Here is a 144,179-nt window from a genome sequence, read left to right as displayed (position 1 = left end):
TCATTAGAAACATACGAACAACCACACTTTGCATCTTGTTTTGCAACATGATATATTGGACACTTAAGTGTTGCAGTAAAGACAAAAGAGTGTATGTTGTTTGTTCTCCTTTCATTAGCTCCATTTGCTATTCCATGTGTGTATTTATAAATTGAAATATTACAAGCCCAATGCAAAATAACTAACTAATGTACAGATGTTTAATTAACAATTGTTTTGTTAGCAAAAGGATCAAATGCCAAAAACAAAATTAATATAAACAATCTGAAGCACAAGTTACATAAAACACCGATACCAGAATGAAATACACGTGTCATAAAACCTTGATATCAGCATGAGATACACGTGTCATAAAACCTTGATATCAGCATGAGATACACGTGACATAAAACCTTGATATCAGCATGAAATACACGTGTCATATAACCTTGATATCAGCATGAGATACACGTGTCATAAAACCTTGATATCAGCATGAGATACACGTGACATAAAACCTTGATATCAGCATGAGATACACGTTACATAAAACCTTGATATCAGCATGAGATACACGTTACATAAAACACTGATACCAGAATGAGGTACACGTTACATAAAACACTGATACCAGAATGAGGTACACGTGCAATAAAACCTTGAGATTAGCATGAGATACACATGCCATAAAACCTTGATATCAGCATGAGATACACGTGACATAAAACCTTGATATCAGCATGAGATACACGTGACTTAAAACCTTGATCTCAGCATGAAATACATGTGCCATAAAACCTTGATATCAGCATGAGATACACGTGACATAAAACACTGTAATCAGCATGAGATACACGTGCCATAAAACATTGAAATCAGCATGAGATACACGTGCCATAAAACCTTGATATCAGCATGAGATACACGTGCCATAAAACCTTGATATCAGCATGAGATACACGTGCCATAAAACCTTGATATCAGCATGAGATACACGTGACATATAACCTTGATATCAGCATGAGATACACGTGCCATAAAACCTTGATATCAGCATGAGATACACGTGACATATAACCTTGATATTAGCATGAGATGCACGTGGCATTAACCATGATATGAGCATGAAATACACCCTTGATAAAACCTTGATTTTAGTATTCAAACTGTTATTAATAAATTAACAGTCAATCATATTTACTCCTTAATTGGATTCTCCGTACATAAAACGTTGTGTTTCATCTTTAAAATAACTTGATAGCTTTTTACCTGGGAGTGGCATTTGTTATTGGTCCCAGTTGTTAATATTCAAACATCATTAACGAGCACCTAATCCTTATTTTACAGAAGTACATACTATTTACCATACAAACTTGTTGTGCCAGGTTTAAAGAATCATACGTATAACATGTGATATTAAACAATTATGCGTGTCCGTGTACCGATAATGTCAAGCTTTGAGCTTCTGAGTCCCTGCGTACCGAGTAACACCCTATTGAGTCCCCGCGTACCGAGTACCACATTCATTAGTCCCTGCGTACCGAGTAATACCCTCTTGAGTCCCCGCGTACCGAGTACCACACTCATTAGTCCCTATGTACCGAGTACCACCCACTTGAGTACCTGTGTACCGAGTACCACCTTGTTGAGTACCTGTGTACCGAGTACCACCTTGTTGAGTCCTTGCGTACCTAGTACCACCCTCATGATTACCCGCGTACTCAGTACCACCTTATTGACTCCCTAGTTATTTTATGAATACGTAGAATTTGTGGATAAAAACATGGTATTGGTTACAGTGAACCTGGTGTTGCTTACTGTGCATGTCCCTGAAAACATTGCAGCTCCTCGAGTCTCACGGAGGTAAAGGAAGCAGAAATAATTAGATCTAAATATAAAACCCATTTAAACTTGCGCTAGCTTCAGAAAACATGCTGTACAAAACCAGAGTAACATTCTCCTGTGATAATATGATCAAGCGGAAAGAAGAATTTTATGTGAAGATGTTCGGTAATAAAATGTTTTATAGGAAAATTAATCGCTGTTGTTCAACACTTTGATGTTTCCCTAATTGTGATGTTATTTCCCTAATTAAAGTTTAAGTATTATTTTACTCCATCAGCATGATTTTTCTCCTCTAGTATTAGATTAAGAGAGAAAACTAATTACTGCTCTACATATCAATTCTAGTTAAATAATTGCTTGTCATAAGATTATCTAAAGCCAATGTCTGTGGATGTAGGAGCTATCTTAAGGCTCCATAGGAAATCGATGAAATTAATTTCGTTGTTCTCAAGCTCCTGGGGGAATGAGACACGGCGTTTCATTTACATGGCAGAAAGTATTTAAAATTTGCACTGAGCGGATTATTGAAAACAGGCTGTCTCTACAGATTGTTGGTAGCCATTTTCTATTTGGTAATTCCATTTTTTTGTCTGTTCCAACAGCATTGCCTGACAACCAATTGCAATTCGTGCATAAAGACAAATTTAAATTAACGTGCTAATGTAATAAAAGAAAATCCAAAGATTTCCAGTGGTTCTGGTAAATTATAGCTGGCCACATTAGTAACTTCTTTGTTCTTCACTGGGCATCACCAAGGGATTGAACAGCACTTGCTACATCCCTGTATGAGCTATTGTTGCTACAGCCTTGTATGAGCTAGTGTTGCTACATCCCTGTATGAGCTAGTGTTGCTACAGCCTTGTATGAGCTATTGTTGCTACATCCCTGTATGAGCTATTGTTGCTACATCCCTGTATGAGCTATTGTTGCTACAGCCTTGTATGAGCTATTGTTGCTACATCCCTGTATGGGCTATTGTTGCTACATCCCTGTATGAGCTATTGTTGCTACAGCCCTGTATGAGCTAGTGTTGCTACATCCCTGTATGAGCTACTGTTGCTACAGTCTTGTATGAGCTATTGTTGCTACAGCCCTGTATGATCTAGTGTTGCTACATCCCTGTATGAGCTAGTGTTGATACAGCCCTGTATGAGCTAGTGTTGCTACAGCCCTGTATGAGCTAGTGTTGCTACAGCCCTGTATGAGCCAGTGTTTCTACAGCCCTGTATGAACTAGTGTTGCTACAGCCCTGTATGAGCTAGTGTTGATACAGCCCTGTATGAGCTAGTGTTGCTACAGCCCTGTATGAGCTAGTGTTGCTACAGCCCTGTATGAGCTAGTGTTGCTACACCCCTGTATGAGCTAGCGTTGCTACATCCCTGTATGAGCTAGTGTTGCTACACCCCTGTATGAGCTAGTGTTGCTACATCCCTGTATGAGCTAGTGTTGCTACAGCCCTGTATGAGCTAGCGTTGCTACAGCCCTGTATGATATAGTGTTGCTACAGCCCTGTATGATCTAGTGTTGCTACATCCCTGTATGAGCTAGTGTTGCTACACCCCTGTATGAGCTAGCGTTGCTACATCCCTGTATGAGCTAGTGTTGCTACACCCCTGTATGAGCTAGTGTTGCTACATCCCTGTATGAGCTAGTGTTGCTACAGCCCTGTATAAGCTAGTGTTGCTACAGCCCTGTATGATCTAGTGTTGCTACTGCCCTGTATGACATAGTGTTGCTTCACCCCTTTATGAGCGATTGTTGCTACAGCTCTGTATGATCTAGTGTTTCTATAGCCCTGTATGATCTAGTGTTGCTACATTCTTGTATGATATAGTGTTGCTACAGCCCTGTATGATCTAGTGTTGCTACTGCCCTGTATGAGCTATTGTTGCTAACAGCCCTGTATGAGCTAGTGTTGCTACAGCCCTGTATGATCTAGTGTTGCTACATCCCTGTATGAGCTATTGTTGCTACAGCCTTGTATGAGCTATTGTTGCTACAGCCCTGTATGAGCTAGTGTTGCTACAGCCCTGTATGAGCTAGTGTTGCTACAGCCCTGTATGAGCTAGTGTTGCTACAGCCCTGTATGAGCTAGTGTTGCTACATCCCTGTATGAGCTATTGTTGCTACAGCCCTGTATGAGCTAGTGTTGCCATAGTCCTGTATGATCTAGTGTTGCTACATACCTGTATGAGCTAGTGTTGCTACATACCTGTATGATCTAGTGTTGCTACATACCTGTATGAGCTAGTGTTGCTACATACCTGTATGAGCTAGTGTTGCTACTGCCCTGTATGATCTAGTGTTGCTACAGCCCTGTATGAGCCAGTGTTGCTACAGCCCTGTATGAACTAGTGTTGCTATATCCCTGTATGAGCCAGTGTTGATACAGCCCTGTATGATCTAGTGTTGCCATAGTCCTGTATGATATAGTGTTGCTACAGCCCTGTATGATCTAGTGTTGCTACATCCCTGTATGATCTAGTGTTGCTACAGCCCTGTATGAGCTAGTGTTGCTACAGCCCTGTATGAGCTAGTGTTGCTACAGCCCTGTATGAGCTAGTGTTGCTACAGCCCTGTATGAGCTATTGTTGCTACAGCCCTGTATGAGCTAGTGTTGCTACAGCCCTGTATGAGCTAGTGTTGCTACATCCCTGTATGATCTAGTGTTGCTACAGCCCTGTATGAGCTAGTGTTGCTACAGCCTTGTATGAGCTAGTGTTGCTACATCCCTGTATGAGCTAGTGTTGCTACAGCCCTGTATGAGCTAGTGTTGCTACATCCCTGTATGAGCTAGCGTTGCTACATCCCTGTATGAGCTAGTGTTGCTACACCCCTGTATGAGCTAGCGTTGCTACATCCCTGTATGAGCTAGTGCTGCTACAGCCCTGTATGAGGCAGTGTTGCTACAGCCCTGTATAAGCTAGTGTTGCTACAGCCCTGTATGAGCTAGCGTTGCTACAGCCCTGTATGAGCTAGCGTTGCTACAGCCCTGTATGAGGCAGTGTTGCTACAGCCCTGTATGAGCTAGCGTTGCTACATCCCTGTATGAGCTAGTGTTGCTACATCCCTGTATGAGCTAGTGTTGCTACAGCCCTGTATGAGCTAGTGTTGCTACAGCCCTGTATAAGCTAGTGTTGCTACAGCCCTGTATGAGCTAGTGTTGCTACACCCCTGTATGAGCTAGTGTTGCTACACCCCTGTATGAGCTAGCGTTGCTACAGCCCTGTATAAGCTAGTGTTGCTACAGCCCTGTATGAGCTAGTGTTGCTACACCCCTGTATGAGCTAGTGTTGCTACAGCCCTGTATAAGCTAGTGTTGCTACACCCCTGTATGAGCTAGTGTTGCTACACCCCTGTATGAGCTAGCGTTGCTACAGCCCTGTATAAGCTAGTGTTGCTACACCCCTGTATGAGCTAGTGTTGCTACACCCCTGTATGAGCTAGTGTTGCTACATCCCTGTATGAGCTAGTGTTGCTACAGCCCTGTATAAGCTAGTGTTGCTACAGCCCTGTATAAGCTAGTGTTGCTACAGCCCTGTATGAGCTAGTGTTGCTACAGCCCTGTATGAGCTAGTGTTGCTACATACCTGTATGAGCTAGTGTTGCTACAGCCCTGTATAAGCTATTGTTGCTACAGCCCTGTATGAGCTAGTGTTGCTACAGCCCTGTATGAGCTAGCGTTGCTACATCCCTGTATGAGCTAGCGTTGCTACACCCCTGTATGAGCTAGTGTTGCTACATCCCTGTATGAGCTAGTGTTGCTACTGCCCTGTATGAGCTACTGTTGCTAACAGCCCTGTATGAGCTAGTGTTGCTACAGTCCTGTATGAGCTAGTGTTGCTACAGCCCTGTATGAGCTAGTGTTGCTACAGCCCTGTATGATCTAGTGTTGCTACAGCCCTGTATGAGCTAGTGTTGCTACAGCCCTGTATGAGCTATTGTTGCTACAGCCCTGTATGAGCTAGTGTTGCTACAGCCCTGTATGAGCTAGTGTTGCTACAGCCCTGTATGAGCTAATGTTGCTACAGCCCTGTATGAGCTAGTGTTGCTACAGCCCTGTATGAGCTAGTGTCGCTACAGCCCTGTATGAGCTAGTGTTGCTACAGCCCTGTATGAGCTAGTGTTGCTACAGCCCTGTATGAGCTAGTGTTGCTACAGCCCTGTATGAGCTAGTGTTGCTACAGCCCTGTATGATCCAGTGTTGCTACAGCCCTGTATGAGCTATTGTTGCTACAGCCCTGTATGAGCTAGTGTTGCTACAGCCCTGTATGAGCTAGTGTTGCTACAGCCCTGTATGAGCTAATGTTGCTACAGCCCTGTATGAGCTAGTGTTGCTACAGCCCTGTATGAGCTAGTGTCGCTACAGCCCTGTATGAGCTAGTGTTGCTACAGCCCTGTATGAGCTAGTGTTGCTACAGCCCTGTATGATCTAGTGTTGCTACAGCCCTGTATGAGCTAGTGTTACTACAGCCCTGTATGAGCTAGTGTTGCTACAGCCCTGTATGAGCTAGTGTTGCTACAGCCCTGTATGAGCTAGTGTTGCTACAGCCCTGTATGAGCTAGTGTTGCTACAGCCCTGTATGAGCTAGTGTTGCTACAGCCCTGTATGATCCAGTGTTGCTACAGCCCTGTATGAGCTAGTGTTGCTACAGCCCTGTATGAGCTATTGTTGCTACAGCCCTGTATGAGCTAGTGTTGCTACAGCCCTGTACGAGCTAGTGTTGCTACAGCCCTGTATGAGCTATTGTTGCTACAGCCCTGTATGAGCTAGTGTTGCTACAGCCCTGTACGAGCTAGTGTTGCTACAGCCCTGTATGATCTAGTGTTGCTACAGCCCTGTACGAGCTAGTGTTGCTACAGCCCTGTACGAGCTATTGTTGCTACAGCCCTATATGATCTAGTGTTGCTACAGCCCTGTACGAGCTATTGTTGCTACAGCCCTGTATGATCTAGTGTTGCTACAGCCCTGTACGAGCAAGTGTTGCTACAGCCCTGTACGAGCTATTGTTGCTACAGCCCTGTATGATCTAGTGTTGCTACAGCCCTGTACGAGCTATTGTTGCTACAGCCCTGTATGAGCTAGTGTTGCTACACCCCTGTATGATCTAGTGTTGCTACAGCCCTGTATGATCCAGTGTTGCTAACATCCCTGTATGATCTAGTGTTGCTACAGCCCTGTACGAGCTATTGTTGCTACAGCCCTGTATGATCTAGTGTTGCTACAGCCCTGTACGAGCTAGTGTTGCTACAGCCCTGTATGATCTAGTGTTGCTACAGCCCTGTATGAGCTATTGTTGCTACATACCTGTATGATCTAGTGTTGCTACAGCCCTGTATGATCTAGTGTTACTACAGCCCTGTATGAGCTAGTGTTGCTACAGCCCTGTATGAGCTAGTGTTGCTACATCCCTGTAGGAGCTAGTGTTACTACAGCCCTGTATGAGCTAGTGTTGCTACAGCCCTGTATGAGCTATTGTTGCTACAGCCCTGTATGAGCTAGTGTTACTACAACCCTGTATGAGCTAGTGTTGCTACAGCCCTGTATGATCTAGTGTTACTACAGCCCTGTATGATCTAGTGTTGCTACAGTCCTGTATGATCTAGTGTTGCTACAGCCCTGTATGATTTAGTGTTGCTACAGCCCTGTACGAGCTAGTGTTGCTACAGCCCTGTACGAGCTATTGTTAGCCATTTCTCTTCGTAGAATATGTTTGCTATGCTTGCTATGTCAAAGAAATAATCACTTCATCTAACCTTATCATGTCTCATTAAGTCATACCCAGAACGTTTACTGGTTGTTTCAGCTTGTGTTTCTGGTAAGAGTGTTGAGGAAATCGCCTTTTCATTGATTTTATTAGTGTCATGTTTCAATCTACGAATCTATAGCTCACTAATCTGGCTTTCCACAGCAACTGATATTGTCGTGAATAAAGGGTACATTGCGCCTCATGGCCATCATTGAATTTCTATTTCTTCAACCATTTCATACAATGTTTTTTTTTTAATAAAGATGTACCTAGGTAGATAGTTGTTTAAATGAATCTGTTGCCACACACCAAACCATTTAACTTAACTGACAAAATAACTTCTTTGCATAATATTCCTATCCGTGGAGACAATGACGTTCCATCGTGTCTGACAAATCCCTAGACAAGTTTTATATCGTAGCAAAACATCGGTTGATGCCAGATTCACGCCACATTTTACTACATTTTTCAAACCGTGAAGAACAGAAGGGGCCACAAACATGGACGTAACAGACAATTTTAAACCTTGAGGAGGTTGCTATTGTATGAGGGAAGGTTGCTGCGATATGGTCTACATACCATTGCTCCGATAACGAATGCGTGTGTAACCAGCAGGATTGTTTGATATTATTAACGTTTATCAATACGTTATTGCAGTGATGTATCTTAAACACGCCTTGTAGTATCCCATGTAAGGTACTGCGTTAGCGCATACGTACAGTCTCCTACTGCGTTAGCGCATACGTACAGTCTCCTACTTCATTAGCGCATACGTACAGTCTCCTACTGCGTTAGCGCATACGTACAGTCTCCTACTTCATTAGCGCATACGTACAGTCTCCTACTGCGTTAGCGCATACGTACAGTCTCCTACTGCGTTAGCGCATACGTACAGTCTCCTACTTCATTAGCGCATACGTACAGTCTCCTACTGCGTTAGCGCATACGTACAGTCTCCTACTGCGTTAGCGCATACGTACAGTCTCCTACTGCATTAGCGCATACGTACAGTCTCCTACTTCATTAGCGCATACGTACAGTCTCCTACTGCATTAGCGCATACGTACAGTCTCCTACTTCATTAGCGCATACGTACAGTCTCCTACTGCGTTAGCGCATACGTACAGTCTCCTACTGCATTAGCGCATACGTACAGTCTCCTACTTCATTAGCGCATACGTACAGTCTCCTACTGCGTTAGCGCATACGTACAGTCTCCTACTGCATTAGCGCATACGTACAGTCACATGCTGCATTAGCGCATACGTACAGTCTCCTACTGCGTTAGCGCATACGTACAGTCACATGCTGCATTAGCGCATACGTACAGTCACATGCTGCATTAGCGCATACGTACAGTCTCCTACTGCGTTAGCGCATACGTACAGTCACATGCTGCATTAGCGCATACGTACAGTCTCCTACTGCGTTAGCGCATACGTACAGTCACATGCTGCATTAGCGCATACGTACAGTCACATGCTGCATTAGCGCATACGTACAGTCACATGCTGCATTAGCGCATACGTACAGTCTCCTACTGCGTTAGCGCATACGTACAGTCACATGCTGCATTAGCGCATACGTACAGTCTCCTACTGCGTTAGCGCATACGTACAGTCACATGCTGCATTAGCGCATACGTACAGTCACATGCTGCATTAGCGCATACGTACAGTCACATGCTGCATTAGCGCATACGTACAGTCACATGCTGCATTAGCGCATACGTACAGTCACATGCTGCATTAGCGCATACGTACAGTCTCCTACTGCGTTAGCGCATACGTACAGTCTCCTACTGCATTAGCGCATACGTACAGTCTCCTACTGCATTAGCGCATACGTACAGTCACATGCTGCATTAGCGCATACGTACAGTCTCCTACTGCGTTAGCGCATACGTACAGTCTCCTACTGCATTAGCGCATACGTACAGTCTCCTACTGCATTAGCGCATACGTACAGTCTCCTACTGCATTAGCGCATACATACAGTCTCCTACTGCGTTAGCGCATACGTACAGTCTCCTACTGCATTAGCGCATACGTACAGTCTCCTACTGCATTTGCGCATACGTACAGTCTCCTACTGCATTAGCGCATACGTACAGTCTCCTACTGCGTTAGCGCATACGTACAGTCTCCTACTGCGTTAGCGCATACGTACAGTCTCCTACTGCATTAGCGCATACGTACAGTCTCCTACTGCATTAGCGCATACGTACAGTCTCCTACTGCATTAGCGCATACGTACAGTCTCCTACTGCGTTAGCGCATACGTACAGTCTCCTACTGCGTTAGCGCATACGTACAGTCTCCTACTGCGTTAGCGCATACGTACAGTCACATGCTGCGTTAGCGCAAACGTACAGTCACATGCTGTGTGAGCGCAAACGTACAGTCTCCTTCTGCGTGAGCGCATACGTACAGTCATTGCTGCGTTAGCGCGTACAGTCTCCTATTGCGGTAGCTAAACGTACAGTCTTCTACTGCGTAAGCGCATACGTACAGTCATCTGCTGCGTTTGCGCGTACAGTCTCTAACTGCGGTAGCGTACACGTACAGTCTTCTACTGCGTAAGCGCATACGTACAGTCATCTGCTGCGTTAGCGCGTACAGTCTCCTATTGCGGTAGCTAAACGTACAGTCTTCTACTGCGTAAGCGCATACGTACAGTCATCTGCTGCGTTTGCGCGTACAGTCTCTAACTGCGGTAGCGTACACGTACAGTCTTCTACTGCGTAAGCGCATACGTACAGTCATCTGCTGCGTTTGCGCGTACAGTCTCTAACTGCGGTAGCGTACACGTACAGTCTTCTACTGCGTAAGCGCATACGTACAGTCATCTGCTGCGTTAGCGCGAATAGTCTCCTGGGGGCCGTTTCAATAAAGGATTTTAGTCGTAACTTCAATTATCTTAAACCTGTATAAAGATTAACAATACATGTACATCAATTATTTTTATTTACTAAATTTGGTGTTCATTTTCAATGCTGATTTGAGTTCAATTCACTCAAATATGTAATAAAATAATGAAACTATGACACTAAGATAATTTCAATTTACGATAAAAATCTTTATTGAAACGCACCCCTGCTGCGGTAGCGCGTACGTACTATCATCTCCTGCATTAGCGCGTACAGTCTCCTTCTGCATTAGCGCGTACAAAATATCATCTGCTGCGTTAGCGCGTACAGTCTCCTACTGCGGTAGCGTGCACTTACAGTCTCCTTCTGCGGTAGCGTACACGTACAGTATCCTATTGCGGCAGTGTACGCGTACAGTCTCCTACTGCGGTAGCGTACACGTACAGTCTCCTTCTGTGGTAGCGTGCACTTACAGTCTCGTTCTGCGATAGCGTACACGTACAGTATCCTATTGCGGTAGTGTACGCGAACAGTCTCCTACTGCGGTAGCGTACACGTACAGTCTCCTACTGCGGTAGCGTACACGTACAGTCTCCTACTGCGGTAGCGTACACGTACAGTCTCCTACTGCGGTAGCGTACACATACAGTCTCCTACTGCGGTAGCGTACACGTACAGTCTCCTACCGCGGTAGTGTTCACATACAGTCTCCTATTGCGATAATGTACACGTACAGTCTCCTACAATAGTGGTATCAGTATTTGTTTGCGACACAAACATTGAATGCCACACAACTTACTCTATTATTTTGTGCAGGAATTTTTCAACCTTTATATCATCTGTATATTTGAATACAATTTATGGAATTCGAAACGGGTGTGTTTTTAAAATTCAGGAGAAACTTAGACCATGATAAACGTTTAATGCCTAGAAGTGAGCCTTTCATGATGATTCCAGGAATATGTGCCGCTGGTTTTCGTCCCGATAATCGACTCTGGTTTAGATCATGAATTATGAATTGCTGGGGAAAACCAAGGGTCTCCAGACAATTGCTTCCATGTTTAACTGACTTTTATGACATAACTTGATGTCCGGCTAAACGTCAGCGTCCGATTAGTATTTAAGAGACAAAACGTATTTATTATACAAGCTTTCAAAAATTTCCTTAAAATACCAGTTGTCTTTATTTTGTCAAGCATCATCGATATAGCAAAGTATTTTCATTTATTCAGTAAAAGTTAAGCATTACTGCTTAAAGAAACACACAGATATATGTGATTAAATTGAACAATGCAATACTATTTTATTCGCATTTTCTATGAGAATAAAAAATAAAAACATCTAGTTGTTAACGTGATCTTGGCGCAGCTGTTAAACAGTGATTTCCGAAGTTAAGGACTAGAATAAACACCACAGCATCTCCGGGAAATATACCGGGGCGAGATATAATCTGATTCGAGACACTTCAAGTCCAGTAATTACTGGCTGGTAAAGTATCCCCATCTCCAGGAATCATTCCCGGAATAAAGGACGAAAGCGAACTGCTGCAGCTAGATGAAACACGAATATGATTAATTGCTGCGGTTAAGGGCATTTGTGAATAAAGAGGGAGGCTTGATCTCACAGACAATGGGTTCTTGTTATGTTCGAATTGTATGGGAGCACGTCGTCAAAGACTGGCACTCGGGGCTGGGCCATGTCAAACCCTGGCACTCGGGGTTGGGGCGCTGTTGCCGGCTGTATTAGCGTGTGCATGGTGATGCCAGCTCTCAGAGAATCATGATCGACTTAGTTGTCATTTATCCACACACAAATGTTTGGTTTAGTAAAATATTACCAACATTTAAAGACAACAAAACGGTTTAATACATGTATTTATAGATGGTAGACGTAGGAAGTGCATTTTGATGACGAATACTCAAATAAAACAAAATATTCCAACAACAAACGAGAGATTGCTTTTATAGGTCTGTCTAGACAGTGCTAGGACAGTGGAGGGGGTGATACGTAAGAAATAACTATGGTTTGATGTGTAGACATGTAAATTGAACAAAACATGGGAGTTTTAATTTAATTGCAAAACGACAGAAAGCTACATGTAAAGCCAAACCGACAATCATGCAGACGCACTATACACGTTACACAATGTTCATACACAAACTATTGATATTGTGTTATCGGCCTCATGAAAGCAATGCTAAGTCTCCTGCTTTCAACATGATGTTGGTGTTAGTTGTCCGGTGCATGTAGTATGATTCAAAAGGACATTGTTGTTAATATGTTGCACCATTCAATCTATTGAAAAGTGACAACTACAACTTATAAGTTATTTTATATGCCATGATTGCTTCATTTTATGTCCATATCACTGTGAAGATATGTTATTTAAATGAGACTTTTTTAACATATATGTTAATTGTTCATAACTTACTTCAAAACTGTATGTGTTTGTTTATTTAATGTTTTTTCAGAAGGCCATATATTTTTTTTATTTTTTTAAGAGTCAACTTGACCAACCTGGCTGTAATTATACTTTAATTTCTAACATATAGTAAGTATAATAACCTTCTTCTTCTTCTTCGTCTTCTTCTTCTTCTTCTTCTTCTTCTTCTTCTTCTTCTTCTTCTTCTTCTTCTTCTTCTTCTTCTTCTTCTTCTTCTTCTTCTTCTTCTTCGCTGTTGTTGTTGTAGTTGTTGTTGTTGTTGTAGTTGTTGTTGTTGTCCCAAACCCAGTTTAAAACTCAAAATAGGAGCAAAGCAAAATATCAGTAGCCATGCAGGTAATAAATGCGTCGACATTGCATGTAGTTTATTACTATACGTTTAATTTCAAATATATCGTGCATGTATGTATTTGCCGACATAAAGCCTTGCAGAAATCATTGATTTGAAATATTAAGATTTAATGATACCAGCTCTGAAATGCCTTGCATTAACCTGAAGATACCCACGGGGAGTAATGTTTTATTACAAACACAAGTCTGAAACTTCGACAAGATAAATTACCCACTCGAATTGGTAATAAAGCCATCTCGTGTCAGATCCGGCTTAATGGTTATCGCCTCAAAGTGTCTACTTGGACGATAAAGTATCGACAAAAAGCTCGCTAAATACAACAGCTCGCTGCCTGGAGTTCGATAATTTCCTTCTTCTCATCAGCAACATCCTGTGAAATAATCTACAAACCATTACGTAATTTACAGACGACTACAACTAGGAAATATTGAAGGGCAATTATATAATTAGCAAGACGCGTGAAGAAATCGTCTATAGCGTTGCAGAAAGGTGGTAACCTTATGTGCCTTCTTCATGGTCGATAATCATCGGTTTCTCCCCTTTCATGCAGTCTAGTTTCTAGTTTCAGATTTTTATTTCGCTGACCACGTGACGTTGACTCTTTACCTGAACAACCATCAATACATCTTGAAATGAGTTCAGTTTTTAATAAAGACTGAAATATTTATCGTCGCTAGATTCAATGTGACAGTAATGTCAGTAAGCATATATTCTGTAAAATATCGGCATAATATGTTGTAAAAGTGCTAATAAGTTGGAGCTCTAAATGTAAACTTCCACAGTTTTATGTTTGTATAATGTTTGCATGTCTTGCATCAATCTGTAAAGCACATGAAATTGTTGTGACCGGTGCTGGGCCATTATACCGCCCCAGTGTTGTGACCGGTGCTGGGCCATTATACCGCCCCAGTGTTGTGACCGGTGCTGGGCCATCATACCGCCCCAGTGTTGTGACTGGTGCTGGGCCATCATACCGCCCCAGTGTTGTGACCGGTGCTGGGCCATTATACCGCCCCAGTGTTGTGACCGGTGCTGGGCCATCATACCGCCCCAGTGTTGTGACCGGTGCTGGGCCATTATACCGCCCCAGTGTTGTGACCGGTGCTGGGCCATTATACCGCCCCAGTGTTGTGTTGCTAGCCATTAAATGTCTTCACAAATGACAGTAATACTTTCGGCCTCATTGCTAAACACGGCCACAAAACTTCTTTGTTAAATATCGTTAAATGTCCGCCACACTGGGGAATATCGAGTTGACAAAATTACCACCTTGCCGCACACCGCAGTCATAATTTTCCATTCAATTTGCAACAAAAGGACGGCTTTCTGTGTATCAAATTATTGAGAAGAGGAGATTTTAGACATGGTTTATTCCTGCTGCAATTAACGTATTGATGATGGCGAAACAAATGGAAAATGGTTCTCTAGTGAGAATGAATATTGAACACAGGGCATTGGGTCCTCACTTGACACATGCGTCCATTATCTGCTAATTAAATATCGCAAATACAAACAGTACGTGCGAGCTTAAAATTTTACTTCAAAAACTATTTTATTAAATTATATTTAACAAGACCGGATGTGTGGTTAAAATCACAGAACCTGTGTTAGCATATTCATGTAGGTTAACATGACAATGGAACAACGTAATCGTATAGATGACGAAGATTTTGCCTCAAAATAAGTTTAATGTTCAGGTTCTACGTACATGTTTACTGGAGTAGAGACACACAGAGTCATGATTAAAGTCCTTTCTTTATCAACATTGGCCCGATTGTTCACAACTTTGTTTAGGTTAACACTGTGATAAACATCCAGATCAAAACATACTTGAAAATTAACAACGATTACGTTACATTCTTGTTTATTTTAACGGAGTTAAGAGCAATCGAAATGGTATTGAATATGTCATTGTTATATTGCATGTAGGGGTTGTTGACAGTGCTATATTGCATGTAGGGGTTCTTGGCATTGTTATATTACATGTAGGGGTTGTTGACAGTGTTATATTGTATGAAGGGGTTTTTGGCATTGTTATATTACATGTAGGGGTTGTTGACAGTGCTATATTGCATGTAGAGGTTCTTGGCATTGTTATATTACATGTAGGGGTTCTTGGCAGTGTTATATTACATGAAGGGGTTCTTGGCATTGTTATATTGCATGTAGGGGTTGTTGACAGTGTTATATTGCATGAAGGGGTTCTTGGCATTGTTATATTGCATGTAGGGGTTGTTGGCAGTGTTATATTGCATGTAGGGATTGTTGGCGTTGTTATATTGCATGTAGGGTTTGTTGGCAGTGTAAATTGCATGAAGGGTTGTTGGCAGTGTTATATTGCATGTAGGGCTGATGACTGTGTTATATTGCATGAAGGGGTTGTTGGCATTGTTATAATATATGCAGGGGTTCTTGGCCTTGTTAAATTGCATGAAGGGGTTCTTGGCATTGTTATATTGCATGTAGGGGTTGTTGGCAGTGTTATATTGCATGTAGGGGTTGTTTGCAGTGTTATATTGCATGTAGGAGTTATTGGCATTGCTATATTGCATGAATGGGTTGTTTGTTGTGTTATATTGCATGTAGGGGTTGTTGGCAGTATTATATTGCATGTAGGGGTTGTTGGCAGTGTTATATTGCATGTAGGGGTTCTTGGCATTGTTATATTGCATGTAGGGGTTGTTGGCATTGTTATATTGCATGTAGGGGTTGTTGGCAGTGTTATATTGCATGTAGGGGTTGTTGGCAGTGTTATATTGCATGTAGGGGTTGTTGGCAGTGTTATATTGTATGTAGGCGTTCTTGGCATTCTTATATTGCATGTAGGGGTTGTTGGCAGTGTTAAATTGCATGAAGGGGTTCGTTGCATTGTTATATTGCATGAATGGGTTGTTTGTAGTGTTATATTGCATGTAGGGGTTGTTGGCAGTGTTTTATTGCATGTAGGGGTTGTTGGCAGTGTTATATTGCATGTAGGGGTTGTTGGCCGTGTTGTATTGCATGTAGGGGTTCTTGGCATTGTTATGTTGCATGAAGGGGTTGTTGGCATTGTTATATTGCATGTAGGGGTTGTTGGCAGTGTTATATTGCATGTAGGGGTTGTTGGCAGTGTTATATTGCATGTAGGGGTTGTTGGCAGTGTTATATTGCATGTAGGGGTTCTTGGCATTCTTATATTGCATGTAGGGGTTGTTTGCAGTGTTAAATTGCATGAAGGGGTTCGTTGCATTGTTATATTGCATGTAGGGGTTGTTGGCATTGTTATATTGCATGAAGGGGTTGCTGGCAGTGTTATATTGTATGTAGGGGTTCTTGGCATTCTTATATTGCATGTAGGGGTTGTTTGCAGTGTTAAATTGCATGAAGGGGTTCGTTGCATTGTTATATTGCATGTAGGGGTTGTTGGTATTGTTACATTGCATGTAGGGGTTGTTTGCAGTGTTAAATTGCATGAAGGGGTTTTTGGCATTGTTATATTGTATATAGGGGTTGTTGGCAGTGTAAAATGGCATGAAGGAGTTCTTGGCATTGTTATATTACATGTAGGGGTTCTTGGCAGTGTTTTATTGCATGAAGGGGTTCTTGGCATTGTTATATTACATGTAGGGGTTGTTGGCATTGCTATATTGCATGTAGGGGTTGTTGGCAGTGATATATTGCATGTAGGGGTTGTTGGCAGTGTTATATTGAAAGTAGGGGTTGTTGGCAGTGTTATATTGCATGAAAGGGTTGTTGGCAGTGTTATATTGCATGTAGGGGTTGTTGGCAGTGTTATATTGCATGTAGGGGTTGTTGGCAGTGTTATATTGCATGTAGGGGTTGTTGGCATTTTTATATTGCATGTAGGGGTTGTTGGCAGTGTTATATTGCATGTAGGGGTTGTTGGCAGTGTTATATTGCATGAAGGGGTTTTTGGCATTGTTATATTGTATATAGGGGTTGTTGGCAGTGTAAAATGGCATGAAGGAGTTCTTGGCATTGTTATATTACATGTAGGGGTTCTTGGCAGTGTTTTATTGCATGAAGGGGTTCTTGGCATTGTTATATTACATGTAGGGGTTGTTGGCATTGCTATATTGCATGTAGGGGTTGTTGGCAGTGATATATTGCATGTAGGGGTTGTTGGCAGTGTTATATTGAAAGTAGGGGTTGTTGGCAGTGTTATATTGCATGAAAGGGTTGTTGGCAGTGTTATATTGCATGTAGGGGTTGTTGGCAGTGTTATATTGCATGTAGGGGTTGTTGGCAGTATTATATTGCATGTAGGGGTTGTTGGCATTTTTATATTGCATGTAGGGGTTGTTGGCAGTGTTATATTGCATGTAGGGGTTGTTGGCAGTGTTATATTGCATGTAGAGGTTGTTGGCAGTGTTATATTGCATGTAGGGCTGATGACTGTGTTATATTGCATGAAGGGGTTGTTGGCAGTGTTATATTGCATGTAGGGGTTGTTGGCAGTGTTATATTGCATGTAGGGGTTGTTGGCAGTGTTATATTGCATGTAGGGGTTGTTGGCAGTGTTATATTGCATGTAGGGCTGATGACTGTGTTATATTGCATGTAGGGGTTGTTGGCAGTGTTATATTGCATGTAGGGGTTGTTGGCAGTATTATATTGCATGTATGGGTTCTTGGCATTGTTATATTGCATGTAGGGGTTGTTGGCAGTGTTATATTGCATGTAGGGGTTGTTGGCAGTGTTATATTGCATGTAGGGGTTGTTGGCAGTGTTATATTGCATGTAGGGCTGATGACTGTGTTATATTGCATGAAGGGGTTGTTGGCATTGTTATATTGCATGTAGGGGTTCTTGGCCTTGTTATATTGCATGTAGGGGTTCTTGGCCTTGTTATATTGCATGTAGGGGTTGTTGGCATTGTTATATTGCATGTAGGGGTTGTTGGCAGTGTTATATTGCATGTAGGGGTTGTTGGCGTTGTTATATTGCATGTAGGGTTTGTTGGCAGTGTTATATTGCATGTAGGGGTTGTTGGCAGTGTTATATTGCATGTAGGGTTGTTGGCAGTGTTATATTGCATGTAGGGGTTGTTGGCAGTGTTATATTGCATGTAGGGCTGATGACTGTGTTATATTGCATGAAGGGGTTGTTGGCATTGTTATATTGCATGCAGGGGTTCTTGGCCTTGTTAAATTGCATGAAGGGGTTCTTGGCATTGTTATATTGCATGTAGGGGTTGTTGGCAGTGTTATATTGCATGTAGGGGTTGTTTGCAGTGTTATATTGCATGTAGGAGTTATTGGCATTGCTATATTGCATGTAGGGGTTGTTGGCAGTGTTAAATTGCATGAAGGGGTTCGTTGCATTGTTATATTGCATGAATGGGTTGTTTGTAGTGTTATATTGCATGTAGGGGTTGTTGGCAGTGTTTTATTGCATGTAGGGGTTCTTGGCATTCTTATATTGCATGTAGGGGTTGTTGGCAGTGTTATATTGCATGTAGGGGTTGTTGGCAGTATTATATTGCATGTAGGGGTTGTTGGCATTGTTATATTGTATGTAGGGGTTGTTTGCATTGTTATATTGCATGTAGGGGTTGTTGGCATTGTTAGATTGTATGTAGGGATTGTTGACATTGTTATATTGCATGTAGGGGTCATTGGCATTGTTAAATTGCATGTAGGATGTGTTGGCATTGTTATATTGCAAGTAGGGGTCCTTGGCTGTGTTGAATTGCATGTAGGGGTTGTTGGCATTGTTATATTGCATGTAGGGGTTAATGACAGTGTTATATTGCATGCAGGGGTTCTTGGCCTTGTTAAATTGCATGAAGGGGTTCTTGGCATTGTTATATTGCATGTAGGGGTTCGTTGCATTGTTATATTGCATGTAGGGGTTGTTTGCAGTGTTATATTGCATGTAGGAGTTATTGGCATTGCTATATTGCATGTAGGGGTTGTTGGCAGTGTTAAATTGCATGAAGGGGTTCGTTGCATTGTTATATTGCATGAATGGGTTGTTTGTAGTGTTATATTGCATGTAGGGGTTGTTGGCAGTGTTTTATTGCATGTAGGGGTTCTTGGCATTCTTATATTGCATGTAGGGGTTGTTGGCAGTGTTATATTGCATGTAGGGGTTGTTGGCAGTATTATATTGCATGTAGGGGTTGTTGGCATTGTTATATTGTATGTAGGGGTTGTTTGCATTGTTATATTGCATGTAGGGGTTGTTGGCATTGTTAGATTGTATGTAGGGATTGTTGACATTGTTATATTGCATGTAGGGGTCATTGGCATTGTTAAATTGCATGTAGGATGTGTTGGCATTGTTATATTGCAAGTAGAGGTCCTTGGCTGTGTTGAATTGCATGTAGGGGTTGTTGGCATTGTTATATTGCATGTAGGGGTTAATGACAGTGTTATATTGCATGTAGGGGTTAATGACAGTGTTATATTGCATGTAGGGGATGTTGGCATTGTTTTATTGCATGTAGGGGTCCTTGGCTGTGTTGAATTGCATGTAGGGGTTGTTGGCATTGTTAAATTGCATGTAGGATGTGTTGGCATTGTTATATTGCAAGTAGGGGTCCTTGGCTGTGTTGTACTGCATGTAGGGGTTGTTGGCATTGTTATATTGCATGTAGGGATTGTTGGCATTGTTATATTGCATGTAGGGGTTGTTGGCATTGTTAGATTGCATGAATGGGTTGTTGGCATTGTTAAATTGCATGCAGGATGTGTTGGCATTGTTATATTTCAAGTAGGGGTCCTTGGCTGTGTTGAATTGCATGTAGGGGTTCTTGGCATTGTTAAATTGCATGTAGGATGTGTTGACATTGTTATATTGCAAGTAGGGGTCCTTGGCTGTGTTGAATTGCATGTAGGGGTTGTTGGCATTGTTAAATTGCATGTAGGATGTGTTGGCATTGTTATATTGCAAGTAGGGGTCCTTGGCTGTGTTGTATTGCATGTAGGGGTTCTTGGCTGTGTTAAATTGCATGTAGGGGTTGTTGGCATTGTTATATTGCATGTAGGGGTTGTTGGCATTGTTATATTGCATGTAGGGGTTGTTGGCATTGTTATATTGCATGAATGGGTTGTTGGCATTATTAAATTGCATGTAGGATGTGTTGGCATTGTTATATTGCAAGTAGGGGTCCTTGGCTGTGTTGAATTGCATGTAGGGGTTCTTGGCATTGTTAAATTGCATGTAGGATGTGTTGGCATTGTTATATTGCAAGTAGGGGTCCTTGGCTGTGTTGAATTGCATGTAGGGGTTGTTGGCATTGTTATATTGCATGTTTGGGTTTCCGGCAGTGTTATATTGCATGAAGGGGTACTTGGCATTGTTATATTGCATGTAAGGTTTCTGACAGTGTTATATTGCATGTAGAGGATGTTGGAAGTGTTCAATTGCATGTAGGGGTTGCTAGCAGTGTCATGTAGGGATTGCGGACAGTCACGGTTAAATATATTGTATGTAGGGATTGCTGATAGTGTTTTATCGCATGAAAATGCTGCTGACAATAATATATTGCATGTAGGGGTTGCAGACAGTGTTATATTGCATGTAGGGGCTGCTGACAGTGTTATATTGCAATGCAGGGCTTGCTGACAGTGTTATATTGCATGTAGGGGCTGCTGACAGTGTTATATTGCATGCAGGGGCTGTTCCCAGTGTTGTATTACATGTAGAGGCTGTTCACAGTGTTGTATTACATGTAGATGATTTTCACAGTGTTTTATTACATGTAGAGGCTGTTCACAGTGTTGTATTACATGTTGAGGCTGTTCACAGTGTTGTATTACATGTAGAGGCTGTTCACAGTGTTGTATTACATATAGAGGCTGTTCACAGTGTTTTATTACATGTAGAGGCTGTTCACAGTGTTGTATTACATGTTGAGGCTGTTCACAGTGTTGTATTACATGTAGAGGCTGTTCACAGTGTTGTATTACATGTAGAGGCTGTTCACAGTGTTGTATTACATGTAGAGGCTGTTGACAGTGTTGTATTACATGTAGAGGCTGTTGACAGTGTTGTATTACATGTAGAGGCTGTTGACAGTGTTGTATTACATGTAGAGGCTGTTCACAGTGTTTTATTACATGTAGAGGCTGTTCACAGTGTTGTATTACATGTTGAGGCTATTCACAGTGTTGTATTACATGTAGAGGCTGTTCACAGAGTTGTATTACATGTAGAGGCTGTTCACAGTGTTGTATTACATGTAGAGGCTGTTCACAGTGTTGTATTACATATAGAGGTTGTCCACAGTGTTAAATTACATTTAGAGGCTGTCCACAGTGTTGTATTACATATACAGGCATTTCACAGTGTTATATTACATTTAGAGGCTGTTCACAGTGTTGTATTACATATAGAGGCTGTTCACAGTGTTGTATTACATATAGAGGCTGTTCACACTGTTGTATTACATGTTAAGGCTGTTGACAGTGTTATGTTGAATGTAGGGGTTGCTGACAATGTTATATTGCATGTAGGGGTTGCTGACAATGTTATATTGCATGTATGGGCTGCTGAAAGTGTTACACGTTATTGCTGCCAATGAACAGTTTTTATATAATTAATCGATCTCTATTTTTATTATGACTTTAGATAGAATTTACGCTTCCGAATTCTCTTTACCTTATATTTGAAATGCAGCATTAAGTAATATGGTGATTTGCAATCTCTTTCTATATCCAAACAGACAGACCCAGTAGCCGGTGATATCAGTGCATTTCACACATGACATCCTATCAAAATGATCACTCTATCGGTAATACGGCGTTATTATAGCTAGCTCTGATTTGATAGAATGTAATTTAAAGCGATGCTCCGTAGTAAACCAGACAGACAAATACGGTATGAAAGAAGCTTTGATCGATATGAAGCATGCGAATACCAATATAAAGGCGGTTTATGGCCAAATGGAGGCGAGTGAAGAGCGGGGATATCTGGTGTCAGAATTGAAAGAAAGGCAAGGGCGTCGACAGAACCTGCCGTCACTGCGAATTCATGTCAGGCTGTACAGCAAGCCCGTACTTTCTTTTATTGTACAGAGTAATAGCCAGTAATACTGCATGGTAATGGATAAACATAAGATGAAGACGTGTTACAATAACCTTAAATTGAATGGATTAAATACATCAACATCGTTGTCTTTCGTTATGTTGTCATGCATATGTCGTTTGTTTGTCATTACTTTTGTTGTTTGATCCACTTGCCATCAAATAAGGTCATAGCAAGTTGTTGTTTTTTATGTGCTAGTCCCTTAAAGTAGATGATATTATATGGCAGTCTGGTTGTATAATCCAGTAGATACTGTTGAAGGTAGTATGTAAACTAGATAGTGAGGTATCTTTGTGGACGTATCTTTGTGGACGTATCTTTTCGACAATAACAATCTAATGATAAACACAAAAACATACACAAACATGATCACATTTAAAGGCACAATTCGCAATCACAAAACCATTCAAAGGCATCTGTTAGCATATCCGACTAATTCCGACCGCCCTGGCGATGCAATATTGCCGTATCTGAGCTCAAATGTCGCTACTAATTGCCTTAGTTTTCCTCAGAATGTTTTTATCTCATAAGGCTGTCGGTTTCCCATGAGGTATTGATAAAGGCAAACGGCAGACATGAAGTACTTCATGATAACATGTTAACCATGTTTTTATTTGATAGCAAAACAGTGGTGATTTTGTTATTTGGGTTAAGAGTGAATTTAGAAGTTCAATTAAAGTGTTAAAGCTATTGTCTAATCTACACCCAGTTTTACAGCATGAAATACGTAGCATGTGATAAGTATGTTAGTAATTCGGTTGTGTTGGCAACTGAAACATGCTCCAGTCCCCAGTCATAACCGGTCGGGCATTGTATGTAATGTGTCACTGAAATTAACTGTGGTTGAAATTTGTCCGAAACCAAGAGGTCATCTGAAAGAATACACACAATGAGAAGCATGGCTCATCTCTGCAATCACCCTGTTACATAGACATACCATCGGGCGAATTGAGCCACTGATACTAACTTTCTGTGTTCATGAACAAAGCATGTCTGTTGAAGACTAAAACCATGTAGAGAGAATACACCAGGCATTACGGTAAATGAAGGAAATTCTGGTAATGAAATTGATCCCGCGAGAGTGACGGATTGCCGCTGGAATATTCATCTTGTATTGTGGCGGTAATTTCGTTATGTCGGGCGGTAGCGCCCGCTGGATCGATGGCTGTCGGGCATACCAGCCAGTGTCTATCTGGACGGAGCAGATATGTAAATAGTTGAAGTATTTGATCGCATACGTCTACTGTGTTGGTTTGCGGATCTTTAAACAAACTGTTTTTAAAAAAATATTATTGTAATTGTATTGGATGTTTTTGTATTCATCGTTAGTGTAGACATGAGAAAGTCTGTTTTAGACAGACTTAACTTGGATGCTGTTCGAGAGCGTTATCTCTGTACCTTGTTCAGATGCAATGAATTTTAGTATGACATTCTCCTCGATCAGAGGCATAAAGATCCAAGTCTGATACACACCAGGAGCTGATTAGTACATTACACGCTTACACTTATACACAACAATTGCATTCATTTAAAAGTTATCATGATACGACTGGCTGTTCTAGCATACTAATTAGTTCATATCTCACTTATACATAAATAGTATTTTTCTGTGAAAGTCATGAAAGGCGTGTTATCCTCAAGTACAAAGCACTTAACTCTATACCGGCGTTTGGTGAACGTGAAGTGAGAAACTGTTAACTTTATTTCAATTTGCTTCCTTAAAATTAATGAATAAAAAAACATTTCTCACTGTTTTGTGTGGCCGTGGATAACACATGGTGCCAAATGAAACAAATAACTTCCCGATAATTGTAATCAATTAGCCATGTTGATAGCCATCACGATGCCTTCAATTAGTGCGCCGATGCCCCGAGGACGCTGTGGTAATCGAGCGCGAGATCTCCTTGTTGCCGCGTGCTATTGTCAGCGTCACCAGGCGCTCTCTCCGGTAAAACGTATGGTGACTGCATGTCGTGAAGGATACTTTGATTTCAACAAATGTCGTAGAATAACGCCATTTGTCTGTACCTATTTATTCAGCGAAACAACCAACTGGCTATTTTGGTCACAGTTTATGGTCTTCTGTCAAACATTGATCCTTTAAAATAGTCTTTACCCATCACCTTTCAAATAATAATGACATAATGATGTCTTTTTATCCATTATCCAAGATAATTTTCGATTGAAAACGTAATTTATATATACATATTGGATCAATCTGATCTATTACACACCGAGATTAAATATGAATCAAAAATCATTGTGGACGTTTACACAAAAAAACCTTATTAAGTATGCATCCAAGATCATTGTGGACAGTTACCATGGTTACCTTAAAATGTAAACTAGATTTTCAGATTCTTGCTATGTTTTAAAAGCAAAAACCACTGAAAATGAGTCCATTGCTTTTTAAACATCGTTTCTTCTTATGTTAAACGTTATGTTATCAATGCGGCCATCAGCATTTTCGGACACAGTCGGGTGTCGTACTTGAAATACAAAGACAATTGATAACTGACCTTTTATCTATTAGTTCCTACTTTAGTTCCCACCTATTTAGCACACCCAAGGGTAATGGTGCTCATTCGTGTTCACTGTGGACCAACCCACGCACAGAGCTTGGAAGTATGAGTTGTAGCTTCATCTTGGGTGTATCTAAATGTCTACACCTTAGTGTAAACGGATACATCTTAGCGTAGTTGACTACATATAAGTCTAAATGGTCACATCTAAGTGTGAATTGCCTGTTAAATGGGACGCGTTATTTAAACCTACATACGAATTGCGTTATCAAAACTATGAGCTAAGAGGAATAAAACCAAAGCATTTCATGAGGCAAACATGTACCCAGTTAATGCCCTTGCAATGCGCTATGATAAGGTGGATTATTCTTTGCCATTCAATGAACTAGTCCTTGAATTATATTAAAAACTGAATAATACCATTTTCAGGTAATATGTTGATTTAGTTGAAAGACATAAACACTCCATTTTGCATTCCACTGTCAAGTTCAAAACATATCAAATCAAGAGTTATTTCTCGAAGTGATTAAAGCGGAGGAAGCCATATTCAGATTTCCATTACCCCCAAGATCTCCCGCTGAAAACGATCACATCGTCGCAAATTGAACAAGGAGAGCTGACTATAGAGTTGTACATGCCATCAGGCAAGCACTTTGGGTTTGCCACCAGGCAAGCACCTTGGGATAGCCATCAGACAAGCACTTTGGGAGGGACATTTGATTAAAGACTACTTGTTCATTTGAGAGATTGACAATCTGGTTGCAGTCAAAACTTATTATTTCCAATATTATCCACATTTAAACCATATCCACATTTAAACCATGAACTCAAGAGTGGGTCCAACCCCAAAACACCACTTGAATGAAAATAGAACTTAGGGTTTTAGCCAGTTTTTAAAAAAGGACAGGGTGTTGCAGAATAGGGACAGGGTGCTGAGGGACAAAATATAATATTGTCTCGATTATTGAATAATAAAAGCAATGAAGTAATATTAGGTTTCAACTATCAAATATGTAAAGTTCGTTTGAATTCATAATAATTTTTCAAGTTTTAATCGAAACAAAAGAAATATTACTTTTGATTATCTTAGGCATTTAATTCTTAGTAGGACTGATGCTCATTTTTATCAGGAACGTATATGTTTGCCTAGGATACTGTTTGCAATTGAAATTGATTGGTTTTAATTGAATTGAACTATATAGCAGATCGCGAAGCAGATTGCGAAGCTGCCTTGTCGTTGAAGATAATGTATTTAAATATTTTACTATTATTACTAAATGAGACAATGGGCAAGGCTAATCGTTTAGCAAGATGTTGGTTGATGACTGAGTTTCAGCTGGCTTTGTCCTTTATTCACGCCTTTCCTCGAATTTCCGGGTGAGCCAGGTATGTTTTAGTACTCACTAGTGCGCTTCTTTCGTATCTTTAACAGTTACCTTTTTTGTATCATAAGTACTCGGGAAAACTGATCCGATCTTCCTGACCTGTTATTTCACAGCCGAATTCATAATTGACTTTATTTATCTTTGAATGTTTTTCGTCAATGTGTTGTGCTCTGCATATCCATGTGAATATATGATAAAAAAGTAAGGATAACGAATACAAGCACAAAGAGTGTAGCCGGGATTAGAACCTAGATTATTCTTGACACACTACAAGACATCATTCACAAGCTACGGAACAGAGTATATGTTGGGGTGCCCTTAAACGGATTTGGCGATAAGACAGTGAACGGTTTATGTTCTCACAGTTTTCACAGTATATAAAATGATTAGCCTTTTATTAAAAAGAACGAGCTAAATAATGTTTAAAATTCCAATAGTATTCTTATTCCTAACTCCCTCTTTAAATCTTAATACACAGCTGCTGTTCTAACATTTTCCTTCCCCGTTACCGCGTTTATTTATGTTATACACCACTACCTTGTACCATTCTGATCGTACTCCCGAGGTATCAATTGATAGTTGTCTTTATACCTTGCATCAGATTTGAACATTATGAAGGTAATCTTGTTGGAATTGTTTGCGAAAGTGATTTTCATGACGCTCTCGACACTTTTAATCACTTATTTCTCGCAATGAAATTTTAAGCAATAAGGGATAGAGAATATACGTATTTAGATTGGGTCTTACCCATCTGGAAGATGGTTAATGTGTTAGGCACTGATTCTTTGTCACGTTATACAGTTATAACAAATGGCGTTCATCAAGGATATTATTTAGGGCATTTGCCGTTTTATTTTTCCGTCAATTAGACAGATACAGTTTAGAAAATTCGCTGTAACTATATGCAGATGAATCGACAGTTCAGTCTCTGGTATAACGGGATGATATGCTTTAGAAATTTGCATTGGACTTTCCTTTACAGTTGTGAGCAGGTGGCGTATTAATAGTCAGTTTCACATAATTAATGCAAAGCGGAAGCCATAGTTTGTGTTTTTCAATGTCCATGTCTACAGATTCGACATCATTTGTGACGTCACCTACTGCATTTTTTTCAGTTTTTACCTCTCTTATTTCTTCACACACTATATCGACATCTTCTGAGTTCAATACAACGATTGGTCTCTTCTGGTTCATCTCCGTCACCACTTCTCTCAGCTTAGTTGTCTACCAAGTATAACCGATTCCTGTGAAAACCCTTCTCCTGAATTGATATTAATCCTCTTACCCTAAACACTGGAATATCTGGACTTCGCTGTTCATCCACGTTATATATCTCCTCTTCGTAACGATCTTTAAGCTTGCATTAACCTAAGAATGCTTTTCTTTTTCCAACTTCTATTAGTAATGCTTTGGCTCGTAACTCGTTTTCTGTTTAGACCTTGCTCTCGATGAGTGTCCTTCTATAATATTTCCTGTTTTCTGCACTCTTTCTATGAAATTATCTATGTATTCAATCATGCTCAGCTGTCTTGATTTTGCAATTGAACCCATATTAATTAAATATTGCATTGATGGGAGTCGATGCTTCCCTCTCCAGTAAAACTTCATGTACAGCACAAGTGTTTCTATAACATTCTGTGTAGGAATTGATAGTGCTTACTCTGTGAGGTGGTCCGTTATCACCCATATGTTTGCAATGCCGTCTTTGCTGGGTTCTAGGATGACAATAATACAATTGAAACTACAGGGACCAGCCCAATTGTCAAACATTCAAATATAGACACAGCACAGAGACGGGTGACAGCGATGTGAGCCTTCGTGCACGGCTTCGGTCTACAATCGGAAGGTTATGATGTGAACTTGTACCTTCGATTGTTATTTACTTTGTTTGGTTTATATGTGTAATGTTTCTAATGTGATTGTATTTTTATTTGTTATCAACGTTTCATATATTCCAATATCGGCCACTAAATACCTCGTATTATGTTATATAGATTAAATAATTGTATCATGTATTTCAGGGCTTTGATGTTTTACTAGGGGCCTGAAATAAACGTATAGAATAACCCTAAAGAGATTTCCCTTTTATACTTTAACGATCCTTGTTACATCTGTTTAGAGGCACAAGCTAAGGGTCCAAACGACACTGAACGAGACAAACGTACACACACCGCCAGCAGACATTACCTTGAAAATATAAAAGACAGTTTAGGCACCATTTTCAGCATTTACGTGATGTCAGTAGCGACACAAATATAGAGAGACATAAACCGCGACACAAAATAGAGAAACAGATACAGGGACACAAAATAGAAAGACAGAAACTGCGACACAAAATAGAGAAACAGATATAGGGACACAAAATAAAGAGACAGAAACCGCGACACAAACTAGAGAAACAGATATAGGGATACAAAATAGAGAGACATAAACTGCGACACAAAATAGAGAGACAGAAATAGCGACACAAAATAGAGAAACAGATATAGGGACACAAAATAAAGAGACAGAAACCGCGACACAAACTAGAGAAACAGATATAGGGATACAAAATAGAGAGACAGAAATAGGGTCTCAAAGAGACATATATAAGGACACAAAGAAAGAGATACTGAACTAGCGACACAAAATAGAGAGACAGAAATAGCGACACAAAATAGAGAGACATATATAGGGATACAACGAACGAGAGACAGATAAAGGGACACAAAGAAAGAGAGACAGAAATAGCGACACAAAATAGAGAGACAGAAATAGCGACACAAAATAGAGAGACAGAAATAGCGACACAAATTAGAGAGACATATATAGGGATACAACGAACGAGAGACAGATAAAGGGACACAAAGAAAGAGAGACAGAAATAGCGACACAAAATAGAGAGACAGAAATAGCGACACAAAATAGAGAGACATATATAGGGATACAACGAACGAGAGACAGCTATAGGGACACAAGAAAGAGAGACAGAATAGCGACACAAAGATAGAGAGACAGAAATAGCGACACAAAATAGAGAGACATATATAGGGATACAACGAACGAGAGACAGATAAAGGGACACAAAGAAAGAGAGACAGAAATAGCGACACAAAATAGAGAGACAGAAATAGCGACACAAAATAGAGAGACAGAAATAGCGACACAAAATAGAGAGACATATATAGGGATACAACGAACGAGAGACAGATAAAGGGACACAAAGAAAGAGAGACAGAAATAGCGACACAAAATAGAGAGACAGAAATAGCGACACAAAATAGAGAGACATATATAGGGATACAACGAACGAGAGACAGCTATAGGGACACAAGAAAGAGAGACAGAATAGCGACACAAAGATAGAGAGACAGAAATAGCGACACAAAATAGAGAGACAGAAATAGCGACACAAAGAAAGAGGGACAGAAATAGCGACACAAAGATAGAGAGACAGAAATAGCGACACAAAATAGAGAGGCATAAATAGCGACACTAAAAAGAGAGGAAGAAATAGCGATACCAAATAGAGAGACATAAGTAGCGACAAAAAATAGAGAGACAGAAATAGCGACACAAAATAGAGAGACATATATAGGGATACAACGAACGAGAGACAGATAAAGGGACACAAAGAAAGAGAGACAGAAATAGCGACACAAAATAGAGAGACAGAAATAGCGACACAAAATAGAGAGACATATATAGGGATACAACGAACGAGAGACAGCTATAGGGACACAAGAAAGAGAGACAGAATAGCGACACAAAGATAGAGAGACAGAAATAGCGACACAAAATAGAGAGACATATATAGGGATACAACGAACGAGAGACAGATAAAGGGACACAAAGAAAGAGAGACAGAAATAGCGACACAAAATAGAGAGACAGAAATAGCGACACAAAATAGAGAGACAGAAATAGCGACACAAATTAGAGAGACATATATAGGGATACAACGAACGAGAGACAGATAAAGGGACACAAAGAAAGAGAGACAGAAATAGCGACACAAAATAGAGAGACAGAAATAGCGACACAAAATAGAGAGACATATATAGGGATACAACGAACGAGAGACAGCTATAGGGACACAAGAAAGAGAGACAGAATAGCGACACAAAGATAGAGAGACAGAAATAGCGACACAAAATAGAGAGACATATATAGGGATACAACGAACGAGAGACAGATAAAGGGACACAAAGAAAGAGAGACAGAAATAGCGACACAAAATAGAGAGACAGAAATAGCGACACAAAATAGAGAGACAGAAATAGCGACACAAATTAGAGAGACATATATAGGGATACAACGAACGAGAGACAGATAAAGGGACACAAAGAAAGAGAGACAGAAATAGCGACACAAAATAGAGAGACAGAAATAGCGACACAAAATAGAGAGACATATATAGGGATACAACGAACGAGAGACAGCTATAGGGACACAAGAAAGAGAGACAGAATAGCGACACAAAGATAGAGAGACAGAAATAGCGACACAAAATAGAGAGACAGAAATAGCGACACAAAGAAAGAGGGACAGAAATAGCGACACAAAGATAGAGAGACAGAAATAGCGACACAAAATAGAGAGGCATAAATAGCGACACTAAAAAGAGAGGAAGAAATAGCGATACCAAATAGAGAGACATAAGTAGCGACAAAAAATAGAGAGACAGAAATACCGACACAAAATAGAGAGACAGAAATAGCGACACAAAATAGAGAGAAGGAAATAGCGACACTAAATAGAGAGACAGAAATAGAGACACAAAATAGAGAGGTGGAAATAGCGACACAAAGATAGAGAGACAGACATAAATAGCGACACAAAGATAGAGTGACAGAAAATGCGCGTTAACGATAGTAAATTCAATTTCTATATCGAATGCTCTTTATTCTTATATATATATATTCTTCAAATTAGACCCTAAATAACAATGTTTGGGTATTTTCTATCTATAAAGGTACACGTGCACATACAATTTGTCTCTTTTCATTATACACAGCTACTGATCAATGGAAAACATGGCGTCCATATACACTTTCATGTACATAAGGGGTCATTTATAGGGTGTTCTCATGTATTACACTGTCAATTGTCGCTTTTCAGTCACATTGGCAGATGCTCGTATGTGAAAAATAGCAAATAAACCCCAAATGTTTCGTCTGTGAACGAATTTGAAAATTTGAAAATAGAAACTATTTTTATTATGCGTAATAAACAATGTATCAAAAACATGATAATCTCACGTTTGACCAGGTTCTTTTCGCCTGTGGGCACATGGGCATACTGCATTTCAAGTCTAAATGCCTGGTCCCGGATCCGCCAATACAAACCTCTACATCATATGCTACTAGCCGGCAATGATAATGATGATGAAGAAGTCGTAGTCGATTCTAGGATTGTGTCCTCCATTGCCACCTAGCCCGATCAGCCCTTTATTCCTGTTCCACTACCTTCCTTATACATTTCTTATTCTCTAGCTGTATCATATTGTTTCTTTTGGACTTAATATTCTCATCATCTCTCTTTCTCTCAAGCCGTCTTTCTATATTCTCTTCGTCTTTTGTTTGTGTGTCATGTTTTCCTTCCATCTCCTTTTCTCGTTCTAGTTTGGATCGACCTTCACCTATATTTGCATCACAAAATATTCTTGCATGCAGTTACTTTTACCCGAAAACATTTTGCCAAATGAAATTATTTGACTGTTCGCAGAATATCAGTTGGTTTACCAATACAATAACATCTTATTTTACTTTTAACGCACATTTAGGTGCTAAAATATTAATATACAATTATATTTTGAATGCAGAAATATCATGTTCTTGTTTAAAACAACAGTCAGAGAATATTTCAGACTCTATCTTGAGATGTTTTACATGGGGCATTTGACGACACTTTTGAAAAGAAAATCCCAGTGATCCAAACTAGTCCATTTATATATCGCGTTCGTTGTTTTGTTAACCTACATTTGAATATAGTTTTAAAGATACCCCGACACAAATAAGATAAAAATACAATACGTGGAAAGACTGTGCACGTTAATTAACTTCCTTTTCCCATGCATGGTCATAGTTTTTAATAGGCCTTAGATGTTGTCCAAATGAAAAGTATATTCTTATAAGGTGGCTCCATGTCTAATATTTCAGTGCAGTATAGCGCGTCAAGTCAAAGACAGAAGCTAACCTATAAAAATTCAATATTCTTGAGCAATATCGAAATTAGTTAAAACTCACACAGAAAAGTTGTCCTCACGTAGTAATTTATAGTCGAAGCCTTCATAATATACATGGAAAATGTGAACTGACGTAGAATATGTGTATTCGAGCTAAAGTCGTGATGTTCTTTGTGTATACATTGTTTATTATCCACATTCAATGACAGACTCACAGTGATCACTTATTATATACCATCTATTCATTTCAGTTGTTGTTCTATGTATTTTGGCAGTGAAAAAGGTGGAGCGAGTGGGCGAAATATTATTTTTTTTCATTTTGTTTAAGACAGACACTGGCGAAGGTGAGACCTCTTTCCCAGTGTAATTAACATTTATAGCTGGAATCATGAACAATTGAGTCTCCGGAAGTTTTCACAGGCATACAATAGCACGTGTTTGCGTGTCTTTATGCAACATTCCTTCACAAGAGAGCGGTGTTTGGCATGTGTTTTTTAACCATCTTTGGGGTAAATAAATTCAGAACAACGGGCCGGTGCTTCCAAATCAGCACGCAGTAACGTCAGCTAGTACGCTAGTTTAATAGCGTAACAATAGTAACAATTTAAAAAAAAAGTGCATAAACATGACGAATTACGGTATCATGTGCATATACATGACGAATTACGGTATCATGTGCATATACATGACGAATTACGGTATCATGTGCATATACATGACGAATTACGGTATCATGTGCATATACATGACGAATTAGGGTATCAGAAGAAAATCGCCGTGACGAGACTTATATAAACAAACATATAAAGATGCTATATACATTTATATATCTTCTATATTTTAATATATGTATATATGCGCGCGCGTGTGTCTGTCTGTCTGTCTATCTATCTATCCCCTTTTCCATGTTTTCCAATAATGCACCTTATCCATCAGCTGCATATCGGCTTTTTTCTTTAAAAAGAGCAAATGGGACAACCCGGCAATCTTGACATTAATGCTTACTACCGAAAAACGCATAAAGTCCGCCGTACATATAATTCCATTTCCCCACAATCTTTATGGTAAAGAGCATTGGACTCGGCCCACGGATATCATAACTATGCTATTTGTCTTAAATCGCATCAGAAACAGATACCATAGGATATCCCGTTTCTTGGCAACAGCCACACTTAAAACTTTTTTGAAATATTATACATGTATATATATATATATATATATATATATATATATATATATATATATATATATATATATATATATATATATATATATATATATATATATATAAAAGAAATGTGTTTGAACCTCTACTATAAAACTACAATCCAGTTTAAATATGTAATAATTTGATATGATTTTCATTAATTAAAAGTTTAAAACACATTTTAAAAAAAAACAACAATAAAAACACTTTGTGCCTGTGACTTTATTTTCATCTTGGAACGAATAGCATGCGTAATGTCATACTGCATTAATTACTATAAACATAGTGCACAATGAATAACTAGCAACACACGATACTAGTTAGAAACTGTATTAATATCTCATTTTGTCTGTTGAATGCGTCGTATTAGCGTCACGTTATTTCGGAAATGACGTGGTCGATATTTTACCACAGTCACAAACAGCGAAAATAATAAGTCATATCCATCTCACTGTTGAATCTGTCTTAAGCCACAGAAAAGCAAAACATGTTTTTGTACTTCGTTGTTTTCAATCTGGCATGTGGTAGTTCTGCTATGGCATCACTTGCCATTAACATAATAAAGTGGTTCAATGGCCCTAGGGAGTCCAGCAATACAATGGCCGTAAGGCGCCCAGCAATAGAACCTCGAAGTAAGCATCACATCTTTAGCGCTTCATACATATCGTTAGCTGTGTTGTATTCAGTTTGAAGTTCATCAATTTTGGTCTTAAGTTCGCTCGCCTTTGCAGAATATTTCCCGGCATCGCAATCCTTTAAATCGCCAATGATTTCCCAAACACCAACTGGAATTGTGATTATATTGATCACGGGTGTGGCAATCTTTAAGACATTATTTACTTTATCTACTATTTCACTGACCTTTGCCATTGCCACCATAGCTTTTGCCGTGTTAGGATTTTGCAGTATCGAATGCATTTCTTGTGTTGTTGCAACACCAAGTTCGGCTGCTTTGGAAAGAAACTCGCTAGTACTGGAAGCACTCGATTGCAAATCTTTCAATAAGACAACGGTATTTTTCATTCGTTGAAGAGCTGTTTTATCTTTTGCTAAAATTTCTTTTGCCTTTTTCATGAGGCCTTTTTCACTTATTGCCTGAACCACAGTCGCCGCCAATGATGCGCCTGATCCTACTCCGCTAACAGTTGCAAGAAGTGCTGCCGGAACACCGGTAGCCCCCGCTGTAAACGGTGCTGCTACAGTTAGACCAACCAACGTTACACCCGAGACAACAGACAAAGATTTAGTCAACACATTTGTCTTTTTATAGTTTTTGCCGGCTGCTTGCATTTCGTTATAAATATCAGTCAATGTTTCGATGGTTTCCTCCCGAAAGTCCAAAAATTTTGCAATGTCCCGTATAAATTCAGATCCCATTTTTACAATTAATATTTTCAACAATTAATCACTATATAAAGCTTAATTGGCTCAAGTTCAGATATCTTTTGTACATACGGATCATGACGCAGATGTTTTATATTGTAAGTTTATCTTATCAGTGAGGGCTGTTTATAATAATACGTATATATATGCAGTTTTAATTATAAATCAGATTCATTTTAACAACCCAACAACCTTTCATTTAGAAAGAAATGTTTATTTTGCATTGTCATAAATACCAAGAATATCAGCGTTCCCATTGAACAACTAAACGTCACCCGGATCTTTGCAGGAGTTGGATAGCTGGTCCTGTTTCCTCAAACTTTTCGACAAACATGTTCACAAACGTTTGTATTGACAATGCTCGGACAGTCGGCTTTCTCTCTTTTCTTTAAAATGTCTTTATTTTGCGCGCTGATGACTCAAATTTTGTGAACATAACAGATAGGTTTTGTCCGGACATAATACGGATGGTTTTAATTCGAAATCGCTGAATTGGACATATTAGAAGAGTTACACATATTATCGTTTGTTTTCTATTTTGAGTACTACTAAGACCGATGACAGATTTCAGTTTGTTTAGGCATTTATCAATTTTTTAGTTGCATGTAAGTGATCACAATTATGTTGATAAATGTTTTTCGCTAATTTTCAAAAGCCATTGGCGACATGGACGGACGTTTTCGACCAACTGATGCACAGCAGGTACTGGTGAAAAAAATCCATATAACTTTGCTTACATTTATTGTTTCGATACAAAGCTTTGACTATTTTGTGCTATGAATGTTGGAAATTAGGAAAAGAAATCTAGATTTTTGGAAGGTTAATGCTTTAATGCCAGTAAACACATCTTAGCTTTTCTCAATTTTACAAAGCCAATGAATTATTTTTTCAATATTAAATTCCAGTAAACTAACTTTTTCGTACAGTAACTGTGCACAGGGCCAATACTCTTGACTGGGTTATTTTTGTACACACCTTTAGGCAGCAAACGCTGTTTACTAAACACCTGTAGCCGTTGTCTGCCAGGCTTTTCCAGCTTAAAAAAATCCCTTGGTCACATTGCATTAGAAAAACGATACAATCAACCAGAAAAGAGGCATTTCTGTCAAGGATATACGCTAATCATTCTCTAAGAGCAAACACATCACGAATCGTGAATATTACACTCCCAGCGCGTCTCAGTTGGAAATCATTGGCAGTGTATCATCTTCCTGCAGTGGTGGCTTTGGAATATACAGAACTGAACACCGAGTGCAAGCTCCCTCTGGCTTTCGACTGACACAATAGAGCCTTTGAATTAGCCACTACCTTTGGTAAATCACCCACATTCAGTGGTAAACTACTCACTTCCTGTAGTAAATCAGCGAATACGTTTGATGAATCAGCAACCGCCTTTGATAAGTCAGCACTGCCATTGTTGAACGGTACAATCTGAACAGCCTGTTGGTGCCAGTTGGGCTTGATCCACTTGTTTCAATTTATTGAATCCCTTAACAACAACGCTTCTTTGGCTTAGCCAAACACTTCCCTTTTTAGACAGTTGCGTCAATGTTTCGATCAACTACAACCATAAGAATGTTAAACTCTTACATTTTATATGCGTCTTGCAAGGACTATCTACATTAAAATAAAATGAAATAATATTGCCGTTTTAACTCTCTCAATTTCTCAGCGTCCGTCTTCCTTCTCGTTCACAGCCATTTTTATTACGATTGAACACAAATTATTGAATCTTATAACGTAAGTCTAGAAAGACAACCTCCTACCACCCACAAGGTCTTACGTCCTCCAACAACACACAATGTCATACGACCGCCTACCACACAGTGTCATACGACCGCCTACCACACAGTGTCATACGATCTCCTACTACACAGTGGCATACGACCTCCTACCACACAGTGTCATACGACCGCCTACAACACAGTGTCATACGACCGCCTACAACACAGTGTCATACGACCTCCTACCACACAGTGTCAAACGACCTCCTACCACACAGTGGCATACGACCTCCTACCACACAGTGTCATACGACCGCCTAACACACAGTGTCATATGACCGCCTACCACACAGTGTCATACGACCGCCTACCACACAGTGTCAAACGACCGCCTACCACATAGTGTCATACGAACTCCTACCACACAGTGTCATATGACCACATACCACACACCGTGTCATACGACCAACCATACGACCACCTACCATACTGTGTCATACGACCTCCCAGCAAACACAGTGTCATACGACCTCCTACCAAACACAGTGTCATACGACCGCCTACCACACAGTGCCATACGACAACCTACCACACACAGTGTCATACGACCACCTACCACTCACAGTGTCATACGATCTCCAACCACACACATTGTCATACGACCGCCTTCCACACAGTGTCATACGACCTCCTACCACACAGTGGCATACGACCTCCTACCATACACAGTGTCATACGACCACCTACAACACAGAGTGTCAAACGACCTCCTACCACACACAGTGTCATACGACCACCTACCATACTGTGTCGTACGACCTCCTACCATACTGTGTCATACGACCACCTACCACTCACAGTGTCATACGACCTCCAACCACACACATTGTCATACGACCGCCTTCCTCACAGTGTCATACGACCTCCTACCACACAGTGGCATACGACCTCCTACCACACACAGTGTCATACGACCACCTTCCATACTGTGTCGTATGACCTCCTACCATACTGTGTTATAAGACCTCCAACCACACACATTGTCACACGACCGCCTTCCACACAGTGTCATACGACCTCCTACCACACAGTGGCATACGACCTCCTACCATACACAGTGTCATACGACCACCTACAACACACAGTGTCAAACGACCACCTACCACACACAGTGCCATACGACCACCTACCATACTGTGTCGTACGACCTCATACCATACTGTGTCATACGACCACATACCACTCACAGTATCATACGACCTCCTACCACACAGCGGCATACGACCTCCTACCATACACAGTGTCATACGACCACCTACCGTACTGTGTCGTACGACCTCCTACCATACTGTGTCATACGACCTCCTATCACACATAGTGTCACACGACCTCCTACCACACAAAGTGTCATACGACCTCCTATTACACAGAGTGTCATACGACCACCTACCACACAGTGTCATACTACCACCTACCATACTGTGTCGTACGACCTCCTACCATACTGTGTCATACGACCTCCTATCACACATAGTGTCACACGACCTCCTACCACACAAAATGTCATACATCCTCCTATTACACACAGTGTCATACGACCTCCTACCACTCAATGTCATACGCTTCCTACGCCACAATGGCATACGCCTCCTACCACACGATATCATACGACCTCCTACCAAACAGTGTCATACGCCTCCTACCACACAATGTCATACGCCTCCTACCACACAGTGTCATACTAACAACTACCACATACTATGTCATACGAACTACTACCACCCAATGTCATACGCCTCTACCACACAGTGTCATACGCCTCCTACCACACAATGTCATACGCCTCCTACCACTCAATGTCATACGCTTCCTACGCCACAATGGCATACGCCTCCTACCACACGATATCATACGACCTCCTACCACACAGTGTCATACGCCTCATACCGAACAGTGTTATACGACCTCCTACCACACAGTGTCATACGCCTCCTACCACACAGTGTCATACTAACAACTACCACATACTATGTCATACGAACTACTACCACCCAATGTCATACGCCTCTACCACACAGTGTCATACGACCTTCTACCATACACAATGTCATACTACTTCCTACCACAAACAATGTCATGCTACCTCCTACCGCACAGTGTCATACGACCTCCTACCACACAGTGTCATACGTCCTCCTACCACACAGTGTCATACAACCTCCTACCACACAGTGTCATTCGACCTCCTACCACACAGTGTCATACCACCTCCTACCAAACAGTGTCATACGTCCTCATACAATACACACTGACATACGACCTTCTGCCACACACAGTGTCATAGTGTCATACAACCGCCTACCACACAGTGGCATACTACCTCACTCACACAAAGTCATACTACCTCCTAACACACACAGTGTCATACAACCTCCTACCACATACAAGGGCATACTACATCCTACCACACAGTGTCATACGATCTCCTACCACACAGTGTCATTAGACCTCCTACAACACATAAGGACATACGACCTTCTGCCACATACAGTGTAGTAAGACCTCATACAACACAGTGTAAAGCGACCTCCTACCACACAGTGTCATACGACTTCATATCAAACACACTGTCATACGTCATCCTACCATACAAAGTGTCAAACGACCTCCTATCTTACTCAGTGTCATACGACTTCACACAACACAGAGTTATACGACCTCCTACCACCCAATGTCATACGACCTCCTACCAAACAGTGTCATACGACTTCCTACCAACCAGTGTCATATGGCCTCCTACCAAACAGTTTCATACGACTTCCGACCAACCAGTGTCATATGACCTCCTAAGAAACGGTGTCATATGGCCTCCTACCAAACAGTTTCATATGACCTCCTACCACACAGCGTCATACGATCTTCTACCAAACAGTGTCATATGGCCTCCTACCACACACAGTGTCATACAACTTTCTACCAAACAGTGCCATACTTCTTCCTACAACGCATATTGTCATACGACCTCCTACCACATACTGTCATACGACCTCCTACCACAAAAAATTCCAAACGACCTCCTTACACACACAGTGTCATACCACCTCGTTTCACACACAATGTCAAACGACCCACTACCACACACAGTGTTATACGACCTCCTTCCAAACACAGTGTCAAACAACCTCCTACCACAGACATTGTCATACGACCTCATACCACACACAGTGTTATACGACCTCCAACAACACACAGTATCTTACGACTTCAAACCACACACAGTGTCATACGACCACCAACCAAACACCATGTCAAACGACCTCCTACCACACACATTGTCATACGACCTCCAACAACACACAGTATCTTACGACCTCCAACCACACACAGTGTCATACGACCTCCTACTACGCACAGTGTCATACGACCTCTTACTACACAGTGTCATACGACCTCCTACTACACAGTGTCATACGACCTCCTACTACACACAGTATCATACGACCTTCTACCACACAAAGTGTCATACGACCTCCTAACACACACACAGTGTCATACGATCTCTTACTACACACAGTGTCATATGACCTTCTAGCACAAAAAGTGTCATACGACCTGCTACCACACACACAGTGTCATACCACTTCCTTCCACACACAGTGTCATACGACCTTCTACCACACACACAGTGTCATACGGCCTCCTAACACAAACAGTGGCAAACGACCTCCTACTACACACAGTATCATACGACCTCCTACCACACATATTGTCATACGACCTCCTTTCATACACAGTGTCATACGACCTCCTTTCATACACAGTGTCATACGACCTCCTTTCATACACAGTGTCATACGACCTCCTTTCATACACAGTGTCATACGACCTCCTTTCATACACAGTGTCATACGACCTCCTTTCATACACAGTGTCATACGACCTCCTTTCATACACAGTGTCATACGACCTCCTTTCATACACAGTGTCATACGACCTCCTTTCATACACAGTGTCATACGACCTCCTTTCATACACAATGTCATACGACCTCCTTTCATACACAGTGTCATACGACCTCCTTTCATACACAGTGTCATACGACCTCCTTTCATACACAGTGTCATACGACCTCCTACTACACACACAGTGTCATACGACCTCCTACCTCACAATTTCATACAACCTCCTTTCATACACAGTGTCATAAGACCTCCTACCACACACACAGTGTCATACGACCTCCTACCTCACAATGTCATACGACCTCCTTTCATACACAGTGTCATACGACCTTCTACCACACACACAGTGTCATACGACCTCCTACCACACAGTGTCATACGACCTTCTACCACGCACACAGTGTCATATGGCCTCCTAACACAAACAGTGGCAAACGACCTCCTACAACACACAGTATCATACGACCTCCTACCACACATATTGTCATACGACCTCCTACTACTCACAATGTCATACGACCTCCTTTCATACACAGTGTCATACGATCTCCTACTACACAGTTTCATACGACCTCCTACCACACACATTGTCATACGATCTCCTACCACACACAGTGTCATACGACCTCCAAAAACACACAGTGTCATGCGACCTCCAACAACACACAGTGTCTAACGACCTCCTTCTGCACACAGTGTCATACGACCTCCTACCACACACAGTGTCATACGATCTCTTACCACACACAGTGTCATACGACCTCCAACAACACACAGTGTCATGCGACTTCCAACAACACACAGTGTCTAACGACCTCCTTCTGCACACAGTGTCATACGAACTCCTACCACACAGTGTCATACGACCTCCTACCACACACAAACTCATACGACCTCCTACCACACACAGTGTCATACGACCTTCTACCACACACAGTGTCATAAGACCTCCTAACACACACACTGTGTCATACGACCTCCTACCACACAGTGTCATACGACCTCCAACCACACACAGTCTCATACGACCTCCAACCACACACAGTCTCATACGACCTCACAGCACACATTGTGTCATACGACCTCCTACCACATACAAGAGCATACTATATCTTACCACACACAGTTTCATACGACCTCCTATTACACAGGGTATCATACGACCTCCTTCCACAATATGTCATACGACCTCCTACCACACAGTGTCATACGACCTCCAACCACACACAATGTCATGCGACCTCCAACCACACACAGTGTCATACGACTTCCTTCTGCACACAGTGCCATACGACCTCCTACCACACAGTTTCGTGCGACCTCCTACCACACAGTGTCATACGACCTCCAACCACACACAATGTCATACGACCTCCTACTGCATAAGTGTCATACGACCTCCTAACACACAGTTTCATACGACCACCTACTGCACACAGTATCATACGACCTCCTATCACACACGGTATCTTACGACCTCCTACCACACAGTGTCATACGACCTCAACCAACACACAGTGTCATACCACCTACTACCACACACAGTGTCATACGATCTTCTACCACACACAGTATCATGCGACCTTCTACAACACACAGTGTCATACGACCTTCTACCACACACAGTGGCATACGACCTCCTACAACACAGTGTCATAAGACCTCCAACCACACAGAGTGTCATACGACCTCACAGCACACACAGTGTCATACGACCTGCTACCATACACACACTGTCATACCACTTCCTTCCACACAGAGTGTCATACGACCTTCTACCACGCACAGAGTGTCATACGGCCTCCTAACACAAACAGTGGCAAACGACCTCCTACTACACACAGTATCATACGACCTCCTACCACACATATTGTCATACGACCTCCTACTACTCACAATGTCATACGACCTCCTTTCATACACAGTGTCATACGACCTCCTACTACACATTGTCATACGACCTCCTACCACACAGTGTCATACGACCTCCTACCACACACAGTGTCATACGATCTCCATCAACACACAGTGCCATGCGACCTCCACCAACACACAGTGTCAAACGACCTCCAACAACACACAGTGTCATACAACCTCCAACAACACCTAGTGTCATACGACTTCCTACCACACACAGTGTCATACGACCTCCTGCCACACACATTGTCATACGACCTCCAACAACACACAGTGTCATGCGACCTCCAACCAAACACAGTGTCTAACGACCTCCTACCACACAGTTTCATGCGACCTCCTACTACACAGTGTCATACGACCTCCAACCACACACAATGTCATACGACCTCCTACTGCATAAGTGTCATACGACCTCCTACCACACACAGACTCATACGACCTCCTACTACACACAGTGTCATACGACCTCCTACCACACACAGTGTCATACGACCTCCTACCACACACAGTGGCATACGTCTCCTACTACACACAATGTCATACGACCTCCAACCACACACAGTGTCATAAGACCTCACAGCACACACTGTGTCATACGACCTCCTACCACATACAAGAGCATACTACATCTTACCACACACAGTTTCATACGACCTCCTATTACACAGGGTATCATACGACCTCCTTCCACAATATGTCATACGACCTCCTACCACACAGTGTCATACGACCTCCAACCACACACAATGTCATGCGACCTCCAACCACACACAGTGTCATACGACTTCCTTCTGCACACAGTGCCATACGACCTCCTACCACACAGTTTCGTAAGACCTCCTACCACACAGTGTCATACGACCTCCAACCACACACAATGTCATACGACCTCCTACTGCATAAGTGTCATACGACCTCCTAACACACAGTTTCATACGACCACCTACTGCACACAGTATCATACGACCTCCTATCACACACAGTATCTTACGACCTCCTACCACACAGTGTCATACGACCTCCACCAACACAGTGTCATACCACCTACTACCACACACAGTGTCATACGATCTTCTACCACACACAGTATCATACGACCTTCTACAACACACAGTGTCATACGACCTTCTACCACACACAGTGGCATACGACCTCCTACAACACAGTGTCATAAGACCTCCAACCACACAGAGTGTCATACGACCTCACAGCACACACAGTGTCATACGACCTGCTACCATACACACACTGTCATACCACTTCCTTCCACACAGAGTGTCATACGACCTTCTACCACGCACACAGTGTCATACGGCCTCCTAACACAAACAGTGGCAAATGACCTCCTACTACACACAGTATCATACGACCTCCTACCACACATATTGTCATACGACCTCCTACTACTCACAATGTCATACGACCTCCTTTCATACACAGTGTCATACGACCTCCTACTACATATTGTCATACGACCTCCTACCACACACATTGTCATACGACCTCCTACCACACAGTGTCATACGACCTCCTACCACACACAGTGTCATACGATCTCCATCAACACACAGTGCCATGCGACCTCCACCAACACACAGTGTCAAACGACCTCCAACAACACACAGTGTCATACAACCTCCAACAACACCTAGTGTCATACGACCTCCTACCACACACAGTGTCATACGACCTCCTGCCACACACATTGTCATACGACCTCCAACAACACACAGTGTCATGCGACCTCCAACCAAACACAGTGTCTAACGACCTCCTACCACACAGTTTCATGCGACCTCCTACTACACAGTGTCATACGACCTCCAACCACACACAATGTCATACGACCTCCTACTGCATAAGTGTCATACGACCTCCTACCACACACAGTGTCATACGACCTCCTACTACACACAGTGTCATACGACCTCCTACCACACACAGTGTCATACGACCTCCTACCACACACAGTGGCATACGTCTCCTACTACACACAGTGTCATACGACCTCAAACCACACACAGTGTCATAAGACCTCACAGCACACACCGTGTCATACGACCTCCTACCACATACAAGGGCATACTACATCTTACCACACACAGTTTCATACGACCTCCTATAACACACAGTATCATACGACCTCCTACCACAATGTTTCATAGGACCTCCTACCACACAATGTCATACGACCTCCAACAACACACAGTGTCATGCGACCTCCAACCACACACAGTGTCATACGACCTCCTTCTGCACACAGTGTCATACGACCTCCTACCACACAGTTTCATGTGGCCTCCTACCACACAGTGTCATACGACCTCCAACAACACACAATGTCATACGACCTCCTACCACACAGTTTCATACGACCTCCTACTGCATACAGTGTCATACGACCTCCTACTGCACACAGTGTCATACGACCTCCTATCACACACATTATCTTACGACCTCCTACTGCACACAGTGTCATACGACTTCCTACTGCACACAGTGTCATACGACCTCCTATCACACACAATGTCATACGACCTCCTACCACACAGTTTCATACGACCTCCTACTGCACACAGTGTCATACGACCTCCTACTGCACACAGTGTCATACGACCTCCTATCACACACATTATCTTACGACCTCCTACTGCACACAGTGTCATACGACCTCCTACTGCACACAGTGTCATACGACCTCCTATCACACAATATCTTACGACCTCCTACCACACAGTGTTATACGACCTCTTACCACACACAGACTCATACGACCTCCTACCACACATAGTGTCATACTACCTCCTACCACACACAGTGTCATACGACCTCCTAACACACACAGTGTCATACGACCTCCTACCACACACAGTGTCATACGACCGCCTACTACACACAGTGTCATACGACCGCCTACCACACACAGTGGCATACGACCTCCTACCACACATTGTCATACGACCTTCTATCACACACAGTATCTTACGACCTCCTACCACACTGTGTCATACGACCTCCTACCACACACAGACTCATACGACCACCTACCACACATAGTGTCATACTACCTCCTACCACACACAGTGTCATACGACCTCCTAACACACACAGTGTCATACGACCTCCTACTACACACAGTGTCATACGATCTCCTACTACACACAGTGTCATACGACTGCCTACCACACACAGTGGCATACGACCTCCTACCACACATTGTCATACGACCTCCAACCACACACAGTCTCATACGACCTCACAGCACACACTGTGTCATACGACCTCCTACCACATACAAGAGCATACTATATCTTACCACACACAGTTTCATACGACCTCCTATTACACACGGTATCATACGACCTCCTTCCACAATATGTCATACGACCTCCTACCACACAGTGTCATACGACCTCCAACCACACACAATGTCATACGACCTCCTACTGCATAAGTGTCATACGACCTCCTACCACACAGTCTCATACGACCTCCTACTGCACACAGTATCATACGACCACCTATCACACACAGTATCTTACGACCTCCTACCACACAGTGTCATACGACCTCCTACCACACACACTGTCATACGACATCCTACACACAGTTTCATACGACCTCCTATCACACAGTGTCATACGACCTCCTACCACACAGTTTCATACGACCTCCTACCACACAGTGTCATACGACATCCTACACACAGTTTCATACGACCTCCTACCACAATGTGTCATACGACATCCTACACACAGTGTCATACGACTCACTACCACAATGTGTCATACGACATCCTTCACACAGTGTCATACGACCTCCTACCACACAGTGTCATACGACCTCCTACCACACACAGTATCATACGACATCCTACACACAGTTTCATACGACCTCCTACCACACAGTGTCATACGACATCCTACCACACAGTTTCATACGACCTCCTACCACACAGTGTCATACGACATCCTACACACAGTTTCATACGACCTCCTACCACAATGTGTCATACGACATCCTACACACAGTGTCATACGACTCACTACCACAATGTGTCATACGACATCCTTCACACAGTGTCATACGACCTCCTACCACACAGTGTCATACGACCTCCTACCACACACAGTATCATACGACCTTCAACCACACAAAGTGTCATACGACCTCCTATAACACACAAGGGTAGTATTCATAAGATTGAGCGTTTATATGTCCGTTACGATAACATGAAATAAAAAAATCTTTTTAATCTTTAAAACGAATTTATACGACCTCCAACCACACACAGTGTCATAAGACCTCACAGCACACACCGTGTCATACGACCTCCTACCACATACAAGGGCATACTACATCTTACCACACACTGTTTCATACGACCTCCTATAACACACAGTATCATACGACCTCCTACCACAATGTTTCATAGGACCTCCTACCACACAATGTCATACGACCTCCAACAACACACAGTGTCATGCGACCTCCAACCACACACAGTGTCATACGACCTCCTTCTGCACACAGTGTCATACGACCTCCTACCACACAGTTTCATGTGGCCTCCTACCACACAGTGTCATACGACCTCCAACCACACACAATGTCTTACGACCTCCTACCACACAGTTTCATACGACCTCCTACTGCACACAGTGTCATACGACCTCCTATCACACACAGTGTCATACGACCTCCTATCACACACATTATCTTACGACCTCCTACTGCACACAGTGTCATACGACCTCCTACTGCACACAGTGTCATACGACCTCCTATCACACACAATGTCATACGACCTCCTACCACACAGTTTCATACGACCTCCTACTGCACACAGTGTCATACGACCTCCTACTGCACACAGTGTCATACGACCTCCTATCACACACATTATCTTACGACCTCCTACTGCACACAGTGTCATACGACCTCCTACTGCACACAGTGTCATACGACCTCCTATCACACACAGTATCTTACGACCTCCTACCACACAGTGTCATACGACCTCTTACCACACACAGACTCATACGACCTCCTACCACACATAGTGTCATACTACCTCCTACCACACACAGTGTCATACGACCTCCTAACACACACAGTGTCATACGATCTCCTACTACACACAGTGTCATACGACCGCCTACTACACACAGTGTCATACGACCGCCTACCACACACAGTGGCATACGACCTCCTACCACACATTGTCATACGACCTTCTATCACACACAGTATCTTACGACCTCCTACCACACAGTGTCATACGACCTCCTACCACACACAGACTCATACGACCTCCTACCACACATAGTGTCATACTACCTCCTACCACACACAGTGTCATACGACCTCCTAACACACACAGTGTCATACGATCTCCTACTACACACAGTGTCATACGATCTCCTACTACACACAGTGTCATACGACTGCCTACCACACACAGTGGCATACGACCTCCTACCACACATTGTCATACGACCTCCAACCACACACAGTCTCATACGACCTCACAGCACACACTGTGTCATACGACCTCCTACCACATACAAGAGCATACTATATCTTACCACACACAGTTTCATACGACCTCCTATTACACACGGTATCATACGACCTCCTTCCACAATATGTCATACGACCTCCTACCACACAGTGTCATACGACCTCCAACCACACACAATGTCATACGACCTCCTACTGCATAAGTGTCATACGACATCCTACCACACAGTCTCATACGACCTCCTACTGCACACAGTATCATACGACCACCTATCACACACAGTATCTTACGACCTCCTACCACACAGTGTCATACGACCTCCTACCACACACACTGTCATACGACATCCTACACACAGTTTCATACGACCTCCTACCACACAGTGTCATACGACATCCTACCACACAGTTTCATACGACCTCCTACCACACAGTGTCATACGACATCCTACACACAGTTTCATACGACCTCCTACCACAATGTGTCATACGACATCCTACACACAGTGTCATACGACTCACTACCACAATGTGTCATACGACATCCTACACACAGTTTCATACGACCTCCTACCACACAGTGTCATACGACCTCCTACCACACACAGTATCATACGACCTTCAACCACACAAAGTGTCATACGACCTCCTATAACACACAAGGGTAGTATTCATAAGATTGAGCGTTTATATGTCCGTTACGATAACATGAAATAAAAAAAATCTTTTTTATCTTTAAAACGAATTTATACGAATATGTTTACACTGTTGAAATTGCAGCCAGGGGCAGATATTCCAGTGGTTCGCGTAAAAGTGGTGACAGGGTGAAGACCGTTCGTTTAAATCCTCTGTTTTTGTTACACAAGAAGGCTACTGGCGGAGATACTGAAGAAAAGGATGGATACAACATGTATGACACTGAAGATAGTCAGACGTTATTACGTAAAATGACTCGTTTAGTAGAGACGGAAAGGGTTTTGTCTGGATTACAATCCTTGATGGGGACGCTCATCCCCCTGGCACAGACTGGAGTCCAGTGGATGTAGATATTCACCATGGACCAGTTAATTATGGCTCTAAAGAAGACCGGGTTACTGGGCTTGATACAAACCAAAGTACTACATTTGCAGAGATATATGTTGATATTGAACTGAGTGTTCAAAAAAGGAGCTTTCAACTGATTATTAGAATGTACCTGATGCTGAAGAGAGATTAGTTAAATTACGAGAGCAAACTGACCCTGATGTTGGAGTGACTGCTGAATTGTTGTTGGAAAAAATCGATAAGACCGAAAATGGTTAGGTTTTGGTCGTGAAGAGTCAGGAGCCTGATAAAAAGGCTACAACCTAACGTACGTATTGACGTGTAGAGTAGGAAAAACATGTAGAGGCTTACACCTTCAATACTTTTCGTCGTGTAGAGTTAAAACACATGCAGAGGCTTACTAACCGCCATGTAGAGTAAAAAAACTAATAAAGAGACTACAACATACCATACTTACCGTCGTGTAGAGTCAGAAACTAATAAAGAGGCTACAACATACCATACCAACCGTCGTGTAGAGTCAGAAACTATTATAGAGGCTATAACATACCATACTTATCCTCGTGTACAGTCAGAAACTAATATAGAGGCTATAACATACCATACTTACCGTCGTGTAGAGTCAGAAACTAATAAAGAGGCTACAACATACCATACCAACCGTCGTGTAGAGTCAGAAACATACCATACTTACCGTCGTGTAGAGTCAGAAACATACCATACTTACCGTCGTGTAGAGTCAGAAACATACCATACTTACCGTCGTGTAGAGTCAGAAACTAATATAGAGACTACACCATACCATACTTACCGTCGTGTAGAGTCAGAAACATACCATACTTACCGTCGTGTAGAGTCAGAAACTAATATTGAGACTACAACATACCATACTTACCGTCGTGTAGAGTCAGAAACTAATATAAAGACTACAACATACCATACTTACCGTCGTGTAGAGTCAGAAACTAATATTGAGACTACAACATACCATACTTACGGTCGTGTAGAGTCAGAAACTAATATAAAGACTACAACATACCATACTTACCGTCGTGTAGAGTCAGAAACTAATATAAAGACTACAACATACCATACTTACGGTCGTGAAGAGTCAGAAACATACCATACTTACGGTCGTGTAGAGTCAGAAACATACCATACTTACCGTCGTGTAGAGTCAGAAACTAATATTGAGACTACAACATACCATACTTACCGTCGTGTAGAGTCAGAAACTAATATAGAGGCTACAACATACCATAATAACCGTCGTGTAGAGTCAGAAACTAATATAGTGACTACAACATACCATAATAACCGTCGTGTAGAGTCAGAAACTAATATAGTGACTACAACATACCATAATAACCGTCGTGTAGAGTCAGAAACTAATATAGAGGCTACAACATAACATACTTACCGTCGTGTAGAGTCAGAAACTAATATAAAGACTACAACATACCATACTTACGGTCGTGAAGAGTCAGAAACATACCATACTTACCGTCGTGTAGAGTCAGAAACTAATATTGAGACTACAACATACCATACTTACCGTCGTGTAGAGTCAGAAACTAATATAGAGGCTACAACATACCATAATAACCGTCGTGTAGAGTCAGAAACTAATATAGTGACTACAACATACCATAATAACCGTCGTGTAGAGTCAGAAACTAATATAGTGACTACAACATACCATAATAACCGTCGTGTAGAGTCAGAAACTAATATAGAGGCTACAACATACCATACTTACTGTCGTGTAGAGTCAGATACTAATATAGAGGCTACAACATACCATACTTACCGTCGTGTAGAGTCAGAAACTAATATAAAGACTACAACATACCATAATAACCGTCGTGTAGAGTCAGAAACTAATATAGAGACTACAACATAACCTCCTTACCGTCGTGTAGAGTCAGAAACTAATATAGTGATTACAACATACCATAATAACCGTCGTGTAGAGTCAGAAACTAATATAGTGACTACAACATACCATAATAACCGTCGTGTAGAGTCAGAAACTAATATAGAGGCTACAACATACCATACTTACCGTCGTGTAGAGTCAGAAACTAATATAGAGGCTACAACATACCATACTTACCGTCGTATAGAGTCAGAAACTAATATAGAGACTACAACATACCATACTTACCGTCGTGAAGAGTCAGAAACTAATATAAAGACTACAACATACCATACTTACGGTCGTGAAGAGTCAGAAACATACCATACTTACCGTCGTGTAGAGTCAGAAACTAATATTGAGACTACAACATACCATACTTACCGTCGTGTAGAGTCAGAAACTAATATAGTGACTACAACATACCATAATAACCGTCGTGTAGAGTCAGAAACTAATATAGTGACTACAACATACCATAATAACCGTCGTGTAGAGTCAGAAACTAATATAGAGGCTACAACATACCATACTTACCGTCGTGTAGAGTCAGAAACTAATATAGAGGCTACAACATACCATACTTACCGTCGTGTAGAGTCAGAAACTAATATAGAGGCTACAACATACCATACTTACCGTCGTGTAGAGTCAGAAACTAATATAGAGGCTACAACATACCATACTTATGGTCGTGTAGAGTCAGAAACTAATATAGAGGCTACAACATACCATACTTACGGTCGTGTAGAGTCAGAAACTAATATAGAGACTACAACATACCATACTTACGGTCGTGTAGAGTCAGAAACTAAGATAGAGGCTACAACATACCATACTTACGGTCGTGTAGAGTCAGAAACTAATATAGAGGCTACGACATACCATACTTACGGTCGTGTAGAGTCAGAAACATACCATACTTACCGTCGTGTAGAGTCAGAAACTAATATTGAGACTACAACATACCATACTTACCGTCGTGTAGAGTCAGAAACTAATATAGAGGCTACAACATACCATACTTACGGTCGTGTAGAGTCAGAAACTAATATAGAGGCTACAACATACCATACTTACGGTCGTGTAGAGTCAGAAACTAATATAGAGGCTACAACATACCGTACTTACGGTCGTGTAGAGTCAGAAACTAATATTGAGACTACAACATACCATACTTACGGTCGTGTAGAGTCAGAAACTAATATAGAGGCTACAACATACCATACTTACCGTCGTGTAGAGTCAGAAACTAATATAGAGACTACAACATACCATACTTACGGTCGTGTAGAGTCAGAAACTAATATAGAGGCTACGACATACCATACTTACCGTCGTGTAGAGTCAGAAACTAATATAGAGGCTACAACATACCATACTTACCGTCGTATAGAGTCAGAAACTAATATAGAGACTACAACATACCATACTTACCGTCGTGAAGAGTCAGAAACTAATATAAAGACTACAACATACCATACTTACGGTCGTGAAGAGTCAGAAACATACCATACTTACCGTCGTGTAGAGTCAGAAACTAATATTGAGACTACAACATACCATACTTACCGTCGTGTAGAGTCAGAAACTAATATAGTGACTACAACATACCATAATAACCGTCGTGTAGAGTCAGAAACTAATATAGTGACTACAACATACCATAATAACCGTCGTGTAGAGTCAGAAACTAATATAGAGGCTACAACATACCATACTTACCGTCGTGTAGAGTCAGAAACTAATATAGAGGCTACAACATACCATACTTACCGTCGTGTAGAGTCAGAAACTAATATAGAGGCTACAACATACCATACTTACCGTCGTGTAGAGTCAGAAACTAATATAGAGGCTACAACATACCATACTTACGGTCGTGTAGAGTCAGAAACTAATATAGAGGCTACAACATACCATACTTACGGTCGTGTAGAGTCAGAAACTAATATAGAGACTACAACATACCATACTTACGGTCGTGTAGAGTCAGAAACTAATATAAAGACTACAACATACCATACTTACCGTCGTGTAGAGTCAGAAACTAATATAAAGACTACAACATACCATACTTACGGTCGTGAAGAGTCAGAAACATACCATACTTACGGTCGTGTAGAGTCAGAAACATACCATACTTACCGTCGTGTAGAGTCAGAAACTAATATTGAGACTACAACATACCATACTTACCGTCGTGTAGAGTCAGAAACTAATATAGAGGCTACAACATACCATAATAACCGTCGTGTAGAGTCAGAAACTAATATAGTGACTACAACATACCATAATAACCGTCGTGTAGAGTCAGAAACTAATATAGTGACTACAACATACCATAATAACCGTCGTGTAGAGTCAGAAACTAATATAGAGGCTACAACATAACATACTTACCGTCGTGTAGAGTCAGAAACTAATATAAAGACTACAACATACCATACTTACGGTCGTGAAGAGTCAGAAACATACCATACTTACCGTCGTGTAGAGTCAGAAACTAATATTGAGACTACAACATACCATACTTACCGTCGTGTAGAGTCAGAAACTAATATAGAGGCTACAACATACCATAATAACCGTCGTGTAGAGTCAGAAACTAATATAGTGACTACAACATACCATAATAACCGTCGTGTAGAGTCAGAAACTAATATAGTGACTACAACATACCATAATAACCGTCGTGTAGAGTCAGAAACTAATATAGAGGCTACAACATACCATACTTACTGTCGTGTAGAGTCAGATACTAATATAGAGGCTACAACATACCATACTTACCGTCGTGTAGAGTCAGAAACTAATATAAAGACTACAACATACCATAATAACCGTCGTGTAGAGTCAGAAACTAATATAGAGACTACAACATAACCTCCTTACCGTCGTGTAGAGTCAGAAACTAATATAGTGATTACAACATACCATAATAACCGTCGTGTAGAGTCAGAAACTAATATAGTGACTACAACATACCATAATAACCGTCGTGTAGAGTCAGAAACTAATATAGAGGCTACAACATACCATACTTACCGTCGTGTAGAGTCAGAAACTAATATAGAGGCTACAACATACCATACTTACCGTCGTATAGAGTCAGAAACTAATATAGAGACTACAACATACCATACTTACCGTCGTGAAGAGTCAGAAACTAATATAAAGACTACAACATACCATACTTACGGTCGTGAAGAGTCAGAAACATACCATACTTACCGTCGTGTAGAGTCAGAAACTAATATTGAGACTACAACATACCATACTTACCGTCGTGTAGAGTCAGAAACTAATATAGTGACTACAACATACCATAATAACCGTCGTGTAGAGTCAGAAACTAATATAGTGACTACAACATACCATAATAACCGTCGTGTAGAGTCAGAAACTAATATAGAGGCTACAACATACCATACTTACCGTCGTGTAGAGTCAGAAACTAATATAGAGGCTACAACATACCATACTTACCGTCGTGTAGAGTCAGAAACTAATATAGAGGCTACAACATACCATACTTACCGTCGTGTAGAGTCAGAAACTAATATAGAGGCTACAACATACCATACTTATGGTCGTGTAGAGTCAGAAACTAATATAGAGGCTACAACATACCATACTTACGGTCGTGTAGAGTCAGAAACTAATATAGAGACTACAACATACCATACTTACGGTCGTGTAGAGTCAGAAACTAATATAGAGGCTACAACATACCATACTTACGGTCGTGTAGAGTCATAAACTAATATAGAGGCTACGACATACCATACTTACGGTCGTGTAGAGTCAGAAACATACCATACTTACCGTCGTGTAGAGTCAGAAACTAATATTGAGACTACAACATACCATACTTACCGTCGTGTAGAGTCAGAAACTAATATAGAGGCTACAACATACCATACTTACGGTCGTGTAGAGTCAGAAACTAATATAGAGGCTACAACATACCATACTTACGGTCGTGTAGAGTCAGAAACTAATATAGAGGCTACAACATACCGTACTTACGGTCGTGTAGAGTCAGAAACTAATATTGAGACTACAACATACCATACTTACGGTCGTGTAGAGTCAGAAACTAATATAGAGGCTACAACATACCATACTTACCGTCGTGTAGAGTCAGAAACTAATATAGAGACTACAACATACCATACTTACGGTCGTGTAGAGTCAGAAACTAATATAGAGGCTACGACATACCATACTTACCGTCGTGTAGAGTCAGAAACTAATATAGAGGCTACAACATACCATACTTACCGTCGTATAGAGTCAGAAACTAATATAGAGACTACAACATACCATACTTACCGTCGTGAAGAGTCAGAAACTAATATAAAGACTACAACATACCATACTTACGGTCGTGAAGAGTCAGAAACATACCATACTTACCGTCGTGTAGAGTCAGAAACTAATATAGAGACTACAACATACCATACTTACGGTCGTGTAGAGTCAGAAACTAATATAGAGGCTACGACATACCATAATAACCGTCGTGTAGAGTCAGAAACTAATTTAGTGACTACAACATACCATACTTACCGTCGTGTAGAGTCAGAAACTAATATAGAGGCTACAACATACCATACTTACGGTCGTGTAGAGTCAGAAACTAATATAGAGGCTACAACATACCATACTTACCGTCGTGTAGAGTCAGAAACTAATATAGAGGCTACAACATACCATACTTACCGTCGTGTAGAGTCAGAAACTAATATAGAGGCTACAACATACCATACTTACGGTCGTGTAGAGTCAGAAACTAATATAGAGGCTACAACATACCATACTTACGGTCGTGTAGAGTCAGAAACTAATATAGAGACTACAACATACCATACTTACGGTCGTGTAGAGTCAGAAACTAATATAGAGGCTACAACATACCATACTTACGGTCGTGTAGAGTCAGAAACTAATATAGAGGCTACAACATACCATACTTACCGTCGTGTAGAGTCAGAAACTAATATAGAGGCTACGACATACCATACTTACGGTCGTGTAGAGTCAGAAACTAATATAGAGGCTACGACATACCATACTTACCGTCGTGTAGAGTCAGAAACTAATATAGAGACTACAACATACCATACTTACCGTCGTGTAGAGTCAGAAACTAATATAGAGACTACAACATACCATACTTACCGTCGCGTAGAGTCAGAAACTAATATAGTGACTACAACATACCATAATAACCGTCGTGTAGAGTCAGAAACTAATATAGAGGCTACAACATACCATACTTACCGTCGTGTAGAGTCAGAAACTAATATAGAGGCTACAACATACCATACTTACCGTCGTGTAGAGTCAGAAACTAATATAGAGGCTACAACATACCATACTTACCGTCGTGAAGAGTCAGAAACTAATATAAAGACTACAACATACCATACTTACGGTCGTGAAGAGTCAGAAACATACCATACTTACCGTCGTGTAGAGTCAGAAACTAATATTGAGACTACAACATACCATACTTACCGTCGTGTAGAGTCAGAAACTAATATAGTGACTACAACATACCATAATAACCGTCGTGTAGAGTCAGAAACTAATATAGTGACTACAACATACCATAATAACCGTCGTGTAGAGTCAGAAACTAATATAGAGGCTACAACATACCATACTTACCGTCGTGTAGAGTCAGAAACTAATATAGAGGCTACAACATACCATACTTACCGTCGTGTAGAGTCAGAAACTAATATAGTGACTACAACATACCATACTTACCGTCGTGTAGAGTCAGAAACTAATATAGAGGCTACAACATACCATACTTACGGTCGTGTAGAGTCAGAAACTAATATAGAGGCTACAACATACCATACTTACGGTCGTGTAGAGTCAGAAACTAATATAGAGACTACAACATACCATACTTACGGTCGTGTAGAGTCAGAAACTAATATAGAGGCTACAACATACCATACTTACGGTCGTGTAGAGTCATAAACTAATATAGAGGCTACGACATACCATACTTACGGTCGTGTAGAGTCAGAAACATACCATACTTACCGTCGTGTAGAGTCAGAAACTAATATTGAGACTACAACATACCATACTTACCGTCGTGTAGAGTCAGAAACTAATATAGAGGCTACAACATAACATACTTACGGTCGTGTAGAGTCAGAAACTAATATAGAGGCTACAACATACCATACTTACGGTCGTGTAGAGTCATAAACTAATATAGAGGCTACGACATACCATACTTACGGTCGTGTAGAGTCATAAACATACCATACTTACCGTCGTGTAGAGTCAGAAACTAATATTGAGACTACAACATACCATACTTACCGTCGTGTAGAGTCAGAAACTAATATAGAGGCTACAACATACCATACTTACGGTCGTGTAGAGTCAGAAACTAATATAGAGGCTACAACATACCATACTTACGGTCGTGTAGAGTCAGAAACTAATATAGAGGCTACAACATACCGTACTTACGGTCGTGTAGAGTCAGAAACTAATATTGAGACTACAACATACCATACTTACGGTCGTGTAGAGTCAGAAACTAATATAGAGGCTACAACATACCATACTTACCGTCGTGTAGAGTCAGAAACTAATATAGAGACTACAACATACCATACTTACGGTCGTGTAGAGTCAGAAACTAATTTAGAGGCTACGACATACCATACTTACCGTCGTGTAGAGTCAGAAACTAATATAGAGACTACAACATACCATACTTATCGTCGTGTAGAGTCAGAAACCGATATAAAGGCTACAGCTTACCGGACTTATTGTCGTGTAGAGTTAGAAGCGGCCATCGGGGTTACAACCTACCATACTCATCGCCGTGTAGAGTCAGAAACTAATATATAGGCCACAGATATGGAGGCTACAAAATGATACAATACTGTCCTCGTATATAGTCAGAAACCAATAGGGAAGCTGCAACCAGCCTTATTTATCGTTGTGTTGAGTCAGAAGCTAACGAAGAGGTTACAATCTACACATACCGTACTTATCGTCTTGACGAATAGTAAGAAACAGAAAGAGACAATAACCTACCATACTTTTGCGTCGTCCGTTTTAATGTTACGCATCTACGGTAGTGTAAGTTGTCATTCACTTAATATTTTCATAGTTTTTAGTTGTCTCTCTTGCCTAGAGATGGAATTCGTTTTTCAAATGTAGAATATCGGAACATCTATGAAACAAACGCATTTAAGGGTATCTCCTTGGTGCAAATGTGGGTGGGGAAGGCCATAAATTAAAACGTTTCAAAAGTTCATGTTTTTTTTAGTTTTGAGTAACAATCCTTATCGCGAGTAAAACATACTTTCTTTGTGACGTGTTTTCGGGTAATAAGAAGTTGGCCATTTTACGAAAGAAGATTCTTTTATATTTTGATCAAAAAGCATTCGCATTTTTTTCGGAGAAGTCAGTCGACAATGATACTTTGTTTTGGTGTCAAAATTCCCCAGACTGCCTGATCAACAAAGTCTTGCCGATTATTGATGATGTGTTTTTTTTTTTCTTTTTAAAAAAGATATTCAATAAAATAATATTAAATAGTGCATTTAATTCATTTCCGGGTTACAAAGATTCCAATATCTTTCTGAAAATAACTGCAATAACCACAAAGCCACTAGACATTCATTTGTAGAACTGACCATTTTGACCATTTTGACAAAAAACAACAACATTCATTTTGTTTAAAGCCATGTCCTAAAACAATGTAAATGATTTTTGACTGGAAATCTGGTGAAATCGTCTTTCGTGAAGTTTGCTCAACTCCCAATTAAAGCTACACATGTTGCAACGGATATGGGTATTGTGCTAAATATTGAACCTCAACATTAAATAAAAAAATGATTTTTTAACAGTTTTTAATTTGGTTCAACGACTTTCGCACTGTGTGATGCCCTTAACAGTAATTTCAGCAGCTGCTGTCATTGTAGACGACAATTTCGGCGTGACAAAATTGCAGCAATATAACTGGTTAAGTGGATCCTCCTACGTGTGTTTTGAATCTGCGATAGTTATCGTCTATATATCAATTCACTCCCAGATTACGCACAACAATGTGCCGCTTTTGGCCGTTAACTACGTTTAACGTCAAATTTAACTTTTAAACGGAGTTTGACTGAACTACGTCAACATAATAAGCAGCCAATAAAAACAAAAGCCACATTTTCCGTAATTGTGTTTGACTCGATGAATATATTATACTTACAGTCCGGTCGTTTTTCACTAGTATATGGAGGGCCATTTAGACAGGCGGCCTAAGGCGCTTTCATTAATTTCTACTAACCATGGAGTGATCCGCATGAGTACCTGTGACAGTCTCGCGACATTCAATAATTTCTCGCACCAATACTCGATTTGAAAGGTAAAGTAGAAAGCTTTAGGTTCGCCTATTGATAAGTAAACTTAAACCGTATAGAGATTTAGTGTCCTAACTTAAGAACGTGTTTTATGTCAAAATTAACAAATGTTGGGATAAATGGAGGTGTTGTTTCAGTTTCTACCATATTGATTTGTTAGGATTGTGTTGTTAACATATGTGGAATATAACTGTTGTGAACGGCAAAGGCGATAAGTGAGAGAAGAGAAAATCTATATTTGTGTATGGTAAATACACACCTGTATCTCTCTACCTGTGACATATACAGCAAATAAAGGACGTATTCAGACCAGTATTTACTTTCACGTTACTTGAAAACTGTAATTTGTTTTCTTTGTATGGATAAAACTGCTCCAATGTTAGACGTTTATACAGGAGACACAGGAAGGATTGTCACTTGAGTGGTGTACATGAGGATCGTCAGTGGTCAGTTTTACCCTTCTTAGTCAGCAAACACAAATACCGGCATCAAGATGAGCTTGAGGAAGTTAAAGCTGTTCAAGATCATCCAGACGGGCACGACCGAGATGATCCTGAAGGCGCTTATGGACTACCTAAAGAGCGGCAAGGACCCAAACATCCGGGACGAGGTGACAGGCGGCACGTTGCTCCACCTCATCATTGAGAATGGAGACAAGTTCATCACGGGACAGACCGTGTCCGGGGTCTACATGCTCGTGTGCAAGGATATTGACATCGACGCCCAGGACAACTTGGGGGAGACGGGCCTCCACAAGGCCATGCGCATCAACGGCGGCTACCGTATCATCATTGCTCTAATGAGGTAAGCTTCAACAGAGGTCCTTATAATTTACCTTAATAAAATGTGTTCATGTCTTTAAAGTCTTGAAATTGCAAAAGAGTGGCAATGTGTCCCTGGTCGGTAGTCTGACAGGAGTTAAAGACGTAAAAAACAATATCTAGACGATCATGGGTCTCTAAGTTTAATAGCTGTGAGTGGTCCTCGGTTTAACCAGAACATTTGTATTTTTTTAATCTGCCGGTTTTTTTTTACAAGACCAAGCCATATAGAAAGCAACGAACAGTGGAAATCTTTATATTTGTTTCCATCTTAAAGCACATACTAGGTTAATAGAGTTATCAATCAGCTCACATATAGATAATAAACGAAGTGTACTTTTAGCATCACCAGTATGACGAATACGTCCAAAACCGAGGTCAACTCTAAATTAAGACAGATAGAACGTTCATGTTGGCAACTAAATATTTTGATGGGATAACTTTATTAATACAAAACCCAAACAGAGAAATTAAGATTATGTTATTGGCAAAATTACTGTTAATTTGCTGGTTTTTTCTCTCTTTTAAAGTCTAGTTAAAAATGTCACGTGGCATGCAAGATACATTTATTGAGTTAAATGGGTCGGCATTATGTTATTACTTCTAAAGATTAAAGAAAGGCTGTAATGGAATCAATATTGACTGAACTTCCAATGCCAGAAATACTTTCATAGTATGGAGTGTTCGACTAGTGCTCCTTCTTTCTTGGACTGTAAACAAACACCGTAACATTCTGTAAGTTTGTCAGTATAACCTTTGAAAAATGACTACAATGTATGTGACACTGCGCCAAACCTCCTCAAATGTAAACCAGTCAGTATTGATAGTGTTCTATTATTTATTTATAAAAAACACCCAAACATATTCGACCACAAAGGGATATATAATTAGATTCACTGTTCTTGAAACTAAATAAATCAATGTACTAAATTCGACTGCTTACACATACATGCCTTGAATTTCGTTTGATTGTTACAAGCTGTCCATGTAATTTATCTTTATTTATTAAAATTCCGTTGTATTTAGAGTACGTCTGCGTTTTAATTGATGAAAACATGTTTAACGTCTGCATACTGATGGTGTTTGCGGTTTTGCTTTATAACAAATGAAACACATACTGTGAAGCACGAAATAAGAGTTTATTACCGTCAAATGTAGTCATAATAACCACACTCAGTGTCCGCGAAACCACGAGACCACAACCGGGGCACCTATTGTACGACTGTTGCGCGAGTCACAGTGCACCCACTGACTCGCGCAATACTGAATAACATAGGTCAACAATAGCATAGCATAGGTAATAAATAGCATAACATAGGTAAACAATAGCATAACGTAGGTCAACAATAGCATACCATAGGTCAACAATAGCATAATGAAGGTCAACAATAGCATACCATAGGTCAACAATAGCATAACATAGGTAAACAATAGCATAACATAGGTCAACAATAGCATAACATAGGTCAACAATAGCATAACATAGGTAATAAATAGCATAACATAGGTCAACAATAGCATAACATAGGTCAACAATAGCATAACATAGGTCAACAATAACATAACATAGGTCAACAATAGCATAACATAGGTCAGCAATAGCATAACACAGGTAAACAATAGCATAACATAGGTCAACAATAGCATAACATAGGTCAACAATAGCATAACATAGGTCAACAATAGCATAACATAGGTCAACAATAGCATAACATAGGTCAACAATAGCATAACATAGACCTGTCAACAATAGCATAACATAGACCTGTCAACAATAGCATAACATAGACCTGTCAACAATAGCATAACATAGGTAAACAATAGCATAACATGGGTCAACAATAGCATAACATAGGTCAACAATAGCATAACATAGGTCAACAATAGCATAACGTAGGTAATAAATAGCATAACATAGACCTGTCAACAGTAGCACATTGGCGGAAAGTCGAACCTCTAACAATCATTCTAGTTGTGTCATATATATATACTAGAATGAAAGGCTACCAAAAATGAAACGTGGTCACATTTAAACGGTATTTGAAATTGCCATTACACAGATGCACTGACAAAAATGCATTGCCTGGCCAACGAATTGCCGAGAGACAATACAAGATTACCGCAGGTTAATCATGGACAACCATTATCTAAATAATTATTCGTTAATTTGTTAAACATGTTGTAACTTTTTTTGAAATGTCCTCCCTGATCAGTGTCCCAAGTATTTATAGCTCCCAACAACAGCGAACATCAAAATATTTAAGCGTAAAAACCTTTCATATAGCCACAATACCTCACATTTATTGTAAACAAATAAATACATAGTTCATTGCGATTATCATAAATTGATTTCGTGAACAAGTTTTAAAACTCTCCCAAAATGGGAATATTACAAAAATAACACCAAAACAAATATACCGGTAGTGACCGTTGCTTAATCCTGTCATAGGGACTTAAACTTGTTCGAGGAATTGGGGCCTACTGTTATATTGTGCCAATATAGCCCCAGCCATTCCGCTCTCTCAAATCGTTCATTATTGTCGTTACATATCTCGAACTCTTGTTATGTTTATAATATCACAACTAGCCGGGTTTTATCTAAGTGTACCCTGATGTAGTGTGCGTGTTCGTGTGGTTATCAATTATCAGTGGATTCGAGTCTTCAACCCTACCACGCTGCTCTAAGTTCTAAAGTTCACTGAAAATGAAGAAAATGGAAATGAGATCATATTCTAATATTCCATGCATTTAAGATGTTAATGTTGCATATCAGCACAATGTTTTTCTTTCTGTTTTGACAGGATTCAGGTTTTTAAATCAATTAAATATTTCTATCCTATTCGTTAAAAACTGAGAAAGACGAAAAACAGAAAACAGCTTGGAAAGTAGATCTCTATACACAAACACGCTTTTTTATTTTTTGCTAAAGTTTTACTCTACAGGTTTCAAATGTCTATGCAACATTACTGAATACCTTGGATAATTAAATTACTATAAAAACGTGTCGCCCGTTAAATTAATTCTCACACCGTACCAGTACGGGCCGGAACGTCCTGTAACAAACTTCATTAAATGCAGGCAGAAATAAACCCATCATTAAATGTTTTATTAGCGTAGACAACCACAAAAAGGCTCACATAAAACTTTTATTCCAATTTCTTGCAAAAACAAAAACAAACAAGTTATAAGCCATTCTGAAGATATATACATAATTTACATCCGTACACACAGACAAAATTACAATCTAAGCGTGTTGATACTTCACTACAGTACTTGAGCCAGCACAATCTAAGCGTGTTGATACTTCCCTACAATACTCGAGCCAGCACCATCTAAACGTGTTGATACTTCCCTACAATACTCGAGCCAGCACCATCTAAGCGTGTTGATACTTCCCTACAATACTCGAGCCAGCACCATCTAAGCGTGTTGATAATTCCCTACAATACTCGAGCCAGCACCATCTAAGCGTGTTGATACTTCCCTACAATACTCGAGCCAGCACCATCTAAGCGTGTTGATAATTCCCTACAATACTCGAGCCAGCACCATCTAAGCGTGTTGATAATTCCCTACAATACTCGAGCCAGCACCATCTAAGCGTGTTGATAATTCCCTACAATACTCGAGCCAGCACCATCTAAGCGTGTTGATACTTCCCTACAATACTCGAGCCAGCACCATCTAAGCGTGTTGATACTTCCCTACAATACTCGAGCCAGCACAATCTAAGCGTGTTGATACTTCCCTACAATACTCGAGCCAGCACCATCTAAGCGTGTTGATAATTCCCTACAATACTCGAGCCAGCACAATCTAAGCCTATTCATAATTCCCTACAACACTTGAGCCAGCACGATCTAAGCGTGTTCATTATTCCCTAAATACTTGAGCCAGCACAATCTAAGCCTGTTCATAATTCCCTACAATACTTGAGCCAGCACAATCTAAGCCTGTTCATAATTCCCTACAATACTTGAGCCAGCACATTCTAAGCGTGTTGATAATTCCATACAATACTTGAGCCAGCACAATCTAAGCGTGTTGATAATTCCCTACAATACTTGAGCCAGCACAATCTAAGCGTAATGGTACTTCCCTACAATACTTGAGCCAGCACAATCTAAGCGTAATGGTACTTCCCTACAATACTTGAGCCAGCACAATCTAAGCGTGTTGATACTTCTTTACAATACTCGAGCCAGCACAATCTAAGTGTGTTCATACGTCCAAACAATACTTAGCCAGCGCAATCTTAGTGTGTGGATACTTCCCTACAATACTCCGCCAGCACAACATAAGCGTGTTGATACTTCCCTACAATACTCGAGCCAACACAATCTTAGCGTGTTGATACTTCCCTACAATACTTAGCCAGCACAATCTTAGCGTGTTGATACTTCCCTGCAATACTTAGCCAGCACAATCTTAGCGTGTTGATACTTCCCTGCAATACTTAGCCAACACAATCTTAGCGTGTTGATACTTCCCTGCAATACTTAGCCAACACAATTTAAGCGTGTTGATACTTCCCTACAATACTTAGCCAGCACAATCTAAGCGTGTTGATACTTCCCTACAATACATAGCCAACACAATCTAAGTGTGTTGATACTTCCCTAAAATACTCGAGACTGAACATTTAAGTGTATTGATACTTCCCTACATTACTTTGCCAGCATAATCCAAGCGTGTTGATTCTTCCATATGGTACACGAGCCAGCCATTGCGTTCTAGGCTAAACTCTACCTTACAACAACTACAACGTTTACTAGTTTTCAGTTCTCTTTTTTTTTCTTTCCAACGAAATTTTTATACTTTTTAGTATCTGTCTGTATGTTTGACAAATGAAGGACCCAATCATTCGGAAAAACGCATTTTGCAGCATGGTTAATTAGTGAGGTCGGCTAGCCTAATCTCGAGCAAGGGTGGTGTGGTTTCCAGGTTGAGCCTTGTAAGGCACTCCACCGTCTCGGGGGCAATCGTTCTTTCGGCTGTCAGGGTCGCGGAAATCTGAACTCCAGCAGTTATTTAGGGAAAACACTTCAACCTATCAACCATATATAGACATGTCTCCATTTCCCCATGAACTAGGTAAATTAAAGATTTAGATCATTCCTTACGACTCGATGTATAATCTGGTTAACGACTACTTTGCCGAAACTGAATGCATCCATTGTTTTACACCCATCAACGGCTGTGCATTTGCTGGTGTGGCTTTAGGTATGCCCCGAGCGCGTTCGATGTAGTTCCGCAATAACGCAATGGAGGTTTGTGCAATGAAACAACTCTCAATCCCCAAACTGAAACCAGCTAACAAATTACCCCGACCTGATCAAAGATGGTATCGCAAACATTGCACGAGGCATATTTCTTCGATTGTCAGATAAACGCCATTAAGGCAGAAAGTCCTGTAAGTTGATACAATTGTCGATTGTTTGTGTTTTGAAAACGAACGGGTAACGTGTCAATGACACTTAAATTATTCTTAAACTGAACAAGGCGGGGCGCCCCTGAGGTCCGATAAGTGGCTTAGTGTGGGGGCAGTGATCATATCAGGGCCTCAACTCCACCATCGTATAGGGTCATTCACTGATAGACCTTCAATGTCCCAGTGGCCCTGACTTTTGTGGCTGAACTGTCTATGTATACACAAAGATTTAGTCTTTGGAAAGTTAAATCCTATATGTCAATTTGAAAATATTGTTTCATAAAACCGCAACATAGTGTATTTAAACGGTGGGCTGTTTGTTTGTTGGGTTTGTTAACTAAATGTTTTCAAAGCCTCAACAATACACGGTCATTAGAAATCGGAATAATCAGGTTATTTATCTCACATATTACTATAGGATGAAACTGTACTTTGTAAGGCTGTTTATAAACTATTGTTTTCATCGGTGTGGAATTTCGTCAATATCTATTTTAAAAGAAATACACCCTAAACCTTAGATCCAGTTTGTAATTGTTATCAAAAGTGTTCATTTACAATGGCATATCAGGGTTCAAAAGTTCGGTCATGTCATTTAAGTACTTTAAGTGTGGATAATTGGACGGCTATCTGGAGACCATGGTTGGAAGGGCGAGGCCAGATAGCGTTGGATGCACCGACCTTGCTCTCGGCGAGGGTAGCTGGCAACATGAGGGAGATTTGTGTACGATAATCAGTGGGCAAGGCGATGTAAACATACCTCGTGAGCGTTGGTGTTGAAAGGAGAGGCCGATAGTAAACTATTAAAAATCCGTTTCTAGCCTTGGCTTCCCAATAGTACAAGGAATATATAACTTGAGAAAAACAATTCATATACATTAGAACTCAATATGTAAAATATCAAGATTGAGTAACAGCACAGAGTACCAGCATTGAATAACAGCATTGGGTATCAGCATTGAGTACCAGCATTGGGTACCAGCATTGAGTACCAGCATTGAGTACCAGAATAGAGTACAAGCATTGAATAACAGCATTGAGTACCAGCATATAGTACCAGCATAGGGTACCAGCATATAGTACCAGCATAGAATACCAGCATTGAGAAACAGCATATAGTACAAGCATAGGGTACCAGCATATAGTACCAGCACAAGCCGCCCTGCACCAGTGTACACCCAAGAGATGGCGAATGCAGAAATATCTCTCCAGCCGCCCTGCACCAATATACACACATGTACACCAAGAGATGGCGAATGCAGAAATATTTCTCCATCCGCCCTGCACCAATATACACCAAGAAATGGCGAATGCAGAAATATCTCTCCAGCCGCCCTGCACCAATGAACACCATGAGATGGCGAATGCAGAAATATCTCTCCAGCCGCCCTGCACCAATATACACCAAGAAATGGCGAATGCAGAAATATCTCTCCAGCCGCCCTGCACCAATGAACACCAAGAGATGGCGAATGCAGAAATATCTCTCCAGCCGCCCTGCACCAATATACACCAAGAGATGGCGAATGCAGAAATATCTCTCCATCCGCCCTGCACCAATATACACCAAGAAATGGTGAAAGCGGAAATATCTCTCCATCCGCCGGAAATATCTCTCCATCCGCCCTGAATCAATGTTCACCAAGAGATCGCGAATGCGGAAATATCTCTCCAGCCGCCCTGAATCAATGTTCACCAAGAGATGGCGAATGCGGAAATATCTCTCCATCCGCCCTGAATCAATGTTTACCAAGAGATGGCAAATGCGGAAATATCTCTCCAGCCGCGTTGCATGGACCACCTTAAAATACCGAAAAATTATCAGAAGTTAACGGTGCGAAATAAAGTTTTATTTTCCACGACGTTTTTCCCTGTCAGTTAACAGACATGACATGTAACGCTACTCCGGTGAGATCGTGGAGAAACATGAAATATATCGCCAACCGATTAGTGTTCAACTAGACCCTTGCTTCTAGTGTTTTCCCCATCTTTGATGTGTTAATTGTTTCCTTGTTTATCTAAATCAGTTGGCTGTAAATTTATTTTAATTGAGTAAAACTTTCATAGCACCAGAGGCTAACACGTGCTTGTTCTTCATAAAAAAAACGCTGTTATTTGTTGCATTCATGGTTTATTATGACATTCGAAACTCGGTACGCTATCCTGATGATTCATAATTTTAGTGTCACTCGTTGTTTTTTGTTAGTATTTCGGACTGCACCAGTTCATTAACAACATAATGGTGTTCAACCTACTAATTCATGTTTGTTCACCTATACTCTTGTCGGTAGTAGTCGGTGGTTTCTGCAAACAGATTGTAAATGCTAGACTTTTCAAGCCTGTTGAAGGTGGTTTAAAAAAGTTTTTAACGTCAAAATCTAGGCTCGGAGGAGCAAAGGAATATTTTCTTATAAACGTATGTCGAAAGAATTCCCTCAAATCTGCTAAGCGTTCCATTGCTAGCCGAATGCCCTTACTTTAAGTGGGGGTGGCGGAGGGTGAGGACGCCTGGTCTACAAATTACGTTACGGTAACTACGTACTGAGCGTGTTGACAATTTCCTGCCGCAGACGTGAGCGTCCTTGTTTCGTTAGTTTTATCGACCGACCCCCCCCCCCCCCCCACAAACACACACAGTCACCCGCCCACAAACACACACAGTCACCCGCCCACAAACACGCACAGTCAACCGTGATCTGGGGCCGTATTCAATAAGCATCTTAGTAATAATTTTCAACTAAGTGAAAATTGCCATTTTTCTAATTTGAATTTTAAGAAAATGAACAATGTTTGTACACCAAAAATATGAAAATAAGCAAGAAAATGGTCTAAACAATATATGCATATGAATTAATCTGATGAAAAGTAGCGGGTATTTAAAATAATCGTTGTCAAACATTACGAAATTCTCACTAAGTTGAAAATATTCACTAAGATGCTTATTGAATACGGCCCCTGGTTCCATCAATATAATCAACCTTTAGCAGGCCATCGTTCACTTCTGCGGGAGGCATAACAAAACAACATTGTTACGTTTTGGAGAAATGTAAACAGTTGTATTTAAAGAAGTAAAAATCGTGACTTCCAAATTTGTATTGGTACTATAGAAGACGTACTACACGGTGTACATAGAAACATGAGAAGCATGTGATTATACTTTGAGCTTTACCCTTGCCCCGGGCCGAGGTTTGATTAACAGACCGGCACTTTCACACAATTCGTATCCTTATGAAGGATGATATTTGATATCGCGGGTGGGAAGATACCATCTTGGGCGAGTCTGGGTTGCCATCACTGTAACTGGGCACGAGGTCCTCAACACACATACACAACACTGCTGTTCTTTACAACACATGCTGATCATGATGGTGTGTAGGTTTTCACTGTATATACAAGGGATACATCTATGATCATTAAAGCACAAGCTTTATAATCAACTCAGCTCAACTTAACCCTTGTTTCTCTTTAAATAAAAGCATCCAGTCCAGAATACATCAAAACAACGTTTACAACAATACTATCAGTACCACTTTGCTTTCTTTACTGGTTTGTGTTTTATCTGCTTTTCCGGGGAAATGGTATCAAAGCTAGTTTTTAGGTTGCTAAATGATATTTGTATGTTTTGACCACTGGTTTATTGTTAGTGTTCATGTTTTGTCTTCTAAACAATTAAGCCGAACGACCGCCGGCTTAATTGTTTAAAATACCAAAAATAAATGCTAACTTTTAAGTGTCATCTTTTAATGTTCAAATCGATCGACGTTTTTTTGCCGGAATTATTGATAGTTGAATCGCCGAAATATAAGTCGTTCTTATACAAATATTTAGGTATAGATCGTCTCAATTAGTTTATGTGAGTAATGGGTGGCATACAACCGAACGCTTAAAACATGTACTGGGAAGTTGTTAGTACTGTAGAAAAAACACGAGTACATTTCGTAAGATGATAATCATGTAAAGCTATAATGTTCAAATATTTATTGTATATATAAGATAATCATATATGTGACCGTGATGTGTAATTAAAAAAATACTTAAAAAAAACACATTCATACGTGCTACATACATGTACATGTATACCGTTTCTTACGCAGATATAAACAAAAGATAAAACGCCTAGAAGTCAATAAGCCAGGTCTTTGTCGGTAACACAACTAATTCTACTATTATTTACGTTATCATGCATTTGAATGTCTATTTAAGGAATGAATTGCGGGGTTGATGTCATTATCGGGGTATGAACGCAATTGGGTTGGTTAATGTGTGTAGAGTCCGAAGAACTCCACGCGTACTTTGACCAACCCAATTGCGTTTATATCCCCGATAATGACGTCAACCCCGCAATTAATTCCTTATATTTACACCAATAGTTCATTATTTCATTCAAGAATTGTTAAAAAAAGTACTTCATTTCATTTAAGAAAACCTTTCAGTAATCCGTTCTTACCCATTCTGTAAATAGAACGGAAACATTTTTTTTCAAATGACGTCACAATAACGCGGGAAAAGATCAATCACTTGAAATCACTTTAAAACGTAAAATTGAAACACTTCTGGTACCAATGTATTTAAAATATAATAAACGAACACTTTTAAAAATGTTGATCTATATTTTACGGGACCTGCAGACACAATACAACCAATAACAAGATCAATAGCTTTCATGTATATTGTTATGCAATGAATTACGATCCGAAGATGTTGCGTTCATCGATTGATGAACGCAATTGCCGAAAGGCAGTTCATTTAAGGAATGGAAGTTGAGGTGTGAGTATATGAAAATGAATCGTTCATTTGGCTACGCCATACCTTTACGATGTTTTTTTCATAATATACCTCCAAATAAACGACAACCTATACGCATTGATATAAATTACATTCATAAGCATTTTATGTCCAAAGCAATGCCCATTCCCTGGTTTGAGTAACTGGTATTTTAATGGTTAGTTTATAGCTGAAAGAAGAATACATTAAAAGTAATACAATCCCAAGTGCACATTTTTTTTTGCGGCAAACAAGCTTTATATAAGCGGTTGTTAGTATAACACTGGAACTGCTTGTGTTATGACCATAGTATACCACGACACTGATGAATAAACAAACCTTTTATCGCCTGGTGTTATACTATACAGTAGTAGTACATGTAATAATATAAGGATAGCAGGCTTACTCATATTAAAAGTGTACCGGTTACCCTATTATACAGAGGGACAATAATAACCTGTTTATCATTCACAGGGCCTTCGAAGAGGCCCCCGGATTCTCATTTCCAAACATCGCAACGTATTATTAACTCCCTATCCAAAGTTTAAATACGATTTTGTATTAAATCAGATGAAGTGCATTGATGCACCAAATATACTTTCACGTCCTGATTTACTGGGACGCTTGATGTCATTATACAGAACACTGCTATAAATAGCTACAAATATGTGCATATCGATAAAGAAAAGTTGTTTTTGTCAATTTGCTATAGAAAGCTCTTCAACTTGATTAAAATTCGGCGCCTGGAGCACACCACAATGTTTGCGTGGGTTTTATGTGGATGGGTTGACTAATCGTCGTATTTGATTTCATCAACGAGTCGTTCTAGATAGGTTTCCTCTAGGTGAAAGAGCACTACACTGCCAGCTGGTGTTCCCTCGTTAAGCCAGACGTTGCGACCAGTACTTAAGACGCTACACGTTTTGACGTTTCACAGTACATATGTCTGGCAGTTCTGTAACGCCATGAGCACCTTATGTGTCTGGTAGTTCTGTAACGCCATGAGCACCTAGGATGGGGTTGTTATGTGACACCATGAGTACCTATAGTGTCTGGTAGTTCTGTGATGCCATGAGCACCTATAGTGTCTGGTAGTTCTGTGATGCCATGAGCACCTATAGTGTCTGGTAGTTCTGTAACGCCATGAGCACCTAGGATAGGGTAGTTCTGTGATGCCATGAGCACCTATAGTGTCTGGTAGTTCTGTGATGTCATGAGCACCTATAGTGTCTGGTAGCTCTGTCACACCATGAGCACCTATAGTGTCTGGTAGTTCTGTAACACCGTGAACACCTAGTGTCTGGTAGCTCTATAACACCATGAGCACCTATAGTGTCTGGTAGTGCTGTAACGCCATGAGCACCTATAGTGTCTGGTACTTCTGTGACACCATGAGCACCTAGGATGGGGTAGTTCTGTGACAACATGAGCACCTATAGTGTCTGGTAGTTCTGTTACACCATGAGCACCTATAGTGTCTTGTAGTTCTGTAACGCCATGAGCACCTATAGTGTCTGGTAGTTCTGTAACGCCAAGAGCACCTATAGTGTCTGGTAGTTCTGTGGCACCATGAGCACCTATAGAGTCTGGTAGTTCTGTAACGCCATGAGCACATATAGTGTCTGGTAGTTCTGTAACGCAATGATCATCTATAGTGTTTGGTAGTTCTATAACGCCATGAGCATCTATAATGTCTGGTAGTTCTGTAACAACATGAGCACATAGTGTCTGGTAGTTCTGTAACGTCATGAGCACCTATAGTGTCTGGTAGTTCTGTAACACCATGAGCACCAATGATGGGGTAGTTCTGTAACACCATGAGCACCTATAATGTCTGGTAGTTCTGTAACAACATGAGCACATAGTGTTTGGTAGTTCTGTAACGCCATGAGCACCTATAGTGTCTGGTACTTCTGTGACACCATGAGCACCTATAGTGTCTGGTAGTTCTGTAACACCATGAGCACCTAGTGTCTTGTAGCTCTGTCACACCATGAGCACCTATAGTGTCTGGTAGTGCTGTAACGCTATGAGCACCTATAGTGTCTGGTACTTCTGTGACACCTTGAGCACCTAGGATGGGGTAGTTCTGTGACAACATGAGCACCTAAAGTGTCTGGTAGTTCTGTTACACCATGAGCACCTATAGTGTCTTGTAGTTCTGTGACGCCATGAGCACCTATAGTGTCTGGTAGTTCTGTAACGCCAAGAGCACCTATAGTGTCTGGTAGTTCTGTGGCACCATGAGCACCTATAGAGTCTGGTAGTTCTGTAACGCCATGAGCACATATAGTGTCTGGTAGTTCTGTAACGCAATGACCACCTATAGTGTCTGGTAGTTCTATAACGCCATGAGCACCTATAGTGTCTGGTAGTTCTGTAACACCATGAGCACCAATGATGGGGTAGTTCTGTAACACCATGAGCACCTATAATGTCTGGTAGTTCTGTAACAACATGAGCACATAGTGTCTGGTAGTTCTGTAACGTCATGAGCACCTATAGTGTCTGGTACTTCTGTGACACCATGAGCACCAATGATGGGGTAGTTCTGTAACACCATGAGCACCTAGGATGGGGTAGTTCTGTAACACCATGAGCACCTATAGTGTCTGGTAGTTCTGTAACGCAATGAGCACCTATAGTGTCTGGTTGTTCTGTAACGCAATGATCACCTATAGTGTCTTGTAGTTCTGTAACGCCATGACCACCTATAGTGTCTGGTAGTTCTGTAACAACATGAGCACATAGTGTCTGGTAGTTCTGTAACAACATGATCACCTAGTGTCTGGTAGAGCGTGACTCTTACCTTTCGCAAATATCTGCATATAATAATTACGTTGTATTGTGTAAGAGAAGCAAACTACAATATTGCCATATTTCGCTATCCTACCAACATGTAAGGGTTTAAAACAAACATTTCCCTATTAAGTTAAAAGGTAAAGGCCAACGTCCTTTACAAATGTTTAATATTCTAGAGTAAATATTTCTTTATTTGGACAGTGTATAGAATACTAGGCGTTTGCTGAAATATCAAAGGTGATGAGCATAAATATAAAACAATGGATGCTATTTGATTATTTAATAAATATAAATTGTGCGGTTAATAAAAGGGGTCCTCTAGGCCTCAAAATTATTGTGTTTTTTTTTCTTTTTTTATAAATAAAATGTTTAATTATAGCATTCCTTGATTCAAATTCTATTTTTTTCTTTAACTTGTCGTCTAAATTGCATTTTCGAAACAAAATAGATAAAGCAAAGTAATTCTGAGGACGTAACGTTTACACAAAGTGCACTTTTCTGTAGTAAACATAGTGTTTTAGGTTTAGTATAGGTTTCGGCATCAATTGTATACAACTGGTTAATTCTTCGGTTTGGTCGAAGTAAGCCGAAATGTTGATTGATTGCCTGCCAAAATGTACTTTTAACCAATCAAATCATTTAAAAGTACAAACTAAACGAAATAACCTCTGGACAACTTATCCAAGATTTGTTTTACAAATGGCTCAGGTGTCCATTGTTGGAACTAGTTCTGTCATTACAATTCAACGGCAATACCAAGGTGCCTATTCGTCAACATCCTAGGATACATTTTCAACACAGTAGTATTGCACTGTTGAATATCCATCCTCGGTACGACATCGCACCCATGATCTTTATGAAAATGCCCTCAGCCTCGGACCAGGTGCCGTGTTTGATCCGGTCGTCATTCTATTACTAACAAGACACGCATGTGTTTGACGTGTAAGGGTATTTTCAATTTCCGATGATTAACGTGCGTAGGTTATTCCTGTAATGTTTGACGTATGCACGTGTGTTTTAGGTGCGGTGCTGACAGCTCTATCCAGAACACGGATGGGCTGACAGCCGAGGACACCCTGCGGAAGGAGCGGCCAGATGGTTGGGAGGAGAACCTACACTGGTTTAACAAGTTCAGGCCAGGTACGTTCAGTAAATTACAATAACAACTCTGTTTATAATTCAAAAATCTAGGTTAAAGAAGTATAATTGTATGCATTAAATCACTAGTCAGCATGTTTGTACTATATCTTAATATGTCTTTATATGTAGGACTGTGGTGCGCACTGAACTGTGAAAACCCTGACCGGAAGTTGGTTGAGAGCCTTTTGAAAAACTGGTGCCGTGTGACCACGGTGAAAAATGGCAAGGTTACTACCATGAAAGTCCTGGTAGGTTTGTTTCGTCATTGGCCAGCTTCATATACATGTATATCTATATGGAGTTCATGATTGTGTTAAACAGAACTTTGTTAATTAATAAAACTAAAAACAAGAATTCTCGCGGTTGTCTGATTGAGCTCTTGTAGATTGTATATATAATATAAACGGTGAGTGTGTATGCAATTGTCCAGGTTGAGAACGACATAAAGAAGCGGGACCTGCTGCAGCTGATCGAGAAGTACGAGAACACGAACGAGCTCGCCCTCGCCACCACCGCCGGCATGGGCTTCATTGTCCGCATGTGGCTGAAACAAGGTACGTGTCGGTGGCACTTGAACAAGTGCAAACGTGGGGCTCAGATTAGTTAAGCGTTTTGATCGAAGAAAGCATGGGACTCGGAGAAGGTAGGGAATTTGTTATGATAAGCTTGACCTGTTTTAGCAAAGAATGACACGTGACTCAAACAAGGATAGTTTTCGATTTTGACAGAAGTGGATACTAGTATATTTCCAAACATAATTGTCATGGTGCTCAAACAAGGTATATGTGAGAATAAAGCAGGTTGAGTATATGGCTAAAGGTACACGTATTGTTCAAACGAGGTGGTTATGTGGTTGGAATGAAATAGCGCTTGATAAGTTGGGCATTTTGGCTCAGACTTAATTGGCGTATGGTTCAGATAAGGTAGGCCTGTGTCATATCATCAACACGTTGACATATAGGGCAATCATCTACACGTTGACGTTGACATATAGGGCAATCATCTACACGTTGACGTTGACATATAGGGCAATCATCAACACGTTGACATATAGGGCAATCATCTAAACGTTGACATATAGGGCAATCATCTACACGTTGACATATAGGGCAATCATCTACACGTTGACATATAGGGCAATTATCTACACGTTGACATATAGGGCAATCATCTACACGTTGACATAGGGCAATCATCAACACGTTGACATATAGGGCAATCATCTACACGTTGACATATAGGGCAATCATCTACACGTTGACATATAGGGCAATCATCTACACGTTGACATGTAGGGCAATCATTTACACATTGACATATAGGGCAATCATCTACATGTTGACATATAGGGCAATCATCTACACGTTGACATATAGGGCAATCATTTACACATTGACATATAGGGCAATCATCTACACACAGGGCAATCATCTACACGTTGACATATAGGGCAATCATCTACACGTTGACATATAGGGCAATCATCTACACGTTGACATATAGGGCAATCATCAACACGTTGACATATAGGGCAATCATCAACACGTTGACATATAGGGCAATCATCTACACGTTGACATATAGGATAATCATCTACATGTTGACATATAGGGCAATCATCTACACGTTGACATATAGGGCAATCATATACACGTTGACATATAGGGCAATCATCAACACGATGACATATAGGGCAATCATATACAAGTTGACATATAGGGCAATCATCTACACACAGGGCAATCATCAACACGTTGACATATAGGGCAATCATCTACACGTTGACATATAGGGCAATCATCAACACGTTGACATATAGGGCAATCATCAACACGTTGACATATAGGGCAATCATCTACAAGTTGACATATAGGGCAATCATCTACACGTTGACATATAGGGCAATCATCTACACACAGGGCAATCATCAACACGTTGACATATAGGGCAATCATCTACACGTTGACATATAGGGCAATCATCAACACGTTGACATATAGGGCAATCATCTACAGGTTGACATATAGGGCAATCATCAACACATTTACATATAGGGCAATCATCAACACGTTGACATATAGGGTAATCATCTACACATTGACATATAGGGCAATCATCAACACATTTACATATAGGGCAATCATCTACATGTTGACATATAGGGCAATCATTAACATGTTGACATATAGGATAATCATCTACATGTTGACATATAGGGCAATCATCAACACGTTGACATATAGGGCAATCATCTACACGTTGACATATAGGGCAATCATCAACACATTTACATATAGGGCAATCATCTACATGTTGACATATAGGGCAATCATCAACACGTTGACATATAGGGCACTCATCTACACGTTGACATATAGGGCAATCATCTACACGTTGGCATATAGGGCAATCATCTACACACAGGGCAATCATCAACACGTTGACATATAGGGCAATCATCTACACACAGGGCAATCATCAACACGTTGACATATAGGGCAATCATCTACACGTTGACATATAGGGCAATCATCAACACGTTGACATATAGGGCAAGCATCAACACGTTGACATATAGGGCAATCATCTACACGTTGACATATAGGGCAATCATTTACACATTGACATATAGGGCAATCATCCACACACAGGGCAATCATCAACACGTTGACATATAGGGCAATCATCTACACACAGGGCAATCATCAACACGTTGACATATAGGGCAATCATCTACACGTTGACATATAGGGCAATCATCAACACGTTGACATATAGGGCACTCATCTACACGTTGACATATAGGGCAATCATCTACACGTTGGCATATAGGGCAATCATCTACACACAGGGCAATCATCAACACGTTGACATATAGGGCAATCATCTACACGTTGACATATAGGGCAATCATCAACACGTTGACATATAGGGCAATCATCTACATGTTGACATATAGGGCAATCATCTACACGTTGACATATAGGGCAATCATCTACACGTTGACATATAGGGCAATCATCTACACACAGGGCAATCATCAACACGTTGACATATAGGGCAATCATCTACACGTTGACATATAGGGCAATCATCAGCACGTTGACATATAGGGCAATCATCGACATGTTGACATATAGGGCAATCATCTACACATTGACATATAGGGCAATCATCTACACGTTGACATATAGGGCAATCATCTACACACAGGGCAATCTTCAACACGTTGACATATAGGGCAATCATCTACACGTTGACATATAGGGCAATTATCAGCACGTTGACATATAGGGCAATCATCTACACGTTGACATATAGGGCAATCATCTACACGTTGACATATAGGGCAATCATCAACACGTTGACATATAGGGCAATCATCTACACGTTGACATATAGGGCAATCATCTACACACAGGGCAATCATCTACACGTTGACATTTAGGGCAATCATTTACACACAGGGCAATCATCAACACGTTGACATATAGGGCAATCATCAACACGTTGACATATAGGGCAATCATCTACACATTGACATATAGGGCAATCATCTACACACAGGGCAATCATCTACACGTTGACATATAGGGCAATCATCTACACACAGGGCAATCATCAACACGTTGACATATAGGGCAATCATCTACATGTTGGCATATAGGGCAATCATCTACACGTTGACATATAGGACAATCATCAACACGTTGACATATAGGGCAGTCATCTACATGTTGACAAACAGGGCAATCATCTACACGTTGGCATATAGGGCAATCATCAACATGTTGACATATAGGGCAATCATCTTCACGTTGACATATAGGGCAATCATCTACTCGTTGGCATATAAGGCAATCATCTACATATTTACATATAGGGCAATCATCTACACGTTGACATATAAGGCAATCATCTACACATTTACATATAGGGCAATCATCTACACGTTGGCATATAAGGCAATCATCTACACATTTACATATAGGGCAATCATCTACACGTTGACATATAAGGCAATCATCCAGCTTACGGTGAACGTGCAAAAACCCTTTGCGGAGTCACTATTTTATTGATGGTACAAGACAAATATAAGGTCCACAGTACATGTATTTGTTAAGAAACTTGTTGAAGTAGGTTACTAAGACTCTTTAGGGTGTTACATTTAGATAAATAAGTATGTTAAGATTCAACACATATCGGTTAAACAGTTGAGGAATATGTTAGGACCTAACACGTATAAGAAATTCAGTATGCTATGACCTAACACGTATAAGAAAATCAGTATTTTAGGACCCAACACGTATAAGAAAATCAGATTACTATGACCCAACACGTATAAGTTAATCAATGTTTTAGGACCCAACACGTATAAGTTAATCAATGTTTTAGGACCCAATACGTATAAGAAAATCAGTATGTTTCCCATACTTATGTCGATTAGTGCGTAATTTTGAACCTTATACATTTAAATCAATCGTTGTGTACGAACCACACACATTTAAATAAATCAGTCCTATTCAAGAGAAACAGTCACATATAGATCAACGTTTGAAACGTAAATTGAAATGCGTGAGCAGGAGCGAACTATATGGCATGTACGGCATCTGAAACAATTTAATACGGTGCGCAGTTTCAATCACACGTCGTTTGTGGAAATACTCGTTTGATGCCGGGTTCCTTTGAAATCATTTAAGCTGTGTTTTGTCTAGTTATGTTAATATATCCCACTGCAAGTAAACAGTTATTTAAGCTGGATCAAGGCGTCCAGGGGAACTTTAACGACTTTGCATCTGCTCTTCAAGTTCTGTAGGCGGTTATTATATATACCTTAAAGGTATAGATCTTAATAGTTCGTACAAGTTGACCGTAAAATTGTATGCATATTCGTGTCCTGCACAGCAATTTGCCATTTACGAAACAATGATCCCTATGTGCGCTGTGAAACTTTCAAACATTTTATTGCAATTACTTTGACAGTCAATCGTTAAGGAGTCACGTAAAACTGCATGATTGAAAACGTTTAGATTTTTGAAAGGGTTTGAATGGTTCATGTTTTTCTTGCTTTTAATTGCATCTGTCAACAAAGATGTGAACGCGTGATTGAATGTACAAGATTTTCTCTAGCTTTTCCATAAATCTATCAACCGCAAACAATAAAAGTGCAGTTTCAATTTCCTACTTTTTACAACTCGAAAAAACACATTGAAGTTGCCATGTTTAGTAATAAACACCGTTAAGTATGGTTTTAGCTGAAGAGTTACGGAAGGGTGCTGCACCCTGTCATCTTGAGTAGCAACCTTCCGTCTTTATGGAGAGGATTCCTATGATTATAAATACATAAACAAACTAAATATATTAAGATAAAACCTAAACCTACTTCAATTAAACACGAGTTCAAATTCGCAATATCTAGATTCTTTACAGCCCGATACAATGTGCCATTTTCTCCTTTAGCACCCTGTCCTTCTTTTGAAACAGAATGCTCTTTAATAAACCTGCCTAAAACAAGAACGTTGAATGACCATTTATATATGACTGTGTTGATGCTTTATTTCAGGTATCGTCAACAACATGAATGTGAACACGCGCGACTACTGCTACCAGTTCCACTGGCGGGACACACCTGTCTGTCCCCGACCCATCGTCGCTGCCTCCTGGGAGTCGAACAGCTATGAGTCCGTAGATGTTGTCATGGAGATGCAGCCCGACACGCGCGTGCTCTGGACGCCCGACTACGACACCCGCAACCAGCCCAAACCCGTCTTCTTTCAGGTAACAAACACGCGATGATTTCGGAAAGGTTTTAATGAAGGGCTTCAGCAGTGCTGCAGTTGGTTACGTTATTCTTAGTTTTACCTAATAAAATTTTGATACGTTGCCATTTTTATGTCATCGTGTGTCATGTGAATGTTTGAGTTAGTATGTTATGTTTATATTGATTACAGATGTATTGCGACTTTTATATAGATTAATTTTCCTGAAACTTATTAGTTTTTTTTGCATAAATAATCTTATTTATTATAATTTATTTGTAACTGAAATGTATAATTGTGTTATATATGAATGCATATGATTAACATACGACTCAAGCAGAAATGTAGATTTAACATGCACATAATTAGGAAGAAAGATGGGTTGCGATAAATTGCCTGATCAACGACACAACCGTCGTCTATTAGAATGGCTTGTTTCTTGTTACAAAACTAAATTGTAACAGTTATATTTTCTCTCTGCTAAACTTGTCCAATGTGTTTCAGTTATTCTGCGGCCTGGGAGCGCCCTACGACGAGAGGATCGTACAGCGGGTGTTGAGAGGAAGTGATCTCACGGCACGTGACAGCACGGGCCAAACCATCCTCCACTTGGCCATTGCCACCAACCAGTCCGACAACAACGTCAAGTGCTTATTGACAAATAACGTGGACTTGGCGGCACGTGACTGTCAGGGCCGCACCGCGCGAGATTTAGCGGAAAAACTCAATTGTCCAAAATATGTGAGACTCATTGACGATCATATCGTGAGACTTGTGAAAGAGAAAAAGTTCGAGCCATTGGAAAGACTTATTCTTCATAATTATGATCATATTCTGGATGTGAATGATGGAAATAGAACTTTAACAGAAATAGCGAAAAGGTCGAGTACACAGAACATTTATGAAATTGTGCGCCTGACAGCTCCCATACAGGTGAGTTGTTCTGCTTACTTCGATATTAAAGTGTAAGTCTCCAAAATTCACAACTTTTGAATAACTCTTACAGTTTAAAAACGAACTAATTATACAATAATTGTAACTTGAACCTGTATATAATTCCCCCTGTTTCATCGCAATGTGTCACCAGTTTTTTTATTAATAACTAAAAAACGTGTAGTGATATCACAGTATACATCACCACACATATGAGATAAATTAACATTCTGGCTCAAATGGTGCGTTTTTTCAAGGCGTGCGTGAAGCGGGTTTTCCAGGCGGTGGACGAAGGCGCTACCGAGGACCTCCGGAAGCTGCTCGCATGTAAACGCTACGCGGAGGTACGTGACCGATGTGGACGCAGCATCCTGCACCGCGCCGTTCTCAAGCGACACGACCACGTGACCCGGTATATCCTCGAGGACTTCCCCACCCTCGTCAACAGCAGAGACAGTGTATGTAGACAACCGCTAATATTTACATGTTGTCTCTTGAGAGCGAAATTCTTGCATATTTAATAATTTTATCGTTTATTAACATTGTGGTACAGTAAATTGTACAGTACAGTTGTCCGTGCCACTGCAGGTGTATACATACAGTTAAGTACTTGGTCGTACATTCAAGACGCGTTCTGTGTTTCAGCTGGACCGGACGTGCCTGCACTACGCGCACCTGTTCGTTGACAACCCGGATATACTCAACCTCTTAACTCAGCAGGGCGCGAACCCCAAACTCTTCGACGCCGTAAGTATTCAAAGATACGCGCATTTTTAACAGATATATAAGGCCGACGAAGTCATTCAAATCTTGAGTGTTGTTGAACTAGCCGAAAATAAAGAGTAAAATAAGTAACCATTTGTTGACGCATTACTACATGGCATGGAATTTTGAACGACATCCTTCAGAAGATATCTATTTTAAATGCAATCGGTAGTTCTACGTTATGACTCGTGCATTTTCGCGGTAGATTTCTGTATGTTTGTAACATAAAATATCTTTATTTCATTCCCTGGTTACCTTTAAAACAGTTTGGTGTGGCTGCCAGCGACTTCCAGCGTGACGTGATCGGGAATCAGAAGTTCCAGAAACTGCAGCGGGAAATCTTGGAGTTCGATCTGAACGTGTATCTGTCTGAAACCGACTTCGAAACCACATTTAAATGTGCAATTAAGGTGCCTTTTTCAGTTGCCTGTTTTGTGTTTCGTCCGGATGTCAACAAAGGAAATGTTGTAAAATAGATAAGCATATTTAAAATTAACTCATAACGAATGTGTTCGTGGTACGTTATCCCCATTAATTGATTTTAAATATAACATAGCTTTAAAAAATAAAATAAATACTTCGTGTTTGGCCTTTTAGAACAGTGACCTAGAGACGGTGAAGTCGCTCGTGATGGGGCTGAAGAGTTTCGGTGACGTTACGCGTTACTCCATCACGCTGTTTGACTGTCTGGACAGCCGAGCCGTCGACATCGCCAAGTTCCTCATCCTCAGCGGCTTCGAGACGAACGTTTACAAACAGGTACACAACGTCCGGTAAACAACGTCTGGTTGTGACACTGTTTGTCTGCTGGCAAGGTCGATGCTGTATTTCATGTAATGGTGAACGCGTGTTTCGGGATATCAATATCTGCCATTTAATTACCAACGAAGAAAATATAAGTGTCCGTTTTATTCTAGTTACGGTTTCTTTATCACTAGTCTTATTCTAATGGTTAAACTGAGCGAATGTATGCCAACCTGCCCTTACTATAGCCCCGCCCCTTCTGATGTGTGTTACAGTATAGCGAGTGCGACCCTAACGACCCTATGTGCGCGATGCAGGAGTGCGGCCACTCCCCTATGTCTCTACGGGAGCGCGCACAGGAGCTCAAAATGGACGACATCTCACGCATGATCGACGCCGCATCAAACGGCAAGGTACGCTGGCCCCAGGCATCACATCTCCTTGCCATCAACTGTCACTTTCTCGAACTTTGCTACTGTTTTTTTATCGTCCGATGTTGTACACACCATATCGTGCATTATTTCAAACGCAAAGTCACAATTCTATTCAGTCTTTTTCTTTCAGTATACGTTTAAATTTACTATTTAATGAAGTTTGATATTTGTATACTTGTAGTTGTTTCTTTGTTACATCTTACATTTCAACACTGTATTTTACCTTCTAGTGGACATTGTAAAGAAACATGTATGTTCGATTGTACAACTATACGAATCTTTTTTGTTTTGTTTATTGCAAGAGGTATTGATAACTATCGTCGATTTCATGATAACGATGTCCACTCCATGGCTTTAAGCGCTAGTGCTGTGTTACCATAATCAGAGAAAATTGTCATTGAAGCCAGCCAGTCTTACTGCTTTAACACAGATTGCTCCACCAACCATAATTTTATGTACTTAATATATAGTTCCAGAACGGTTCTTACATCCATTAAACCAATAGCATTGAGCAATATTTAACTGACACATCATTTGCATTGTTTAACTCTTTTCCTGCCTACTGTACAGTGTATAACTACAAACGTAGCAACATTAATGTACCATTGGACTCATTTACAGACCCAAATAACGCGCCTGTAAGAGAGGTATTCACATTCTCCAGTATACTATTTTGTATGTTTGAAGCGTATATGGGTGAGAGGTCGCCGTTGTTGCATGTTGCCCCTGTAAGGGCTTGCTCACCTCACAAGCCCATCATATAGTATAAACACAGGGAGATAACTGCTACACCAGGATGGGCTTGTGATATGAATGTGCCCATTGTTCATGTCTGTTCTTTGTTGCCGGTGTTAATGTGCATACAGCGTTTATTAACTGTTTCTAGACGTTTCTATTTTGTTTCAACAATTGTTGTATACTATTTGTATTTAGACTGTTCGCTAGTGTGTTTTTTCTATTGCTTTTACTAACACTGAAACTATTCATGCCGTAAGAGGTCACCTCATGATAAAGGACATGTTCAAGATTATCGGTCTGGAGTTTTGCTTTGCTTTTTATTTGTCAACTTTGCTTCATTCATCATGCAACATCACTAATATTGTTAATCGCTTTTTAAACCTTAACTAGAAGCATATGGAAGCTATGAAATTACTGTTTCCACATTTGCTTATAAATATGACAAATATATATATACTTTATACCCCCGCTTTACAAAGTAATTTGGCAGAATTGACTACAATACAGTGAGGATTTGTCACACACAAGACCCGTTTTCCTACCCTTAAGGTTAAAGTCATGGTCACAGCAACCTTCTGAATTTAGTATGTTTTGCTATATAAGCCTAACTGATACTAGTTTGTTTCCCTCCGTTTCGTTGTCATACAATGCCAAATATAAAATTATTTGGCAGAAGTGACCACAATAGTATAAGAAGTGTCGCCCTTAAGACCTGTGTCCCTACCTTTGAGGTTAAGGCCACAGCAACCTTCTAAACTTAGTGCGTTTTCCTATATAGGCCTTACTGATAATAGTTTGTATCTGATCCATATCTTGTCATAGACTGTCAGATTTTAAAATTATATGGCAATAATGACTACCATTAGTATGAGGATATGTCGCGCAAAAGACCCGCTACCCTACCTTAGAAGTAAATGTCACAGCAACCTTTCAAACTTGTTTTGCTATATAGAAGCCTTACTGATAATAGTTCGTGTCTGGTCCATATCTTTGTCATTCCTAGTTGGATTTTGAAATGAATTGCCAGAAGTTACCACCATAGGATAAGGACCTGTCGCAGTATACAAGAAATGTGTCCCTACCTTCAAGGTCAAGGTCACAGCAACCTTCTCAACTAAGTCAGTTTTGCTGAATAAGCCTTACTATTGATAGTTTGTGACTTGTCCATATTTTTTCATTCGTTGTTGTATTTCTAAATGATATGGCAGAAGTTACATCCATAGGATAATGACACATGCGTATAATTGTTCTATCCTAGCAGTATTTTCTATGCATTGGTATATTAATCACATTCTGTGATAGCTCTCGTTTATTGTATAATCATACTTTTCAGCGGCATGTATTAATAATAGTTCCCTTAAACATTCTTCACTGTCCGAAATCTTGTTCTTGTAAGGACATCTTTTAAATATATAAATTATGTAGCACATATATTCCATGTAATTATGTTTACGCCATACTACCCTACGTGAGTTACCACGTATAAACGTCCTGCAGCCAATTGTATAACACTGGTTAATTCTTTGGTTTGGCTAAAGTTAGTCAAACAGTTTGTTGATTGGTGTATATTCATCCAATCCTTACTGTTGACCAATCAAATTGCTTTTTTGTGCAAACTATCAAAAAGATAAGCCGTGTTTTATACAAATTGCTGCTGTTTAACATATCATACAGTACTAGTATAACATTTACTTCTTCTCTCCATATACACAACAGTCTTGTACTGACCGTCTCTTTCTTTCTTATGAACATGTTAGTATATTTTATTAACTTAATCAGATACACCAATGTACATGTAATTACAGTCAGCTTTGTTTAATCCTTCTCATATATTCGAAACCAGACAGGTGCCAAACATTCCTATACATACAACCTCTAAAACCTTTTATACTCACTGATATTTTCTGTGAATCTTCAGTTAAAAATCCAGAAAGCCGAGGAGGTTACCCTGCCGAGCTACGGGATAGCCTGAGAGCCCCTGACCCCCAGCATTACTGTACATAGCGCAACAATTTGTAAATACCCGCCATCTGACATGGATTCACTGCCGTGTATATATCCATCTACCATTTTGCACCCATAGACTGGGACCCGAGTCAGCGCTACATTACAGAATCTGACAACAATGTCAGATTTTTTTTGGACAGTTTTTAGGGTGTACTTAGTGTTGTAGTAACGCATGAATGTCACTGGGCGACAAGCAATTTATGCCATTTTATGCAGTGTAATGTCATACAGAGTAATGTGACAGCATAATGTCACAGAGTGTAACGTGTGTAATGTCACACAGTATAATGTCTGTGTAATGTCACACAGTGTAATTGAGCATGTCGGACTATTTGACTTATATTTGTGTTCCAAAAACGCAGTTTGTGTTCTACAAAAATGATGCATTTTGATCGACACTATACATGTATAACTATGCTTTGATCGACACTATACATGTATAACTATGTTTTGATCTACACTATACATGTATAACTATGTTTTGATCTACACTATACATGTATAACTATGTTTTGATCTACACTTTACGTGTATAACTATGTTTTGATCTACACTATACATGTGTAGCTATGCTTTGATCAACACTATACATGTATAACTATGTTTTGATCTATACTATACATGTATAACTATGTTTTGATCTACACTATACATGTATAACTATGTTTTGATCGACACTATACATGTATAACTATGTGATAATTGGAGCATCATCATAGCAGTGCCTTTGTTTGAATGTTCTTTTTTAAAGCTTTTTTTGTTTTATTTCGTCAATTAATACTTTTAACTTTCTATGATGAGCTGTATAAAGGCATGAAAATGTGCCCTACATACACTTAACATTGCAACATACAAGCGAAGATGTTGATGGATGGACTGAAAAATATTGCTACTTTGTGAGGCAAATACACATTGAATTTTTTGAAGGTTGTTTCAAAATTAATATCATATTTATTATTCACTTTAAAAGTTAACTTGTTACTTACAGACAGTATTCACACACATTGTGATGTTTAGCTGGACAACAATAGTGCTGGAGTGGGGTGTTATAGTAAAGTTGTTGTGAATGTTCAGTGCTGTTGTGAATGTTAATAGCTAAATCAGACAAAAAATACATTTGTCCGTTATATTATACAATTTTTAATAAAGGCTTTATTCTAGGGAGTATTAGTTAATATGTATATTATAAGTGTTTACGGCTTTTTGAATGATTTTCTTCTTCATTATAACTGTTATGTTTAAATGTGTTGTTGCAATAGACATGAGGTATATAGGACTCATGCCTTGACATTATAAGTATTGTTTTGGATTAACAAAAAAGAGCAACTCCAGTACTGTTATTTTTTACAAAATGTGAATTGTTATATTATGATGTCGTAAAATAAAATAAAGTAAGAAAACATATTATGGTACTTGTTATGTTAAAATAACTTGAGGTGTACCGGTAAGCAACATTGAAGATGCTCATGATGCTGATTTGACTAAAAATACATGTGAACATAGAATATTATATAACATCATATTAAAACATGTGTAAACTGTGTGGGTTTCTCTTTATTCCAAACATAAGTATTTCTTAAGCGAAAATTAATGTACTAGCTTTTTAACTGAGCTAAGTACAGTCTCCAACTGTTAATAAATATTCTGCCAGCTGAGCTCTGTTATTACATTTACTGCCAGCCAGTTTATTCAGCTCTGTAAGTACATCTACTGCCAGTCAGTTTATTGAGCTCTGTTAGTACATCTACTATAAGCTATTTAACTGAGCTCTATTATCACTTCTGCTACCAGCTATTTAACTGAGCTCTATTATCACATCTGCTGCCAGCTATTTAACTGAGGTCTATTATCACATCTGCTGCCAGCTATTTAACTGAGCTCTATCTAAGCTCTGTTCTGACATCTGCTGACAGCTATTAAACTGAGCTGATTTAATACATCTACTGTCAACAAGTTAACTGAGCTATATAATACATCTTCTGCCAGCTATTTAACTGAGCTCTATTATTACATCTACTGCAAGCCATTTAACTGAGCTCTTTTATGACAACTTCTGCCAGCTATTTATTTAAGCTCTGTTATTACATCTACTGCCAGCTATTTATCTGAGCTCTATTACGACATCTACTGCCAGCTATTCAAGTGAGCTATTATGAAAATTTCTGTCAGCCATTTAACTGTGGGCTATGTTCTGACATCTACTGTCAGCTATTTAACTGAGCTCTATGATTACATCTTCTGCCAGCTATTTAACTGACCCTTATGATTACACCTACTCAGTACTGTCAGCTATTTAACTGAGCTCAATGATAACATCTACTGCCAGCCATTTAACTGAGCCCTGTTATGACATCTTCAGTCAACTATTTATCTCACTTGTTATGACATATTATGCCACTTAACTGAGCTCTACGGTATTCTGACATCTTTTGTCAGCTACTTAACTGTGGTCTGATATTACATCTTCTGTCAGCTATTTAACTGAGCTATATTATGACATCTTTTGCCAGATTTTGACTGAGCTAATTGCAGGCTTCATTGTTATCTGTTATCTGTTATCATTTATACTCAAAACACACAAAAAAACAAGTGAAATAAATTGAAACCCATTGAAATTCATATACAGTTTATAATATAAAACAATGTACATGTATTGAGGACTGCAAGGATTCCTACAAATGTAGAATGATGTAATGCTGATGTCATTCCTTTAAGTAAAAAACGTTCAATTAGTCCAATAAACATAAATAGACCAATAACTAGCTCAATCTGATGTCAGGTGTCCCCTTCCCACTGGCTGTCCTTCAAGCGCCCGCGCACCTGCAAATTAAAGGCATTTTGGCCAATATGTGGTATCTCAGCTGAACCTTGATAAAAATAGCATTTTAAGCATGAATTGTGCAGATCTACCCATATTGAACACATTTCCAAGTGTTTGCACTCAACTTCTCATCAAATGTTCTGATGACTCAATTTTTGCCAAAACAGGAAGCGAAAGTTCTTAAAACCAGGAAATGACATAACTAAATAAACAAAATATCAACTAAGGGCTATTCCAATTAAACATAAAACACCCAGGCGGTAGACACTCTTAAATTATTCCACCCACCCTTCAGAAGCAAATTTACCCTTTTGAGGTCCAAATTAGCAAAAAAACACACTCACCCTTGCACTATTTAAATAATTGCTTTCCCCCTGGGGGATAGCCCTAAATAAGATATACTGTGAAATATTACACCAATGTCTTCCATGAAAAAGATGACAGAAAAGCCAGTAATAAAGTGTTTATTCAATGATAAAATACATGCCATTGTCATATCATATTTGTGATAAATTAAGAACAGAACAACCAACTTAATAAATACAATTTTTTTACACTTCATTATTTAAGTCTTTAATCTTGGTGTTATTATGACTGGTTGGCAAAAAACAATAACAAGAGTGGAAATGAGATTCAATGACATTGCGATCAAATTTTCCTTCAAAAAAACTAAAACAGTGTTTGTAAACTAGCTATAATTCATGACTTCTTATTAAAATTAAAATTCTTCATACATGTTCAATTATACTTACCCACTGAGCTTTCCGTATTAATGTTTGAACAGTTAGAAATAAGCTTTATTTGCCTTAAAACCTGTGTTACTGTGATTTGAGTTAGTTTCTATTACGTAGATATTATGATTCTTGTCATATATCACATGACCCTTAATTAGTCTTATCTTAACATCACATGACCCTTAATTAGTCTTATCTTAACATATGTGCATTAGTTAATAACTACAAATTGCAAAGCCATCAATGATTAATTGGTAAAGATCCAAAGTTTATCCACACATACTCAGATTATCAATAAATCAATATTTTAAATGGTAAAGATCCAATGTTTATCCACACATACTCAGATTATCAATAAATCAATATTTTAAATGGTAAAGATCCAAAGTTTATCCACACAAGCTCAGATTATCAATAAATCAATATTTTAAATGGTAAAGATCCAAAGTTTATCCACACAAGCTCAGATTATAAATAAATCAATATTTTAAATGGTAAAGATCCAAAGTTTATCCACACAAGCTCAGATTATCAATAAATCAATATTTTAAATGGTAAAGATCCAAAGTTTATCCACACAAGCTCAGATTATCAATAAATCAATATTTTAAATGGTAAAGATCCAAAGTTTATCCACACAAGCTCAGATTATCAATAAATCAATATTTTAAATGGTAAAGATCCAAAGTTTATCCACACCTTCTCAGATAATCAATATTTTAAAAGTAAATATCCTAAGTTTATCCACACAAGCTCAGATTATCAATAAATCAATATTTTAAAGGGTAAAGATCCAAAGTTTATCCACACATAATCAACTCATTAATAAATCAATGATTCTAATACAAAAGGTACAATGTTTATCCACACACACACTCTGATTATCTGTCATTGATAACAGTTCGCACTTGCTGTGTAGCTGTATTGCAGGAAAGTTTTCACGGCCTGCATCTATCAACGAAGCGGGGATAGAGGCAGACCTCACGGATGTGGTAGCGGTTCAGTATCCAGCACAGGAAGCGCTCCAGACCCAGGCCATAACCCCCGTGTGGGCACGTGCCGTACTTACGCTGGAACACAAGTATTCCAATATAATATTACTGGCTTAAATATTGCCTTTAAAAATCACAGGTAGAAAACAGACCATTCTAATTACAATGAAGAAAACAAATAATTGAATTATCGGAATTTATCTGTACAATTCAATTTCAAATCAATCTAGAGTGAATAACTTCATGTTTAATTCCTGAAAAACAACTTTAGATTTTTGTAAACATTCCAGGTTAAGAAGAAACAACTTCCATATCTATGATAAACAAAGGATATATTTAGTCATTTTAAAAATTAGGATGATATAACACCTAATATTTCAATATTTTTTTTGTTTCAGACTTGATCAGTTTTGTAATTATCTTATGTAACCTTAAAATACACAGTTGAGTTACTCTAGTAGTCTAAAGGTAGTACTTGTCTCCAGTAGAGTAGGCCAGAAACAATCCTAGTGCTACTTCTGTAATTAATTATATACAACCTGGAAATTGTTCATTTTGGCGGTCATTTTTTCATTACTCTTTTGTTTTGGGCTCTTTTTGATAGGTTTGAAAATATGCCCAGGCAAAATTAAAACAATATACATTACATTGTTTCTTAACATGGCTTAGATATTTCAGAGGGCATACCTGGTCTGTGTACCAGTAGTAGTTTGTGGGGTCTATCCCTTCTCGCTTGAACCCCTCCATGAGCTCCTCGTACTGCCAGATCCTCATCGACCCACCAATTATCTCCCCTACGCTCGGCATCAACAGGTCAACCTGGGCATACACATGAACAGTGGACATTGGAAAAAAACAAACACATGAACAGTGGACATGAGGATATACATACACATGAACAGTGGACATTAGAAACTACATACACATGAACAGTGGACATTAGAAACTACAAACACATGAACAGTGGGCATTGAAAATACATACACATGAACAGTGGACATTAGAAACTACATACACATGAACAGTGGACATTAGAAACTAACATACATAAACAGTGGACAATAGACACTACATACACATGAACAGTGGACATTAGATACTACATATACAAGAACAGTGGACATTGAAAATACATACACATGAACAGTGGACATTAGAAACTACATACACATGAACAGTGGACATTAGAAACAACATACACATGTACAGTGGACATTGGAAACTACATACACATGAACAGTAGACATTAGAAACTACATACACATGAACAGTGGACATTAGAAACTACATAGACATGAACAGTGGACATAAGAAACTACATACACATGAACAGTGGACATTAGAAACTACATACACATGCACAGTAGACATTAGAAACTACATACACATGAACAGTGGACATTAGAAACTACATACACATGAACAGTGGACATTAGAAACTACATACACATGAACAGTGGACATTAGAAACTACATACACATAAACAGTGGACAATAGAAACAACATAAACATGAACAGTGGACATTAGAAACTACATACACATGAACAGTGGACATTAGAAACTACATACACATGAACAGTGGACATTAGAAACTACATACACATGAACAGTGGACATTAGAAACTACATACACATGAACAGTGGACATTAGAAACTACATACACATGAACAGTGGACATTAGAAACTACATACACATGAACAGTGGACATTAGAAATTACATAGACATGAACAGTGGACATTAGAAACTACATACACAAGAACAGTGGACATTGAAAATACATATACAAGAACAGTGGACATTGAAAACTACATAAACATGAACAGTGGACATTGAAATACATACACATGAACAGTGGACATTAGAAACTACATACACATGAACAGTAGACATTAGAAACTACATACACATGAACAGTGGACATTAGAAACTACATACACATGAACAGTGGACATTAGAAACTACATACACATGAACAGTGGACATAAGAAACTATTAGAAACTATATACACATGAACAGTGGACATTAGAAACTACATACACATGAACAGTGGACATTGAAAATACATACTCAAGAACAGTGGACATTAGAAACTACATACACATGGACAGTGGACATAAGAAGCTACATACACATGGACAGTGGACATTAGAAACTACATACATATGAAAAGTGGACATTGAAAATACAAACACATAAACAGTGGACATTAGAAACTACATACACATGAACAGTGGACATTAGACACTACATACACATGAACAGTGGACATTAGAAACTACATACATATGAACAGTGGACATTAGAAACTACATACACATGAACAGTGGACATTAGAAACTACATACACATGAACAGTGGACATTGAAAATACAAACACATAAACAGTGGACATTAGAAACTATTAGAAACTACATACATATGAACAGTGGACATTAGAAACTACATACACATGAACAGTGGACATTAGAAACTACATACACATGAACAGTGGACATTAGAAACTACATACATATGAACAGTGGACATTGAAAATACAAACACATGAACAGTGGACATTAGAAACTACATACATATGAACAGTGGACATTGAAAATACATAGACATGAACAGTGGACATTGAAAATACATAGACATGAACAGTGAACATCAGAAAATACATACACATGAACAGTGGACATTAGAAACTACATACACATAAACAGTGGACATTAGTTATCTGTTTAGAAATGGCATGTTTCCTTAAAGATACAAAACAATTGTCATTTTAAAGGACACATTAGAAACCATTATCTGAAGTGTTTCACTGGAAGCCAGAGCTGTTTACTTACGGACTCTGTGAGTCTGCGGTCTTCCTCACAACGGAGCATGTAGAAGGATTTGATCTCTGTTGGGAACTTGCACAGCAGGATGGGCTCCCCGATTTGGTCCGTCATCTTACGTTCCGGGGCTTCTGGGATATCCTGGTGCACGAGATATAATACAGTCAATAGTTGTTAACATAGAAGCCATATATCTCAATAATTCAATATGTTACTGAACACTGACTGTGTTTGAAGTAACTTTTTAGCTGAATCAATTCAGATTTTATTAAAAAAAATAAATACTTATATATATAAATTAACCAGGTTGAAAGTTATATACATAAAATTGAATAATCAACATTGCTATATGTGTATTTCTTAACTTAATGCGTTTAATCATCAATATAGGAAAGTAATTTACAGAGCTAAGATGGAAAGGATTTTACCGATATTTAATGATGGTATTTCATCTGTTTGAAAACATTGAAGAGCATATAGCTATGGTTTTGTTCCGAGGTTGGTTTTCATTTTAAAATAGAATTGGAGGAAAGCAAAATGTTTACAGAAATTGACACTAACATAACGTGATTGTACAATCAAATACTCACATCACCAAATTCATAAAATGATCCATCATCTTTTGTTATATTGTTCTTTTTCAAATATTCCAAAGCCTCTGTATAAGCCATTCTTTTGAAAGGTCTCTTCGGGGCTTTAAAATCCTGAAAAATGTTGATAATTATCAAAATGGTATGCACCATAAGAAAATATAGTTTAAACATTTTTACATTGATTTGGAAGAATGTTATGTTGACTAATGCTAAATCATTCTTGTTGGCTCAAAATTGTGGTCTTGGGTGTGGGGGTAAACCGCAGTACCCAAACAAAACCCATTTGTCTAGCTTGATGACCACAAACTTGCTCACATGCACCTTGCATGACCGATCCGGTAAGAAGTGAGTGTGTAAATCACTGGGTAAACTAGGCAACAAAGATCCTCAATTTCTGTTTCAACTACAACTTGAACTTCAATTTCAACTTGCTACAAAATCTTGAATGTCAAATTGCTATGAGGACACTATGATGTAATCTTAACATCATATCTTTAATCTGTGACTGTAGCATTGGAATGAAACACATGGGGAAATTCATTTAGCCTTTGCAGGAACACAATGAGTATAATGTGGAAGTTGAGATATCTTAGAAAAGTAATGCAACTGAATTTAAAGTGCCTGTGTGTATAAATCTGGCTACATACAGGGTTGAGCTCATACACAATGTTGGCATACGGAGACTTGAGGACACGGTCTACGACGTCACAAACAAGGTCTTCCAGGCGCTCTAGCAGGTTATCAAATGAGATAAATGAGCACTCTCCCTCAATGTGGGTGTACCTACATACAATAACAAACATTTAGCATTTGTAGAATCATCAAGGCTTTTTTCAGTTTCTAAATTGTCCAAATTCAAATGTTAACTCATTGAAAGAAACAATACAGAAAGCAGTGAATAACTTTTCTTATAGTTGTACAAGTAAGACGTTTAATAAATATAATACTTATTAAAAAAGTTTTTAAGAAACTGTGATTTTTTCCAACCACATACAATACTGGATGGATGATTTGAGCATACAATGTACATTATCATACTGAAGAAGTTAAGTGTCTTAGTTAACCTACTCTGACAGATGTCTACGTGTGCGCGAGGTTTCTGCTCTGTAAGAGCTAGCTATACAGAACACATCCCCCATGGCTGGTATGGCGGTCTCCAGGTAAAGTTGGGACGACTGGGTTAGGTAAGCCTACAAAAACACAGTATACCATCTTAACACAGTATACCATCTTAACACAGTATACCATCTTAACACAGTATACTATCTTAACACAGTACACCATCTTAACACAGTACACCATCATAACACAGTATACCATCTTAACACAGTATACCATCATAACACAGTATACCATCTTAACACAGTATACCATCATAACACAGTATACCATCATAACACAGTATACCATCATAACACAGTATACCATCATAACACAGTATACCATCATAACACAGTATACCATCATAACACAGTATACCATCATAACACAGTATACCATCATAACACAGTATACCATCATAACACAGTATACCATCTTAACACAGTATAGAACAGGTCTCATTCTTTGAAGTCATTAATTGTATGTCATGTACAGAAACACTTCATAATGCACTTTCTTAAATCAGGATTTTTGTCTGATACATTTTGCTTTAAATAGAAAGTGGGACGGGGTCTCATATCATTTCAACTAACAAACAGAAACTTTGGTATAACCAAAGAAGCTATATCAGTTAACCAATAGTTGAAATAAATGACTCTGTGCTCATACCTCTTCCCCGAAGTACGGGAGTTTAAAGAGCGTAGACCCCCCTTCCACCTGTGTTTGCACCAGGGTGGGTGGGGTAACCTCGTAGTATCCTCTGTCAAAGTAGTGCTCACGGAAACAGTGCATCACAACTGACCGCATCTTCAACACCTTTGTTGTCTGCAATTAAAAGGAGTGCAGGTTATAATACAAATATTATCATTTTTCTCTATTTTATGACATAAAAGTGAAATGATAATGGTAAACTGGACACATCATATGAAAATTGGTTACAAAATACATACATGTAGCATGTAGTTAAATGACAAAATTATATATTAAGAGTTTATTCAATATATTGTACTCACGTTTTCTCCGCGGATCATCATGTGCCTATTGTCTAGCTGTACGTCTACATGGGCCTCCTCGTTCAGCAGGTTGTCAGCACCCCCTGGAGGTGAGGACCCAACCAGCTCCCAGTAGTCCACCTTCATCTCGTGCCCTTCTGGTGCCTAGACAGTGGAAACTTCCATTTATACTAAAGCTATCACGGGAGTAGTTATTACCCATGGCCCTCGCAAAGCACTTGACACAGGTTTTTTTAGTTGATTCAGGCAAATATCAAAATGATAAACATTCAAAATGATAAACATTCAAAATGATAAACATGAGAAATGATAAACATGAGAAATGATAAACATGAGATGTTTTATGATTATTTTACAGAAATGTATTCCTATTTGCCAGAATGTCAATGCAAAACATAACTCTAAAACAAGGAAGGGCTTGATTTATAGAAATAATTAAATTAAACAGCAAATGATTATTAACAACTTGGCTTCAACTGACAACCAGGAATCAGAGTGGTATCTTTAAAACTGGGCACCAAACTATTAGATGAGTAGGCAGTGTCATGAAAAATAAAATTGGGCACTACTACTAACTAACATCATGGTGGTAATGTGTACCAAATATCAGAGTAATACCTCTACAAGGATGGAAGAAGAGAACTGCACTATTATAAAGTCCAATACAGCTACAAGTGTAAAAAACATGTTCAAAGGAACGTATCTCTAGATTGCGTAGGCAGTTGTCACATAGAATATCAGGAAAATCATTGGACATTTATAATATATACCAATATTATGTGGGTTCACCAGGCTTCAAATTCAACATTATTTCCAGCGGTTCCATGATATAACTAGCATATCTGACCAACTGATACCTTGTTATCTTTTGAAATCAACTCTTGTTTGATCATGTTTATGTTTTTGTATAAGACTTTTACAGACAGCTTTGAAGCTGACTGCTTGTCGAAAGTAAGTACATACTGTTTTTCCTTCTGGGACCACGTTTATCTCGCCAAACAGACACACAGCAGCCTCGGTGGACAGGGTGAGGGCATCGTACGATTGGCACTAGAAATATATCACATATAGATATGTTACATTTATAAGCATTTAATGCAGAATTGCACAAATAAACCTTTCATCAATGACAAATACACATGTACACTGTTTGAAATGGAATTCTTTCTTTAAGTACAGTTTTCTGAAAAAATCTTTGCTAAAAAATATCATATTTACTTTCCTCTTGTGTTTTGTCAGGGGAAAACTTGTCGTTAATATTGTATGCAAAGGGTAATGTTGCCATTGGTTACATTAAATTGCATCCTGATTTGGATAATCATTTGACCTATGGTAAATAATGTTACAATTTTTTTTTTCTTTTATACCTACGTGTATTGTTTTCTTTTCCGATAAATTATCAGGTACAGTGTTGATCCTGATATAATTATTTAAAAATTTAACTTTTTTTCATGCTACATTGAATTTGCGATCATTTTTTTTTTAATCACAGAACACACTCATCTAAAAAAACAAGTGATGGTAACAGTGTGTATATGCACGTACCAATATATCTGAAAGCACACACTGCAGGAAGCCTGTGCCATCACGGAGCACGAGGAACATGAGGTTCTTCCCCTGTCGTCGCAGTCGGTGAACCCAGCCATACACCTTCACACGCACACTGCGTGTCTTCACACCAGCACGAATCTTGATCTGCAAGATACATAGAGTCACCTCTGACCATAAGTGAAGCATGTCACTAAAAAGCACTGAAATTAAGCCTCAGTGGCTGTAAAACCTTTACAGAGTAGAAGCCTGTTTGGGCATGTACAGACAGGGAATGGGGGGGGGGACTTTCCTATTTAAGTAAGGGGTAAGGGGCAGAGTCTGATACCTGTTACCTGATAGTTAGGACTGTTGGGGTCTCATACATGTTAAGGCAGGTCCGGTTCTCACAATTGTTAAGACAGGCCGGCATCTCTCACCTTTTAAGGCATGTCAGGCTCTCATACCCAATAAGGCTAGTCAAAGTCGCATACCTGTTAAAGCAGGTCTGCGTCTCACACATGTTAAGGCAGGTCGGGGTCGCACACATGTTAACACAGGATGGGGTCTCACAGCTGTTAAGACAGGGCAAGGTCTCTTTCCTGTTTGGGTGTGGACAGGGCAATGTCTCAATCCTGTTTGAGTGAAGACAGGGCGAGGTCTCATACCTGGTTAGGTGAAGACAGGGCATTATCTCATACCTGTTAAGGTAAAGACAGGGCGAGGTGTCAAACCTGTTTGGATATTGGCAGGGCAAGATCTCATTACTGTTTATGTGAAGACAGGGTGATGTCTCATACCTGTTAAGGTGAAGACAGGCTACGGTCTTATACCTGTTAAGGTGAAGACAGGGCGAGGTCTCATACCTGCTAAGGTGAAGACAGGGCTAGGTCTCATACCTGTTAAGGTGAAGACAGGGCGAGGTCTCATACCTGCTAAGGTGAAGACAGAGCGAGGTATCATACCTGTTTGGGTGAAGACAGGGCGAGGTCTCATACCTGCTAATGTGAAGACAGAGCGAGGTATCATACCTGTTTGGGTGAAGACAGGGCGAGGTCTCATACCTGCTAAGGTGAAGACAGAGTGAGGTCTCATACCTGTTTGGGTGAAGACAGGGCGAGGTCTCATACCTGCTAAGGTGAAGACAGAGTGAGGTATCATACCTGTTTGGGTGAAGACAGGGTGAGGTCTCATACCTGTTGAGGTGAAGACAGGGCTAGGTCTCATACCTGTTGAGGTGAAGACAGGGCTAGGTCTCATACCTGTTTAGGTGAAGACAGGGCTAGGTCTCATACCTGTTTGGGTGAAGACAGAGCGAGGTATCATACCTGTTTGGGTGAAGACAGGGCGAGGTCTCATACCTGCTAAGGTGAAGACAGAGCGAGGTATCATACCTGTTTGGGTGAAGACAGGGCGAGGTCTCATACCTGCTAAGGTGAAGACAGAGTGAGGTATCATACCTGTTTGGGTGAAGACAGGGTGAGGTCTCATACCTGTTGAGGTGAAGACAGGGCTAGGTCTCATACCTGTTTAGGTGAAGACAGGGCTAGGTCTCATACCTGTTTGGGTGAAGACAGGGTGAGGTCTCATACCTGTTTAGGTGAAGACAGGGTGAGGTCTCATACCTGTTTAGGTGAAGACAGGGCTAGGTCTCATACCTGTTGAGAAGAAGACAGGGTGAGGCCTCATACCTGTTCGGTTGAAGACAGGGCGAGGTCTCATGCCTGTTGAGGTGAAGACAGGGTGAGGTCTCATACCTGTTTGGTTGAAGACAGGGCGAGGTCTCATGCCTGTTTGGGTGAAGACAGGGTGAGGTCTCATACCTGTTTGGGTGAAGACAGGGCTAGGTCTCATACCTGTTGAGGTGAAGACAGGGTGAGGTCTCATACCTGTTTGGTTGAAGACAGGGCGAGGTCTCATGCCTGTTTGGGTGAAGACAGGGCTAGGTCTCATACCTGTTAAGGTGAAGACAGGGCGAGGTCTCATACCTGTTTAGGTGAAGACAGGGCGAGGTCTCATACCTGTTTGGGTGAAGACAGGGCGAGGTCTCATACCTGTTAAGGTAAAGACAGAGCGAGGTATCATACCTGTTAAGGTGAAGACAGGGTGAGGTCTCATACCTGTTTAGGTGAAGACAGGGCTAGGTCTCATATCCGTTTAGGTGAAGACAGGGCGAGGTCTCATATCTGTTTAGGTGAAGACAGGGCGAGGTCTCATTCCTGTTTGGTTGAAGACAGGGCGAGGGCTCATGCCTGTTTGGGTGAAGACAGGGCGAGGTCTCATACCTGTTTGGGTGAAGACAGGGCGAGGTTTCATACCTGTTTGGGTGAAGACAGTGCGAGGTCTTATTCCTGTTTGGGTGAAGACAGGGCAAGGTCTCATACCTGTTTGAGTGAAGACAGGGCGAGGTCCCATACATGTTTCGGTAGGGCAGGCAAGGTCTCATTTCTGTATGGGTATTTGCAGGGTGAGAAATCATACCTGTTTGGGTGTGGGCAGAGCAGGGTCTTGGGTCAGCACCACTTTCCTGGCCTCCTCCAAGTTCTTCTCGCGACGCTCAGCATCCTCATCCTGTAAAACAATGTTGTTGAGATACATTTACAAGAACACATTGAATTAAAATGTCCTTACCTAATACAACAATGACAAGAAGGAAAAGGGGCTTTCAAGTTTAGCATGATTATTTTCCTTAATGAGAAAGAACCTGTCCCTTAATGAGGAAAAATATGTCCCTTCATGAGGAAGAACCTGTCCCTTTATGAGTAAGAACCTGTCTCTATATGAGTAAGAACCTGTCCCTTCATTAAGGGAGAACCTGTCCCTTTATGAGTAAGAACCTGTCCCTTTATGAGTAAGAACCTGTCCCTTTATGAGTAAGAACCTGTCCCTTCATGACAAAGAACCTGTCCCATTATGACAAAAAACCTGCCCCGTCATGACAAAAAACTGGTCCCGTCATGACAAAAAACCTGCCCCTTCATGACAAAAAAACCTGCCCCGTCATGACAAAAAACCTGCCCCGTCATGACAAAAAAACTGGTCTCGTCATGACAAAAAACCTGCCCCGTCATGACAAAAAACCTGCCCCGTCATGACAAAAAACCTGCCCCGTCATGACAAAAAACTGGTCCGTCATGAGGAAGAACCTGTCCCTTTATGAGGAAGATTCTGTCCCTTCATGACAAAGAAGAATCTGTCCTTTTTTGCTAAACCTTCTCTTAAATTTCTGGCTTATACACTACCAAAGACATAACTCAAATGGAAAAGGATACAATGATAAACGTCAGATCTGCATAATAGAAAATATGGCTACAAACTTTAAATTTTTCACAGTCACCACTATTTCTTCACAGCCCATCATACTTTTGAAAAACGTACCATATAATGTGTATAAAACGATGGACAGAAACAACACCAGCAGTACACAAAACATACCTCAATTACCAATAATGAGTTACATTATTTTGAAATAACTTAAATTAATCAATAAGACCAAAATAAAACTTATCCCAAATAATTGGTGATGGCCAATTGGCTATTGGAAATTATTGTTAACAAAACTCTGCTGATATTAATGAAGCACAATAATTCAGTATATACATCTCTCTTGGCCTTGTCAGCAGCCTTGTTTGCCTCACTCTGCCAGATCTTCTTCTGCTTCTTCATCTGAGCCTTCGCTAGCGGCTCATATTTCTGCATGTAAACAACAAAACAGTTGTAAACAGGTTCAAGTACTTTAAAATATAGCAATACCTCCAACTATGTGGAAATGACTCACACCATATTGTTCCAAAGGTGATAAACTGGTTGAAATTGTCACAGTTTTGGTATTCTAATGTGCTAAAATAAACTTCACACAAATCCGCAAATAGTCCGGTGGATAATTTGGTAAAATATTATTCATTAAAAAAATAATGAAATTTATCAACTGCTTGATTTTAATCTTTAAATATTCTACATGAACTGTTATTTCAATATTATCTAAATTCAAGGAAGTCTAATAGATTTTTTCTCAAACAATAAACATATCATTATTTAAAATATATCGGGCAGATGCTTTATACCTTGCCTTCCTCCTTGCCGTCCACAAAGATGTTCGGTAAAGGCTCCTTGCCATCAGTCTGCCGCAATGCCTGCAACATACTCACAGACATTCACCAATTTGCTGCAAACAGTTCATTATTTATGGATCTATATCACACTTGTTCATCAGGACTGTCAAGTTTACGATACTTTTAACTTCATTTTTAACATCGCTGACAGACTGATTTTGACACTGGTACTACAGTTTGCAAGTGAAATTAGCATTTCAAGTATTTGTTGAATGATCGTAAATATAAGTCCAACAAAATTTGACAAGTGAATTTCAAATCAAATGCACCATCACAAGCTGATCGCCTCCTGACATTATGGACAGAGCTTTGACATATACTTTGACATATACTTTGACATATTATCAGGAACCAGCTATTAAAGAGGCGGGCTCATACCCCTGTGAAGCATACATACTCGTACAGCAGGCAATGGTTTTACAGAAACTGACTGATTAATTCAAACTTTTAGATAATGCTCACAATGATGGCACAGTTACAAATGAATGTCTTTGAAGAGACGAAATCTTACTTTCTGAAACTGCTTTTGGGGGAGTACAAATTGACTGTGTTTTCATTGCAAAATGACAATGTGAATGTGATTTATTCAAGTTGGCTTTGCTAAGTTTGCTATAGAGCCATTGAAAAATATACTCTATAATAGAACTGCTTAAACATTTGTTTTTATGTTTCACCACAAATAACAAGTATCTTACCTCCAGCACGGACTTGAAAGGCTTTTCAGCCGTGCCATCTCCGGTCTCATCTGAACCCAGTTTCTCTGAGGTGTAAACCTCTCCTGAAAATAGTAAATAAATATACCTAACTTAAAGTTATTTAATGTTATGGCTGAAATTTTAAGTCTTATAGCATTACATACATGTATGTTTGTAAAACGGGAAATGACCATTATTCATTAGCCAAAATATATTTTTTTATGTAACAAAAACGAGCATTGAGAGATTTTGTTTTTATTTAATTCCCTCGTTATGTCAGGTTTGAATGTACACAAGAGTGTTTTACAATGGTGTCAAAGTAAACATTGCACCTACGAAATTAAAGAAGTTTAAAACAAGATAATATGCAGTTTACTGCATTGAAGCAGGTATTTGTGGTTGATCTGGATTTTAAGGCTCAAATTTGATACAGTATTTCCGTTTCAGATGGTTTGTGATGAAACTAGCCTGCTGAATTGAATCAGATTTATGTTCTGTAAGCCTTCCAGACAAAAAATAACATGAAATCCAATAGCCAAGAAATCTAGTCTACTATAGACTATACCGGTTCTTGTTGAGGAGCATGCATATCTACTCTGCTTTTTTTCCATATAAATTAAGTTTAGATTAAATGTCGCAATTTTGTCATGCAAATATTGCTGAAGATTCAGTCCTCTATCCAATTTACGAAAAAGCTGTCTTGTTTGGTTAGTTCATATTTTAATCTTATTTTGTTTTTAAATTAAAAAATATATATATTTATTTATAAGGGGTATGTTTTAAAAGTGGCCAGTACGAAGTTTAGTTTGATTTAGTTTGATTTACCTTTATATTTTTTGTATATCATTTATATAATTAAATGAGATTTGTTCATGGGTAAAACAGATGATTGTAGTAAACAAAGATTGTACAGGCCAATTTTCAATAAATCAGCTGAAATAACAAAAAGAAGTAGACAAAACATATATAAAAGATCTTTTTAGACTTTTTCTTGCTCATAAGGCTCCACGCTGTCTTTGACTCAACACGTTCAAGGCCCAATTCTAGTTGCGCTTATAACTTGAGTATACAGGACACCAATTTCATAACGGCTAGTACTCAACCAGAACTTTCAACATGTATACCCGAAGAACACCTGTAGATTCTCTATTGTGAGGACACCTAAGTTTGTTGAAAAAAAAACTCTTTGTGTAAAACACTGGTACAATGTATAGCCGAAATTTGTGTTTCAGTGGTATTGGTTCGGAAGAAAAGGAAAGTGACACATATTGTATGTATAGAACACTTATGATGTAAAATAAATCATACTGTCTTTTTTGTGCATGCTGATCAAACCAAGATATTGATGTTTTCTAAAGCTTTGGCCTGTTGCAGCTGTTTCCACAAATATACAACACAGGAAGAAAACTGACAATTGAATGAAATATGCATGGACCGAAATGACAGCTGATTTGTCACTGACATTAGATGCCATTGAGGCAGTTTTAAGATTAGGACCAATCAAAGTGTGTGTTATGACCATGACCTTTGACTCTATGACCTCAAAATCCATAGGAGTCATAAGCTGGTCACCAAAAACCTAAATGTCAAGTTTGAGGGCCATGGGTGCAGGTATTGACGAGTTATCACACAGACAAGCTTTTTTCGTTCAAGGTCACTGTGACCATGGCCTTTGACCCGATGACCCCTAAAATTATAAGGGGTCATCTACAGGTCAGATGCAACTCCAAGTCAAGTTTGAGGGCCATAGGTACAGGCATTGTCGAGTTATCAATCAAAACATTTTTGCATTCAAGGTCACTGTAAACTTTACATTTGACCCAATGACTCCTTAAGTCAATACGGGTCACCTACTGGTCAGGCCCAACTTCCATGTCAAGTTTGATGATCATAATTCAGGCATTGTTGAGATATCACTGGGAGAATATTTGTTGACCTTTTTGCATCAAAGGTTACTGTGACCTTGACCTTGGCCCAATGACCCCTAAAGTCAAGATTCAGGTCCAACCTTCATGTCATGTTTGATGACCATAGGTCCAGGAATTGTCGAGTTTGCTTTCTTCTTTGAAAGGGGGCAACATGCTTACTATCAGAAAGGATTACTTTCAGATTAATTGAGAGAATAGATTAAACATAATAAATATTCTTCATTCCTTCCATTACCCAAATTGTCAGACCTGTTGGATCATGATGGGTAATAAAAGTGTCACTTTTTCTAAGTTCTTAAATAAACATGCTTGAGGTTCTTTTCTTTTTCCCTTTTATTATTATTGCAATCAATAAAAAGTTTATTTTTTCCCATGTTCTGAGTGGTACTTAAATAATTTTCCGAAAATGGCGGTATGCAAGTATGTAGACATGCCCCTACATGTAAGGCATGCACATGCAGAAGACGTCCTTGTCTCAAAGATATTTTAGTCATGTTGATTTCCAAAAAAAATCAAGGTCACCTTACCTTATTATTTCTTTTATTTAAAATTGGCAAAAGTTGGAAGAAGAACAATATCCAGTAATTATGTTACAAGGTACATACACTTTGCAAGAAATATCCATGAAATAAATATCAAATTACCATCAAGTTTTGTTTTCATTGTTTTTATGACAATGGATAAGTTGTGCAATGCACCAAAACAAAAACACACAGCCTATCCTTAATCAATTCTTGGTATTTCAACGAAATATGGTCAATAAGCTTATTACTTGTCATCAAATCAACATTTCAGAAAGAATTATATTACTTCCTTATCGGAGATCTTCACAGACAGCATTTTAAGACATCTAAAGTTAACCTGGGAGGAAAAGTGTGCCCCTATAAGGCTTGAAGAGGGCTTCTAAAAGTTTGGGACCTCAATTGGACCTCGCAACTTAATGCTTTCACGGATTAACAATGACAAATGCATTTATCTTTAAAACCGTTTTAAACCAGCAATGGTTCGTTATTATAATTTAAATTTAACAGTTTGGTAATCAACAAACGGATATATCATGTAATGATCGACGACGACATTGCATATTGCCATGTGAAATTATGGACAGATTTTAACACTTAATCAGGATAGCTGCAAGCACATAATTAACACATAATTTGTTTATTTGTGTCTTCTGCGACCTACCAATACACTTGATTGGACCAATTGCAAGTGTCTACTAATTAACATATAGGATATAGAGTGATCAGCATAGCAGAAAAAGCAGCTGGTCCCATTGGTCTGATGGTAACTTAGACTGTGATATCATATTATCATGCTCTTCTCATGTATGTAAATAAAATGTAACCGCCAGGAGTAAAGGCGATGAACTTGAATGTTTGTGCTAATGAACTATTGAATTAAATAAACTAAACTAAGACACTTTTATGACCTATTCGGGGTAGTTTCGAATGTGTGAATGACCCATCAATGTTTGTGTATTACAATTTTTACTGACTAAGTCGTTTTGGACTGAAGTTATAAAAAAAATGAAAAAATGTCCAGACCGGCAAATTGCCGGTTTATAGAAGCCCTTGGCTTGAACCTACAACCGTTGGAACACTATGACAGTGCTCTAACCAACTAACCTTACCGGGCAAGTGGTTCTTACCCATACACACTCACTCCTCCATTATAACCCTTTCAGGCTAATCAAGGCATTCTTGCCTTTAACTTCAGACATCAGTACCGTAAAGTAAACATGAGAGGAAAAGGTCGCCCAGTGTTGGGCTCGAACCCAGAACCACCACTACACTAACACAGTGTTCTAACCAATTGAGCTAACCTGACAGCAGGTTCTTACCCCCACACACACTACATATCTAGGAAGACATTTTTTTATATATTCGGCATAATTATTAATTTCATGAGAAATAAGTGGTTCCAAAAACTAATACAGTATTTGAAATTAGACTTTTGGATGAACAAGCCTGAATTCTTATACTTTTGCTTGGCATCAAATTTTTGAACAAGCCCTGCTATATAAAATTCAGAATTTGAGCAAGCCCGAAACATATTTTACCAGTGCAGGGCTAGTGGGCTTGTGTTAATTTCGACCACTGCTAATAGTTCAAACTGTAGATATAGGCAAATTGTCTGCTACACCAGCTGAATTGTTTTATTGCAGACAGTGAAAAATCAATGTCACTTGTACAAGTTTATCAATAATGTTGCAGATCTCTGTTATATAGCCATTATAGGATCTCTGGTTTTAAGTAGCACTTTATAGAGTTAGAGCAGAGCTCGAGTCTAATAATTTTAAATAAAAACTTACCAAAACTCATCTCTGCTAATTCTTCCGAAACTTGAGCCATTCCTATATATTAATACTAGGTAAGTGATCTAATGTTAGCTGTTACGACTATTTTATATTCTCCCATATAGAGTTACGTCATTTTCTGAAATTGGCTATGCCTGCAAGTATGTAGACACACAGGTAATGCATGCACATTCAGAAGAACATCAGGCTTGTCTTAACAGATATTTTTATCTGCTACTAATAAAAAAAATCAAGGTCACCTTTTTGTTTAAAATTGGCCTTAGTGCAGAATTGCAATAAATATGTTACATGCACTCTGATTGGCTCTTGCAATAATTCAACAAATGAAAATCTTTCTTTCATCTGATCAATATACATTTGGCACTCAATAGCCATAAAAAAATCTTTGATTGTTTGCACAATATCTGTAGACAGGGGATATGCTGTTTACTGTACGAAAACAAAACCACACAGCCAATCCCTTATCTAAACAGTACGAAAACAAAACCACACAGCCAATCCCTTATCTATTCTTGGGAATTCAAAAAAATAAAATAATATCACCATTTCAGAAAGAATTACATCATTTTCTTATTAGAGGTCTTTTCAGACACGTTTCAAGATATCTAAGGTAAAACCTGGGAGGAAAAGTGCACCAAATATTGGGCTTTAACCCACAACTGCCAAAACAAAAGCTGTCACAGAGACAGCGCGCTCGACTATTCCGCCGGTTTTCAATGTAAGGATTGAAAAGTTTTGGCGAAACATGCATGGATCACTCAGTTAGATTAGATTTCAATATTTTGCCTGGAACCACATTTATGTTTATATCTCAGCACACCATGTATTGCATTAACAAGAATTTCTAAGTCTAATAATAAAGGGCCATTATTTGCAAAATACAGTTATCTAACTTGGTTATTCAATTAGGTTGGGTGGTTGAATACCATTGTATAAAGTCTCAATGCAATACATCAAATAGTTGCTGAGATATTATCCTATGTGTGCTAACATGCAAGACCTTAACCAGAATTTCTAAGTCGCATAATAAAGGGGCAAAAATTATATATTATAAAAGATAGAGTTATCTTACTTGATTAAATGGAAAGGGTAAATAGATGGGAGCCTGTGTGTAAAGTTTCAATACAATAAATGATGTATTCGCTGAGGTATTGACTTAAAAATGGTTACATGCAAATTTTAACTGGAATTTTGATGTCAAATAAAAAAGGGGCCATTATTTCAATTTAATGCAAACTGGAGTTATCTTACTTGGTTATTTAAGTAGATGGTTGAGTACCATTGTATAAAGTCACAATGCAATCCATCAAGTAATTGCTGAGATATTAACCTATGTGTGCTTACATGCAAAACCTTAACCAGAATTTCAAAGACAAATAATAAAGGCCCATAATTTGCATTATATTAAAAAAGTGGGAATACATATCTAATGTTTCAATGCAATACATGATATATTTGCTGAGATATTGACTTAAATATGGTTACATGCAAAACCTTAACCAGAATTTCTAAGTTGAATAATAAAGGGCAATTATTTTGCATTAAATGCAAACTAGAGTTATCTCACTTGGTTAATTAAGTAGGTTGGATGGTTGACTACCATTGTATAAAGTCTCAATGCAATACCTCAAGTAGTTGCTGAGATATTATCCTATGTGTGCTTACACGCAAATCCTTAACCAGAATTTCTAAGTTGAATAATAAAGGGCAATTATTTGCATTAAATGCAAACTAGAGTTATCTAACTTGGTTAATTTAGTAGGTTGGATGGTTGAGTACCATTGTATCAAGTATCAATGCAATACCTCAAGTAGTTCCTGAGATATTAACCTATGTGTGCTTACACGCAAAACCTTAACCAGAATTTCAAGTCGAATAATAAAGGCCTATTATTTGCATTATATTAAAATAATTGTTATCTTACTTCATTAATTTAGTATGTAAGATAGTTGGGAATACATATCCAAAGTTTCAATGCAATTACTGATGTATTTACTGAGATAATGACTTAAAGGTGCTTACATGCAAAACCTTAACCAAGGTGTGAAGCCAACGCCGACGCCACCGACGACGCCAGGGTGAGTAGTATAGCTCTCCTTATTCTTCGAATAGTCGAGCTAAAAATGAGCACTGATCCCTAACCAACTGAGTTAAGCGGGCGGCTTGTTCTTACCAGCCAACACTACACTCCTCCCTTATTACCCTATTAGGCTGATCCAGGCTATCATGCCTTTTACTTCTAAAATCAGAATAATTGTCCTGGCAAGAAAAGTGAACCCAATGTGTGGCTCGAAACCACAACTTCCAGAACACTAGCACTGGGCTATAACCTATTGAGCCAGGCCTTTTTCTATATACTACCAGGGTTCGAATTTAACTTTGAAGAGCACTCCCAAAATTTTGCGTGTGTTTTTTGAGGCAACTCGCAAAAAGAAAAATCAACTTGCAATTTTATTATTTGCTTTATTCCCTTATAATATTGCCTAATTAAAGTAGATATTTACACCTGAGACATATTATGAATATAAAATGAAATCAATCTTGAGTGACTCGACAACTGAAACTTGTTGATGGCTTATTCTTTTTGGGGGTTACAGATGACTCATTGGATGCTGTCCGCTTTTTGATAACAAAGTTGTCCAATAATCAATAATTTTACATATTACCCTCGCCATTGGGTAACACTCGGCGAGCATGCTACAGATTTCATTCAGTCTATTAGTACCGTAAATGACTGGGTATTAGACACACTTTTTCCCCTGATAATTTCGATGTAAAAAAAATGCCTGCGTCTTATAACCAGAAAACAAGCTTTTGAACTTTTTTCTGAGGTCGATTTCAGGCCGAGAGTTTGTTTAGATTTATGTAGAAAGGGATGTTACTCGGGTCATATCGATCGAGTATATACGGGTTAAAACGGCAGTTGAAGATCAGGATATGGTATATCGTAAGACGTTTATAATTTAAAAAAAAATATTGCAAGATTAAAATTATTAAAATTATTCAATATCATTTTGAATATAACAATAATTAAACATGCATATAAAAAAAGCAAAGTTGGGCACTGTCAAAATATTTTTTGTCAGTTTTACAATAAGGTGTGAAAAACCCACACTTAAGACCTGTTTAACATACTAATACTACAAACTGATGCGATAATGGTCTTGTTTTTTCGCACTTTTCCACATTCTTAATTCTTTTCTGTAGGTGTTTTGAGAACAAACCCGTACAATAGAAGGTTTTTGCATAACTTAACTTTTCATTCTTGATAGGGTATTAAAAACAATAACATTATAAATTTGAAATAAATAAAAGCAACAGTAAATGTAGCGTGGATGCTTTGGACTATAAACTATATCAAAGTCTATCCACTTTGACAGTTGGGCGGATACAGTATATTAAAAGGTTGATGGGGTTTACATAATATAGTGCGCAAAAGTGCTAAATATAGCCAATGATTGAGCTAGGTGATTACGTCATTTGTATTGGGCAGGCCTCGGAGCATCCCGGAAAAATTCGAGATAAACTCGGCCTTCTTCGCATTTGTTCTATTTTTGAAAACTTACTTAGTTACTAGAGCGTGACTCCGTACTGTCTTGTCTGTACTAGTAGTGTAAACATGCCACATGCTGTTTTCACTTGACTACATAGCGGATTTAAGTTAATGTTTTTTCTACTTTCCTTTTAACATTTTGTGGTCTAGAAAAAGCCACTCACAGAATTTTGCGAGCTTGAATAAAAGTCACTCGCAATTTGCAAATGTCGCTCGCATTTTGCGAGTATGCGTGTCTAAATTTGAAAACCCTGACTACCCATGGGTCCGACTATCAGACCCATTCCCGACGCAAAATATATGATATTTTTCCCAATCTTCAGAAAAAATCCCAATCATAGTGAAAAAAAACAAACAAACATTTTGGGGGTAATTGATTTCAGAAATCATTGATTTTCATCACAGTCAGAGATCAGTATGAAATTTTATCTGTAATGATTCATTGCAATTGATATTTTAGCCTCAGACTGAAAAGTTTGTTCTTTTAACTCAGTGTGTGTATACCAGTCTTCCCAAAAGTTGAAAAAAAGTGGCAGACATTCGCTCTGACAAGACATAAAATTCTGTCAGACCGAAAGAAAATCTGTCAGACTGAAACAAAAGGAACAAAAACGAAGTAATAACATTGCTTTATTCATCAATAGCAGCTTATTTCTAAATAAAGGCTTTATAGTATGTCTCTTATGAAAATCATCAGTCTGTCAAAATTCAAAAGTTCATCTGGATATTCGAAACACTCCTGATCAATATTGGGGTTAAAGTCGTGTTTGTCACGAAGAATGTTAAATCTTCATTTCAAGAGCCTGATGTAAGGACTTTCAAACAAATGATTTACAGAATCCTGAATTATCTCAGTATCAGACATAGGTTAAAGTTCTGAGGGGAGGTCTTTTATATCCTGGTGGAATCCCTGCTCAGAAACGCTAGAGACTTTTTCAGTGTTGGACAGGTTGACAACCTCCTGTGATGCCAATGGTTCTTGTGTAGTTTTCGATTTTATGCACAGGCACATCTAGACTCTGCCTAAAAGTACAAAATTATCATGGACAGTGGATGTACAAATAAACTATTATCAACATTTTTTTCACAAATAAAATGCCTTTCAGAAAGTTTCTGGCTTTCACAACATGCCAAATATTATATTACAATGGTGAATTTAGAATTCACTTTGATAGATTATTATGGATTTTTTTTTTTTTGTACAGAGTAAATTATTTTTTAAATTTATGAAGGTAGAGCTTATTTTTAAAGATAGAAGTAACAATTGCCTACCAACAATGTGTCCATAGCTTTCTGTGGAGCTTTCACCATCATCATCGCAGGTTTTTACTTGCTTTTCTTTGTCATTTCCTATTTCTTTGCAATTTCACAAAATAATTCTTTCATGATATTTCGTTTTATATTCATTTTCCTTTCAGAGCATTCATCGATTGATAATATTCTCTTTATTTACTTAGCATTCGAAAAATGTTAGAGAAGCCATGTTGGATGCGCAAATGACTGACAGTATGTAACATGCACGACGATTGATTATTCTACGGGCACTGTGCCGAAAACCAATGAAAACATGAGTTACGTTATTCTTAGGCCCTCATGCTAAAACCCGGTTACCGGGATTTTATGCTTAAACCCGATCACCGGGAATCAAAAGGAGCCGGACAGTCGGACCGATTTCTGTTCAGAAATCGTCGGACCGGATCAAAATTTGCCGGTCATGTCCGTCAGTCCGACGGCTTTCGGGAAGGATGGTATACCACGTGATAAAAACGTCATATATGCTACGTCGGAAGGCAACATTTTTCATAAACATGAAGGCTTAAAACAAAGATAACTATTCTTTTAGTACACCATTTTAAATGAAACAAAGGGCATTCTATGCCACTTTAAGAGCCCCACCTTTGTTTTATTACCAGAGTTTGATAAGGTGAGTAGTTTCATCAAACACTTTGACATACCTGTTTTCAAAATAATGTTTTGACAGTGCTCTGTCAGATGGCCGTAGTTTCAAAAGGTTTGTCAATGTGTTTTAAGAAACTAAACTCTCAATCAAGCTCTGGTAAAAGAACAAAGGTAGATTCTGTAAGCAGCATAGACTGCGCTATGTTTCTTTTAAAATGGTTAAGAAATAGTGAATTATCATTGTTTAAAGTCTTCATTCAAAGCAAAATGTTGCCTTCCAACGTAGCATTTATGACGCAATTTATCACGTGGTATACACACTGTTAACTGTAAATTTTCCCAATTTCACCATATTTCGCGATGCAAATTTTCCCAAAATATATACCGGTAGGGCCTTTTCCAAACATGGGCAGAAAAAGTTCTGTGAGCTAACCAGGCGGCTGATTCTAACCCACACACCTCATTCCTTCCCTATTACCCATTCATACCAATCAAAACACTCTTGCCTTTAACTTCTGACATCAGTAAATTAAAATGACACTCTTATTCAAAATCAATACTTACACATGTATAACAAACATCATTTTTTACTCATACATCTTTAACTATTTACTAAATAATGCATTTATGGAAAATATTAATTACTGATAACAAAATTGTAACCGTTTATTTAATAGCAGAAAGCGCAAAAATATTAATTGATTGGTGAATGCTAAAAGATTTACTGTGGTCTACTATAGTCTCATAAGGTAGAAATACCATGTTTTATGCTCATTTCTTTCAAATTAAACTCTGTATCCTTCATAATAACCCTTGTTTTCGACATCTATTAATCCTTTTTAGAATATTAAAACAACAGTATTAATTGTGGTAAATCTTATTTGGGAGTAAGAGTGCATCTTTAAAACTGGGAGAAAAAGTACAAAGTGGGTTGGTCCCGAACCTATGACCACAGGAACACCAGAGGTCGAAATTAGCACAAGACCGCAAGCCCTACAATGGTTAAATGCTTTCTGGGCTTGCTCAAATTCTGGATTTTGTATAGCAGGGGTTTTTAATAATTTGATGTCAAGCAATAATACAAGAACTCAGACTTGTTCATTCAAAAGTCTAATTTCCATGACTCATCACTAGTCCAAATAATTGTATGTTGACAGATTTTTTTTATGATTTTTGATATGGTAAATCCTTCATGTACAAATTGTTTTGTAAGAAAAGTGAGTAGTTATTCCGATCGGGATTCCGGGTTAAAGCATATCGCGTCTACATGGGTGAAAGTTGGGAAATTTTGAAAAACCTGAGATATTTTGCTGGGGGCCGCAGGGTGGGTCCAAGGCAAAGCCCTGGTAGGGGGCTCCTGAGATTTAAGAATTTTAAGCGTTTAAATTGCCATTCCAGAGTATGAATTAACTATGAAATAAAAATGAAGCCTGTCTTAAATAACTTTAATGTAAGGCTTGATTATATTTTCTAAACGATTAAAAAGAAAAATAATATTAATACAAGAAAATGGTACCATTAATGAATTTTATTCCTAAACTGATTCGTTTGGTAGGAAATGTATCAACAAGCATAAATTGTACATATAACTGTCATACATAGACACAATCATTAAACAAGAGATGTTGGTCAAACATTATGCCCCCCTGAGCACCATGTTGTCAGGGTTATATGAGCAATTGAATGAAATATGCATGGACCGGAATGACAGCTGATTTGTCACTGACATTGGATGCTGTTGAGGCAGTTTTAAGATTATGACCATTCATGTGAGGATAGAGTGTGTTATGACAATAACCTTTGACTATATGACCTCAAAATCCATAGGAGTCATAAGCTGGCCACAAAAAATCTAAATGTAAAGTTTGAGGGCCATGGGTGCAGGCATTGACGAGTTATCACACAAACAAGCTTTTTTCGTTCAAGGTCACTGTAACCTTGACCTTTGACCCGATGACCCCTAAAATCATAAGGGGTCATCTTCAGGTCAGACACAACTCCAAGTCAAGTTTGAGGGCCATGGGTGCAGGCATTGTCCAATTATCACTTGAAACATTTTCGCATTCAAGGTCACTGTGAACTTGACCTTTGACCCAATGACTCCTAAAATCAATAAGGGTCATTTCCTGGTCAGGCCCAACTTACATGTCAAGTTTGATGATCATAGGTTCAGGCATTGTTGAGATATCACTGGGAGAAGATTTGTTAACCTTTTTGCATTAAAGGTTACTGTGACCTTGACCTTGGGCCGATGACCCCCAAAGTCAAGAGGGGTCATCTTCTGGTCTGGCCCAACCTTCATGTCAAGTTTGATGACCATAGGTCCATGAATTGTTGAGTTTGCTTTCAAGGTCACTGTGACCTTGACCTTTGACCCCTAAAATCAATAGGGGTCTGGTCATGTCCAACCTCAAAGTCAAGTTTGAGAGCCATGGGTGCAGGCATTGTCAAGGTATCACTCGGACAACCTTTTACCATTCAAGGTCACTGTGACCTTGACCTTTGGCCCAATGACCCCTAAAATCATAAGGGGTCAGCTACTGGGCAGGGCCAACCTCCAATTCGAGTATGAGGGTGCCAATGGGTGCAGGCATTGTTGAGTTATCACTCTGACAACCTTTTACCATTCAAGGTCACTGTGACCTTGACCTTTGGGCCGATGAGCCCCAAAATCAATACAGGTCATCTCCTGGTCTGGCCCAACTTCCATATCAAGTTTGATGACCATAGGTCTAGGCATTGTTGAGTTATTACTCGGACAAGCTTTAAAATTATTTTACCATTAAAGGTCACTGTGACCTTGACCTTTGACCCGATGAGCCCTTCAATCAATAGGGGTCATCTACTGGTCAGGCCCAACCTTCATGTCAAGTTTGATGACCATACGTCAAGGAATTGTTGAGTTATCACTTGGACAAGCTTTGGTCTACCGAGGGACCGACTGACATGTGCAAAGCAAAATACCCCTCTTCTTCGAAGGGGGGCATAATAAGAGTGAACCTATTATATACTTTTTGAAATTCAAGCAACTTGTGAATCCTTTAAATTTTGATATGATAACATAACACATGAGTCACAAATACGTATACGCTAGAATTTCTTTATTTATTTATAATAATTAAGATTTGGACCAAACAAACTTGTACTATTTCAAACTGATGTTATTGTCAACACTCCTTTAACAACCATTAATCAACCAAGTCTGATTCTTTTCCACTTATTATGACTGTTGCTACCACTTTCATTTTTTTCTTTTCCTCTTAAGCACCGTCTGTTTGGCCAGTCAAGCACCGTCTGTTTGGCCAGTCAAGCAACCTTTTTTGCTGTTTCAGTTTTGAGTAGCTGCAGGAAAGCAGCAGCTTCATTTTTTTCTAAAAATGCTCTGTTTCCACTGTAGGCATTTATATATGCACATTTCATCCTTGCATCAACCTTCATAGTGGTGTTTTTTTTTCATTTTTCTTCCTAAGTTTTGTCGTTATAATGGCAACAGCCTCATAATTTTCAACTTTCAGGCATGCTCTGTCCTTCTTCTAATGTCATCCATGATGTTGAAGCTAGATTCAACCAATGGCCAGCTAAATATTGTCAACAATGACAAAGCCAGTCTTTTCAATGCTGGATATCTTGTTAGTTGAAGCTCTTAAGTTTGAAAACCTTTCCCCAGAACCCTTCATCCACATTTTTTTCTAATGCTTCTTGTCTTTTATCAGAGTTTTGGCAAAATACAACAGGTCTTCTGCAATACTGAATGATGAACAGTGTTCACTCATGATTGCCCTGACATTTGCAACCCGATCTTGGATAGACTTAGTCCTCTTTAATGCTTTGGAGGGCCCATGGAGAACCTAAAATTAGTAGTTTAGGAATGTTTTATTTTTCTTTACCAGATTAAATACACCTTTAAGACCTAGACTTTCACTACACAGAGCAATTGGCAGGAAATGGTTTTTAAAATGATTGCTGTTAGTGAAATGCAATGATTCAAAAATATTATTTTTTATAAGAAAATTGTATTCACCCTAACAACAAACTATAATAAATAAGTTTTATCTACCTGATTGTTTTTTACACATGATTTCTTCGCCAAATGATAACCATTGGCAGCGTGATTTCCTCATCTATCACCGTTTTTGTCAACCCAAGACAAACAGTCCCACTTCCACCTTTTTTTACTTCCTTTTCTAAGTCCTTTGTTTTAAAACCTGCTGGCAAAAACTTCATTTTTCAGAACTATTTTGATTGATCAACAATTGTCTGCACTGAATGACAATTGCTAATAAAAACAATGTCGGCCAATTTTTTTGTGCGGTCCTTAAGTAATAAAAGACACGCTATTTTATTGGAGGGCAAATTGAGTAAACAAATCAAAAGTATCCTTTCACATGAATGACATATAGGGTTTTCCTCGACCTCGTTTGTCGGAATTACGATTCGGCGATTCTCGATGAATGTGGTTGCATACTGAGTCTGTTTGGCCGTAGTCGAACAAAAAGATCGGCTATCTCCGTAAATGAAATAAAAACGCACACTTGCTCAAGCGGCCAACTGGTGGATCGCAAAAATGGAGGTTGTGAAATCGAACTTATTGTTGACCTCTGCAAAATATGATCAAAATTTTGAGGAGGAGTTAGGTCATACCCCCTTAACTCCCTCTGAAAATCTCAAAAGATTTACACGATTTAGAAAAACGACCCCTCTGGATCAGGAAAATCCGGCATATGCCGAAAAACTTTCACCCATGCGTCTATAAAATATCATAACAAGAGCTGTCACAGAGACAGCGCACTCGACTATTCCGCCGCTTTTCAATGTAAGGATTGAAAAGTTTTGGCGAAACATGCATGGATCACTCAGTTAGATTAGATTTCAATGCAATGCATGGTGTGCTGAGATATAAACATTAATGTGGTTCCATGCAAAATATTAACGAGAATTCCTAAGTCTAATAATAAAGGGCCATTATTTGCAAAATACAGTTATCTAACTTGGTTATTCAATTAAGTTGGGTGGTTTAATACCATTGTATAAAGTCTCAATGCAATACATCAAATAGTTGCCGAGATATTATCCTATGTGTGCTAACATGCAAGACCTTAACCAGAATATCTAAGTCGCATAATAAAGGGGCAACAATTATATATTATAAAAGATAGAGTTATCTTACTTGATTAAATAGATGGGAGCCTGTGTGTAAATTTTCAATGCAATACATGACGTATTCGCTGAGGTATTGACTTAAAAGTGGTTACATGCAAAACCTAAACCAGAATTTCTATGTCGAATAAAAAGGGGCCATTATTTTAATTTAATGCAAACTGGAGTTATCTTACTTGGCTATTTAAGTAGATGGTTGAGTACCATTGTATAAAGTATCAATGCAATCCATCAAGTAATTGCTGAGATATTAACCTATGTGTGCTTACATGCAAAACCTTAACCAGAATTTCTTAGTCAAATAATAAAGGCCCATAATTTGCATTCTATTCAAAAAAGTGTTATCTGGGAATACATATCTAATGTTTCAATGCAATACATGATATATTTGCTGAGATATTGACTTAAATGTGGTAACATGCAAAACCTTAACCAGAATTTCTAAGTCAAATAATAGAGGCCCATAATTTGCATTCTATTCAAAAAAGTGTTATCTGGGAATACATATCTAATGTTTCAATGCAATACATGATATATTTGCTGAGATATTGACTTAAATGTGGTAATATGCAAAACCTTAACCAGAATTTCTAAGTCAAATAATAAAGGGCAATTATTTTGCATTAAATGCAAACTAGAGTTACCTAACTTGGTTAATTAAGTAGGTTGGATGGTTGACTACCATTGTATAAAGTATCAATGCAATACCTCAAGTAGTTGCTGAGATATTAACCTATGTGTGCTTACACGCAAAACCTTAACCAGAATTTCTAAGTCGAATAATAAAGGGCAATTATTTGCATTAAATGCAAACTAGAGTTATCTAACTTGGTTAATTTAGAAGGTTGGATGGTTAAGTACCATTGTATCAAGTATCAATGCAATACCTCAAGTAGTTGCTGAGATATTAACCTATGTGTGCTTACACGCAAAACCTTAACCAGAATTTCTAAGTGGAATAATAAAGGGCAATTATTTGCATTAAATGCAAACTAGAGCTATCTAACTTGTCTAATTTAGTAGGTTGGATGGTTGAGTACCATTGTATCAAGTATCAATGCAATACCTCAAGTAGTTGCTGAGATATTAACCTATGTGTGCTTACACGCAAAACCTTAACCAGAATTTCTAAGTGGAATAATAAAGGCCTATTATTTGCATTATATTCAAAAAATTGTTATCTAACTTCATTAATTTAGTATGTAAGATAGTTGGGAATACATATCCAAAGTTTCAATGCAATAACTGATGTATTTACTGAGATAATGACTTAAAGGTGCTTACATGCAAAACCTCAACCAAGGTGTGACGCCAACGCCGATGCCGACACCACCGCCAGGGTGAGTTGTATAGCTCTCCTTATTCTTCGAATAGTCGAGCTAAAAACAAGATATATTACCAGATAATGTTATTTTATATTAGTTCCCTACACAAAAAAATAAATATCCAACGAATATTTATGAATTTGACGGGTTTTTCTTCATTTCATTCTGTCAAAACATAACAATATATACATGAAGGCAATAATTGTTTATTAATGCCAAGTTTGAAGTTACTAGAACCAAAACTCGCAAAGATATTGTTAAAAAACTGTCAAAACTGTTTGGATTTACGAACTCAACCAGTATAAACCTTAATTATCCATTTCATTGGCGAGGTTACTGTAGTCCAAATAATTGTACGTTGACAGAATTTTTTTTTAGATTTTTGATATGGCAAATCCTTCACGTACAAATTGTTTAGAATCGAAAGTGGGTAGTTGTTCCGATCAGGATTCCGGGTTAAAGCATATAGCGTCTATAAAATATCATAAAAACAAGAAATATTACCAGATAATTTTATTTTATATTAGTTCTGTACACAAAAAATAAATATCCAACTTATAATAATGAGTTTGACGGCTTTTCTTCATTTCATTCTGTCAAAACATACCGATATACAGTATACATGAAGGGCACCTGCAAGGCTTCAGGGCACAATTTTTAAATCGCTCGGAACATTTCGGCCATGGCCAAGTTGTTATGATTGTATAACAAGGTCTATCTCGAAGCTTTGTCGGAGGAGGCCGAGTTATTACGATTGTATCGAGTTGTTCCCCTTCGCATAATTGTTGCCTGTGTCAGTCAACTTTCGTTTTATTGGAAAGGTAAACAACTTGTTTTAATGCATTAAATGCTTGTTTAGTGCAAAATAACATTTCAATTACATGGTAAATTATGATATAACTCTTTATGATCAATTTCAACCATAAAATACTTCATTTAAAACAATTTCAATATTTTTAAAACACCCCCGTTTTTTGCACATTCCCGTTTAGACGTTAGGGATTGGAAGAATCCCGTATAACACGTCTATTATTTTAGACTAGTGGTTACTGGTGCATGACTCAACACTAGCCAAGGGCCCAAACCAATTTCAAGAGCTAACTGGCCTGCTGGTTCTTACACAAACACACACACACACACTTTATCAGGGGTTTATAATAGCTACAATAATGAGCGATCAGGGATACTTATTTTATTATTTTGACATTTCTTATGTATCCCTGTAACGCTACAACTCTCTACCATTTAACACTGGGCGAAAGAATATATAGTAATATTATGCATCGATGTTGAATAATAAGGACAAAGTTGTTCAATATATACCCGACAATGATCTAATCTGGATTTAATTTGTTATAAGAGTCGTTAGTTTCACATAAATATATTCTTGGTCACGAATACCGTCAAACATGTACACAGCCAGTCAGATTTGTCCCAGATTTACAGATATCGGGATACTTCATAAACAATTGACACATGATAGTGTATTATGATATCTGAACATGTATTTTGGCATAATGACATATTAAAATAAAGATGTGTTTAATAGTAGGCAATATTGTTATAGTAGAAATTTGAATTTTCAACTCGACTAATTTCAAAATTGTGGCCGCGAGGATTCTCTGCGCAAGGACTGTTCGCTACTTTTTGCTGGGATGGTGGACGTCACGAGTCTGCCATAGTAAAACAAAATCGTCAAAAGACGAGTGTACGGCCATTAATGAAATTATCTCCGTTATAAATTCAAATTTCTACAAAAATATTATTGCCCACTATTAAACACATACTAAGTTATGTGAGTATGCCCAAAAAACATGTTAAGTTATCATAAAACACTTACAAGTGTCGATTGTTTATCAATTATCCCGATAATTTCTGTAAGTCTGGGACAAATCAGACTGGTTGTGTACATGTATAACAGTATTCGTGACCGGGTCACGGACACTACAGACCATGGACATTATGGACCAGAGATTACGGACCAGATTAAGGGACACTATGGACCAGATTTAGGGACATTACGGACCATCTTCAGAAACTTACGGACCATCATTTATTATGTTTTTAAACATTTTTTTTTAATTCATTCACTCATTGGTCTTAAATTTTTTAATAAATACTTGAATATTAGTGCTCAGTATGACAATTATCTTTAATGTAACTGAAAATTCCCATGAAATTCCAATGTTAAACATCAATGTATTTTTAATAAAGTATTATAATAATTTGAATAATAATGAACGAAATATGTGTTTATCTTATAATTAGGGATGCAAACGAATGGCAAAATTGATATTCGAATATTCGGTAATTCTTTCGATCGAATATTCGAATATTCGATAACCAAAATACATCTTTTCGAAGTTGTATTAAACTATTATTATCATTCGCTTAAGTAATAGCCAATTCATTTTGATCCTTCTTTGTCGTAGCAACTACGCGCGGCGGACCCTGATTTCCCCATATGAGCCTCTGAAATTCCCCATTTTTATATAGAAAACGGTAATTCATTATGAACAATCGAAAATCAAAATCGAATAATTCCGCTGCCTTCATATTGTGAAACAATGTGAAATTAGATGGATTCCTAATCATATGGCGTAATGAGCCAAAGGACGGTCTTTCCGTAGGACGAGCAGTCTCGTTCTGGGATAGACCTCTACCTTATATACCAAACCAACTCGGGAACTAGTAAAATGATAAAACGAAACATTTATGAATTTGATTCTTCTACATCAATAGAGGCAATATATCCTAAAACGCTATACTATACAGTAGCATTTCAAAGCAAGAACAGTGCATCGAAACATGGAAAACATTTAACAGCACATACATCTGCATTATTGTAGCAAATGCCATACATAGTATCACGGCAATTTGAGCAATGTTGCATAGCTTAATCTGCAACCAAGACAGCACATTAGTGTGAATGCCGTTTCCTTAAATCCTTAATTGGCAAAGGCATTGGTGTCACTTGTCCAATAGCAAGTTGTAAAATTACGGGGACTTTTTATAGTACCCGGCGATATGTCCCTAAATGACATATGACGCGTGTTTAGTGTATTGTCATCACATTCACACCTCTGGCATTAGGGGCCAATCATTGTAAAAACATGATAAAAGAACTAAATACACAATTGCAGCCTTGTAGGTCAAAGGTTTTTTTTATTTTATTTATTCAACTTTTTTTTCGAATATTCGAATACCGATTTTGCCATTCGAATACCAAACGTTTGATCGAATATTCGAATATTCGAATATTCGTTTGCATCCCTACTTATAATTGTAAATGTGAATATTAATGTTTTCATATGTGATCGATTGCTTTCTGAAATAAACTTTGAACCGTCATATTTGTTTGTTTTCCGTTTCAGTGAAAGTGTGCCGTTACAATGGGTTTTCACACTTTTATGATTGCCAATTAAAGGTTGTCAGTGTAATGTTTGTTTCTTTTGTAATATACCGCCGATAATTACGGGTACAATTATAACTAATTAACACTAATTAAGGCAACAGAAATTGCCAGTTTTAAACATCAGTTTGCAAGAATTGCAACAAACACACATCGTTTATTTAATATAAAGCAAGAGTTGAGGGCGCTACCTCTACTGCCAGCGGGCGACATCCCAGCAGCCTTCAGAAAGATAGAGGAAAAGATGGACGCCAACGACGAAAGAATGATCTCCTTTCTTCAGTATGTCAGCAGCACGTGGATACAGAATGAGATGTGGCCAGTCGCTTCGTGGTCAGTCTTCGGCCACTCTATCCGTACCAACAACGATGTCGAGGGTTGGCACGCGAGGCTCAATCGATGGAACAAAAGGGAAACTTGCCTTTCTACCTGCTGGTTGAACTCTTGTACAGAGAGGCGCATGAAATACCAATCATGTGCAAGTTGGTTAAGGAAAGGAAACTTTGCCGCTACCAACGAAAGGCTTCAACATTGACACAAGGCTGGCTCATGAAGCTTTGGGCAGAGTATTCTGCCAACGAGTTGACTACAAGCAGTCTGCTCAAAGCATGTGCGAGACTTTATGGGCCTGTTTAAATATGAATGGTGGCTTTGGTGACATGTGCTGTTTATTCATGTAAACACTGATATGTTCTTATATGTGCTCGATTTATTTTGGGAAATAAACTGTTTTGGAAAATATATCTTCTGTTGCTTTTAACTGATTTAACTGCCGATCTTTCAAATTTCGTTCATTATTTTTCACATGATTGTTATGCATAGGTCTTTAACACCTTTTGGAATTTCAAAAGATTTTATATTGAACCATTGATCTATTTGAACTTCACGGGATTTTTCACAGTTTTATGGAAGATATAACGTCATACTGAGCACTCATATTCAAGTATTTATTAACAAATTAAAAACTAATGAGTGAATAATTTAAAAAAAATATATGTTTAAATCATGGTCTGTAAGATTCCGAAGATGGTCCGTAATGTCCCTAAATCTGGTCCGTAATGTCCCTAAATCTGGTCCGTAGTGTCCCTAAATCTGGTCCGTAATGTACATGGTCCGTACTGGTTGAGAAGCAGTTTCCGACACTTTTTAAACGTTTTTATTGAATTATTTATACGTGTTTCAGTACCTATTAAAATTGTTCACATTTAAGATACCTACAACTCAAGCTGCTATTGTAGATACATTTTTCACATGTGTGACGTCACATATAGTGTATCTAATAGGGGCGCAAAGAGGGTACTTACACTGTTCTGATTAGCTTGTGATGAGAAGCAGTTTCTGACAAATCAAATGCGGGGCAGATTTAAGGTGCCTATTGTGTGTTTTTATTATCTGTTTATAAAATATACTAAATATAAGACTGTAATAAGATAAAAAAAAAATAATTCAGCATTTACGAAAAATTTAAACCCTAAAATTTACGACAGTCCATTCATACTCGAAATCAGGCAGACACTGAATATCAATGATATTTTGATTCATTTCTGATAGAAACTTGTGTTTGTATACATTTAAATGAATGTGGGTGCGAAATAAGCATGACCTCAGTGTTCACAAATATGTACACAATGATCATCATTTGTATAAGTCAATTTAGGAAAACCTTGTAGCTATTCATAGATATGCAAATTAGGTTCACACGCATGCGCAATACGCTGCGCATGCCGATCCCCCACGTGCAAGTTTGTGTACAAAATGAAAAATAAACATTAAACATTAAATACTAATAAAAGTTACTTACGTGTCTCAGAAATAGTTTCAACTTTTGATTGCCTAGTTACGATATAGTTGAATTGCAGTATATTTTTTATGAAGATCTAAAGAAAGTAGGCGAAAAAGCGATTTGTCGGAAACTGCTTTCCGTCGGAAACTGCTTCTCAACCAGTAGTGTCCGTAATACTCGTGACCAATAATATAATAATATGAAAAGAACAACTCTAATGACAAATTAAATCCAGTTCAGATCACTGTCGGATAAAAATTGAACAACTTTGTCATTATTATTCAACATCAATGCATTTTATTACAGTATATCATTTCGCCCATTGTTAAATGGTAGAGAGTTGTAGCTTTACAGGGATACAAGAAATGTCAAAATAATAAAAAAGTATCCCTGATCGCTCATTATTGTAGCTACAACTTACGTATACTCATCTTTGCTATATCTTCCGACACTTGAGCCATTCTGGTGTATTGATGCTAGATAAATGATAAATTATATGGTGTAACGACAATTTTATAGCTGTTATGGTCTAAATCTGTCAAGCCGGTTGCATCAGGCATGTGGATAAATGTCGTAAATAAATGACGTAAAATTAGATCGGAAGAACCCGACTTTGTAAACATATTTCCTTTGCATGAATGAAATCATATTGAAAATTATGCATATATATATCATAGGAAAATTTAATCTTAAGTCAAATTTGCCAATATACTCTGTTTTCACGACAATCATTAATGTCGATTTACGGCAGTAAATTTCTGGAAAGACTAAAATTTGCCGATAAAGATTGTCCCAAAATACAAAATAAAACAGCAACAAAAGGGCCTAAACGGAAACTCATACTTTGAAAAGATTCTCATTATTCAAATCTGTTTAATATTGGTGTATGTGTTTGGATCGTTAGCCTTTGTTTTGGACATTTTCTCTTTAATAATAGAAAACATGGCGGTAGGACTGCCGGAAGTTGTTACTATAAATAGAGTCCAATATGTCAACATTGCACATGTTTTTAGTTTGCCGGTATGAAAATATAAAATAAAATGGATCAACAAAAAGGACTTCTTATATCGAATGTGTATGAGTGTAAAGATGAACTCGAAGAGGTAATTTGTAATTAATTTCCATGTTGACAAAAGTTTGAAACTGATGTTTGACTATGTGCAGGCCTCCAAAAAATGTTTTGGGTCACTTGCCCTGCAGGGCGAGTGAAACTGAACTTTCTAGTCGCTCTCCTTTTACATGCCATATTTCTGGAGACCATTCAAGGGGATTTGGGCAAAAAGGCTGAACATTCATGGAGATTTTGGTAGTATTCGGGGAGATTTTTTAGCAGGTCTAAGTTGGCAAAATATCAAAATAATTTTAGACTAAAGCACGGAAAATAATATTTACATATATTTATTGCTATGAAAACCTTTACCTTTTGAACGTACGTAAGTATTGTATTAATCATCATATTCTTATGATACACTGTCATCAATGGTAGAATAAAAAATGTCGTAGGCTCCAAAGTCTGTAGGCTCCAAAGTCTATTAAATAATTCTGCTTACTATCAGCACTGAAGACTTTCAGACATTAAGAGAATTGAATAAATACTATTTATTTCTTCCATTTCCCAAATAGGAATATTTGTTTTCCATTGATAATTACATACAAATAAATTAATTACTTCTTGTAAAAGTTTCCTTTAGGCATTTGTCAAATATTTAAAAGAAACTGTTCATTGTAATTCAAGAGTCATTTTCTCCCTTGTGGAGTTGTTTGTTTACATTCAGTTCCCTCAGATACTGTGGTTTCAATTTGCCATTATTGCCTGTAGAAAAATTTCTCCAAAAAAATATGTTTTGTTTTTTTTAATTCCGAGGGATTTTTATCCCCCTTGGAGACCAAGGGAAGGATAAAAAGTCCTGGGGATTTTTCCACCTGCAGGGGGGATATGGCATGTATGACTTTCCCTGCACAAAATTACTCGCCCTACATTATCAACAAAATTTTCGAACAAAATCGGCTAGTTTTGCAAGTTTTTGTTCAAAGACGTTTAGCTTTGATCTGCTCAATTATCATAACAATGTTCTTTTACCTAAACCTTGACACTTACTGCTGCCAATTCATTTATGAAGAAGCCAGGAACCAGATCATATATTACCAGCTTATAATCATTATAAATGATTAAAAACATTTTAATAATTTATTCAATAGTAATGAAATAATTTAACAATTAGCAGTGAATCATTTGTTTTCTTTGATTCCCTGAAGAATTATCTACAACATACAACAATTAGACAGTCCCCACATTCGACCATGTGCATTCAATAAGAAAATGAGGTCACATTTCCTGTTTCAATTTGACTGTTGACATCTGGTATTTAATTATAATGTTCAATTATTTCATTTTAGAAAAGAAAAAGGAATTAAAATTGAAGCTGGAGAATCTTACTCGCCCCATCCTTTCTGTAGCAATGACCCACATTCCATCCATTGCTCTTTTGGGACAGCTTCCATAAAGAATAGTGAATGAGGGATTATCTATTGACTGAACACAACTGTCACATTGACGGAATAAACTGTCAATGAAGTTACCTAGATGTCAATTTTAAATCAGCACTATTTGCTGCATGATACATGGTCACTGCACTAGCTATTTTTCTCTTGTCAGAGCAGTACATTCTGTAAGGTGTTTAGGTATTAACATTTAATTAAACTTATTACGCTGCACTCAGCAGACATACCATTTTACGCAGATTTTCGATCATATGTGTACTTCAAACTAAACCATGTCAATTTTGGGTTTGCATCCTCAAAATATCCCTCACTGCTCATTTCTGTGCAATTGCGGATCGGATGCTGACATATGGACTTAACTCAATTATAGTCAGCTTGTTCATTATTGAAATCTGTGGATTGCGTGCCAAATTGGCAGGTGTCAAAGCCTTGTCTTTCAACAAATCTTTCACTATGTTATTTTCTGGACCTGATTAAATTTTTAATTGTTTTCGCATTAAATGTGTTCATCAGTATTAACTATAAATGGTTTGTTTCACTAGGGTACTTCTTAATAACATTGATCATATTATATCTTTTTCAGAGACTAGAGCGGTGTTACAATGCAGTCACAAGCCTGGTGAATGGACTGTCAGAACGAGAAGCAAATGATGCTCTCAATTCTCATGTAATATTATTTTACCCTTTGATAATATATTAGTGTCATTGAAATACAAACTGACAGTGTTCAATGTTTCCAATAAGTTTGAAATTAACATTAAGATATAATAAAATTCAGAAATATAGCAGGATTTACATGTGTTTTGTACTTGGAAATGTAAATTGAATATCTTTAAGTACATTTTGTTCACTGAAATCTAGGGCAAATATTTTTCTGGTTTGTAAAATTCATACATGTAATGTGTAAAACTTGAATCAAACATTCATTTCATTTGTATATAACATATTTAGTGTCCCTTATTTCAACATTTTATTAATATAATGGAATTTTGCTTCTTCTGTTTAGCTCTACTGGCCAAAGGCCAGAAGGGCTTATGCGATGGTAATGTGTACGTAGTATGTGCATCCGTGCGGTCGTGCGTTCGTGCGTCTGTAAACAATTGCTTGTGAACACGATACAGTCTTCAGTTTTGATTGTATCTCGATGAAACTTGTACAGTATATAGATATCCATTAGAGCTCGGTTCCTTTCGAAAACCAGCCAGATCCGTCCATAAATGCCTAGATTATGGGCCATGAAAGTTTTAAAGAAATGCTTTCTATTTTTAGCCAGGTCTGCATGAGCGAATTCTATTTTTAGCCAAGTTTACATGTACATGTAAATTCAAGTCTAGAGTTAAGGGAGACAATTTGCAAGTCTAGGATTTTGAGAGACAATTTGCTTTTTGCTTCTGCAGTTGATTTTGTGAATTACTCTGCCTTGTTTTTGTTGAAAGCTCAAAGGCCATTTTTTAGCTTTAAGTTCTGTAGTTTGCACATTCATCTTAACAAAATTGCTTGTGAATGTTTAAGTTATGCACCTGGTGTCATTACTGGCCACACCCAGGGTTCACAGGTTTGGTAAACATAAATCTGGAAAGGTTTGAAAATCTTTTTGTGTGTTCGTGCATCCATCTCAGCACAACTGATTGTGAATGTTTGTTCAAATTGATCAATGTTGTCCTAGGATGCCCTTGACTTTGACCAACTTTTTTTAACTTTTAAAACTACAGAAATTTTTACTATGAGTACAGTTTTGAAAGCATTTTTTTTTTTGTCAGATGACTTTTACTTGGCACATATCAAAATAGTTCATGCAACTAATCTGCTTACAATACTTTCTGGGCTCAGATGTTGAACGTGCTACGTTTTCAGGTAACCCAAACACAAAACATAAAGTACATGTCTGTTGCCTTTTACCCATACATACATGCTCTGGATTGATATGACCACAAAAGCCATGCCAGTAGAGCATAGGCCCTTTTGGGCCTCTTGTTTTAAAATGTTTGAGATCTTCTTTCGTTTGTGGCAGGTGTGTAAGGGTGCCCAGCAACACGAAGAGGTCCAGATTGGACTGCTCTACGCCATTCTCACAGACCCTGCTAATGCTCCAAAGGTTTGTTACACACGCACCATCATGTCGAGTTCAAGGGGGTTACTGTCATTAACATGAAAAAATGGCCATTTGATTTGTAAGAGTTAAAGTGAATGCCTGATACTTTTATTAAACATCATGAAATGAAAATGTGACTACTTACTTTCAGTTTTTATGCCTGCTATTTTGATGTTTTTACAGCACTATCGAGACATCAACCTGGTGACTCGTGATTCTTTTACTATCATGTTAAACAGACTGAACCAGATAGTGTTTGAAAAATGGCTCAAGTTGAAGGATATAGGGCGGTCGCAGATACTTTGGCTGACCCGAGAGCTTGTGAAAAACTCTGTACTTGGTGCCGACGGCGCTATTAACACCCTTCTGAGGCAAATTGCAGGTGAGACTTGCTCTTCTTGGCCATTTTGATTTTGATTTTGTTTTTCTATTTAGAAATTAAATTTATGTATGTTAAAGCATCTTTGGAATGTATTAATAATTAGGTTTTGTGAGAGAAATTAAAGAGTAATATTTTTGTTTATTGGTTTGTAAGCACAGTCTGCCCATGTGTATTTTAGGAGGTGACATAACGCCGAAGAATGTGTGGTTAGCAGAAAGTGTTCTGGACATTTTAGCAGAATACAGGTAGTTTTTTTTCAGTGACATTACAGCAACACTTTTTATGTACTTTTTTTACAGGTTTATTAATTTTCAACAACCATTTTAAAAATTTGTTTCTGTTCTCGACCTGTATATACATGTATGTAGGTTCAGCCTGATTTATGCAGACTTTGATTTCTTTTCTGTTAAAAATGCTCCAGTAGTTTAAACATTATACAATTTTCATTTACAATTCTTTAATAGAATATGTTTCTGTTGATCTGGTTCGAGGAATTACTGGTAACAGACATTGTGGTCATGGATAGACCTAGTTTCTTTATTTGTCTCAAACTGTCAGACATTAACGTTCCTATGTTAAAGGTATAAATGCAATTGACAATCTTGTTGTTGAATGAATTATGGTTCATAGATCATTAATTATAAGCATATTATGTAAACAATGGACATTTATAATGGCATGCTGGTTCCGTGCAGGAGCTGGTTGGACAAGTTTCCAGGCTTGGTGCCGACGGTTATCTACACGTTCCTGCGGGTGATTGTCTACCACACTGGCCAGATCTTCCACAACCTCCGACAACGTGAGGCTGAGTTCACTGCCTCTCTTCTCAGGGATAAGGTACATACACACTCTTAAGAGGATTAAATTCAATCTGAGTGCATATTACAGTATTTAATTTAAATGCATCCAAAGTACTAAATTAGTTGCTCTTGGACATGTGCATCAGCAGAATGCATTGTTTAAAAGAAATATGCACATATTTGTGCTTGGGACATCCAGACTTTGTTCAGAACCTATAGTGATGAAACATCCAGAGGAATTCACTCAAGCAGTTTTGAAAATGAATCTCTAAATCAATATGCACCTCTGCCATGTTGACCATCAGTCTTTAGGTAATATTAATTTGATTAATCTCAATTATGAGGACAGCAACTTGTGAGGACAGCATCTATAAGCTGATATTTATTATTTTCAAATCAGTTTGCTTGGTAGTTTTCCTGTCTAGTTTGCCATTTTTTAGTCAGTTACATAAATAAAAAGTTAAGATATCAAGTGATAAAATTTCTATGTATGTTTTAGTGGACAGAGTGTATGGGTATTGGACGTGACCTGGTGAGGCTGCTCCAGAATGTTGCCCGCTTGCCCGAGTTTGAATCTCTCTGGAGGGACGTCATGCTCAAGCCAACAGTACTAGCACCTAACTTTACAGGTACATACAGTTTTAAGCTTGACTATTCTTAGAAAAAGGAGAGCTATGTTTCTCAGGCTGGCGTGGGCTTCACACCTAGGATAAAGTTTCGCCTGTTAGCATCTTTAAGTCATAATGACTCCCCCAATGCATAGTGGAGACATATTGTGTTTGTCCTGTCCATCAGGTCGTCCGTATGTTTCATTTCGTTTCTGCTCAATGACTTTAGAATCTGTGGACCCAGGAACTTCATACTTGGTATGCAGGTTGACCAGCAGATGACACCCATGATTTTGAGATCAGGAGGTCAAAGGTCAAGGTTGATCATGAGGTGAAAACTTTCTTGGCTTAATAACCTTGGGTCCAGGAACTTCATATTTGATATGCGAGTTGGTCATGATTAGCAGATGGCCCTTTTTTATTTTTAGGTCAGTAGGTCAAAGTTCAAGGTTGCAGTGACCTTCAGGTGTTTAACGATACATGTATGTTGGTTGGTTTTTAAAAAAACTACAGAATACTTGCATCCAGGAACTTCAGACTTGGTATGCCAGTTGGTCATGACTGGTACATGACTCATATTGATTTGGAGACCAGTAGGTCAAAGGTCAAGGTTGTGGTGGCCTTAAGGTAAAAAAAAGAACGGTTTTTGCTCAATATTAAAAAAATGCCCCCCACCAAAGGTCAAGGACGGTATTACATAGGTTTAAATCTCAGCAACAACTTGATGTATTGCATTCAGACTTTATAAAACATTTTTCAACAATCAAACTTTCTCAAATCATAGAGTAGGATAACTCTATTTTGCAATTATAAAACTTAAAAGCAGCGAAATAGTCCTGCACGCTGTCTCTGTGACAGTTCTTGTTTAATTTAAACAGTGAAATGAGTATAATACTGTCTATATTTATGTTTTACAGAGAAATCATTAAAATAACTTCCGACTCAATACTAGGTATTTTTAAAGTACTTATACATTACAATTCTTGTCCAAAAATCTTGCTGCTAAAGATTAAACCAGTAAATGTGTGCTTAGGAATACAGCAGTTGCTTGGTACGCGGACATCTCGGAAGTACCAGATTGCGCGTCTTACTCCAGACATGGAGAACAAGCTGATCTTTCTGACTACCAAGGTGAAGTTTGGCCAGCACAAACGCTACCAGGACTGGTTTCAGAGACAGGTGAGATCTGATGAAAAAAATGATTGCCAGTGTCCTCAGTGCACGACATAACATATTTAAACACTGTATTCAAAAAGGTGTATTTGCAAGATATAGAAATTTGCTACTGAATGATCTTTACAGTTTGAAGAGATTTCCAATGACTTAATTTTGTGATAGCTATTTGAGATCTTATTTTGTAGCTTCTTAATGATTCTTCATAAATATATGACTTTGTAATCTATGAAAGCTTTTTGGCATTGTGCAGAAAATAATATTTTTGTCCTATCAAATTTGTGTATTAACGTTTTCAAACTTTTTAAACAAGTATACTATTTCTTTGTTTAATGGATCACAACAAAAATGACATGCATATCGATAATTACCCCTTTCTTCTAAGCTTGTAAAATGTTTAATCCTTTATGTGTAAAAAAAGTGTATGTTTTGATATAATTATGTATGTTTTCAGTACCTGTCAACGCCGGAGAGTCAGTCTCTTCGTTGTGATCTCATCCGATATATCTGTTGTGTGTTCCATCCTTCCAACGAGCTCCTGTGTTCAGACATCATCCCCCGCTGGGCCGTCATTGGATGGCTCCTGCAAACATGCACAGTATGTACTTGTGATCTGGTTGTAATGAAGTCAGTCTATTTCAGTAATTTTGATGTAATTTGAGGTATACATATTTTCAAAAAATCATATATAATTTTTCTACTCGGCTTTTAGTACATATGTAAAATGAAAGAGTTCATGTTAAAGATACCAACGTAATATCTAGGTTCATAATTTAAATTTCTGAGATTTTTAGGCACTTTTGTTGTTTATATGGAGAAAATTATGGTGGCCTTTTAGTGTCATACTAACCTTTTTTATCTTTCTCATTTCAGTCAAATGTGGCTGCATCAAATGCAAAATTGTCATTGTTTTATGATTGGATATTTTTTGACCCAGAAAAAGACAGTATAATGAATATAGGTAAGTGAGTTTCTCCCCTTGCTGCAGTATAATAAGTTTAGGTAAGTGAGTTTCTCCCATTGCTGTAGAATCATAAAATAGATACGTGAGTTTCTCCCTTCACTGTAGAATATAAAGAGGATAATTGCTTGTTTCAGTGTAAGATTGTACTTTATTTCACTGAGTGAGCACTACAAGCTTAATTTCACGAGTGGCATAACCACAAATGAAAATTTCCTTTGGTTTTTCATGAGGTGAAAAACTGCAATCTTGCAGTGAAGCAAACAATGTTTCTTTAATAATATGCCTAAAAAGGATGTAAAATGACAGTTAATTGTAGTTGCTCAGAAAAGCATAACAAATTGTATGCGAACGTGATGTTATTTCGTATATGACTTCCTTGTTATTGTGTACCTGCCCTGTGCATGTTGATGTTCAATTTCGAAATGAGATCATCCTTAAATCTCAGTACAGTGAAAAACACAACAAATTGTTATTTCACTGCATAAAAAGTGCAATATCATTTTTATTTTACTGAAAAATCATTATAAATCACTGGAAAGCATATAATAAAATCACATTATAATTTTTTGCAAAATATATATCATCTATTATATTCTTGAACTTCATCAGTGAAGACTGATTTTCATGCTAACCCCCATATTTTATCATTATGGCTATGACTTACTACCCTCTTGTTACAGAGCCAGCTGTTCTTGTGATGTTTTACTCCATAAAACCTCATCCCGCCATAACAGCTACTTTGTTAGACTTCTTGTGTAGAGTAAGTCCTTTTCCTCATGATCTCTATCATTATAACATCAAGGTACAGGTTTGAATGGGCTTCAGTTTAGTGGTACTAAGCTTTGAATGCACTCAATGAGTTAATATTTCATTTTTAGGTTATTTTGGGTTCACTCTAAATTCAATTGAACATATTGATTTCATCCATAAGCCTTAGAATACAATGGCAACTCTATTCTTTATATTGATACGATACTATGTAAACAACATAATATGGTGATAAAAAATATTTTTTAGTTTTCTATAATTGTTTATCCCCACATACAATTCCAATAATATTTGTTGTTGTTTTTCTACAGATAATGAACAACTTTTGTCCAATGTATGCAGAACAAGTCAGATCAGGAATTCACAAGTCCTTGAAAACAATTTTGGACAAGAGAGTTTTACCGTAGGTGTACTTGAATACTGCTGTTCTTGGTTTACTACTATAAGTATTTGATCTTCATAAGATAATGCTTAACATCACTTAAGTTGCATTGTAAGGTGTTTTAGCAGCATGTGTGTACTTCAGAATTAGAATACCATTCTGTTAATAAGACGTAAACTAATGTTCTTGTTATTCTCAACGAGTCAGCTTGTGTATTGAACCATTATTTTTCCATTAATATTGCAGATCGTTACAACCTTTATTTGAGAATCCAAAACTTGATAAAGAGTTGCGGGCCTTAGTTAGAACCACATTCACAGAGTTCATGACAACAGATAGTAAGTTTCTTCCTACTTGCAACTGTTACAAATATAGTATTTTTAACTTTCCCTTTTTATTCAAAAAACAAACTAGATATCCCAACAAAAATGTGATTTAGTATTTTTATTTAAACATTTGCCGAAAGATTGATAACCTAATAGTGTGACGTTGGAGGCAAAAGTAGCAAATCCAGTAACAGTACAAGTGCTTCGTATTTCTTACCATCCTGCGTTAAAACAGTGCGAACAGACGTACAAATGCAATGAATTCTTGCATTTTCCCACACTGAATCTTGTAAAAAAAATGCCCGAGAATGTAACTTGAACACTGTTGAACAATTGGTCTTTTAAGTTACAAAGATGCAGCCTGTTTTCTCTGTGTGTTTCAGTGGTGAAGGGAGATGAAGAAGAATCGGTGAACAAGGAGGTGGCTAGTCTTGACATGGACGAGGAAACAAACCACATCGTCCCTGACAATGACCTGTCTGATGCAGCATTCTCTGATGACGAGGATGAATCCCCACTGGGTATGTGAGCTCTCTAGTCTGCTTTCAAAAGGGATTTGTGATCAGATTTTATGTCAAGTTATTTACTTAATTGTATACACCAACACCAGCTAAGAACTGCCATAAACTCATTTTAACATAATTTTGTACATTTAAGCCTAAAATCATTGAAATTTCAAAAGCTTTTTGGCCAAACATAGCATTTTTGAGCCCTTGGTTATTAACAATAAAACTCTTATTTGAACTTTTGATGGAAGTTTTATTATGGAATAGGTTTACCCTATAAAACATGAACTTTTTAGGAGTTTGACTTGTCTTTCTTGTTTCTTTCAGCTAACAACAAAACTGAAAGTACTTTTAGGCCTATTCGAGATCCGCAACGCTACCAGTCCGTGGACATAACGGAGCATCTACAGCAGCTGGACGGAGACATCAGATACTTCACAGAACAGCTTCTCAATGAAACGTTAGTAATCACATAAAAAATCTGGCATGTCATTTGTCTTGCTTGATGTTATATTCAGATTCGTAAAAAGTCATATATACAGTAGTATGTTTGTTGCAGACAAGGAGGGTATAAATTAACATGATGCTTGTTTTTAATTCACCCAATTAAGGGATTATATTTTGTCAATAAAAAAATAGCGCATGGGTTGCATTATCAAATAAATTTTCTTTGAACTACTCTGACAACCAACCTCGAACATGTTCCAAGGTTGAGCAATGCATCGATTGACATGTTAATTACATTCATGTATGGTATGCATTTAAAAAACAACCACTCATCCAGCGAATATGGTTATGAAATGTTAAGATTCTACTTTCATTAGCAAACTGAAGTGACATACTGTGTAAATATGTTACGTATATCTGGTGTGTTCAGTGTACAAGAGGACCAGTGTGAGAAGATTGACCGCTTGATGCAGATGGTTGTCAGGGATGACGAGGACTTTGACGGAGACATGGCTGCCATCCTTGCTACATGCCTCTGTCAGATCCTCATTGACCAGTTTAACACTAACATCTTCCCCGAGGACATCGATGATGAGTGAGTAGTCTTCTATACCTTGTTATTATAACATAGAATGTGTCACAATTTGTTATGGATAAGCTCTTAACTACTCCTTTAGTGATATTGCCTATCTTTGGTAATTAAAATTATAGTATTTACAAAAAATTCCTTTCTTGAGATATCAAAATAAAGTCATTTGTATCAAACAATATCACAATTTGTGTACATCTGATTCACTAAATGTGAAAAGGAATTATCCTTCGTCATATACTTCTGCAACTCCCCCCCCCCCAGGTCCCTGGAGGAGTCTATTGGTACACCGCTGTTTGTGATGCTGCGATTCCTGAGCTCTACCCAAGAGGAGTCACCCTCCAGAGCCCCACTGTTCTCACTCCTAGGGGAGATGTACCTCAAACAGCCTCGCATAGGATACAACCTCCTCTACTTCCTCAAAGTTGGGTGAGTACAATATTATGATTCATGAAAGTGCAGTCATCAAAACATTTCTATATGACATTCGTGATAGCACCATTACATGACACATATTTTACACTGTGAACAACTTCAACCTTTTACAATCAAACAAAAATTGGTTAATGATTTTCACATGGAACATGGTATTCAAAGTCTAAGGTACCGGTTAAAAATTGCTAAGCAATGTTTATGTTCTTGGCTTTATTAATTATAGACCAACAAAGATGGCTTTGTTAGATGTGTAACATCTTAGTTATGCAGGTGCTACAGGTGGAATAGCATGTTATGAAAGTGTTACAGCTAAGATATGCAGGTGTTACAGGTTAGTTATGCAGGTGTTACAGCAATCACCATTGCTGCCATTTGCTCAAAAGTGGCCACAATTTTTAATTTGGGCGATATTATGGCGACACAATTTTTTTATGTAAGCAGCGAATTAAGCGGCCTTTATGATAATCGACTCAGTCTCTGCAGAAATCAAGCATGCCGCTGTTGTGACATATCTGGTAATAAGGGCACAGCTGTGTAACAAATTCAAAAATTTATGGCTTTTGAGGATTAAACAGAACAGAACAGAACAGAACAGATATTTTATTAGACTTATACAATTGTACATCGTCTTAATACATATAGTTATACATAAGTTCATGTCATTTCTCTAAACAAACTAAGAGGATTTTTTAACAAATTTAAGGCATGTTGTCAAGCAAAAGTCAAGAATTGATTTCTAAGTAACTAACCTTATAGTATGTATTACTTGATAACATTGGCAGTGAGGACAATTATCTTTAGTAGTGTACTTATGTCATGTTATTAATTATTGAGTTGCGTATAACAAATGCTTGTTTCATATATTTACAGACATTCATAATTTCAGTCTTGTCATACGAAGTCAGTAATTTATGAAACTTAAAAACAGATGGATTTACATAATACAGTGGTTTTATAAAAAGTTTACGTATTTGCGAATAGCACCTACAAACACAAATGAAATGAAATTCATCTTCAATATCTAAGTCATTACAACATAGGCAATAACGTTCATTGCGAGATATATTGTTGCGTGCATATCTTCCGGTTTGTATTCTCAACGGATGTACAGAAACTCTAAGCTTGACAAAGTATAAACGTAAATTTTTAGGCGCTAAATCTAGATATTTTTCATACTCGAAAGAGGTTTTAAATAGTCTATACATGTCTAAAACAGTACTCTTACTAATATTTCCGTACCACTCTCTTAAAGATGGCTACCTTTAATGATCATGGCTCTAAGTATCAAAGGTGTGACAATTGTCACCATCTAATAGCCAGATTCAAATGCTTTTGATATGGGAAAACCAAGTAAGTGTACATGATTTTTATGACTACGATGAAAATAGAAGTCACAAATATTTATTTTTATTCTTGTATTCATACTGACTGATATATTCTGTAAATAATGAATATGTAAATGACAAAGTGCTTGTAACATGTTCTATTTATACAATACAATTTATGTTATTGCAACAATGTGCTAAAATAATTCTATATATAATATAGGTGCTATTTAACCAATAAAAAAATATTACTACTTTTAATTAACAGGGATGTGATTTGTGGACGTGTGAAGTTATGCAGGTTGTACATCATTCGTATGCAGGTGTGACAGCTTTGTTATACAGGTGGTTTACATATAATCTTGATTATTAATGTTACATTAGTTTCTCAGTGTTTTCTGGTGTTTTCAGGAAGGCGAATGATGAGAAGATGCAGACATACCGCGACTTTGTCCGTACCCTGGAAGATGGGCACACGTTGGAGTCTTGCCTGCTGGCCGACATGAAAATATGTGAGGAGGACGACGTACGGCTCTTCACCTTCCTTCTCCCTGACATATACACACAGGTAAGGAACTCAAGTATTCAGTACACTAAACAAGTAAGACCCACTTCTTGCTCACTCCAAGGGATAAAACCGTTGATTGTGGGTTTCCTCCAAAAATTAAACTGTTTTGTTTGCTGAAAGACCCTCAGAGATTCTCCGCGTGTCGTTAACCGCAATGTTAAATATGAATGGAAGCGTCAGAAATTGTCTGATTTTACGACCATTGAAAGCAAAAAATAGTTATTTCTTTATCAGAAGTGACTCGTTTTTAGCCTTATGTACATTGTAAGTCGCATCACGTTCTTACCAGCAATTTATTTGTATATGTGTTTGTAAACGCCAAATAAGTATTGACTTGATTTGTTAAAAAAACATTGATTTGTTGATATATTGCCACTATGACCTCTGACGTCATGCGTGTGATCAATACAATGTAGGGTATAATTATTATATGATATTTATTATTGTTGGTTAAAAATAACTAGTGATGTTTTGGTAATTTTCCATATAAAACGAGGCTAGAAGGCCTTCAACCATGTGCTCTGAATTTTGAATGCATCCCAGTAACTTTCAATCGTGCTAAGGAACTCTGGACATGCAAACATCCATGTTACTATCAGATGAACAATGCTACAACATAGATTCTGCTTTACAGTTCCCGAATGTGTGTGTGGGCAACGCTGAGCTGCTACAGCTGGTCGTGTCGTCTATTGATGGGTCCCAGCTCCAGGAACTCATCTGTCAAATCCTTCAGGGAAATCTCGTCATGTTCCGCAAGGAGTCATTCCTCAAAGTCCTAAGTAAGCTCTTTTAATGTGTTCAAGCAGTTCTATTCTATGGCATCATTTATTAATGCAAGACAATACAAAACTGACTAAAATTGGATGATCTTTATATCTTTTTGCTTTGTTGTTCTTCCATACATTTAGTGTACTATTTCAACTATATAGTGTTTTATACTTTTTGGTACATTTTATGCTTTGGTTGCTTTTGATTGACCTTTATAGAAAGTTATTTTCAATTAAAGATGAGATTATGATTTAAAAATTCAGTAAATAAACATCAGATTGCAGCATCTCTTTAGATGTTTGCCTAGTTCTGTTATCTTGTATGTGTGATGGTTTCAGACGCGAGCCTGGACTGGGAGACACTTGAACAGTACTTCCTGTGGCAGCTCATCACTGCACACAACATACCCCTAGACTACGTTATGCCCATGCTACCAAAACTAGATTACCATTGTATGTACACACTTCTCTTTTAAAATCATATTTGTATTAAATATTTCACAATTGACACTTACAAGTATTTTATCAGTTATTTGACCAAATCTTTACCTGAATCAGTTGTTACGGTCATAAGTTATAAGGTTGTAATGTTTCTCATCTTTTCAGGTCATGCGGAGGCCCTGACCAGTATCATGGTGTTACTGAAACAGGATTGGTAAATATTCTCATTCCCACTTCACTACTCATGATTCATGATTTGGTTTGGTGCTAAGGTTCATTTCATTTTAAATGAGTTAAAAAGGTGGAATAAATTTCAAGACATGTGCATCTTGTTGTCTGTTACAGTGCAATATACTTAATAAAAAAAACTTGGTTTATTTGTTTACAATGAATGTACATATACACATTTCTCTAAGTTTGTGAATATTGTCATTTTGGAAGCATTCCCTCCCTTGCAGCCCATCGTCGGACTTGTTGCGGCCAATCCTTTGTCGTGAGTGCAAGAAGAACGACTTTTTCACAGTTTCCATCCTGAATTACTGGGCCCAAGAATTTGAGGACAAGCTGGCTGATCTCATATACACCCAGTTCTCCAAAGTGAATGGTGGGACACCAAATAAGAAAAGGCTCAGGTTTGTGATCCTCTAATGTTGTTTGGTATCTACATTTATCTTTTTAACCCTGCTAGTTTCATATGATAAAAAGCACAATGTATTTAGGTTTTGAATTTAGATTTTTAGTTCTACTGGCCAAGGCCAGAAGAGCTTATGCCATGGCACAGTGTCCATCATCCGTCCTTCCATCAGTAACTAAATTTATACAGTAGGTTTATAATCATAAGAGCTTGGTTTGCTTCGAGAACCAACCAGATGTTTATTATCCAATGTTTACTGAACTTGTACAGTAGCTAGATATCCATAATAGCGTACTTTCTATTAAAAACCAGTCTGGTCTGTACATGCATGACTGAATGATGGCCCTTTAAAATATTTAACATTGCTATTACTTCTTCATTTCCTTCTACAGAAAGTGACTTGAAAAGCTTCTCTTCCCTGAGATTCTGACTATCAAAGTCAGGCAGTTGACATTTTAGCTCACAAATACCAGATCTTGAATTCAATTAAAACCTCGCACACCTTCACTCCTTATCATGTCCCCTCCCCCAGGTTGCCTTGAAGTTAAATGCCAAAAGAGAAGATATAGTTACATTTCCATGTTAGATAATTTGCCACAGTCTAGTAATTCTACTGTTGAGGGGAAATTGTTAGTATCATAGAAAGTTTTAAAGTAAAATTTGCGTGACAATGGCATTATATCATGGTAACATATTGACCGGCAATCAAGAGACCTGAATAGGATTCCCGGCTGGGCAAGACAAACTTTGCAATATTGTAGTATTTGTAAATTTTAACCAGGTTTCCAAAAAATAGGTTATTAGAATGTGGGATGTCATTGGACGTGCGGGCCAATAACTTAAACTAGCATTGATGGATAGTAATAAAAGGTGGTGTGTACGTAGCTTATGTGAATAGCTAGCCTGGGACTACTTTTGAGGGGGAGGGATCAGGGTCAAGGTCACTGTTACTAAAAGTATGAAAATGTTTTCCTCCCATTAACTTAAGCAAGAATCGATGGGTCAAGGTCAAGGTCAGATTGGAGTTGAATTGGGGCTCTGGCTGACTGTCATTTGTATTTCAGGCCTGGGTCAACAGCAAAAAAGGACAGTCCATCAACTGACCAGATCCTGGCACATCTCGACCATATGAGACAGATCTGCAGGAACATATCATGTAAGTTGCCACTTGCAGTAGACAGCCTGATTGTCAACTCAAACTGTAGACTGAGGACCTGAAAGTTGAGTTAGCTTACTGCCTTAGACATTATTTTTTTTCACTGATACAGGTTCAAAGGCTTTAAGAGAGATGTATTTTTATTATTTGTGTTAGTATATAAAAGAGGCCTGTGTAAGGAAATCCATCCATATATCTATCCATCTGACTTTCTGGTTTTCTTGAAGTATTTTGAATATACAATGTGTTTGTATTTATATTTCAGTGTTACAACACTCAAGTATACAGACAGCCCTCCAGCAGATTCAGCAGACAGCCAGTGACTCACAGAAAACCAAGTATGCTTAACTTGCTTTTTGTTGCTTTTCTTAAATATATGCTAAAATACAAATGTGTTATGATGCTCGCATCATTTGAAATTGTTTTTTTAGCCAGAATTTTCTACGAAAAGTTGCAGTTTATACAATGTCAAAAACCAGGCTGGTAGGTTTCTGTCGTAAACAATTCTGCATCCATGTCATAAAATCAGTAGTTTTGATTAAATTGTGAAACTTGGTCAGAATACTTGCCTGCTTGTTGTCTTGAACAGCTATGAAAATATGTTTAACCTCTGTTAAAAAACTAAAACTTGGTCAAAAAGAAATACCTGTCAATAAATTTAATAGTTTTTTATCCAATTGTTATGAAACTTGGTCAGCATACTTGTTTGTATTTTGTCCTGATCAATTATAGATATGGGTCACCTTAGCTAGGTCAAATTTAAAAAAAAAAATATCTGTTATATATTCAACTTTATATTTTTTTCATAAAACTTGTACCAAGTTACGACTTGTTTTCATAACTTTTGGTCAGAATAATTATGTTAATCCAAGACAAAAAAAAATATTTGAAGTTCTGCTCCAAACAATACATTAAATGATGGTAAATAGGAAGTTTTAATTATTGCCCACTAACCATTGTATTGAAAAACGCCTTTGTAGAAATAAAAATCAGGCTATAATACAGCATTCCATACTGCCTCTTGTTATTGTTTTAGCCTGTTCCTAATTTTCATGATGATTGTACAATAGAAATATAGAGCAGCATGCTTGAGTATCAACTTCATTTCTAATGCTATTCCATTTAAAATGTTTGTGTGTATTATTTCAGATTCAGTGACCTGTTGGCATTGGCGGAGGACATTGCAGACCTGAAGACGTCCCGTGTGCTACGGGGGTTACCGGGGCGACGGGCGGCAGCTGCAGCGGCCTCAAGCACCTCCTCTGGTAACAAATCCTCCTCCGCTGGGAAGAGCAGGAAACTCGTGATAGACGACTCCGAAAGTGAATCCTCGAGCAGCGAGGTGAGAAGGGGTATGGGGTGATGGGGGTGGCGGGAATTTGGGGGTCTTCCACTTTGACATGCATGGTTTGTTATCATTTACAAAAAGAATTAACTGTCATAATTCATGATTTTAGATGTTACTTGATGGCATTAGCAACATGTGTTTAACATTTAGTAGCAAAAAAGTACATTAGTCTGTTCTTCTTTAAAATATATCGTATTGTTTTGGCTTTAATTTACATGAAGTTATTTGTACAAGTAAAGGCAATACCGTTTCCCTTACTACAAGCATGGCTGAAATGTACAAGCATGGCTGAAATGTAGTACCTGGAATAATTTAAAACCACAGATACATCTGATCGTTTTAATTCTGTTTATAAGTAGAACTCACACTAAAATGTATCCGGTGGTATCCAGTAAGAATTACGCCAAAAACACTATACTTATAACGAAATTTGTTTAGGTGTAGTTTTTAATGCCAAGCTTTAATTCCATGTAACTGTCTACCTTTTATAGGAAATAAAACGGCCATTTTTACTCACTCCATTTCTTAGCTTCCGTCTTTCCCTGCGTTTGCAGTCATATTTATATAACAACTGTACACAAATAAATGAAACTTTTTTGAAAGTTTGAATAACCATAGTGCAGTGTTGCAAGCATAACATTCGTCTAGATCACGTCAGTGACACAAGAGTTGTTGCCTTTTGATTAATGAAATCAGACCAATTACTTGATTACGATGGTAGGAACGTTCGTCATGCGATGGGCGATTCCATGCGGTCTTGGAAAATGTCGATGAGCCAGAGTTTTCATTTTTTATGTTATTCCCCATGCTCATGACGCCATTTCCTGTTTCGACACATTAAGTTCTGAAGATCTTTTAAAATGTTTTTCATGAAATCAAGACTATGCTTTCCTCTTACTATTTTGATTGAGAATGTGCTTCTGTATTCAAATAAGTCTTCATCATAAATTCAAAATGAGAAATAAACGTACAACTTGCTAGAATATTGCCAATTATGCTATCATTTTAACCAATTAATTTGTTTATAAACATGCAGAGTGATATATATTTCTGATCAACACAAAAAGATCATATTTCATATGTGTAATACAGAAAAAAGCATGATTGCTATATTAAACTGGAAACAGGGTATAGCATGTGATAATTTATGAATAGTATCTAATATAATGCAATCAATTCATGCAGTATGTTTCTTCTTGTAGGAGGAAGCAATAAAACCGCGTGCTAAGAAGAGAAAGAAAGCTCCCCCAGTGGATGACGACAGTGATTGAACTGTTCTGAATACTGACTGGTTAACACTCTATAACAAGTCACTGACAGATTGGTTAGGTTCCCATGGTAACACATGGGCAAACATTCTCCTCCTTGACATGCGGGGATCAGCAGGTGAAGGTGCAGCATGGAAACCAGGGATGCACCCGGGTACATGAGCATGAACACAATGGTGGGAGAAGACAAGCCCTGATGAAAGTGCCTGTTCATTGTTCAGAGATTCAGGGATGCTTTTAAATAACTGCGACATTGAGGCTGTTTCTTTTGCATTCATAGTGATTTATGACAAGTTGTTACATTGATTTTTGTTTAATAAATGACAATTAAAGTGCTAAACTGTAAATGATCAATAAAATTGAAATCATAGTTATGTTTGTATTTACTACAGTGGTGTGGGATCGCTGGCATTACACTTCCACTGTGAAATATCCCAACTAGTTACCAAGGCAACAAAGAACAGTTGTTGATACTATTCTGTATATAGTTTGTGAACGTGGGTTTGGGTTTCAGCATTAGTGACATAAAATGAATATGATAACATGTACGGTACTTCTATGTGTACGATCAGGGCGGGTATTCATGAAATATCTTAAATCATTCTCTAATGTAAGTTGATTTTTTAAAATGTTCATGGTCAAATAAAAGGAAAGTGGATAATGTTTTTTTACATAAAAGGATTATTTCGAAGTTAGTAAGTCTTTAGCATGACTAAAGAATAAGGAGGCTTTACTACTCGCCCCAGCGTCGGCGTTGGTGTCCAGTTAAAAGTTTTAGGGCAGGTTGACATTTTCACTTATAACTCCAGTACCCTTCATTCAATTCGCTTAATACTTAATACTATATCTCACAACTAAGGCTGAAGTTCTTCTGTCAATCATTGAAAACCTGTTTTCGTCGCAATGGCATTTTTAGCTCGACTGAAGAATACGGAGGGCTTTACTACTTGCGTCGGCGTCTGGTTAAAGACTTGGTGCAAGTTGGGATTTTCACTTTTAACTCCAATACCCTTTCATTCAATTCACTAAATATACTTCACTCAGTTGTTCAGGACCATCACTCAATGAGGTTATAACTCCATGTTATCCTTTAAACATATTATGGCCCTGATTGTCAATGAAACTTAGGTTTAAGTTTTAGGG

General features: G+C 38.6%; 6 protein-coding genes across 9 annotated transcripts; 2 read left to right on the top strand and 4 right to left on the bottom strand.

The window, feature by feature from the left end:
- Nucleotides 1–13,749: 13,749 nt before the first annotated feature.
- Nucleotides 13,750–14,351, bottom strand: LOC128226438 (uncharacterized). The gene is made up of 2 exons (XM_052936313.1): nucleotides 14,105–14,351; nucleotides 13,750–13,844 (listed from the first exon to the last, which is right to left on the bottom strand). The coding sequence occupies exons 1-2, from the start codon at nucleotides 14,349–14,351 to the stop codon at nucleotides 13,750–13,752; spliced, it is 342 nt and encodes a 113-aa protein (XP_052792273.1).
- A 5,325-nt stretch (nucleotides 14,352–19,676) lies between these two features.
- On the bottom strand, nucleotides 19,677–20,225 carry LOC128226437 (putative mediator of RNA polymerase II transcription subunit 26). Its single transcript, XM_052936312.1, has one exon. The coding sequence runs from the start codon at nucleotides 20,223–20,225 to the stop codon at nucleotides 19,677–19,679; it is 549 nt and encodes a 182-aa protein (XP_052792272.1).
- Nucleotides 20,226–34,190: 13,965 nt separating this feature from the next.
- On the bottom strand, nucleotides 34,191–34,928 carry LOC128226436 (uncharacterized). The gene has a single exon (XM_052936311.1). The coding sequence runs from the start codon at nucleotides 34,926–34,928 to the stop codon at nucleotides 34,191–34,193; it is 738 nt and encodes a 245-aa protein (XP_052792271.1).
- A 24,383-nt stretch (nucleotides 34,929–59,311) lies between these two features.
- On the top strand, nucleotides 59,312–87,169 carry LOC128228008 (uncharacterized). 2 transcript variants are annotated; one of them, XM_052939020.1, is made up of 13 exons: nucleotides 59,312–60,234; nucleotides 74,267–74,385; nucleotides 74,515–74,633; nucleotides 74,816–74,939; nucleotides 79,949–80,163; nucleotides 80,649–81,077; nucleotides 81,335–81,535; nucleotides 81,723–81,824; nucleotides 82,109–82,252; nucleotides 82,440–82,601; nucleotides 82,862–82,999; nucleotides 83,642–83,667; nucleotides 85,677–87,169. In XM_052939020.1, the coding sequence occupies exons 1-12, from the start codon at nucleotides 59,924–59,926 to the stop codon at nucleotides 83,660–83,662; spliced, it is 2,085 nt and encodes a 694-aa protein (XP_052794980.1). In that variant the 5' UTR covers nucleotides 59,312–59,923; the 3' UTR covers nucleotides 83,663–83,667; nucleotides 85,677–87,169. The 2 variants fall into 2 exon arrangements, with proteins under 2 accessions (XP_052794980.1, XP_052794978.1); XM_052939018.1 differs by lacking the exon at nucleotides 83,642–83,667.
- Nucleotides 87,170–89,034: 1,865 nt separating this feature from the next.
- Nucleotides 89,035–124,119, bottom strand: LOC128227333 (asparagine--tRNA ligase, cytoplasmic-like). Of its 3 annotated transcripts, XR_008259797.1 has the most exons (16): nucleotides 106,421–106,623; nucleotides 102,179–102,261; nucleotides 101,436–101,504; nucleotides 100,972–101,064; nucleotides 99,853–99,942; nucleotides 97,390–97,539; nucleotides 96,808–96,894; nucleotides 95,845–95,988; nucleotides 95,501–95,656; nucleotides 94,799–94,920; nucleotides 94,378–94,513; nucleotides 93,728–93,841; nucleotides 93,147–93,278; nucleotides 91,000–91,131; nucleotides 90,071–90,390; nucleotides 89,035–90,019 (listed from the first exon to the last, which is right to left on the bottom strand). XR_008259797.1 is itself a non-coding variant. In XM_052937741.1 (15 exons), the coding sequence occupies exons 1-15, from the start codon at nucleotides 124,014–124,016 to the stop codon at nucleotides 90,259–90,261; spliced, it is 1,680 nt and encodes a 559-aa protein (XP_052793701.1). In that variant the 5' UTR covers nucleotides 124,017–124,119; the 3' UTR covers nucleotides 89,035–90,258. The 3 variants fall into 3 exon arrangements, 2 of the variants coding, with proteins under 2 accessions (XP_052793701.1, XP_052793700.1); XM_052937741.1 differs by lacking the exon at nucleotides 106,421–106,623 and adding an exon at nucleotides 123,977–124,119 and having other exon boundaries at nucleotides 89,035–90,390; XM_052937740.1 differs by having other exon boundaries at nucleotides 89,035–90,390.
- Nucleotides 124,120–124,306: 187 nt separating this feature from the next.
- Nucleotides 124,307–143,406, top strand: LOC128228624 (integrator complex subunit 3-like). Its single transcript, XM_052940039.1, has 26 exons — nucleotides 124,307–124,658; nucleotides 126,641–126,724; nucleotides 128,069–128,152; nucleotides 128,333–128,531; nucleotides 128,710–128,776; nucleotides 129,227–129,368; nucleotides 129,831–129,960; nucleotides 130,973–131,118; nucleotides 131,567–131,710; nucleotides 131,986–132,073; nucleotides 132,757–132,836; nucleotides 133,156–133,247; nucleotides 133,473–133,564; nucleotides 133,936–134,073; nucleotides 134,386–134,518; nucleotides 134,936–135,100; nucleotides 135,359–135,523; nucleotides 137,266–137,422; nucleotides 138,057–138,201; nucleotides 138,529–138,642; nucleotides 138,796–138,844; nucleotides 139,089–139,262; nucleotides 140,329–140,420; nucleotides 140,686–140,758; nucleotides 141,570–141,762; nucleotides 142,971–143,406. The coding sequence occupies exons 1-26, from the start codon at nucleotides 124,596–124,598 to the stop codon at nucleotides 143,037–143,039; spliced, it is 3,078 nt and encodes a 1,025-aa protein (XP_052795999.1). The 5' UTR covers nucleotides 124,307–124,595; the 3' UTR covers nucleotides 143,040–143,406.
- The last annotated feature ends 773 nt before the right edge of the window (nucleotides 143,407–144,179 follow it).

The sequence above is a fragment of the Mya arenaria genome, chromosome 3 (genome assembly GCF_026914265.1).
Source record: "Mya arenaria isolate MELC-2E11 chromosome 3, ASM2691426v1".
Taxonomy (NCBI): Eukaryota; Metazoa; Mollusca; class Bivalvia; order Myida; family Myidae; genus Mya; species Mya arenaria.
Note: the sequence above shows the minus strand (reverse complement) of the source record. Positions and strands in the feature narration are given on the sequence as shown.

Excerpts from the sequence above, each read along its gene's own strand:
- LOC128226438 (XM_052936313.1), bottom strand. The coding sequence starts at position 14,351 with ATGGCCCAGCACCGGTCACAACACTGGGGCGGTATAATGGCCCAGCAC. Across the intron at positions 13,845-14,104 it reads CCGGTCACAACACTGGGGCG|GTAAAGAGTCAACGTCACGT; the intron begins GTATAATGGCCC and ends ATGGTTGTTCAG.
- LOC128226437 (XM_052936312.1), bottom strand. The coding sequence starts at position 20,225 with ATGCAATATAACAATGCCAACAACCCCTACATGCAATTTAACACAGCC.
- LOC128226436 (XM_052936311.1), bottom strand. The coding sequence starts at position 34,928 with ATGGGATCTGAATTTATACGGGACATTGCAAAATTTTTGGACTTTCGG.
- LOC128228008 (XM_052939018.1), top strand. The coding sequence starts at position 59,924 with ATGAGCTTGAGGAAGTTAAAGCTGTTCAAGATCATCCAGACGGGCACG. Across the intron at positions 80,164-80,648 it reads CCAAACCCGTCTTCTTTCAG|TTATTCTGCGGCCTGGGAGC; the intron begins GTAACAAACACG and ends AATGTGTTTCAG. Across the intron at positions 82,253-82,439 it reads CATTTAAATGTGCAATTAAG|AACAGTGACCTAGAGACGGT; the intron begins GTGCCTTTTTCA and ends TTGGCCTTTTAG.
- LOC128227333 (XM_052937741.1), bottom strand. The coding sequence starts at position 124,016 with ATGGCTCAAGTGTCGGAAGATATAGCAAAGATGAGTATAC. Across the intron at positions 102,262-123,976 it reads TATAGCAAAGATGAGTATAC|GAGAGGTTTACACCTCAGAG; the intron begins GTAAGTTGTAGC and ends TACTATTTTCAG. Across the intron at positions 95,989-96,807 it reads TGGTCCCAGAAGGAAAAACA|GCACCAGAAGGGCACGAGAT; the intron begins GTATGTACTTAC and ends TCCACTGTCTAG.
- LOC128228624 (XM_052940039.1), top strand. The coding sequence starts at position 124,596 with ATGGATCAACAAAAAGGACTTCTTATATCGAATGTGTATGAGTGTAAA. Across the intron at positions 135,524-137,265 it reads CTCTACTTCCTCAAAGTTGG|GAAGGCGAATGATGAGAAGA; the intron begins GTGAGTACAATA and ends TGGTGTTTTCAG. Across the intron at positions 138,202-138,528 it reads GTCATTCCTCAAAGTCCTAA|ACGCGAGCCTGGACTGGGAG; the intron begins GTAAGCTCTTTT and ends TGATGGTTTCAG.